We start from the raw sequence: 143,085 nt of genomic DNA on the forward strand, positions 1-143,085 counted from the left end.
GATTCCCAGCTTTACTGGGAAATAATTGGCATATATCACCATGTAAGTTCCAGGTGTGCTCCATAATGGCTTGATGCACATACCTTGTGAAATGATTACCACAATAGGTTTAGTTAACATCCATTATCTCATATAAATACAATAAAGAGAAAAGAGAAAAAATTACTCCTTATAACAAGAATTCTTGGAATCTACTCTCTTAATGACCTTCCTATGTATCACCCAGTGGAGTTGACTATAGTCATCATGTTGTACATGACATCCCTAGTACTTATTTATGACTGGAAGTTGGTACCTTTTGATCACCTTCCTCCAGTTACACCTCCACTCACCCTCCTGCCTCTAATAACCACAAGTCTAATCTCTTTCTCTATGACTTTGTTCTTTTTTTGGTTTTGGGGCAGGAAGGCTTACATTCCTCATATAAGTGAGAATCATACAGTATTGGTCTTTCTCTGTCTAACTTACTGCACTTAGCATAATGCCCTCTGGGTCCATCCATGTTGTCACAAATAGTAGGATTTCCTTGTTGTTTTATGACTGAATAATATGGCTGAGTAATATTATTATATACATATCTCACAACTTCTTTATCCATCCATCCATGATTGGACATTTAAGGTTCTTTCCATGTCTTGGCTCTTGTAAATAAGGCTGCTATGAACATGGGGGTTATTTTGTCTTTCTTAAGTTAGTGTTTTCACCAAGGACAGAATCTCTGATTCATCTTCACATCCCACAGAGTACCTAGAACTCTTATTCTGTCTAAGGCATAGAAAAGATTCAATAAATAATTCTTACAGACTTGAATGTACAAATGGTAATAACCCTAACTCTACACAATTTCATTAACAACTCACCAAAAATATATATTTCTACTATTAAAGAGTGAAAAAATTTGCTTTTACTCCATGGTATTGAGGAAGTTTGTGTCTAAGAACATCAAGACTACCTTGCTAAAAGCTTCCTGGTACTAGATTTGGACACATCAAAACTTAAATAATGCAATATGATTCAAGCAGAAATAAAGTATTCAGAAATTCAGTTAATCTGAATTTTGCATCTAACATCATAATTAACTTTATCTACCTAAGGGCTGAGAATAAGCCTAATTATATTTCCAAATAGCAAAGTTAAGTGATTTTTTTTTCCTTTCTAAGTTTCTTTTTTCTTTTGGAATTTTTAACACTAATCCTTAATTACTTGATAAGTGAATCTGACCACCAGTGACTATTTGGTGTTCTCTTTTTTCCTGTCAACAGTAAGTTTGTAATGGATTGATATGTGACAATGCAAATTATAGCAGCCTGTTAACTTCAGTATGATTTAAATCAAAGGTTGGCAAATTTTGTCCATACAGGGTCCCAGAGCAAGGACATTAGACTTTGCAATCTCCCTTGCAGCTACTCAACTCTGATGATGTAGTGCAAAAGCAGCCAGAAACAATATATGGACTAAGGGGCATCGCTGTATTCCAGTGAAACTTTATTTACAAAAACAGGCAAGCAACTGTACTTGGCCTAAGGACTGTAGTGTGCTAACCCCCCTGATGAGAATGGTGGGTATATGCATGTTCACTATCTTTCGACTTTTCAGTATGTTTTAAAGCTTTCATAATAAGCTCTGGGAGGGGAAAAAAAAAGTCTATGAATTATCCAAAGGTTTCAACTATTATGCAGAGGTTTAAATATTAAAAGCTTATCATTGTCCCCAAGTCTTATAAATGTCCCCAAGTCCCCCAATTTTTATATATGTTCTTGGATAAAGTCCTCAGATGGTAAAAGCTCTATATCAAATTGTCTCAAGTGTCTTTAGGTGTGGATGTTGAAATCATTCTGAACAGGAACAATTAATCCAAAATGGCAATAGGAAGAAGAAAAATTTCCTCCTTGAAAATTTTTTCCTTGCTTTTCTCTCTCAGTGCTTCATGGTGACCTTCCATTCAACTAGGACCTTTCTATTCCTGTTGGCGAGGGGGAGGTGGATGTTTTTGTGGCACTATTATTTTATATGCAATGGATGTGTCTTTTTCTGGGCTTGTTTTTTAATGTTCCATTATTTAAACTTGACATTATCTGAAGTTGACAGCTGTGACTTTTCAAGTTGTATTATTTCTCTGAATATTTCTGTCTGTATAGTTCTTATATAATTCGACGTATTTTCATTTTCTTCACAATGTGGGTTTTTTAAACAGTTTATCTGGTAGTTGCGACATTGATTACCTAAAAACATTAAAAAGAACCTCAATTTGTTTATAATATCAGCTTGCTGAATAGAGCAAGATGACAATTAAGACGTAAGACATCATTTAGGATATATGTAGCCTTCTTGAATTCAGGCAGAAAAAATTCTGTTTCATGGCCATTGGCTTAATTCATGATCAAAACCAGACCTTGGGAGACAATCATATTATCTTTATTACTGACAGAATTTTTCTTGAGGCTTAAGAAGTCTTTCTGGCCCTAGGGCCAAAACTGTTCCCCACAGAAAACAAAAAGTGGAGTATGGAAAAAATTTTCTATATTGTAGTATCATTCCCAGCACAATCACAGATGCTTCTCTTGTGACTCCCAGTCCTCCAGATGCTAAATGTTGCCTTTCTGCCAAAACTGAGGGTCCTGCCCAGGCTTCCTGCCTCTGGGCTCCTTCATGGAGACCCTTCCTTTAAGGTGTCCCCAGAGGGCCTGACCCTCTTCCTGTGCTGCAGTCACCTGCACTAAAACCATGGTCATTCTGGAGAGGCATTATTTTATTTTATTTTATTTTATTTTTAAGGATTTATTTATCTGTTTTAGAGAGGGAACGTGCATGTATGAGTTGGGAGGAAAGGCAGAGGGAAAGGGAGAATCTCCAGCAGACTCCCTGCTGAGCACAGGGCTCGATCCCACCACCCTGAGATCATGACCTGAGCCAAAATCAAGAGTCAGAGGCTTAACCAACTGAGCCACCCAGGTGCCCTGGCACCATTTTAAATAAAGAAACTGAGGCTGAGAGAGGTTACATTACTACACTGCCTTCCCTTCTGCTCAGGTGAATCCCCCTCTTCTGGAACCCTTCTGCCTGGCAGCCCACTACCATTTCCTGACAAGACCACTATCTTCATGGAATAGTGCAGAGAGTACAAATTCTAAAGTCAAAGAGATCGGGGTTCAGGTCACACAAATGCCTCTTACTAGTTATGGATTTTGGTCAAGTTATTTAATCCTGCTCTGGTGGGCTGATGATGGCTCCTAAGGCATGGCCACACCCTAATCCTGGAACCCCTGAATGTTACCTTACTATATGGCAAAGTTTTTGCAGGTATGGTTAATTAAGGATCTTGAACTGAGGAGATTATCTTGATTATCTAGGTCAGCCCTAAATGCCATCCAAGTGTCCTTATAAAAAAGAGACAGGGAATATGGACACCACACACACTGAGCAGAAAGCTCTGTGAGAATGAAGTGATGGGGCTACAAACCAAAGAATACAACAGCCACTGGAAGCTGGAAGAGGCGAGGAGTGGATGCTTCCCTGAAGCCTCCAAAGGAACCAGCCCTACCGGCTTCTTGATCACAGGCTTCTGCCCTTCAGAACTGTGAGAGAATAAATCTGTTGTTTTAAACCACAATTTCGTGGTAGTTTGTTACAGCAGCCACAGGAAATTAATACACCTGCTCAGCCTCCATTTCCTTATCTGTTAAACAGAAATAAAATATGTGCCTTGCTGGGCTGTTTTGATAAGATTAACAAGTGTAAAATACTAGCTCAATCTGTTGGCACATGGTAGGCATACACAGCAGCTATGATGCCTATTATAATTATCTTCATTATGTCTTAATATGGATAGAAGAGCATAGGCAGCTTATCCTAAACCCATCACCACTGTTTTAAGAATCAGTCAAACTATCCCCAGTGGTTTATCTTTGTATAGGAAAAACTGCATATTTATTTACAGTTTGTATCAAAATACTGCCTTTCATCAAAAACTTTCTATACTGTTGCTATATTATTATGAAGTGCCAGATTTATTCATGCCAATAGCCAAATAAGCCATGTTGCATTTTTCCAAGTATTTAATTGTGTGTTTTGCCGTAAATTATATGTTTAAAATGGAAAATAAACATTTCCAGCTATTTTGAGGACAGCAAATCTAAATTCAAACTGCTGAATTCTGGAAAAATTGCTGATCTCTTAAAGTATACTGCAATTTAAAAAAAAAGACAATGTCAACTCTTGCTTATTCAGGACTTGAACATTCGCTGAGGTGTAATTAGGGGAGAGTGGGAGTTTTATGTGATGAAAAATTGCCTCCCCACACACAGAAGTATAGTAGTAGGGCAGTACTCATTCATCTCACCAATGATAATTACAGCACAGTGCCAGACAATGGAGGATGCAAGGAAAAGACAGAACCTCTTTACCATGAAGGGATTCATGGACAATGAAGGACATAAACATATAAGCAGATGGTTTTAAATTCAGAATAAGTGAAGCTAACATTTACCATAGGTCTACTATTTGCAGATACTATATGACCCTCTACATGCTTTCTCATCTCATCCTTAAAACAACCCAATGAAATAGGGTTTTGACAAGGTTGACTCCCCAAAAGTCACATGACTAGTTTAAGAAGAATTTGATTCCTGAGCCCTCTCTCTTAACCACTCCTGCAGAGGCATAAACTACATAATTTGAGAACACAGAAAAGGAAGAAACTAACTACGCCTGAGGGAAGTGAGGAGGTTTTATCTCACAAATACATTTAAGCTGGACCGAGGATGAATGGGAGTTAAGACTTCATTTCTTAGGGTGGAGAGAAGGTCAAAAGGGACCTCAACAGGGAGAAGGCTGTGCAAGTGGGAGGCATCAAGAAATGACTATGTATTCAAGATGGCTAGAGTGTCATTGAGCTTAGTGGCCAGGAGTAGTATGCTATACACAAAGAAGGACATCGAAGGACTAAATTCTTTGGTAAGAGACCAGCTCATATTTGCATTTCAGAAACATGCCTAAGGATCCATTTGGGGGATGGGCTATGCAAAAAGAAGTCAGTCCTGGAAGCAGGGTCTTCTAGTCCGAGATGGAATCAGAGCACTACCCGCCTACAAAATCCTGTTGGATAATCAGCCAAATGCCAGAGGAAACACTTTATATTATTGTTGGAAATCAGGGAAGAATGCCATGCACATTCCAAAAGACATTGTGATGGAAGATATGGCCCTGGTTGGTCACACTCATCTAAAAATGTCTGAAACAAATTTGAAGCTCAGCTGAGAAACTCCCTCCACACACACTATATTAATCTTAGACAACGTAGAATCCAATGGAAAAAAAAATATATATATATATATATATATATATATTTTTTAGCTGTCTCTTCCCAGCCTTACCTGGTTCTTTTTTTTTTTTTCCATTTTATTTATTTTTTCAGCGTAACGGTATTCATTGTTTTTGCACAATACCCAGTGCTCCATGCAAAACGTGCCCTCCCCATTACCCACCACCTGTTCCCCCAACCTCCCACCCCTGACCCTTCAAAACCCTCAGGTTGTTTTTCAGAGTCCATAGTCTCTTATGGTTCGCCTCCCCTTCCAAATTTTTTTTTTTTAATAAACATATAATGTATTTTTATCCCCAGGGGTACAGGTCTGTGAATCGCCAGGTTTACACACTTCACAGCACTCACGATAGCACATACCCTCCCCAATGTCCATAGCCCCCTCCCCCTCTCCCAATCCCACCTCCCCCCAGCAACCCCCAGTTTGTTTTGTGAGATTAAGAGTCATTTATGGTTTGTCTCCCTCCCAATCCCATCTTGTTTCATTTATTCTTCTCCTATTCCCCTAACCCCCCATGTTGCTTCTCCATGTCCTCATATCAGGGAGATGGCTTTCTCCCCATGATTCTTCAGCTGGAAAAAATAATTTTTGAAAAAGAAAAAGGGGAAATATTAGGTGGATAAAAGGGAAAATTCAACCAAGAATATAGTTATGAATGATCATATACCATGTAACATAGCATCAAAATAGATAAAGCCAAAGCTGCTGGAAATACAGAGAAAAAGTCTAAAATTGCAACCATAATGGGAGGCTTCAACATACCTCTCTCTTCTTAGTAGATCTAGTTAAAAGAAGCAAACATGGTTAATGTATAAAAGCATAATTGAAAGCTTGAGTTAATACTATATATCACACTTTGTATCCCATAAACTTTATATTGTATCATATCCGAGTCAACAAGAAAATTTCTACACATTCCAAAAACAAAAGATTTTACAAGCAAATATATATATTTATAAGATATATATGTAAGATATATATATTTACTTATATTTATATATATAACCACAATATAATTAATAAAAGGAAAAAACAAAAAATTAAATTAAATTAAATCATTTGGGATTATTAAACATCATTTTAAATAGTTTGAGCCACAAAAGAATATAAAATTGCAGTTACAGACTCTAAGAAATAAATAGAACACTATATATCCAAACATGTGGAGAAAAGTCTTCAGAGGAAAATGTGAAGCTGCAAGTATTTATATTAAACAAACAAATAATTCAAATATATTTTATTCAAGGAGTTGTAAAAAGCACGAGGAAATAAAGGAAAATATGAGGAAAGACGCAATGCAGCTCACAGCATAAATTAATCAATTCAAAGTATTAACTATTTTAAGAAATGGTTCATCTTTTAAGATCAATAAAACTTAACTCTGGAAAGCTTAATCAAGGTAAGAAGAAAAAACACAAATGTACAACATAAGGAATGAGAAATGGAACACAAACAAATTTTTAAAATTTCAACTAAATGGACAATTTTCTGGAAATGTGCATATATAAATATAGATACACACATACATGTATATATATAAATAATAAAATCTTTGATGATAAATAGAGTAGGATAAAAACCACAGGGGGGAGCTTTCTAAAGTGTCAAAAAATATCCCCTCAAAGATACAAGTTAGAGTCCCATGTTGTTGCACAGATTGGTTCTTGCAAATCTTTAAGAGGATTACTTAACTTATATGCTCAAGAACACCATAAAAGAAGGAATGTTGCCCAATTCATTTTACCAGATGATATGACTTGGATACTTAAACCTGAGAAAATATGCAAAAAATATAATTATCTAACATATAGATTCAAAATTCTGAATAAAGCACTGAAATTAAAGCCTAGCTGTATATTATTAGAATAACTTAATTTAGAATTCAATTAATGTAATTCACCGTGTTAACAAACTAAAAATGTAAACACCATGTGAACATCTCAATAGACATAGAGAAAACATTTGACATCCAATTCTCAGTGAACTAGGAATACAAGAGAACTTTCCCAACACATTAAAAAATACCAATAAAAAATGTACAGCTAATATCAAACTCAGTGGTGAGGGTCAAAATGTTTGCCACCTAAGATCAGGAACAAGACAAGACACTCTTAGCACTTCTAGTCACCATTGTACTGGAGATTCTAGCCAGTATAATAGGTAAGAAAAAAAATGAAAAGTATCCAGATTGTTAAAGAAGAAGTAAAACTGTCATTACTCAGAGATGGCGTATTTGCCTATATAAAAGTCTGACAGAATCTACAAAAAAAGGGACCAGAAACTAATAAGTGAGTCTAGCAACATTGCAGGATACAAGACCAATACAAAAAAGAATCAATTGTATTTATATATTGCAATGAACAATGAAAATTTTAAAATTTAAAATAATACCATTCACAATAGCAACAAAATAATATTTTATAGGGGCACTGGGTGCTCAGTCTGTTAGGCATCTGTATTCAGCTCAGGTCATGATCTCAGGGTCCTGGGATCAAGCCCTGGGTTGTCCGGGTACTCAGTGGGGAGTCTGCTTCTTCCTCTCCCTCTGCCCCTCCCTCTGCTCATGCTCCCTCTCTCTCTCAGATAAAGAAATATTTTTTTTAATTTTTAAAATATTAGGGATAGGGATGCCTGAGTGGCTCAGTGGGTTAAGCCACTGCCTTCGGCTCAGGTCATGATCCTAGGGTCTTGGGATCGAGTCCCTCATCAGGCTCCTTGCTCAGTGGGGAGCCTGCTTCTCTCTCTGCCTCTGCCTGCCACTCTGCCTGCTTCTGCATGATCTCTCTCTATAACAAATAAATTTTAAAAATATATATAATTTAGGGATAAATCTGACAGATGTAGAGTGCCTGTATTCTGAAATCTGCAAAACATTGAGAAAAAAATAAAAGAAGAACTAAATACATAGAGAGACATACCACATTCCTAAGTTTGAAAATTCAATATTGTTATAATGGTGATGTTTCCCAAATTGGTCTGTAGATTCAACACAATCCCAATCAAAATTCCAGCAGTTTTTTTTTTTTAAGAAGTGAACAAGCTAAATCTAAAATTCACATGGAAATGCAAAGGACCTAATACTGAAAAAGAAACAACGCTGAAAAAGAAGAAAGTTGGAGGGCTAACACTGATTTCAATACCTATTAAAGAGCTATAATAATCAAGATAGTGTGGTATTGGCTTAAAGATAGATAAATTGATCAATGGAACAGAATAGAGAATTTAGAAAAAATGCATACATTAAGAACTAAATTTGGTAAATGCAAAGAGGTGAAAAAAATTTTCCAACAAAGGATGCTGGAAAACTTAAATAACTCTATACAGAAAAACAGCAACATCTGATTCACACCTTGAACCATATACAAAGATTAACTCAAAATGAATCAGAAGCCCAAATTTAAGACATAAAAGTATAAAACTTTTAGAAGAAAATATAGGATATATTTGTGAGCTTGGGTTGGGCAAAGTTATCTTAAATATGACAATAAAACCACAATCCATAAAGGAAAAAAAAACGATAGATTGGACTTCATCGAAATTAAAAATGGTTATTTTGCAAAAGACACTGTTAAGAAATGAAAAAGGTACGCAACAGACAGGGAGAAAATATTTGCAAAGCATGTACCTGAGAAAAGATTTATATGCTGAACATATAAAGAACTTTCAAAATTCAACAGAAAGAGGGGCCCCTGTGTGGCTCAGTAGGTTAAAGACTCTGCCTTCAGCTCAGGTCATGATCCCGGGGTCCTGGGATCCAGCCCTGCATCAGGCTCTCTGCTCAGCAGGGAGCCCGCTTCCCTTCCTCTCTCTCTGCCTGCCTCTCTGCCTACTTATGATCTCTGCCCATCAAATAAAGAAATAAAATCTTAAAAAAAAATTCAACAGAAAGAACACAAAGAACCCAGTCTTTTAAAATAGGCAAAATTTTAGGCCCTTCACCAACAAAGATATATGGATGGCAAATGAGCACATAAAAAAATGCTCAATGTCACTAGTCATTATGGAAATGCAAATTAAAGCCACAAGGAAATACTACTAAATACTTATTAGAATAGCTTAAATTTAAAAGACTGACCATACCGGGGTGCCTGGGTGACTCAATAGGTTAAGCCTCTGCCTTTGGCTCGGGTCATGATCTCAGGGTCCTGGGATGGAGTCCTGCATCGGGCTCTCTGCTCAGCAGGGGGCCTGCTTCCCCCTCTGTCTACTTGTGATCTCTCTCTTTCTAATAAATAAATTAAATCTTTAAAAAAAAAAAAAAAACACTGACCATACCAAGTGTTGGCAAGGATGTGAAGGAACTAGAACTCTCGTACAATGCTGAAGGAAGTGTTCAGTGGTACCACAGTTTTGGAAAATACGTTGGCTCTTTGTTTTAAGAAATTAAACACTCTTCTCAGGTTTCCCAGCACAGATTCTTTTGCCTGTTTCAAATTTCATCTAAATAGAATCACAAAGTATTATTATATCATTTTGGGTAAAGCTTCTTTCATTCATCATGGTAACTTTCATCTGTATTGTTGCATGTATCAGTAGTTCTTTTCTTTTTACTGCTGAGCAATATTCAACTGTATGAATAAACTGTAGTGTGTTTATCTATTCTCTTATCATGGACATCTGGGCTGTTTCCAACTTGGTGTTATTATGAGTAAAGCTATGAATGTTCTTGCACAAGTCTTTCTGTGGACCACATTTTCATTTCTTTTGGGTAGATGCCTAGGAATTAAATATCTGAATCATAAAATGAGTGCATGTTTCCTTTCATAAAGTATTGCCAAAACTTTTCCCAAAGTGGTTATACTATCTTAGATCTTCACCAAAAATGTACAAACGTTTCTATTCTGGGTAGGTGCTGACTGAGCACAATTGTGAGCAACTTTCTGGAATTCTGGGGTGCTGGAAATGTCCTATATCTTTATATGGGTTCTGGGTGGCACATATGCATATATTTTTCAAAACTCAGCATAGGTACATTTTTGTGTACATGTCATTTCATGTAAACTTTGTATCATAAGAAAAAATTGCAAACGAATACTGAATACTGGCTAATGATTTGTTTACTGAAATATTTAGGGTGAATTGTACTGGTGTTTATAATTTACTTTGTAATGCATCCAAAAAAAAAAAAAAGATTGGACAGAAGATGGTCGACAGAGTGGTGATTGCACTGATAATTTATCTCATAAAGGAAGTACATAAAATGTTAATGACAAAATTTTATAGTGGGTAGAAAGGTCACTGTAAAAATCTTTTCAACTTCACTATATGTTTAAAATATTCCCCAAAAAAGTCCTGAAGCTGAAAGAAGTTCCAAAAACATACACCCACCACAGGAGCCAACTATTTCACTCCACTCCTGGGTATCTACCCAAGAGAAATTAAAGCATGTATCCATATAAGGACTTGTACACAAGTGGTCAAAGCCACCACCACCACCACCACCCCCCGCAAAAAAGTATGATTTCATTTACATAAAATTCTAAAAAATGAAAATTAATCTATGGTGACAGAAAGCAGAACAGTAACTGCCTGGGGGTAGGGTGTGGGGTGGATTGTGGAGAAGAGCCAGGATGGGGAGAGGGAAAGATTACAAATGAGATTGAGGAAGTAAGTATTTGGGCCTGATTTGCAGTGATGGTTTCACAGTTACGTAGGTGTCAAAACTTATCAGATTTTACACTTTAAATAGGCACAATTTAGGGTAGATCAGTTGTACCTCAATAAAGCTACAGGCTTTTTGCTTATTTGTTTGGGTTTTCAAATCTTAAAGAAAATATGAAAAATTTTAATTCAGCAAGATGTTTTAGAATATTTTAATAATGTAAGAGTTAAGCAATGAATGCAAAGATTATATAATATTGGAAAATTATTAATTGCTAAATTATATTTAAAATTTTACATGTTAAATATTTATTTATGTATTTATTTATTTGGGTTAGAGAGAGGGAACCAGAGAGATAGAGCAGGATCAGGGGAGTAGGGGGAAAGGGAGAAGCAGTCCCCCCGCTGAGCAGGGAACCCATTGGGCAACTCCATCCCAGGAATCTGGGATCATGACCTGAGCCTAAGGCAGAGGCTTCACTGACTAAGACACCCAGGTGCACTGAAATTTTAAATTTTAATTAACATTTTAAAATTCTGTGTGTGTGTTTTTTTTTAAAGATTTTATTTATTTACTTGACAGAGAGAGATCACAAATAGGCAGAGAGGCAGGCAGAGAGAGAGGAGGAAGCAGGCTCCCTGCGGAGCAGAGAGCCCGATGCGGGGCTCGATCCCAGGACCCCGAGATCATGACCCGAGCCGAAGGCAGTGGCTCAATCCACTGAGCCACCCAGGCGCCCCTAAAATTCTGTGTTTTTAATCTAAGATAATTCATAAATATTTCATAAAATGATTTTTAGAAGTCTCTCAAACTGAAATCCAAAATGGTATTAATGGTAAAATCCTAGATGGTTTCCTATGAAGCCAAGATGGTTTTCCATGAAGCCAAGAATGCCCACTATTGCTACTTTTATTGTTTTTCTTTAATCTGACATTTCTAGCTAATAAAATTAAGTAAATTGAATAAGAGATATAAATATTGGAAAAGAAGTCATAAAAATGTCATTATTTGTACATGAAGTGGTTTTCTACCAAAATTTGTAAAAATAAATCAAATGGAAGAGTAGTGGAAGAAATTCCAGTAAGTGTTGATTTGTTGCAAAACATGTAAAAATAATCATTTTCCTATTTACTAATAACAACAAAAATACAAAACACACCAGAATACCTTTAAAATAAATATGCAGACCTGAGGTGCCTGGTGGCTCAGTTGGTCAAGTGTCTGACTCTTGATTTTGGCTCAGGTCATGATCTCATGGTTGAGATCAAGCCTAGCATCAGGCTCTGCACTGGGTATGGAGCCCTCCTGGGATTTTTCTCTTTCCTTCTCGCTCTGTCCCACCCCCATCTAACCCCTCTACACACTCGCACTCTAGATAAATAAATAAATAAATAAATAAATGTGCAGACTTAATATGGAAAAAAGTTGCAAGTCTTTATTGAGGGCCATGAATCGGACTTGGAAATTTAGAGAGATGTTTTGATCCTGGAATAGGAAGGTTCAGTGATAAGATGTAAATTCTGTAGAAATTAATCCAAAACAACACTATAACAGTAAAAATGTCAACAGAATGTCTCTTCAGTTTGACATGATTCAAAATTTTACCTGCAAGAATAAACATACAAGAACAAAAAACAGAACAATGTTGAGAAGGAATATCAATGCCTGGAAACCTGTCTAACAAGTTAATAAAATATACTAAGAAAGTACAATAGCTTAAATATTAGACTGGAATTTGGACAGTCATAGATCAGTGGAACAGAGTTTAACATCCAGAAAAAGACCAGGCAAATAAATACAACAGGTATTCTAAGCACAAACCAAAAGAAGTCAAAATATGAAGTAAAAAAACTGTCAGTAAAAACTGTAAACTTCTAACAGAAAATACCACAAACAAAAATGAAAAGGCAAATTGTGGGGAGAAAATTACAACATGTGTGACAGAAAACAAAGTTAGCTATTCACATACAAAAGGATCTCTAACAAATTAATGTGCCTCATTAGAAAAACGTGCAAAATGCTTAACAGTGAATTTTTAAGAAATAATACTATAAATCTGAGAAATGCATATTAAAATCGTGAGATAAAGATTTTCACCTGTCAAATGGGCAGAGATACAAAAGCATAATAACATTAAATATTTCCGAAAGTGACTTTTTGTTGCATTTGGCCAAAGGGAGATACCCGAAAGAGATAGGAAGCAGGGTACAAAGACTGGAATTTTTATTTCCCACATTAGGGCTGCTGTTTGCCATGCAGCTCCTCTACGTCTATCCACAGTACCAGTTAGATGGCCCGCAAGAAGCTACAACTCCCATTAGGTTCTAATAACAGCTCCCTCCCCATTCCTCTTCCAACCTGGGGCCTCAGATAGAAAAGATTTCCTGCAAAATGTAGCCCTGGGATGTTCCGCATGCTGGTGCCCCTAACTCTGTCCCCACCCCTCTGTAAATGCTCCCTTTATTAAACTCCCTTTAGCAACCCCCTTGAGTGTGGTTTCTTGGCAGGACCCTGACTGATACATATCCCTACAGTATGAATTTATTGTTTAATTTATTGTGTGTGTATGTGTGGGCATAAATGCAAATATAATTTATATTTTCTTCTTTTAAGGTTTTAATTTTTTCCACATGTAATTTTAGAATAGTCTTTGTATACATAGTTTTAAAGATTTTATTTTTTTAAAGTAATTTCTACAGCCAATGTGGGGCTCAAATTCACAACCGCAAAATCACGAGTTGCACACTTGGGGCAACTGGGTGGCTCATCCATTAAGCTTCTGCCTTCAGCTCAGGTCATGATTCCTGGGTCATAGGATCAAGCCCCGCATCAGGCTCCCTGCTCAGTGGGAAACCTGCTTCTCCCTCACCTTCTCCCACTTCCCCTGCTTGTGTTCCCTCTCTCGCTGTGTCTCTCTCTGTCAAATAAATAAATAAAATCTTAAAAAAAAAAAAAGAGTTGCACACTCTACCAACTGAGCCAGCCAGGTATAAAATAGTCTTCTTATAGTTAAGGTGTAAAAGGACGTTTTGGACAAAAAACTAAGCAATGGCATTTTTTTTTGACTAATTCCTTCCTACATTATCATTTATTGAATTCGTATTATGTATATGTGTGTATATATATATATGCATATATAAGTGTGTGTGTGTGTGTTTCTAAGTTACCTGTCCTAATACATTTTAGTGTTTAAACGTCCTGATATTTTTTCATCTTCCCGGCTCTTGCCAGTGTCTAAAGAGTAGATTATTCCAGGCCTGTATTCGGGGTCTTCTCTTCTCATTCTATATGGGATGATGTCATCCATTCACATTTATTCTAACATCAGTTCTGTGCTACCAACTTCCAGATTTTTACCTCCAAACCAGATTTCTCTCCTGACCTCAAGACCCATACCACCCGCTACATTCTTTTCTTTTTTTAAGATTATATTTATTGGGGCGCCTGGGTGGCTCAGTGGGTTAAAGCCTCTGCCTTCGGCTCAGGTCATGATCCCAGAGTCCTGGGATCGAGCCCCACATCAGGCTCTCTGCTCTGCAGGGAGCCTGCTTCCTCCTCTCTCTCTGCCTGCCTCTCTGCCTAGTTGTGATTTCTCTCTGTCAAATAAATAAAAAATATTTAAAAAAAAAAAAGATTATATTTATTTATTTGACAGAGAGAGATCACAAGTAGGCAGAGAGGCAGGCAGAGAGAGAGAAGGGGGGAAGCAGGCTCTCTGCTGAGCGGAGAGCCCGATGTGGGGCTCGATCCCAGGATCCTGAGATCATGACCTGAGCCGAAGGCAGAGGCTTAACCCACTGAGTCACCCAGGCGCCCCCCACCCAGCTACATTCTTGTACTCCGCTTGGATTCTTATCTCCATTGGAGATCTTACAAGCTTCTCACAACTGATGTATTCAAAACAGAGCTCTTCCCTTTCTACACCCTCCCCCATCCAAGCCTGTTCCCCACATGTCAGTAATTAACACCTCCAACAAACCAGTTGCTTAAACCAAAAACCTCAAGGTCCTCATTGATACTTCCTTCTTCCTAACCTTCCAAATCTAATCCATTACCAGTTTTTGCTCATTCTACCTCCAAAATAGATCTCAAACCCATTCTCCTCTACTGGGGACTTGGCCCCATCAAGCCACCTTCATTTCCCTTCTAGACTAGTTTCAGAACCCTTTGACACTTTTCACTCCCACTCTTCCCCTTCTCCAATCCTTTCATCACATAATGGCCAGGAAAAAACTCTTGAAATGTAAATCTGATCAAAACTCTTCTGTGGCTTCCTATTAAAATTAGGATAAAAATCTAGATTCCTCACCATGATTCTACAATATCTGGCTCCATTTATGTTTTTTTTACTTCATTTCATATCCTTTCTGATTTCTCATTCCACTCCAGCCACACTGCTCTCCTTTCCAGTCCTCAAACATATCAAACTCTGCCCATGTCAGGGAGTTTACCTGTGCTTTTCACTCTACCAAACCATTTCCATGATTCCTTTCCTGTCTAACCCTTATTTATCCTTCTGGTCTCAACTTAAAAGTCATTCCCTCCAAGAGGCTCGCCCCAACCACCACTACCCACCATGCCCCAATCTAAATTAGTTCTCTCTATTATACCATCTTATACTTTGCCTTCATAGAACTTACTTTGGTTTGTGTTATATATTTATTTATGCGGTTATTTCTAGTGTGGTTTCCCACTAGAGCTAGATCATATACTGCACAAGAACAGGTGCCAGCAAATATTTGTTTGGCTCATCACTTTTATTTTTTTTAATAAAGTTTTTTTTTAAGATTTTTATTTATTTATTTGACAGAGAGAAATCACAAGTAGGCAGAGAGGCAGGCAAAGAGAAAGGAGGGAAGCAGGCTCCCTGCTGAGCAGAGAGCCCCATGCGGGGCTCGATCCCAGGACCCTGAGATCATGACCTGAGCTGAAGGCAGAGGCTTAACCCCTGAGCCACCCAGGCACCCCATGGCTCATCACTTTTAAAACCAGCACTCTGCCAGCACCTGGCATGTAGGCTTGGGTTTTTGGTTTTTACCCAACACCTGGATTATTAGATATATGAAGATTCAGCTCAAGTCTCACTTCTATAATTTCTTTCTTAGTCACCCTCCTATTTCCCCACACTGGGAGATTTCAGCACTTGCTTCCTTGTTCCCCAGTGGGTACTGTACCTATAACTCACACTTGACAAATAGTCTCACTGAACTTCTTTTGGGTCCTTAGATAAGCCATTACTCTGTGTTGTTTCTGGGTCTTCATGTATGCTATTCCCTCTACCTGCAACACTGCTTTGCTCATTTAACCAAATAATCCTGCTCACATGGTCAGGGTCAATTAATGTTAAAGAATGAATTGTGAACCTCCTTGAACAGTTCCCTCCCTAGGAAGGTGAAGGTAGATTTGCTTAGAAGATCTACTTCTTACACTAAAATTTTTGATATGAAAACCACATTAGAAATAGGAAATTTGGGGCACCTGGGTGGCTCAGTGTGTTAAAGCCTCTGCCTTCGGCTCAGGTCATGATCTCAGGGTCCTGGGATCCAGCCCCGCATTGGGCTCTCTGCTCAGCAGGGAGCCTGCTTCCCCCTCTCTCTCTGCCTGCCTCTCTGCCTTGTGATCTCTCTCTGTCAAATAAATAAATAAAATCTTTAAAAAAAAAAAAAGAAATAGGAAATTCTAGAGGCACCTGGGTGGTTCAGTTGGTTTAGCATCTGACTCAATTTCACCTGGGGTCATGATCTCAGGGTAGTGTGATTGAGTCCCAGGTCAAGCTCTGTGCTGGGCATGGAGCCTGCCTGATATTCTCTTCTTCTCCTTCTGACCTTCCCTGCCCCCACTCTCTCTCTCCAAAAAAAAAAAAAAAAATTAATAAATAGGAAATTCTAAAATGACCTACTACTGTTCCCAGAGTCATACTTTGCTGCTAAAAATATTACAGGCCTAACTCTATTTCCCACCAATGGAGAGGAAATAAATAAATCAGTTTTCTGAATTGGCCTCAAGGACAATGTCAGTGATATCTGTGTTAACAAAATCTCGGGCAAAAAAAGCAATGGTTACATAAGAGGAGAGTGCCTAATTTTCTACATAGTTCATTGGCATTTTCAGAAGAACAGCCTTGAAAGTATCCAGAAATCAATTGATTGTGTAATACACACTCAGCAACCTGAAAGTTGACATAGGATGTAAACTAGGGAGACCTTAATAGGCATTGTCCAAGTAAAGATGTGCCCTGAGAACAGAAGAAGGAAATGACAGACATGGACTGATACAGAGTCAATCAACAATGATATAGCATATGCTACTTTTTATAATAACTATGTTGTAGGCACCATAGGTTGGCTTACTTGGCATCCAACCCTACCTTTTGTTCCTTGGCTTCCTCTACCGTAGAAGCTACGAAAGCTAAATAATCACTCTCCCAGCCTTTCTCAAAATTAAGATGGCTAGATAAAAAGTTTTGGCTGAATAAGATATTTCCATTCTCCCATTCATTCAAATCAAAAACTTGGAGCCAACTGACTCCTCTCTCCCACACCCCACATCTGATCCGTTAGCAGATTGTTTGTTCCACTTGTGTGATATATTCCAAGTCCAAATGTTCCTTGCACTTCCACCACTATTATCTTGCTCTAAGTCAGCATTATCTGTTGCCTGGGCTATGGCAGTTGTCTCTTATTTGGCCTTTCTGCTTCCATCCTGCTCCCCTACAACCTATTTTCCAAAGAACAGCTGAAGATTTTTTGTAAAAAATGCAAACGTCATCATATTACTCTTTTGCCTAAAACTTTCCAATGTCTTTTAATACAATAAAATATAAACTCCTTACCATAATCTACAAGGCCTTGCATGATCTGACTTCCAGCTACCTCTGTGGTCACCACTCTGCTGCTTGCTCATTCTGTCCAGCATCGCCGGCCTCCTTGCTGTTACTCAAACATGCCAAGCACATTCCTCATTGAGCCTTTCTGTTTGCTGTTCCCTCTGCCTGGAACACTCTTCCTACAGACACTTACCCCCTCATTTACTCAGGCCTCTACTCAATTATTACCCTATCGGGGCAACTTCCCCAAACACTGTTATCTAAAATAGCTTGCTGCCCACCATTCTCTACCTTCTACCTTCCCTAACTTCATTGCACACGTAGCTACTTGGCTTTGTATTTAATATGTACTGATTTATTTCTTTCTTATCTCTCTAACACATACATACATACATACATATGTACATGCACACTATTTTATTTACCAGTATATCCCCAGCATCTTAAAAAAGTGTTTCACATGTAGTAGGAGCTCAATAATATTTGTTGAGTTCATAAACTTTCTATAGACTTCTGCCCAGACTTGAGTTATACCATATCACCATTCTTTATGATTACTTTTACTTCTTTATGTTAATAATAATGGCAGACATTGTTCATTATCCACCCATCACTTAAACCTCATACCCTACTTCCATGACAATAAAACTTTAATCTATGTGAGCAACCAAAGACCCATTGATCTATCCCTAAATCCTAAATGATGAATCATGATTTTCCTAGACTAGTCACAGTTATTCTATTCCACTTTGCCACAGATTGCTTGCTATACAATAGACATGTGATCTGATTTTGTGAAAGGGAAAGTTAACTGAAAGGTTTCCCTTCTCAAATAAAAGACAGAGTCGTAGACGTAGCTAATCTTTTGTGCATGTCCCTTCCTTCTTGGAATATGGGTGTGAAGATAAAATGTTCAGAGCTGTAGCAGTTATCTTTCAGCCATGAGGTAAAATGTATAAAGACTAAAAGTCACTCAGTGAGAATAGCAAAATGGAAAAATAGAAAGACAATAGTTCTTCTTCTAATTTTCTATTTTTGATGACATCATTGAGCCAGTGACTAAACTTGGAACTTCCAACTTCCAAAGTTCTTAGTGAACAATAAATGTTCTTCTGGCTTAAGCTATTGTTAGTTTGGTTTTCCTTCATTAACTACCAAATGAAATCCTAACTGATTCAATTATTTAGTTTATGAATGTGTTTGTGAAAACAAATGTATTTTCCCTTTACATAGAATATTCTAGTTAAGAAAAGGGAAGGAAGAAGGGTGAGAGGAAAGGGAGAAACAAACTCAACTAACTAACTTATGGATGACATAATCCTGGAAGTGGAGTAAATTACAGGAAGGATAAGTGTGTGTGTGTGTGTGTGTGTGTGTGTGTCTATGTATGTATATATAAATATATGTGTATGTGTGCATGTGTGTGTATATTTCTCTCTCTCAGTGTTTATAGATAGGTAGATAGATATAGATATAGATATAGATATAGATATAGATATAGATATAGATATCCCTCACTCATTAGCTAGTCTCAACCTCCTCCACTCTGTCTTTATCCGAACTTTCCATTGATATTGAGGACTCATAAACTAAGCCACTGTTTTCATACATCTACCACCACACTATAAAACCTTTAATGGCTTCTCATAATTTATCAGACAACGTTCATCTGGTTAGCATTCAAAGATTCTAAAATCCAGTCACACCAATTCATTGAATTTACCTCCCACCATCTCCTAACCTAAGACTTTCTGCTCAAATAAACAAATAAGAACAAACTTCCCTTACTGAATTCTCATTCTTTATTACATCTAATTGATCTTGACATTCCTAGTTGCTGGATGATCCAGCAGACAAAGTAGGTATTTAAAACACTAGGAAAGCAGAAAGAGAGAGATGCCTATGACAGACTTACCCAGAATTTTGCAAGCAGAAAATATGGAATTAACCATTTTAATTTCATATCATATATGCAGGTTTTGTGCTTTACAGTGCTAGAATTGTTTATTTTGAATTACATCTGGTGTTCAAACATCATAAATTTTCTCCTAATGGTTAAACTAAGTGCTGACCATTTAGAACACATCTTCTCTCCTATCTAAGGCCTGCTCCACTCCTTGAGTGCAAGTCAAAATCCAATCTTCTCCAAATAACCTAAGACCACAATAGGATCTTCTTTAATTGCATTTTTAGTTTTTATTAAAAATAGCTTATTAAAATAATATTTATTAAAAATATTTAAAAAGTGGACTCAAGTCTTCAGTTAAATATATACACTTATTTGTATTGTAAACTGTTCTATGTGAGTTATAACTCCTCTCTCTCATACTCAAAATTTCCCACTCACAAAAACATCCTCTAGATTGCATCGTACTTTTGTTTTACTCTCCCACATTGCAACTAGAACAATAAGAATGCAATGAATACCTTTTGAACCCCTGACCTGCCAGTTTACATGATCCGTGTGCAAATGAATGTTTGAATAAAAATATTTTATGTTTCGAGAGTTATCAGCAAACTATTAGGCTAAAGATAAATCTTGGATTAAGTTATAAAGTAGGATACTATAATGAGCATCAATAAATGAAGAACCGGGGACGCCTGGGTGGCTCAGCGGTTTAGGCCTCTGCCTTCGGCTCAGGTCATGATCTCGGGGTCCTGGGATCGAGCCCCGCATCGGGCTCTCTGCTCAGTGAGGAGCCTGTTTCTCCCTCTCTCTCTGCCTGCCTCTCTGCCTACTTGTGACCTCTCTCTCTGTCAAATAAATAAATAAAATATTTTTTAAAAAAAATAAATAAATGAAGAACCGAATCCTCCTTTATGAAGTTCTGCAGGAGTCCACCAATTTTAACCAATTGCTCCTTGCAGAATCTCTCCTAAAAGGCAAGGCAAGGAACTCATTTGGTCAGACATTAGTCATCCCTTCCCAGTTCCACTCCTACCGCTCTCACTCAGCACTACTATCACAAAATATGTCTGTTTTAAATCAGAACATAGATCAGCAACCAATCGCGTCCATGCCTTATCAAAATTAATTGCCAACACATGCCCACCCCCCTGCTGCCTCTGTCTGCTACCTGCCTCACTGACAAAACTTGGCAGCCAGCTTGCTTCTTCTTCCACTTCATTGTTAGTGGGCTATCCTGCTCCCTCCCTGTTTGGAAATCATGTCCAAAGACACGCTCCATGAGATGCCTCCAACATGCCAAAGGGAAAGGAGGAGCAACTTTGGCACCCTAATTTTAAAAGGGTGCCAGTTCATGATGTAAAAGGAGACAATGTTCTTCTACTAATGTGGACACTGCCTATTATTGCAGTTATTAGCTGATGTCTATGGCAGTGAGCATATCAAGTAAGTTTTTCCAGGATGGGCCTAGAGTCTTGGAAATATATCATCTAAATCAAAAAGCAAACTTCTAATTGTTCCTCAGCTTGTACCCACACATTCACCAAGACACCTCATTTTAAATTAAAATTTTTAACAAAGCAAGAACAAATTCATATTCCCTCTATCCCCATGCCAATGACAAGTCATTCTAATTTTTACTTTTCTTTTTGGCCTTTTTCTTTCCCTTCTCAATTAAACATTTTTTGTCACCAGTAACTACTGCATTTCTGATTTGCCCATTTCTGTTCCCTGGCCTCATTTTTCCTGTCCTCTACCTGAACAACAGAAATCCTGAAAAATAAACTGAAATTTGGGTAATCTATAATTGAAATTTTAAGGTCAGTGTATTAAAAACTGGATATGAATAACACTTGAAGCAATAGATCATTTATTTCCTTATAAATCGGAACACAGATGTGTTTGAGATTCATTATAAAGTACTTCTAAAGACAAATGTAAAATTTTTCTCAGGAAACTTTTATTTTGGAAAGTTGTGTATTCATTATGCCAATATCACATTATGATAGATAATAAAATTGAACATTGTAAACTCCTACTAGATTCAATGACATGAGTTTGATAAGCAATCCAGAGCTCCAACTTCAACTTCAATCAATGCCAGTGTCAAATATTTGATTATTATATGCTCCACTTAATGAGTAACTAGCTGGGGAGTGAGATCTCTTTGATTGCAGCATGATATGTACATAACAGACCACTTTATTTTCTATTTTTAACACAGTTAAAGAGTAACAAGTATGTTTTAAAAGGCCATGGGAAAACACCACATAGCTAGGAAAGTTGAAAAAAATAAATGCTTCTAAATACAGGTTAAGTTACTCTCATTCTGGGCTTGGTTTTTCCTTATGTCTTAGAAGGATATCATATGATATATCAAGCTACAGAAATAATAAATAACTTCCACCAACATCCTATTATTTAAGGCTTGGTTGTCTAGTGTGAAGACTAGGTCTTCAAACACTGACTTAAGCATATCCATAATTTTTATTAACCTTTTCTTAAGAATTAATCAAGATCTGAATCCCAGGGGCACCTGGGTGGCTCAGTTGGTTAGGCATCAGCCTTTGGCTTGGGTCATGATCCCGGGGTCCTAGGATTGAGCCCCGCATTGGGCTCTCTGCTCAGCAGAGAGCCTGCTTCACCCTCTCCCTCTGCCTGCTGCTCTGCCTACTTGTGCTCTCTCTCTCTCTCTAATAAATAAATAAAACAAATTAATCTTTAAAAAAACATATCTGAGTCCCAGTTCTACCACTCAATTGCTATGACATTAGCTTTTCTGGGTTTCAGTTTTCTTCATTTGTAAAATAGAGTTAACAACCACTTCAGAGAACTGTTGTGAGGATTAAATGAGAGAATATATATCTAATACCCAGTTCGATGGCTAAAATCTAGTGAAATTTCCTTCAAACCCTTCCTCATCTTCAAACTTCCATGTTTACTATTTTCAGCCAATAGGGATGTATGTGAACGTCCTTTCCTCTGCTCTGTAGTGATGAATTAAATGAGTATCTTTGTTTACAGGTTTTCTTGCAAAGGATACTGTTTTGTGTATGAATGTAATTTTTTTTTAATTTATTTATTTTTTCAGCATAACAGTATTCATTGTTTTTGCACAACACCCAGTGCTCCATGCAAAACGTGCCCTCCCTATTACCCACCACCTGTTCCCCAACCTCCCACCCCTGACCCTTCAAAACCCTCAGGTTGTTTTTCAGAGTCCATAGTCTCTTATGGTTAGCCTCCCCTTCCAATTTTTTTTTTATAAACATATAATGTATTTTTATCCCCAGGGGTACAGATCTGTGAATCGCCAGGTTTACACACTTCACAGCACTCACGATAGCACACACCCTCCCCAATGTCCATAGCCCCCTCCCCCTCTCCCAACCCCACCTCCCCCCAGCAACCCTCAGTTTGTTTTGTGAGATTAAGAGTCATTTATGGTTTGTATGAATGTAATTTTAATTTATATAAATAGTATTGTAGAATATATATCATCATATTCCTTATCCTATTTATTTTTTGGTTTAGGGCTTGGAGGAGTTGTTTCTTATTATTGTAGCTGTTATGTAACTGTTATGAATTAGTGCTTCATAGCTCCTTTTCAAATGCAAGACTTTCTAAATCAGGTGTGCCCAAACTTGCCTTGAACAACTTTATCTGAAGAGATTAGATATGCATGCAAAAAAAGCAAATACGTGATGAAAGCATGCAGGAGTTTTTTTATCTGCAGAGGTGGGAGGGTGAGATGGATGCTCCAGGGTTGAGTTCATTATATTCTTTCCTTCATAGTCCATTATCATCATTGGTCTGTGGAAGGCCTCGCCCTTATTTAATTTATTTATTCCCTTTAATCCTCATTCTTCATGCCTTGCTCCTTCATCCCCAATAGGCAGCCAGGCCAATGAGTTGAATGGGTATCTTTTTGTTTAAGTGTATTTGCAAAATATATTGTTTTGTGGAAAGATAATTTTAATTTGTTTAAATGCTACCACTCTGTATTTTTTTTCATTTCTTATTTTTGTCACTCTGCACTATGCTTTTAAGTTCATCTCTAGGGCCATGTATAGATCTAAAAGCTCGTCAGCCGTTTCTAATTCTTGCTTTGTTCCCATGGTGTGCAACCACCATATTTTGCCTAACCACTTTTGCAGCAATGGACACTCAAGAAAGCATCCACCCACCACCACAAATAATGCTGAAATGAAAAATTTTATATGAGTTCTTACATTTACCTGTGTGACATTTCTTTGATATATATCCCAAGAATAGAACTGCCTTATACTAGCAATATAACTATATACTATGTACTAGTATACAAGTATAGTATAATATACTTGCTATAAACCTCTGATTTTATCAAATACCTGGGAGTTCCTGTAACATCAAACCTGGTGTGACATAGCTTTCTAGTAAGTGAAAACTGATATCTCATTGTTTTAACTTGAATTTCTCAATTACTGATACATTTCTTCATGTGCTTGCTGGAGTTTCCTATAGTGTAAATCAGGTAATTAGTGTTCATATCCTTTGCACATTTTCCTATTTGAATTATTGTCTTTTTCTTGTTGATTTATAGATAAATCATATAAATAAAGAATATATTTATATATTCTTTAGATATATTAAATATTAATTCTTTGTCAGTTTTAAAATTTTCAAAACTATTCCCATTTGTCGTCTATTAATTTTGTCCACAGTATCCTTTGTAGTAATTGTTAATTTTGAAGTAGTATCTGTGTCTTATGATCTGTGCTTTTGGACTTTTATTAAGTCTTCCTTTGCCCCTGGGTTACAAAAAATATTCTCTTAAGTTTTATTCTACTAGCTTTATAACTTAACTTCCTCATTTCCACCTTTCAGCCATCTAGAATCCAACTTTGTATGTAAGCTTAGGTAGGAATCCAGTTTTATTTTTCTTCATGTACTGAGCCAATTTTCCCAACATCACTGCTAACAAAATCCATTTTTTCACATTGATTTATGTGAAATCCTCCATTACATATTAAATTCTCAGTATACGTGGGTCTATGATCTCTCAGTTATGTTCTTTTGATCTGTTTATTCTTGTGCCAATACTACACTGTTGTTATTATTATTGTAATGTGTCTTTATGTCTCAAAGGAAGAGCCCATTTTTTATTCTCCTTTTTTATTCTTGTCTTAGCTATTTATGGATCTTTATTCTTCCATATAACTTCAAACATTGATCAAATTCCTCAGAATATACACTTGGAATTTTTATTGGGATTACACTGAATTTATGTAACAAGTTTTGGATTATTTCGTCATTATAATACTAAATCATCCAGTCAAGGAAACATACCCAGGATGACTTTACCTAAAGAAGATGATAGATGCCCATGGGAAGCAAATAGCAAAGAAATGGAGTAAAAGTAAAGTCTTTTTTTATCCCAGTTTTCTCTAAAAGTTGAAAAACCATTTCCTGATTTTTAAAAGAAAAAAAAAAGACACTGTAGAAATGTTTTATAGGACTATGAGCTCTTTTTTAGTTTCAGCCTCAACAGAGAAGCTAAGAGAGCTGGTCTTTGAGAATGAGACCAATCTAAAAAATCCCTTTATAGTTGCAAAAAACAGTAGTTATGTTGATGTATAGTACAGGCAAAGAGTTGTAAGGAAAGACATGTATACACAGGGCCATGATATGAGACTGCTGAGACAACCATGAGTAAACATAAAGATTCTAGAGTAGCTAGATAATTGAACCACTTAGGGAAATAAGCTTATATGGATCATAATAATTTGTTTCCTTATTTGTTTTAAGAACAGAAATATAAAGATTTTAATTGTTACTTTAAAAAAACACTTGTCTGCATCATAATAAAATGATGTTTAGAAAGAATTCCACTTACCTGTTTTAATAAAATTATCTGGTTTCTTTTTTTTTTTAAAGATTTATTTATTTGACAGAGAGAAATCACAAGAGAGGCAGGCAGAGAGAGAGGAAGGGAAGCAGGCTCTCCGCTGAGCAGAGAGCCCGATGTGGGACTCGATCCCAGGACCCCGAGATCATGACCTGAGCTGAAGGCAGCGGCTTAACCCACTGAGTCACCCAGGCGCCCTATCTGGTTTCTTTAAGCAAAAACTACTACTACATTAAAAGCTAGCTTTAGGGGGTGCCTAAAGCTAGCTTTTAGGCTCAGTGGGTTAAGCCTCTACCTTCAGCTCAGGTCATGATCTCAGGGTCCTGCGATCTAGCCCCACATCAGGCTCTCTGCTCAGCGGGGAGCCTGCTTCCCCCTCTCTCTCTTTGCCTTCCTCTCTGCCTGCTTGTGATCTCTGTCAAATAAATAAATAAAATCTTTATCAAAAAAAAAAAGCAAATGAAAATAAGAGAAATCATGTGCTATTAAAAATAACTTCCTTGTGGGATGCCTGGGTGGCTCGGTCGGTTGAGCCTCTGCCTTCAGCCCAGGTCATGGTCCCAGGGTCCTGGGATCAAGTCCCACATTGGGCTCCTTGCTCAGCAGGGAGCCTACTTCTCAAGAACCCCTGCTTGTACTCTTGCTCTCTCTCTGGCAAATAAATAAATAAAATCTTAAAAAGTAATAACAATAACTTCCTTGCAATCTGGTAGGGCCATTGTGAAAAACAGTATAGAGGTTCCTCAAAAAGTTAAAAATAGAACTACCCTATGATCCAGCAATTGCATTATTAGGTATTTACCTAAAGAATACAAAAATGCTAATTTAAAGGGATATATGTGTCCCTATGTTTATACAGCATTATCTATAATAGCCAAACTATGGAAATAGCGATACTGTCTATCAATTGACAAAAGTGTCTGTCAATTGACAAATGGGTAAGGAATGGAATATTAACCATAAAAAAGAATGAAATCTTGGGGCACCTGGGTGGCTCAGTGGGTTAAAGCCTCTGCCTTCGGCTCAGGTCGTGATCCCAGGGTCCTGGGATCAAGCCCCACAACGGGCTGTCTGCTCAGCAGGGAGCCTGCTTCCCTTCTTCTCTATCTGCCTGCCTCTCTGCCTACTTGTGATCTGTCTGTCAAATAAATAAATTAAATCTTTAAAAAAAAAGAATGAAATCTTCCCATTTGCAATGACATGGATGGAGCTAGAGTGTGTTATGCTGAGTGAAATAAGTCAGTCAGAGAAAGGCAAATATTATATGATTTCTCTCATACGTGGAATTTTAGAAACAAAGCAAATGAGCAAAGGGGGAAAAAAGGAGAGAGAGAGAGAGAGAGAAAGGCAAACCAAGAAACAGACTCTGAACTATAGAGAACAAACTGATGGTTACCAGAAGGGAGGTGGGAGAAGGATGGGTTAAATAAGTGATGGGGATTAAGGAGTGCACTTGTTGCGATGAGCACTGGGTGATTTATGGAAGTGTTGCTTCAATATATTGTACACCTGAAACTACTATCACACTGTATGTTAACTAACTAGAACTTAAATAAAAACTTTTTAAAAAGAATTATTTTTAAAAAAAGAATTATACCACAAGCCTACAGTGTGAATAGAACTAGATTTGGGTCAGAGACATCTCTGAGTATGATTATTCCATATAAGAACTGCAAAAGAAAATCACAACTAAGTATGATTGGTGTCTGAATATGAGATTTTTGAAAACTGACAGTCCATTTGCTTTTCGTCTCCAGAGCAGTATCTGTTACGGAAATTTGACAAATAGTTCATGCCATTGAAACATTAGGGTTATCTTCAATTAAATCACCCAGATTTCTGCATTAAGCCAATGCTTCCCAGTCTTGAAATGAGGAATTTTGGTTGCTAAAGGCAAAAAAAGGGGGGGGGGGCTAACATTACAGAGACATTGTTCAAAGTTTCCTTTCTTGTAGTCAAAACAGGTATAAGTTATACTCTTGGTAGGAACTTTGTAATAAGCCAGGATCAATAAAATTGGTGTTTTTCACTTAGAAAGAAGCAATAATAAGCTACTAGCAAAATAAGACAATTGGATTCTGAATATCTGCAATATAGTTGTGGAAGGCTATTACTATCACATATCCATGCTGCTCTAGAACAACTCTGGAGTTGTTCAAAACCACTGGAACTATGAATAACCTCTTAACATTATAAACATTTTATTAGATGATTGTATACTTTATATATTTTATATATATCAGATAATGGAGATGCACTTGATGGCTTCAAGTGTTTATCACTCCAAATGCATGCTACAGAAAAAGAGACTATGGTTAACAATTACTTTGTGAGTCTGTGACAGAAAATGGAAAATGTATAGTAGATATAATAATAATAGAGTAGCAGCTGTATATTAGAGCAAGAGATGTGCTGCTGTGCAAATAAAAAACTAACAATACAGTATATCTTAATTAAACTGAATTTAAATGTAAGAAGTGTTTAAAGATTTCAAATGGCTTCCTTAACCCGCACACCTCAGAAATATACCTGCATCTTGACTAGCCAGAACCTCTTATTTTAAGGTTAAAAATACCATGATGGCTTTTTTAAAAAATTCAAATTCAATTAGCCAACATACAGTACATCATTAGTTTCAAATGTAGAGTTCAGTAATTCATCAGTTGCATATAACACTCAGCGCTCATCACATCATGTGTCCTCCTTAATGTCCATCGCTCAGTTACCCTATCACCCCACCTACCTCCCATCTAGCAACCCTCAGTTTATTTCCTATAGTTGAGTTTCTCATGGTTTATCTTTCTCTCTGATTTTTTCCCATTCAGTTTTCCCTCCCTTACCTATGGTCCTCTACACTGTTTCTTATATTCCACATACCATGATGTTTATAATGCTGAAGTTAAAATACCAAGATTTCATAAGAAAAGTGAATTGTAGTGAAAATGGTTCATAGTCAAGAATTCCACTCTGCCAACCCTTGATTCTTTCTACTCTTCAAAGAAAGAAATCTATGGTATATTAATGGGCATATTTTAAAACTGCAACCAGATGCTGCAAGAAGATACCAAGAAATATTTCTTAGAGCCACATACAACCAAGGAGTGTGTTATTAGATACTCAAATGTTTGAAACACTTGAAACATTAGCATCTGACTAAGAACCAAGTGTGCTGTTCAAAGAAAAATCTCCCCACACTTTTGTATCTGTATCCAATCAAAAAATACAAAATGATCTGACAACGTCTGCAAACATTTGTTCCCACTTCTAATGACTTATAATTGTGATTCAGCATTTTCTAATTTAGAAGAAAATAAAGAGTAAGAAAACAGCCACATAAAACCTGAACTACAGTTCAAGTCATCCATGACCAAACCTGTCAGAGAGTATTATTATTAATTTTAATATGCTTCACTTTTTAAGCACTAATAGATTTTAAACCTAAAGTTGATAACTTATATATGCTCTAAAAATCCATTAAGTCGTCCATGGACATCAAAAGTTAGAAAAACACAGAGTGATAGTAAGTTATGATGACGAAGTGTTTTACTCTGTGCCTCCCCACACCTCTCAGTCCCAGCTAGCATCCAAGGTTTCCAGCAGTAACTGGAAGGAGAGAATCACTCCCTTCCTAGATACGTGTCGTTACTATACCATACTATTTTTATAAACGAGAAAACTGTAATTTGGATAAATAAAACAAGCAGAGTTATATAGATTATACACACCAGAAGCAGATCTAACTCAGGTCTTCTCACCCCCAGTTCAGATTCTGCTTTGCACCATTGCTTCTCAGAATTGGAGCGTTGGGTACATTTGGCATAGTACAGCGCTTTTTTTTTTATTTTTAAAGATTTTATTTATTTATTTGACAGAGAGAGATCACAAGTAGGCAGAGAGGCAGGCAGAGAGAGTGAGAGGGAAGCAGGCTCCCCGCCGAGCAGAGAGCCTGATGTGGGACTCGATCCCAGGACCCTGAGATCATGACCTGAGCTGAAGGCAGCGGCTTAAACCACTGAGCCACCCAGGCGCCCAGTACAGTGTTTTTTTATTTTATTTTTGTTTGTTTTTTCTCATTTAGTATTCTTCTTCCTCTCCTTTTTCCTCTCCTCCTCTTCCCCCACCTCCTCCTCCTCCATATCCTCCTTCTTCCTCTTTAGTGTAAGTGACACATTGCTTTAGCTATTTAAACCATCAGCTTAAAGGAATATTTATCCTAAAACTCTAACTGGTTAATGGCTACTAGCTCACTGAAGTTCCTACATCACAACCAGCTGCAAACCACTTACTCTCTTTTTTGTACCTATTAATGCAAAGCATCGGTTTCTCTCCCTACCTCACATCCTGCCTCCCACTTCACTTCCAGACTTGCACATAAAATAAGAAAGCATGTGAATACTGGAGTTTTGTTTTGTTTTGTTTTTTAATTTCTTCTTATGCTTTGAATCAGCGTTGTGGCTTGTAGTTAGGCTAAAGATTCGTATTCATTCTCTTTGCCAATCTTTAAAACTCATTAGAACTATTTCCACTAGATGGCTGTCTTTACCAAGAACTGTAAGAGCTATGCCAGCTGCCGGCAATTTACAAGTTTGAAAGCCTACCTTTTACAGAGGTAGGTATATATGCGGCCATTTAGTAGACTTATCATACAAAGCTTCTATCTATGATCCATTTCTTAGCCCCCACTTTGGAAAAAGCCAATAAATGTTTAAAAATGTAATGTGCTTTCTGGAACCTGAGTGGCTTAGTCACTTAAGCATCTTGATTTTGGCTCAGGTCATGATCTCAGGGTCTTGAGATTGAGCCCTACGTTGGGCTCTGTGCTCAGCCCAGAATCTGCTTAAGATTCTTTCTCTTCTCTCTCTCTGCCCTTCCCCTGGCTCACACACTCACTAAATATATAAATAAATAAATAAAGTCTTAAAAACGTAGCGGTTTTTAAAACATAGAAGAACAACTGTATTTCAAGTTGAAATTTTTTCTTTTTTCTTTGTTTGATATATGTTTGACCTATAACTATGTCAACTTAAGATATCAACATGTTCATTTGCTACAATCACATATTTGTAGCAATAACTAGCACCTCTATCATGTTATATAGTTACCATTTCTTTTTAGTAGTTGGAATAATTAAATTCTAGTCTTTTAGCAAATTTGATGATGATAAAACAATGTAGTTATTTATATTCACTGTACTGTGCATTAGAACTCTAGGACTTATTTACTATTCACTGCAAGTTTGTTGCCTTTAACAACATCTGAAAATTTTCTTAAAGACATAAGGAGTTTGGGCGCCTGGGTGGCTCAGTGGATTAAGCCGCTGCCTTCGGCTCAGGTCATGATCTCAGGGTCCTGGGATCGAGTCCCGCATCGGGCTCTCTGCTCGGCAAGGAGCCTGCTTCCTCCTTTCTCTCTGCCTGCCTCTCTGCCTGCTTGTGATCTTTCTCTGTCAGAATAAAGAAATAAAATCTTTAAAAATATATTAAAAAAAAAAAAAGACATAAGGAGTTTCAGGATGCCTGGGTGGCTTAGTCGGTTAAGCATCTATCTGCCTTCTGGGGCACCTGGGTGGCTCGGTCATGATCCCAGCGTCTTGGGATCGAGCCCCACATCCGGCTCTCTGCTCAGCAGGGCGCCTGCTTCCTCCTCTCTCCCTGCCTGCCTCCCTGCCTACTTGTGATCTCTCTCTCTGTCAAATAAATAAATAAAATCTTAAAAAAAAAAAAAAGCATCTATCTGCCTTCAGCTCAGGCCATGATCCCAGGGTCCTGAGATCAAGTCCTGCATCAGACTCCCTGCTCAGCAGGGAGCCTGCTTCTCCCTCTTCCTCTGCTGCTCCCCCTGCTTGTGCTCACTCTCACTCTCTCAGTGTTAAATGGATAAGTAAAATCTTTAAAAAAGAAAGAAAGAAGGAGTTTCACCCCGAAGAAGGACTGAAAGAAATATATAAAAAATTCTCTCTTGTAATTGTTCATATTCTCAAATCAAAAAATACTTGTTGATTATAAAAGTTGTGTACAATATTTGGGGGAAAAGATTGACTATTGCTAGTCGGCATTTGTTTTGCGTCTTTTTTCCAGGTGATAAAAGTATTTTTAAGTTAAACTATAATCTATTGAGGGGCACCTGGGTGGCTCAGTTGGTTAAGCATCTGGCTTTCGGTTTGGGCTCAGGTCATGGTTTCGTGGGTTCCATGATCAAGCCCTTTGTGGAGCCACGCCCTGACCACGCCCCCCCCAACCTGCGCATTCAACGCGGAGTCCGCTTAAAGATTCTCTCTGCCCCTCCCCACATGTGTGCTCTTGTATACATGCTCCCTCTCTCTAAAATAAATAAATTAATTTAAATATATATATATATATTTGTATTGAGTAGAATTTATCATGTGCTACAATTTTTCCTCTGGTAATCAATGAGATTGATTCTTCCCCTCAAATGCTTTCTTATTTATTAATATTTAACAACTTGTTATTTAAGTAGTAGAAAAAAACTGAGCGGGCGCCTGGGTGGCTCAGTGGTTTAAGCCGCTGCCTTCGGCTCAGGTCATGATCTCAGGGTCCTGGGATCGAGTCCCACGTCTGGCTCTCTGCTCTGAAGGGAGCCTGCTTCCCTCTCACTCCCTCTGCCTGCCTCTCTGTCTACTTGTGATCTCTCTCTGTCAAATAAATAAATAAAATCTTTAAAAAAAAAAAAGAAAAGAAAAAAAACTGAGCACCTTGTTTGAGGGAGGATTGGTTGGTAGCTTTTCAGTAAACTTTTTATTGAAGTATAACATAACTAAAGAAAAGTACACAAATCATAAGCATATCATTTGATTAATTTTCACAAAGTGAAATGAATGTAAATGTTTTTGTGCAATTGTAGATTTTATATTTTTAAAATTCATTTGCTATTTGTTTGGATACACCCAAGTGATCAGCACCTAGACCAAAAATTAGAACACTACCTGTGACTCAGAAGCCTGTCTGTGCTCATTCCCAGTCACTTCCCCTCAATGGTGACCATTATCCTGATTTCTAATACCGTAGATGACTTTTGCCTCTTTTTGAAGCTTATATGCATCTTTTTGTGTCTGTTGCTTCTCATGGTGTTTGTGAGACCAATCATGTTGTTTTCACTGCTGCATATCACAACTTTTTTTTTCATTCTATTATTAATGGACATTTGTGTTATTTCCAGTTTGGAACTATCATGTATACTGCTTCTATGAAGTTCATAAACATACCTTGGATCAAAGTGTTTATGCATTTCTTGGGACGGGTATATACCTAGGATAGGTAGATTGCTGGGTTGTGGGATATGCACATTTAGCTTTGGTAAATACTGCCAGCTTTCTGAAATGATTGTACCAATATACATTACCACCAGCAAGACATGAGTTCCATTGTTCAATTTCCTCCCAAGTATTCGGTATTGTCAGTCCTTTTATACTGTAGCCTTTCTGATGGATAAGTAGTGATATCTCACTGTGGTTTTAAACTGCATTTCCTTGAAGATGAATGAAATTGTTTATATGCTTATTAAGAATGTTCCAGTCTTTTGGTCATTTTTTATCAACTTCTATATCATTTTTTAAATCAGTTTATAGGATTTCTTTATATATCTGAGGTTTTTTAAGTCAGTGGTCAGACACAAATATACAGTAACTATCTTTTCCCTCTCTGGGGCTTGACCTTTTTTTGATGAAATGGTAGTTTTGATGTACAGAGTCTAATTTACCGATTTTTTTTCCTTTAAGTTACCACATTCTTTGGGCCCTCTTTTGAAAACTTTGCTTATTCCAGGGGTGCCTCGGTGGCTCACTTGGTTGAGCATCTGACTTTCTATTTCAACTCAGGTCATGATCTTGGGGTTTGGCGATCAAGCCCCACATTGGGTTCTGCGCTCAGCATGGAATCTGCTAGAGATTTTCTCTCTCCCTCTCTCTCTACTCCTAGCCCCACTCATGTGCTAATAAATAAATAAATAAAATCTTAAAAAGGAAACTTCGCTTATTCCAGTATCATGAATATATTACTCTATGCTTTCTTAGAGCTTTATTATTTAACCATTTATATTTAAATCTGATGCATCTGCAGTTGTTTTTTGTGTAAGGTGGGAGGCAAGGCTCAGATCATGGGATAAGTCCCACACCAGGCTCCCAGCTCAGCAGTGACTCTGCATCTCCCTCTGCCCTCCCCCTGCTGCTCATGCTCTCTCTCTCTCTCTCTCTAATAAATAAATACATTTTTTTAAAAAGTAACCTTGTTGGGGCGCCTGGGTGGCTCAGTGGGTTAAGCCTCTACCTTGGGCTCAGGTCATGATCACAGGGTCCTGGGAATGAACCCTACATCAGGCTCTCTGCTCAGCAGGGAGCCTGCTTCCCCCACCCCTCTCAGCCTGCCTCTCTGCCTACTTGTGATCTCTCTCTCTGTCAAATACATAAATAAAATCTTTAAAAAAAAAAAAAGGTAACCTTGTCCCATTGCCCATCTCAAGGGGTTGTTTTCATTTTTTTTTAAGATTTTTTTTTAATTTTTTTTATTTATTTATTTGACAGAGAGAGATCACAAGTAGATAGAGAGGCAGGCAGAGAGAGAGAGAGAGAGGGAAGCAGGCTCCCTGCTGAGCAGAGAGCCCGATGCGAGACTCGATCCCAGGACCCCGAGATCATGACCTGAGCCGAAGGCAGCGGCTTAACCCACTGAGCCACCCAGGCGTCCCTTAAGATTTTATTTATGTATTTGACAGAGACAGAGAGAGATTACAAGTAGAAAGGCAGGCAGAAAGAGAGGGGGAAACAGGCTCCCTGCTGAGCAGAGAGCCTGATACAGGGTTCAATCCCAAGATCCTGAGATCACGGCCTGAGCCAAAAGTAGAGGCTTAACCCACTGAGCCACCCAGGCGCCTCAAGGGGGTGTTTTTAAAAATTTTTTTTTAAAGATTTTATTTATTTATTTGACAGACAGATCACAAGTAGGCAGAGAGGTAGGCAGGAAGAGAGAAGGGAGGAAGCAGGCTCCCTGCTGAGCAGAGAGCCCGATGCGGGGCTGAATCCCAGGACACTGGGATCATGACCTGAGCCGAAGGCAGAGGCTTTAACCCACTGAGCTACCCAGGCGCCCCAAGGGGGTGTTTTTAAATAACACTCTTAAGTATTATGTTTTCTCTGGGGTTTTTATTGATATTCCTTATCAGATAAAAGAATTTCCTTCTAGGGATGCCTGGGTGGCTCAGTTGCTTAACTGTCTTCAGCTCAGGTCATGATCCCAGAGTCCTGGGCTCGAGTCCCATACTGGGCTCCTTGCTCAGCAGGGAACTTAATTCTCCCTCTGCCTGCCGCTCCCCCTGCTTGTGCTCCCTCTCTCTCTTTCTCTCTGACAAATAAATAAATAAACTTAAAAAAAAAATTCCTTTTACTCTAAATTTGCTAAGAGTTTTTATCATTGATGGTTTTTGCATGATAAAATGCTTTTTCTGCGTCTATAGAGATGATGATATGTTTCCTCTTTTTCCCATTAATATGATGCATTACACTGATTAATTTTCAAATTTCAGACCAACCTTAACAAAAACCAATTTGGTCATGATATACCGTTCTCTTTATACATTGATGGATTTAATTTGCTAATATTTTGTTTAGGATTTCTGCATATCTCTTCTTGTGATTTTCTGTGATTTTCATTTCATTTCTTAATGTTCTTTTCAAGCTTTGGTACCAGAGGTTATGCTAATCTCTTAAAATGAGTTGGAAGTGCTTCATATTTTTCTATTCTCTGGAGGAGTTGTATAAAAGTTATGTTACTTCTTCCTGAAATATTTGTAAGAATTCCCCCATAAGGCCATGTGGGCCTGAAAAATGTCTATATGGGAAGGTTGGTCTTTTTTTTTTTTCAAGATTTTGTTTATTTATTTGACAGAGAGAGACACAGCGAGAGAACAGAAGCAGGGGGAGTGGAAGAGGGAGAAGCAGGCTTCGAGCTGAGCAGGGAGCCCAATGTGGGACTCCATTCCAGGACCCTGGGATCACGACCTGAGCCGAAGCCAGACGTCTAACGACTGAGCCACCCAGGTGCCCCACTGAGAAAGTTTTTTTTTTAATTACAGAATTAACTTATTTGGTAGATATGGGACTATACAATCTATGTTGTCTGTATCATTTTTTTTAAATGTCTATACAATCCAAAGAAATGGCCTCTTTTCATTCCTGCCTTAGAATGTTGTGATTTCTTTCTCGTTTTTCCCTGACTTACCTTGCTAGAGGTCTCTCAAATTTACTAGTCTTTCAAAAAACCCAACTTTTGGTTCTGTTGGTTTTTCTCTCTTATGCATTTGTTTTCTATTTAATTAATTTCTGCTCATGTCTTTACTTCTTTCTACTTTTATAGATGTATTTTGCTATTGTTTTTCTAAATTTTCAAGGTGACTATTTAGATACTTCATTTTCAGTCTTTCTTCTATTCCAGTATATGCATTTATTTAATTTTTTTTATTATGTTCAATTAGCCAACATATAGTACATCATTACTTTCTGATGTAGTGTTCAGTGATTCATTAGTTGCTTATAACACCCAGTGCTCATCACATCACACGTCCTCCTTAATACCCATCACCCAGTTATCCCATCCCTCTACCACCTTCCCTTCTGTAACCCTCAGTTTGTTTCCCAGAATCCACAGTCTGTCATGGTTTGTCTCCCTCTCTGATTTCTTCCCACTCAGTTTTCCCTCCCTTCCCCTCTGGTCCTCTGCGCTATTCCTTGTATTCCACGTATGAGTGAAACCATATGATAATTGTCTTTCTCTGGCTGACTTATTTCACTTAGCATAATCCCCTCCAGTTCCATCCATGTCAATGAAATGGAAGTATCCATCCTTTATGGCTGAGTAATAGTACATTATATGAACCACATCTTCTTTATTCATTCATCTGTTGAAGGACAATCTTGGCTCCTTCCCCAATATATGCATTTAAAGCTACAAATTTCCCTGCATCTTTTTGGAACACAATTTAAGCCACTACATAGCCTTAAATTAATTATTAATGTTATTACTTCCCTGAAAATGCTAGGACTTTAGAACACTTTAACTCCATTTACCATCTCCTGCCTTTTGTGTTATTAATTCTATATATTCTATATTATACATTAATTTTATATATTTTAAATTGCAAGGAACATTACTGCTATTTTATATAGTCAAAATCCATTTATATTTACCCATATATTTAGCTTCTTCATTGCACTTCATTTGTTTTCTGCATTTTATTTTTTCATCTTGGAGCATTTGCTTTCCCTTTTGCGCTTAGTCTGCTGGGATTCGAATTACATGTATGTCATACCTGTTCCCTGTGTCCCATTTGTCTCTGCTGAGATTCTCTTTTTCTTAATCTATTTTCTCCTTTTTCTCTATTATCTCAAATGTCCTCATCATAGTTATATTTTTAAAAATTGGCTGGTGTCTATAATTCTGAATCACCTGTCTGATTTTTCTCTTGTGTTCGTGGTCATTTTGTCTTATTTCTTGGTATGCCTGATATTTTTGATTGACAGTCAGATATTGTATTGAGAAACTGCAGAAGCTCTGGATCATGAGGGAATTTCCCGGGAGGTTTCATCATTTCGTCTGCTAGGTAGGCTAATCACCTTAATTTAATAAGGACTGATGATTCAAGGTTAGGCTGCAGTTTTACCATTGGCTTTTTCTACCTCTTCATCGTTCCCACCCTAGACTAAAGCCTGGAGAGTTCCAACCAATAGCTTGGGCAGTTCCCCATAGTCCCCACTTCGTGACCCCCTTCATGACCTATCTTGAACTCTAATTCTTAACTCCTAGACTGAAACAACCAAAAACCTCCACTCTGCTTTTCAGAAACTTTCTCCCCAGCTTCTTGCCTGCTACACTTTGTTTCTTCAGAATTCAGCAAAATGGCTTGGAATAAACCTAATCAATGGGACTCAGTTTTCTGCCCCTCCAGCCTCCAATTTGTGTCTGTTTAGAACCACAGGACTGTCAAAAGCTTTAATGGTTTCTCTGCTTTCCAACAGCAACCCTTTCCCCCCAAGACTCTTAATGGGTTTCCAGCCACATTCCTTGAGCCTCTATTTGTGAAATTCCCCATGGAAAAACATGAATGCAGAATGCTAGTTCAGCTCTCCATGGTTTTTCCCCCATGCAGAACCTTGACCTCTCAATTCTAAGTTGCCTTAGCAGCATCCCCATACCCAAGATTTTTTTTTTAATCCAACTTCTCTAGCTATTCTTAAAGGGTGCGTAAGTTACTCTATCGTGCTAAAAGTAGTAGAAGTTCTAACCACAATGTTTCAGAGCTTCCCCTTCAGTAAAGCTATTGATTATTATTTGGGAAGTTAGACTCCTGAACATGAGAGTTTTGTTTTTTTTTTTAAATCAGGTATATGATGAACTCTAAATCCCAGCTGTAATCAGGTGTCCTATGACAAAATATATATTTAAATTATAGAACTTGTCGGGGCACCTGGTGACTCAGTGGGTTAAGCCTCTGACTTCGGCTCAGGTCACGATCTCAGGGACCTCGGATCGAGCCCCACATCGGGCTCTCTGCTTGGCGGGGAGCCTGCTTCCCCCCTCCCTCTGCCTGCCTCTTTGCCTACTTGTGATCTCTCTCTGTCAAATAAATAAATAAAATCTTTTACAAAATAAATAAATAAATTATAGAACTTGTCCATCGAGCCCCACATCGAGCTCTCTGATCAGCAGGGAGCCTGCTTCCTCCTCTCTCTCTGCCTGTCTCTCTGCCTACTTGTGATCTCTGTCTGTCAGATAAATAAATAAAAAATAAAAGATTTTATTTATTTGAGAGAGACTGCACATGCACAAGCGCACAAGCACAAGCTGGGGGGGGGGGCAGGAGGGGCAGAGGGAGAACCAGGCTCCCCACTGAGCAAGGAGCCTGACTAGTGACTAGATCCCAGGACCCCAAGACCCCAGGATCACAGTCTAAGCTTAACTGACTGAGCCACCCTGGCGCCCCTAAAAGTGGAAAAATATTCTATTGTATAGGTATACCACATTTCATTTATCCATTCATCTGCTTATGGAAATTTGAATTGTTTCTACCTAGCTATTGTGAATAATGCTGCTGTGCATGTGGCTGTAAAAATATCTCTTAGAGATTCTGCTTTCAGTTCTGCTATATACGTGCAACAGGATTACTGGATCATGTAATAGTCTGATTTTAAATTTCTTGAAGAAATGCCATTCTGTTTCATGGTAGTCACACCATTTTATAATTAAAACAAAAGTGTGCAAGAATTCCAGAATTTCTCCACATCCTCACCAGCACTTATTTTCTGTTCTTTTGACTAGTCATCCTAATGGATGTGCCGTAGTATCGCACTGTGGTTTCAATGTGCATTTTCCTAATAATCATTCGGTATTTATAAAAATGCAGACTAAGACCTTTTTGAAATATCATTTACATCCACTATATTTACTGGAAAACTTAATCTGACAATACCAACAACTGACAAGGACAGAGAATTTTTAAAAATATATACACTGCTAGTGGGCATGTACATCATTAACAATCTCTGAAAAACAATTTGGCATTACCTTGTAAAGTGAATATTCATTTTCCTTAACACTCAGCAATTCTATTCCACCTAGTAATAGTCCATTCCCGTGGTATTTTTCAAACCCTGAGTCAACACTTGTTTGTGAGTTCTGTAATCCATTTACTGAGAATCACAATTAGCATTTTTTTTTAAGTTTTTAAAAATTTTTTGACAGACATCAATCACAAGTAGGGAGAGAGGGAAGCAGAGAGAGGGGGAAGCAGGCTCCCCATTGAGCAGAGAGCCCGATGTGGGGCTCAATTCCAGGACACTGGGATCATAACCTGAGCCGAAGGCAGAGGATTTAACTCACTGAGCCACCCAGGCAACCCACTGAGCCACCCAGGTGCCCCACAGTTAGCATTTCTTAAGCACTGAAGAAATGACTATTTTATTATTTTGTGAAACTTTTGTTTTATATATATGTGTTTCCTGGTTGAAGACACCAATTGCATCTCTGTCCCTCAAAATCTATAAAAAAAACCAAAATTATCATAGTAACAAAACTTGGAAGCAAACCAAGTGGCCAGTAAAATTGTAAATTTGTAGTGTATTCATACAAGGCAACTCTATAAAGCAATGAAAATGAATTCATGAGACTTACAAACATCTCCTTAAGTGAAAAAAGACCACAAAGGCTGACATTTTTATAAAGCTCCAAAACAAGTAAACTGAACAATATGTTGTTGAGGGATACACACATGGGAAAGGATTAATACGGACAAATTAGTATACACAGAATAATAAAATTGGGAACACATTTGTCTAGTGGATGAAAAGGGAAAGAAAAGGGTAGATGCAATAGTGTTGGTGCTCTAGTTCTTACATGCATTCATGGATATTCATTTTATCAACACGCAATATAAATTACTAAATATATTATCATGTATAGTTATATAACTTATATATGTACAAAAATGTTCCTTCCTAAAAGTATACATCCTCATCTTCTTGCACTGTAGTGAGTCAACATTCCCAAACAGAAACTGGTTTTCCTGAAAAACAGGTTAAGAAGTTAAAGACAAGGGGGAAAATACTTGTCAGCATGCCAAAGGTCAACATGTATCATTTCATGTAAGCATACCTTACTTTCAAGCAGTTTCCTGAGGCCAGGGCATGGAGTAGGGAATGATAACAGCTAGATTACTACCTTAAGCGTGACAGTTAACTGTGTGCTTTCCTTCCTTTGACTATATATGTATCTATGGCAAATCATTAAACTTTGTCGGTGATGCGTATACCCAGTGTATCCACACCCCAAGTCAGTAAAAGGCTGATATTCTTATGGGCCTATTAGTAACTTCTACCTAACGACTATGGGAAGAGTAATTAATCAGAGCCATCCCACTCACTTATTAATTTAGAACTGGAACACACTTTCATTGCTTTCTTTGGGGCAGCTTATCCAAACTCCCCATTAAGTGGAAAGCAACTCATTCGTTTCGAGATGTGACTCACAAGAAATAACAGAATACCATTTGCAAGGGAAAGGAAAAGACAGTAAAGAAAACGGAAAAGAAATCCCCCAAGAGAAAGGGATTGTGAAAGCTGAAAAATGGAAAATTTCCACACGAACAATTCCAAAATAATATGCAAGACCGGGGAGAAAACTTTCAATGGCTCTTTTCAGTGTAATAACAATAAGGAAATACAGCTCATGAAACCCATGCATTAAAAAAAGACAATAACCAAAAGCATTCGACTTCAGCAAAACCCACTGCAAAGATGGCGGTCGAACGAAGCCCCTTCTCCTGCCGCGGCCAAAGGTTCTCGCCTCACATTTCCCACAAGCCCCTCCGCAAGGCCCCACTTGCCAAAACTTGCAGGGCTGGTCTCCCAGCACTGCGCACGCGCCGCACCACGTCACGTGCCCTCCCAGGGCTCAGCGGAGCTGGCAGGAGGGGTCTTGCCAGCTTCCGCCGCCGCGTCGCTTCGGGGCTCGAACGCCGGGTTCGCGTTGCCTCCGCCGCCGCGGGGCCGCCCGGGGGCGCGGGGCCGAGCGGGGGGCGCGCGGCGGCGCGGCCATGGGACTGCGCCAACCCCGGTGACAGCAGGGAGGCGAGCGGCCCAGGCCCTGAGCGCGTCTGCTCCGGGGGGCCTCGCCCTCTTGCTTGCAGGGCCGGGGCTCCTGCTGCCGTTGCTGGCGCTGCTGCTGGCGGCGGCGGCGGCCAGGATCATGTCGGGCCGCCGCTGCGCCGGCGGGGGCGCGGCCTGTGCGGGCGCGGCGGCCGAGGCCGTGGAGCCAGCCGCCCGCGAGCTCTTCGAGGCGTGCCGCAACGGGGACGTGGAGCGAGTCAAGAGGCTAGTGACCCCCGAGAAGGTGAACAGCCGCGACACGGCAGGCAGGAAATCCACCCCACTGCACTTTGCCGCAGGTAACCCGACCGATGCCGCCTCCCTTCGCCCTACACCCCTCCTGCCCACCGTGGCTCTCAGGCCTGAAACCAAACGCTGCGCTCCTCTGGCCCCGGCTTTTCCCCCTAGGACTCCGGTACTAGTCATCTCGCTCTCCGCGATTAGGGACCAAGGCGAGGACAAGGGGCTAGGGGGCGAGCGTGCCCCATTCAGTGGATTTTTTTTTTTTTTTTTTTTTTTTTTTGCTTTGTTTTGTATCAACAATACCTGTACCAACTTCCGGTTTTGCTACTCTAGGAGCCTTCCATACACAAGAAAGGGTAGGGGACGCCGTAGACCCTGTGATTTGAAAGGCCAGTTATCTCCAAAATTTGTCGTTCTTGCAAGTTACACTCTAATTCTTATCAGTCCTTTGGGTTAAGGTTTTAGAGGCCTTTGTAAAATAGAAGGGTGTAATTTAGGAGGAGTAGCTTAATTCGCCATTGACACGTTAGTGTTAATGGGTTTGTCAGGGTAGCCAGTCATTAGCAAGTTTCTGGAGAGGCCAGAACTAGAAGTAATCAAGTTTGGGTGAACTGAGATTTGACTTTGGGGGGGGGTGGGGTGCGGGCGGGTCGTGGCTGCCACATACACAAGTTGGGGTGGAAAGTGGTAGGATGAGATGAAGAGATGGTGGAGGTACTTAAGCTGGGATCTAAAATTGAAGTTGGGACGCATCTCGCCTCTTTCTGAGATTTAGATCGTTTGAATTACTTTTCCTTTAATATTTACTATGTTGAATTTATGATATAAAGGTATTAAGTTTAACTGAAGAACTTAAAAGAACTAGGAGTTCTCAGTTTATTTCTTTTTCTCAGTTGGAGAAAAGATCATGACTGTATCCTCAGGTGAGCTATGCATGATTGAAAATGGGGTCGGTTCTCATACTTGGGATATTCTTGGTTTTTTATTTTGTATTACATGTCTGGTTAAAATAATTTTTTTAAAAACAAAAGAATATATATTAAAAGGTTCCCTTCTTTTGGAGTAGGCATGATGAGCAGAGAAAGAGTGTAAGAAAAATTCCCATGTTCACCGACATTGCTTTTACTTGAGTTATTTGCTTTAACTCGTCCCTGTTTTAAAATATAAATACTACTAGAGGATATGCTTTCTTTATCTGTTCCAACTTTGTTGGGTTCCTATTTGGGGAGCCTTTTAAGAGGAAGGTTTGGTGGGAGAACTAGAAACAGCCTGTGGGCAGCAGAAAGAGAAAGGAGAAAAACATGAAAGTCAGATCTCACCTGCTTGCCATTTTGCCTAAAATTTTAGTGATCAGTGCTATCTTTTCTCAGCTAATTTGAATTGCCCTGTTTGGCCATGTAGTCAACATTTAAACAACTAATTTGGCAAATTGTCATAACCAACTGATAAGTAATCCAAAGGGTAGTGTTACTTAGATTCTGTTCACTTGATCTGTGGGATAAAAATAGCCAAGCAAGATCTTAGTTGCTACCTTTCAAGAATTTGGTGTATTAATGAGTTCATATCTGAAAATAGTAATATTTAGAGGTTATGGGATTAGCTTCTTATTGACCTTGTTCCTCCTCCACCATCCCACCCTCAGTTCTTTCCCAACATTTCAAAGTACTTTTTTACATAAGATTTCATATGGCTTTGACTGAAATGGGAAATTTGTTTTAGGAGTCAGTGTATCTCAATATTTACCCAAATTATCTGGTACAGGTTATACAGCTAAGAATTTAAGGTGTAAAAGGAGAGTAATAAAAGTTGCTAATGGGGTACATTAAACCAGAGCATTAAAACCCCTGCATCTAAACTCAGTCATATAAGAAACATAAAAAATTAGCTTTGTAAATTCAATCTGAGTTAGTAATTAATGAGAGAACCTAGTTTAACCTTTAAATAAATGTATCCAGCTACATTTTCTCTTACATGAGGAGAATACATTTTATAATCTCTTACAGACCTTGAGCTGTCATGTTGGTGTACATACAAACATGTCATTGGAAGCTCAGTGTAGGTGTGGGGACTGTGGAACTGCTTGGTGAAGCAGTTCTTGTGTTTGTACATTGTAGGGTAAGCCAGGTTTTTTTCTTTTTTTTAACCAGTTAAAGTTTGGAGGTTTTACTGGGGGAGACATGTTTTTGTCTTTGTTTTGATTTCCAAGCAATGGGAATGAAATTATGCAGACTAAGGAAATGAATCATGATAGAACAGTTTAGAAAAAATTTGGTTTGTCTTCTCATCTAAAATATTTAGTTAAATTAAATAATTAAATAAATTTAATTAATCAAATAAATTAAATATTTAGTTAAAAGAGTAGTCACTTGCTCCCAATAGGCAGTTAACTCCCAAGGAGCGGAGTTCTTCTGTTAATGAAAAATAATAAACATAAATAGGAACTTTTTTTCTATTGGGTGCTTTTTACTATTAAACTAGATTGCATTTCTTCTAGATAATTTATTTAAGAAGCCATTTATTTTGGTCTTTTTCTTAAGATTTATTTATTTTAGAGAGGGTGAGAGAGCTCAGTGTAGGGAGATGCAGAGGGAGAGGGAGAGAAAGAATCTCAAGCAGACTTTGTGCTGAGCTTAGATCCCAATGTGGGGGCTCAATCTCAAGACCCTGAGATCGTGACCTAAACCAAAATCAAGAGTTGAACACTTAACGGACTGAGCCACCCAGGCACCCCTTCAGAAGCCATTTCTTACGAGAAAAAATTATTTCTTCTTCAATCCCCCACCACACACAGAGGATGTGAATGATTTTTTTCTAATACATCACAAAACTTGTTGAGGCAAGTTGATGGATAGGGAAGCTGCAAGTCTAATTTTGCCAAAAGCAATACCATCTGAAATTCTTGACAGTATAATCCCCTAGAAAACAGCAGATTACAGTAAAGGAGATTGGTTCTCTGAATTTATTTTTGAAAAATAAAGAAGAGAGACAAAACCTTTGGAAGAATGTCATGTTGTCTGTCAGAGCCATAGAAGGAAATATATAGCATTCTCTAGAATCTTAGAATAGGATTGGGCGTGGTGATAGAATTCCATGGCTTCAGTCTTTGCGGCATGCAGAGAGGTATCTCAGTGGAGAAATATGTAAAACACTTTTTAGGTTTAAGGAATTCACATATAGAGATGATGGAAAGAGATGTGGTACATATTTATATGTTATTAGAGAATGTCAAGTTGAAAAGAGCTTGCATTATAATAGAGTTCTAGCTAAAGAAGGTAACACTTGTATTTATATGCTACTCAGACATCTATGTTGGACTAAGATTGAATTCCAGTTATTATATTCAGTTGTGTAAGTTGCATGTAAGAGTGTTTTGGGAGGGTTGGTGTCTTTTTTTTTGCTGTTTTTGTTTTAAAGATTGATTTATTTGAGAGAGAGATGGAAAGTGTGCTTTTGGGGGAGGGGCAATGGGGGAGAGGGAGAGAATCTCAAGCGGACTCCGCACCAAGTGCGGGGCTTAATCCCATGACGACCCTGCACTTAAAGGAAGAGTCCAGCTGAAGAGTCCAGCTGCTCAACTGGCTGAGCCACCCAGGTGCCCTTGGTTTGGTGTGTTATTCAGAGGAGGGAAATGAAATTAAAACATAATTTATTATAAAAGCAACAGATAAGAAAACTAGAGTCACCTTAGAGATGAAAGAAGACTAACGTTAGAAAACGCTACTGTCTTCACATACGTAGAAGACAAGTAAAAAAGTGAAAGAGATATTGGATATGAGTTGTGTGGCTTGGGCAGTCAAAACCAGGGCCAGTAGTTGAAAGGTTACAAGGAGTCAGACTGCCTTTAATAATCTGTTTTGATTGTGAAATTGGCTGGAAGTGTCCAGTGGTTGGTTGGCATCTTTCAGAGATGTTGTAGGAAGAGTGGGCAGTTGGACCAAATGGTCAGAATCTGGACTAGTATAAAAAAGTGGAATGTTTACCCCAAGTAAATGTTTTAACAAGTCAGCTACCAAAGATATAATAACCTTTGTGATTGCCATTCATACCCTTTCCCAAAATAGTGCTAAGACCTCCAAAAACATCTCACTAGCTTTTCCTACTTTTTCCTACTTTTGGCTATAGGCCAGTGCTGTAATTCTAGGAGATGCACAAAATGGATCCATATTCCTTACCTAGGACTAGGATTATAGATTATTTCCAGGATTTGTTTTTGTTGTGGGAAATGATTAAATCCCACATCAGTTAAAAAATATGTATATATCAAGTAAAGACCAGTTTGTTTAAGAATTTAGAATCTTTCTTAACTTACCAGGTCTCCCAGTATATTACCAAAACTTGAGCTACACCTCTTTCTTCAGATCTTGTGGGACTTAGAGATTTACTTCAATAATAACTAGTTTGGAGTATTTGTTTCAGTACTCTTCACTACCCAGAAGCCATGACATTCTTATCCAGGTTTCTCTTAGTCTGACCAGAGAGGTAGTGTATCTGTCCCAAGTTGCATTGAGCAAAATCTTGTTATTTATATTGCTCATTCTAAAGAAATATATATGGAGGATAACTTTCCTGGATCTTGGTAAACTAAATAGTAAATGAGAGGTTTAAAATAGCATCCCTCAGAAAAATCTGGTAAGAGTCCTGGCTGTATAACTCAAAGCTGAGGGCTTCTTAATTATACATTCCCAACTCCCAGACCACAAGAGCCTTCTCTGTCTCATAGTGTTTTTTGACATTTTCTGTTTCTGAGCTTTTCCTTCTGACAAAGCTCTGTGTGACACCAGCCTGGACATCACTATTATTTCATATTGGACAGTTTATATCAGTGGCCCATCCCACATTTGGACTGTAAAAAAAGGAGAGGTGGTGGCCTTCAGTGAAACTCTCTGAGAGTCCAAATTGGTTTTTCTGTTGCAACTTCCCCTGCTCTTTGGAAGCCATTGAGATTAAATCATGTTTTAGTATAGTAGCAAAATAAGATGTTAACAATAGTCATGGTTAGCAATAGTCCTGAAACTGATGGCACCGACATAGTAGTGAAATTTGACAGGAAAAAAATTGAATAGACTCCTTAATGGTCACATATCAGCAACTGCATAGTCTTGTGAGGGCCATTTGCTTACTCTTCCAACGATGTACTAAGCAGATGTTTATCAAGTCCTGCTATATGCCAGCTACTGGCCTTGGCCAGTGAATAGAAATGAACAGGACATAATACCTACCATTAAGTGACACAGTTTATTGATCAGCAGATTTTCTTTGCAAATACGCCTGTTTTGTTTTCTTGTTAGTGCTTTTTAGTGAATTCAGACTCAATGTATGATTTCATCAGTATTTTCAAATGTAGAGCAGTATTTGAAGATGAGTTCTGTTCCATAATTATAAAATAGACCGCAGTGTATCCTCAGTAGCCATGACTACTAACTTTAGGCTTCTGATACCTTTGTAAAGAGATCCTTAGGATTTAGAGATTGGCATTAACTCTAAGGCCTTCTCATGTGTTACCTGGCCAGTAAGAACATGATCAGTGGCTCAGTGGGTTAAAGCCTCTGCCTTCGGCTCAGGTCGTGGTTCCTGGGATCGAGCCCCGCATCGGGCTCTCTGCTCAGCAGAGAGCCTGCTTCCCTTCCTCTCTCTCTCTGCCTGCCTCTCTGCCTACTTGTGATCTCTGTCAAATAAATAAATAAAAATCTTTATAAAAAAAAAAAAGAATATATCCTGCAAAGTTTTTTTTTTTTGTTTTTTTTTTTTAAAGAGTACCTACCAGAAGACTTTGAACTGTTCTTGAGACTATAAGAATGAGAATTTCATCAAGGATTAGCCCTCGGAGTTTGGGAAACATCTTAAAGCTAAAGGTTTTGCGTGCCTGGGTGGCTCACTCGGTTAAGTTTCTGCCTTCAGCTCCTGTCATGATCTCAGGGTCCTGAGATCGAGCCCCACATTGGGCTCCCTGCTCAGCAGCGAGTCTCCTTCTCCCTCTTGTGATCTCTTTTCATTCTCTCTCTCTCTCAAATAAGTAAAATCTTTAAAAAAAAAAAAATTAAAGGTTTTGCCAAACTTCCAACAATAAAAGATTTTAAAATTTAAAATAGCTACCTGCTGAGCCCTCTAAATAATTTTTTTCATGCAAAGAAGTGGCTTCAGACCTTCAAGAGCTCTGACTCTTCATCTACTCTTTCAGGATAGCAACATGAACTCCGCTCACATACTGTATGTAGTCTTTATAGTGCGACTTTAAAAACATGCCATATTGGGTGCCTGGGTGGCTCATTTGGTTAAGCCACTGCCTTCAGCTCAGGTCGTGATGCCGGAGTCCCAGGATTGAGTCCCACATTGGGCTCCCTGCTCAGCGGGAGTCTGCTTCTCCCTTTGACCCTCCCCCTTCTCATGCTCTCTCTCGCTCTCATATAAATAAATAAAATCTTTAAAAAAAAAAAAAAGTGCCGATTTCAAGGATGCCTGGGTTGTTCAGTCTGCCTTTGGCTCAGGTCGTGATCTCGGGGTTCTGGAATCGAGTCCCATATCGGGCTCCCTGCTCAGCAGGGAGTTTGTTTCTTCCTCTGCCCCTCCCCTTGCTCGTTTTCTCTCTCTCTCTCTCTCTCTCTCAAATAAATAAGCAAATCTTTAAAAATAATTTGTTGGGGGGGCACGCCTGGGTGGCTCAGTGGATTAAGCCTCTGCCTTCGGCTTGGGTCATGATCTCAGGGTCCTGGGATTGAGCCCCAAGTCGGGCTCTCTGCTCACTAGGGAGCCTGCTTCCCCGTTTCTCTCTACCTGCCTCTCTGGCTACTTGTGATCTCTGTCTGTCAAATAAATAAGATAAAATCTTCTAAAAAAATAATAATTTTTTAATAAATAAATAAAAAGATAACTGGTTTCTGCTGTCAGTCTTCAGACAGGTTTCAGTGACCTTGATGGCTAGGAAATCCTGTTGATATAAAGTTATTGAATTAATCAGAAGGAATGTACAGTGAGGGATGACTGCTGTTAAGTAGTGAGAAATGGAAAGAAAAAGGGAAGAGCAGTCCAAGCAGAAGGGCAGCACGTAATGTTGGCATGCTTGATAAACTGAAAGAAAGCTGGATCATATTTGGAAACTGAAGAGTAGTATGAAAAGAAGTTAGAGAAGTAGGTAAGAGCTGGTTCACGCAGCAGGTCTTGTAGGACACAGTAAGAGTGATTGAATTTTATTCTGTGAGCATCACTGGAAAACCAGTGAACTATTTTAAAGAAATACTGTATTATTGATAATATAATGATAATGTATTGGTACATATTATATCATGGTTTAAATAATTTAAATAATAGTGATGACTGGTTTTGGTGGGGGGGGGGGGTTGTGGTTTTTTGTTTTTTTGTTTGGTTTTTTGTCTTTATGTAGTCTCCACATGCAGCCTGGGCCCAGCCTGGGGGCCTGAACTCAAATCCAGAGCTGAGCTGAGATCAAAAGTCAAACTTAACCAGTTGAGCCACCCAGACACTCCATGATGGTTGTTTTTAAAAGGTCACTGGGAGGCCAGTGGCTCAGTGGTTAAAGCCTCTGCCTTCAGCTCAGGTCATGATACCAGGGTCCTGGGATCAAGCCCCCTATTGGGCTCTCTGCTCTGCGTTGAACCTGCTTCCCCCTTTCTCCCTACCTGCTTCTGTGCCTACTTGTGAACTCTGTCAAATAAAAAAATAAAATCTTTTTACAAAATAAATTAAATAAATAAAAGGCCCCTGGTGGGGGCGGGGGCACCTGGGTGGCTCAGTGGGTTAAAGCCTCTGCCTTCGGCTCAGGGCCTGAGCCCCCCATCGGGCTCTCTGCTGGGCGGGGAACCTGCTTCCCCCTCTCTCCTTACCTGCCTCTCTGCCTGCTCGTGATCTCTGTCAAATAAATAAATAAAATATTTTTAAAATAAATAAGTAAAAGGTCACTGGGGACAAAAGTGGTGAGGCCCAATTAGACTGTTGAAATAGTTCAAGCTGGAGACAGTAGTGGTTGGGTCTAGAGCAAGGGTCATTGGAAATGAAGAAAAGTTTGGGAACATGTTGAGTTTGAGATGGCTTTGAAATATCCAGGTGGAGATATGTCCAGTAAACTGTCTGGAATTCAGGTGAAAGGTATAGCTAGACTGATGATTTAAATTTGGAAGCTGTATATCTAAATGGTACTTAATGCCATAGGAGTAGATGAGATCATCTAAGAAAGGAAAAATGGATAAAGAACTGAGTCCAGAGGAATGCGAACATTTAGAAATTAGGTGGAGGGGGCAAGATGGCCTTGGGTAGATAGGACTGTCCAGACTTGAACTCCTCCTCGTCTGCCACAGACCTATTTTGTCTGCAGCCTTCCCATCTAAGTTGATGCCAGCTCCACCCCTTTATCTCAGTCCAAAAACTTTAATGTCATTCATGACTCCTCTCACTTGCACCTTTTCAGCCCTACCCTCACGCCTCATCCAATCCAAGAGAAACTATGCAGGCTCTACCTTCAGAGTACCCAGGATCTGCCACTAGTTATTCTGACAATTGCCACCAGATTCTTGGAGTGGTCCTTGAACCTATGTATCTGGCCCTCATTACTTCTAACCTCATCTCCTACTTTGCTGCTGCTTTCTCACTCAGCTTCAGTCACTCTGGCCGTACTGTTGGCAGGAAGGCTAACTCCCTGTCTTTCAAGTCTTTGATCAAATGTTACCATCCCAGCAATACCTGTGGTGACCTCCCTATTCAACTTTATAATCCATCTCCATACACACACCCTGATCTCTCCTTATTCTGCTCTTTATCCTGTAACCTTCTAGCTTTTTTTTTTTTTTTTTGCATTTATTGTTCATTTACCCCCATCTCCACAGAATAAAGTTCTCAAAGGCAGGGATTTGGTCTCTTGTTCACTAGCATGTCCCAGGCACCAAAAAAAAGTGTCTGTCATGTAGTAGATACTCCCTGATCATTTGTTAAATGAATGGATGAGACAGGAAAACCAGGAGTGTGTGATGAAATGGAAATTTTGGAGAGGGTGTTTCAGCAAGGAAGGGAGTACTTAGTTGCCAGATGTTCTTGAGGGGTATGATCAAATGAAGACAGACATATATTCCTTGAATTTGGTAACATGGAGATTTTATTTTTATTTTTTTTAAAGATTTTATTTATTTACTTGACAGATAGAGATCACAAGTAGGCAGAGAGGCAGGCAGAGAGAGAGGAGAAAGCAGGCTCCCCGCTGAGCAGAGAGCCCGATGGGGGGCTCGATCCCAGGACCCTGAGATCATGACCTGAGCGGAAGGCAGAGGCTTAACCCACTGAGCCACCCAGGCGCCCTGCAACATGGAGATTTTAAATGACCTTGATGAAAGCAGTTAACAAAGAAGCAGAAGCCAGATTGGATTTGGAAGAAGTGTGAATAGAGAGAATTGGTGACAGCCTTCAGAGATTTGATTATGCAAGGGAGCAGAGAAATGGAAATTTGATTTAGGGAGGATCAAATTTAGGGAGGATATTTTTCATAAAATAGAAGATGTAGAACACATTTACATACTATCAAGAATCCTCTAGTAGAAAGGGAGAGGTGGTTGGGAGTGGGGAGAGAATAGAGACCTTGAGAAGGTAAGAAGGGACTAAAGTGCAAGATGAAAAGTGATGGATCTTTGATGGAAGTACACTTCTTTCAACAAAACGGATAGAAAACTAGTGCTTCGTAGCCAGCCTCATTTATTTTCATGTGTAGCTTGAAATATCATCCTGATGGTCATAGCTCTGGCTCCTGAGTTCAAGATCTGCAGAACCTTCTACTTGGTATTTGATCCACAGGCACCTCACTAAGCATTTCCGAAACTAAATCATCTTAACCCACAAAAGCTGTTTTGTTTCTCAGAGATCTGATAGTCACCCCCATTCCTTCTCTGTCCTCAAGTTAAAGAAGTCACCAGATGCTGTCAATTTTCTCTTTTTAGTTACTTCTGGCAATATTGTGTACAGTAGCAAAAAATTAGAAACAACTGTCCACGAGAAAGGAACTACAGATCTCCTACTGATGATGGTTTGACTTATGATTGTATGATTTTACAGTGGTATGCATTCAGTAGAATCCATACTTCAGATTTTAAATTTTGATCTTTTCCTGGGCTGGGACTGTGCAGTACGATACTCATGATGCTGGGCAGGGGCATTGAGCTGCAGCTCCAGTCAGCTATGCAGTCATGAGGGTAAACAGCCAGGTCACTTAAAACCATTCTGTACAATCGTTATGTTACTCTTTTTCTGTACAGTATCCAGTAAATTGCAGGAGATACCCAACACTATATTATAAAATAGGCTTTGTGTGAAATGATTTAGCCCAGTTGTAGACTAATATTATGTGTTCTGAGCTCATTTAAGGTGGGCTAGGCTAAGCTGTGATTGATGTTTAGAGGTCAGGTGTATTAAATGCATTTTTTTTTAATTTGACAGAGAGCGAGAGATCACAAGTAGGCAGAGAGGCAGGCAGAGAGAGAGGGGGAAGCAGGCTCCCCGCTGAGCAGAGAGCCCGATGTGGGGATCCCAGGACCCTGGGATCATGACCTGAGCTGGAGGCAGAGGCTTAACCCACTGAGCCACCCAGATGCCCCTTAAATGCATTTTTGACTTAAGAGTATTTTAATTTTAATGGATTTATCAGGCTATAAGCCCATCAGAAGTTGAGGAAGATCTATGTTAAATTATGATACTTCCAACAAATAAAATAGATACTGATAGGAGTTGGTTTCTGGGATATTACTAGATTTTGTTTTTTAAAGAAAGATGCAGAAGGGTGTTTCATTTTTTATTTTTTAAAGATTTTATTTATTTATTTATTTGACAGACAGAGATCACAAGTAGGCAGAGAGGCAGGCAGAGAGAGAGAGAGGAGGAAGCAGGCTCCCTGCAGAGCAGAGAGCCTGAAGCAGGCTTGATCCCAGGACTCTGGGATCATGACCTGAGCCTAAGGCAGAGGCTTTAACCTACTGAGCCACCCAGGTGCCCCTTTATTGTTGTTCTTAAACATTACTAGGTATTTGTTTGTCCTTTAGTAATGACTTAAAACGTATAGCAGTATTTTTGATACTATTTCTAAGGGATGCCTCAGTAATACAGGGATAATTTCCTTTGGGTCTTTGTGAGGGCTTTTGAAGGAGGAGGATTCAAGCTGAATTTATTGTTACACTGAATTCAGTTAATTTGCAACTCTGTGAGTGCCAGTTATGTACCAGGCATTGGGTATTTTTTCAGTGATCACACTGTATATTAGAATTTTACAAGATTTCATTAGGAATTGTTAGCTCAAAAAGATAAACACACACACCTGTTCATTGCAGTGTCATTTACAATAGTCAAGACCTGAAGCAGCCTAAGTGTCAATTGATGGATGAAGGAAATGTGATATATGTATATATTTATAATAGAATATTATTTAACCATAAGAGTGAAATATTGCCATTTGTGACATGGATTGACCTTGAGCTTGTTATGCTAAGTAAAAGAAAGAAGTACTGTATGATTTCACTTGTATGTGGAATCTTAGTAAACAAAACAAAAGAACCCAAGTTCACAGAACAGATTGGTGGTTGCCAGAAGTAGGGGATGAGGGGTGGGTGCATGGGTACAGGTGGTCCAAAGATAAAAGTTTCCATTACAAAAAAATACCATGTATAGTATGGTGACTGTAGTTAATCACATATATTTGAAAGTTGCTAAGAGTAGATTTTAAAAGTTCTCATCACAAGAAAATTTGTAATTAGGTGTGTTGGTGGATGTTAACTAGACTTATTGTGATCATTTCACAATAAGTATGTATATATGTATATAAATACATATGTATATAAATATGTATACATATTTATATTATGTATAATATATTATATATATTATATCTATAATATATAATATATATATTATATATATTTAATATATATTATATCTATAATATATAATATATATTATATATATTTAATATATATTATACATAATATAAATATGTATATAAATACTGAATTATTATATTGTATGCCTGAAACTTACATGCTTTATTTAAGTTATATCTCAAATTTTTTTAAGGACAGAAAATGATTCATTAAAATCTGCCTGAAAACAGTTTTTAAAAACAGTATTCTCTATTCCATAAGACAAAATCCAGATGCTACCTTAGCATGACATATAAAAGGTTCTTCCTCACCTGGCATCTGCCTAATTGGCATTCTGTATCCTATTAGGAATGATTTGCTCTTTTATGCTTCTATGTACTTTTTGTTCTCTTCTGCTTGGACTGCAGTGCTCTTCCCTTGTTCCAGTCCTGCCCCTCATCTTTCCTTGCCCCATTCCCCTAATGACCCCTTAATTTTTCTGTATGCCTTCAGCTCATATGTCCTTGCTGGAATCTCCTTGGGTAGTCCTTCTTATTCTCTGCTTTCCCCCAATTTGGGTAATCCCTTCTTTGGACTCTGTAGCATTTTATATGTACCTCTGTATAGCAGTCATATTGTGTTGAAATTCTTAGCTCTTTTTGTTTCTCCCTGTCTTGAATTGTGAGCTCTTTGAGAATAAGGAGAATCAGAGATACAAAAATACTCATCTTTGTGACATGGAGCCTAGCAATATTAAAACAAAACATAGTGGGTGCCTGGGTGCCTCAGTGGGTTGAGCCTCTGCCTTATCGCAGGGTCCTGGGATTGAGCCCTGCATCGGGTGCTCTGCTCAGCAGGGAGTCTGCTTCCCCCACTGTCTACCTGCCTCTCTGCCTACGTGTGATCTCCCTGTGTAAAATAAATAAACAAATAAAAGTTTTTTAAAATAAATAAATAAAACATAGAATCCAGGTAATCTTTACAGTCATCTAATTCTTCCATCAGCTGCAACTAGGCCAGCCCCAGGCATACACCTCGAAAGCATTCTACTGCTGCTTTCTCATTCAGCTCACACTCTGGTCTTGGAAGAACCATATTCAGCCTTGGTGATTTTAAGAGTATTGGGGTGACCCTGGGGCAAATAATACATTATATGTTAATAAAAATAATTTTCAAAATATTCTCATCAAATAAAGAATATTGGGGTGAAACTTTAGATGAGTGAGAAGGGCTTTCTCTCTCTCCCAACACACATGTATCTGCTTTAACATATGCCTGAAATTCTTTTCATTTTTTTAGCTGTAGAAAGGTTTTAAGTGCTTTTATGTGAGAACGAGAATGGTAAGAGATTGGAATTCATTGGTACTAAAGCTGTAAACCAATAAAAATGAGTTGTAGGACTTTTTCTGTTGTTTGATATGGGGGCACTTACAGCAGAACTGTGGTACATGGTTTTCGAAAGGAGGCCTCCTACCTAGAAAGAAGTTGCTTGTGTTGTGCATGTGACAAAGTAGAGGCTCCTTTGAAGACACCTGAGGTCACACCTTCGCGGAGGATCACTTTTATCTTCACTGCATAGACACATACGAACTGTAAGCAGAATTCCTTGTTGCTATCTCTTAGTCCCCCAATTTAGTGGAAACATTTTATAAGATAGATGTGGGAAAGGGATTCTGTAGCAAGAGTTATATACTTAGGACCTCTGAAAACGTACGCACTCTAAATATCCAGAACTCTGTATTTGCTATTAGAAACGCTAGTCTAGAGTGGAAAACATTTGAACATTGGGCTTTCGGTCACCTATTTCATAACCATTCCCTGAAGTTAATGATACAGTTGACCCTTGAACAACATGAGGTTTGGGGTGTTGACCCCCTGTGCAGTCAGAAGTCTGCATATAACTTCTGACTCCCCAAAATTTAACCACAAACACCCTACTGTTGACCATAGAAGTCTTACTGATAACATAAACAGTCGAGTAATGCATATTTTGTATATTATATGTTCTGTATACTGTATTCTTAAAATAATAATGAAGAAAAAATATATTTACAGTACTGTAAAAAATCTGCTTATAAGTGGATCGGTGCAGTTCATGCCCATGTTGTTTGAGGATCAGCTGTATTGCCTAAACCGTTAGGCCCTTGGCTTTCTCATTAAGATTAGTTAGTGATATATTCCAGATCCTTTTTCCATCAGTTATCTTTTGAATTGTTGAATCTTTTGTTATTCTTCATCCAAAGACATTTTAGCATAGCTAGTACTTACCATTACTAAGTGATATATTTTCTTTGGCAAACTTAAATGTGGATAATTTGCTTTCTTCTAGGTTTTGGGCGGAAAGATGTAGTTGAATATTTGCTTCAGAATGGTGCAAATGTCCAAGCACGTGATGATGGGGGGCTTATTCCTCTTCATAACGCATGTTCTTTTGGTCATGCTGAAGTAGTCAGTCTCCTTTTGCGACATGGTGCAGACCCAAATGCTCGTGATAATTGGAATTATACCCCCCTCCATGAAGCTGCAATTAAAGGAAAGATTGATGTTTGCATTGGTAAGACTATTTACTTTCTGAATCTTCCTGAAACAGTTTGTAACTATTCTGAGTCTAAATTGAATTCATTTGTTAATATGATCAAGTTCTGCCAGGCTGAATTTAAATACTAAAGAACACTTTGTGATTTAACCTAACCATTATTTACTGAGTGGCTGTTTTTATATGGTATTAAATTTAAGTTCTTTAAAGAAGAGAATACAAAATTCCTGTTCTCCAGAAATTTAGATTCTCCTGGGAGAATAAGACACATGAAAAACCAGGTAAAGTCATGGTAGAAGTGAACAGGAATTGTTAGAGGGAACTGAGTACTGTGACTTGGTTAGAGTCAGGTTGCTCCTTCCTGGAGTCTTTCCAGGAAGTAGTGGGAGAAAGATTGAGAAAGGTAGATAGACTTCTTTATAAAGAGCTTTGAATTCCAGGTTAGGGAGCTTGTTATTGTTACGTAGTAGTGTGGAATCATTGAAGACTTTTAAGGAAACAGTCATGAAGTGTAGCATATTTTCAAAAGAATGATCTGAAGGGACTTGGGTTGACTAGAAGGCATCAGAGAGACCAGCTAGGAAGCTGTAGAATAACCCAGATGCCAAATGATGAGGGCGTGAAGTAGGGTTGTAGAATAGAAATGGCAGGTTAAGTACAGAAACATCTGAAGGACAAATTATCAGTCATTTAGAATGCTTTAACAGATAATAGAGGATTTGCCTGACAGGTTGATCACTGACAAAATTATCACTGAAAAGGTTGCTTATTTGAGAGTTTTCATTAATCTGGTATTAACTTTTCTGAGCCTACCAGTCAGGGATTTTTAGACTCTGCTTACCTTAGCTCTGTTTCCGGATGCAAAACAGGGACAGTTGAAATGCTGGAGACAGATAGAAAAATAACTCTGTGCACTAGGAAAAGCCCAGGTGCTCTAAGCTGGACTAACTGTTCTCCCCTCATCGCAAAGCCCCAAATCACTATTTATACTGGTCAGGTTAGTTCAAGTTAGGTCATTTATAAAGATACAAAACACATTACCCAATAATCTCTGCCCAATTCTCCTTTCCTATATGTTACCTAAGTTGCTACTCCCTCTACTCATAGTCCTTTTCTAGTTCCTGAGTCTCAGAGATATAAATAATCAGCTTTAATAATGTAGGGTTTTCCAAACATAGTTATAGGTCTTCACTCTCCAGTATGGTAGCTGAGGACTTGTAATATGGCTGATTTTAACTGAGATACACTTTTTACGTACCAGATTTCAGAGATTGGCTTTGGAAAAACAGAAATGCAAAAGTCTCAATTTTATATTGATCACAGTATAAATAAAATACTGAAATGGTACTTTGGGTATATTGGGTTAAATAAAATGTGTTTAAAATAATCTGTTTCTTTTTTTTTTTTTAATGTGGCTATTAGAAAATTCTAAATTACATATGTGGCTCACATTTTATTTCTGTTAGCCAGCATTGTTACAGGGAGTAGTAGAGTGGAATGAATATAACTGTGTCAAAGAATGGGAGGTAGGCTCCCATTTCTGCATGTATTTGCCTGTCTTTCCTTGGCATCTTACTTACAGAGTTTGCTAGAATATCTTTATATGACAAATAATAATACGGAATATAACACGAGCCTTCTTTGTGTATGTTCTAGGATGTAATGAAACGGTTTTGCTTTGGGGTTTGTTAACCCTACAGAGGGCATTTTTTCTTTCTTAAAAAATTTATCCATATGGTTTTATTTTTCTTTTCTAATTCCACAGATCCCTATTCCTGGACTATCCATAGCTTTAGAAATTCCATTTTTGTTATGATAGGACAGTCTACCATGAGCAGTCATTCATTTGGAATTAGAGAACAAGCTTTCAAGCAAATTAGCCTTTTATTTCTTTATATACTCTTATCTGTCCTTAGTCACAAAGCAAAGGAAACCTGACATTGAGCTTAGGGTACATTTATTTAATGTATCATACATTAAATAATGCAATATTTTATACAACCTTATCTTTAAAATATAACACTTAGCATGCCGTCAGGATGTGGAAGGTCTTTAAATAACTCAAAGACTTCTGGACAAGAACTTTGAGAAGATCAGATTGTCAAGATTACCATTTTGAAAGGTAGTGTCGCTATGTTGTTGCAGTGCTCTTACAGCATGGAGCTGAGCCAACCATCCGGAATACAGATGGAAGGACAGCGTTAGATTTAGCAGACCCATCTGCCAAAGCAGTGCTGACCGGTAAGTCTACGTACTCACCTTGGGTATTCTGGGAAGAATATAAAGAATTGAGCCTCCTAGGTAGATGGTCTATTTCCTCCAGTTAATGACTTTAACTAGATTTTCAAAATACTGTCAGTTCAATTGTTAATCTTTTCTACATCTGGATAATTGGTGTTTGATTCTTACCTAAGAAAAGTAAAGCTTTTCTTTTTTCTTTTTAAATTGGTGTTTAAATTTGTGCTTCCTGTCTTATTTCGGTCAGGGGTAATAGATAATTGTGTGTTACTATTGTGTATTCAGGACATGTTTTAAATGTCCCTGACTTTTCCAAGCAAAAATAAACAATTGGGGCTACATCAAAATAAAAAGCTTTTAAGGGCCATCTGTACCCCAGTGTTTATAGCAGCAATGGCCACGGTTGCCAAACCGTGGAAAGAACCAAGATGCCCTTCAGCGGACGAATGGATAAGGAAGATGTGGTCCATATACACGATGGAGTATTATGCCTCCATCAGAAAGGATGAATACCCAACTTTTGTATCAACATGGATGGGACTGGAAGAGATTATGCTGAGTGAAATAAGTCAAGCAGAGAGTGTCAATTTTCATATGGTTTCACTTATTTGCCGAGCATAACTAACACGGAGGACATGGGGAGATGGAGAGGAGAAGGGAGTTGAGGGAAATTGGAAGGGGAGATGAACCATGAGAGACTATGGACTCTGAAAAACAACCTGAGGGTTTTGAAGGGGTGGGGGGTGGGAGGTTGGGGGAACCAGGTGGTGGGTATTATGGAGGGCACACATTGCATGGAGCACTGGGTGTGGTGCAAAAACAATGAATTCTGTTATGCTGAAAAGAAATTAAAAAAAAAAAACAAAAAACTAATCCCAAGCCTCAGAAATAAATGAATGTTCAGAAAATGGAATATATATATATAAATTTATATATATATAAATATATATATAAATTTATATATATATATATAAATAAAATAAAACGTTTTTGCACAGAGAAGGAAACAGTCAACAAAACTAAAAGGCACCTTACAGAATGGGAGAAGATATTTGTAAATAACATCTCTAATAAAGGATTAATATCCAAAATTTATAAAGAACTTAGAAAAGTCAATACCCAAAAAATAAATAATCCAATTAAGAATGGGCAGAAGACATGCATAGACATTTCTCCAAAAAGACAGACAGTTGGCCAGCAGACACATGAAAAGATGCTCAGTGTTGGGGCACCTGGGTGGCTCAGTCAGTTAGCCTCCAACTCCTGATTTCGGTTCAGGGTCATGAGATCAAGCCCTGCATCAGGCTCCACGCCCAGGATGGATTCTATCTCTGTTTTTCCCTCTGCCCCTCCCCACCCCACTCCTGTGCACACAAACGCACACATTCTCTCTCTTAAAAAAAAAAACAAAAAACGCTCAACATCACTTAAGCTGTCAGAATGGCTAAAAATCAACAACATAAGAAACAATAGGTGTTGGTGGGGATGTAGAGAAAAAGGAACCCTTGTGCACTGTTGGTGGGAATGCAAACTGGTGCAGGCACTATGGAAAACAGCATGGAGGTTCCTTAGAAAGTTAAAAATAGAACTACCCAGCGATCCCGGAATTGCAGTACTGGGTATTACTCAAAAAATACAGAAACATTCATTCAGAGGAACACATGCACCCTGATGTTTATAGCAGCATTATTTACAGTAGCCAGGGTATAGAGGCAGCCCAAGTGTCCATAGATAGATGGATAAAAAAGACGTGGTATATATACACAATGGAAAATTACTCAGCCATAAAACAGAATTAATTTTTGTCATTTGCAACAACATGGATGGAGCTAGAGTATAATGCTAAGTGAAATAAGTCAGAGAAAGACAAATACCATATGATTTCACTCTTGTAAAGAATTTAAGAAACAAAAAAAAAAAAAATAAGCAAAGAGGAAAAAGGGGGAAACCAAGAAATACTCTCTTAACTCTGGAGAACAGACTAATGGTTACCAGAGGGGAGTTGGGTAGGAGGATGGGTGAAACAGGTGATGGGGATTAAGGAATGCACTTGTGGTGAGCACCTGGTGATTAAAATAAAAACTTTTAAAAAATGAAAGTAACTTAAAATATTTGAAATCTCAGAAATTAATTTTTATTGACCAGTGAGTAGGTTTATGAAACATCTCCTTTTGAAATCAGAGAATTTATATTTCCAAGCTGGAACTGCCTAAAAATGCTACTTTTCTAGGCATTGAAGTTCTGATAAAAAAATTTTTTGTAATGTATGTGGTTTTATGATAAGATTCTATATAGGCTGTCAGTTTTTAAGAAGATATTTAAAAAATGTAGTAAGATATTTTTAAAATCTAAAAAAAATAAGAATAAATGTCCCTGACTTTTCCACTTTTCCAGGTAAAATGTTTTACCCCCTTTATATGTGTTTTATTTTTTTAATATACTTTTTTTCTTTTTTTTTTTTTTTTTTTAAGAAAACCTTTAAAAAAGCTCTGTTGTCTTTTCTAAAGCAGAGGATTCTGGTCATACCAGTTTCAGTACCTTGAAGAATGTCAGTTACTGTTTTCTCTTAACATATTCATGTCTTTGGACATGTATAAGGCTTAGTTTCTAGGTTCATTTTATTCTATTTTCTTTTAAAGATTTTATTTATTTATTTGACAGAGAGAGACACAGAGAGGGAACACAAGCAGGGGGAATGGGAGAAGGAGAAGCAGGCTTCCTGCCGAGCAGGGAGCCCAATGTGGGACTCGATCCCAGGATGCTGGGATCATGACCTGAGCTGAAGCAGATGCTTAACAACTGATCTACCCAGGCACCCTAGGTTCATTTTAAACTGTCAAGCTTTTTTGAATGGTATTATCCATTTCACATGTTTCTTCTTCATCAAAGTGTTTCCTCTTGAAAAACTATCTGCCATATTATTTTCTAGATTCTTACCTGTGTGAGCACCATTAGAATCACATCTGATCTAATAGTCAAGAGCCTGAGGGGTTCTGCTTTGAGCTCGTGTGCTTGGACTTTGTGATACTTCTGCTGGTATTACCGGCAAATTTTAGTCCAGTACCCCAAAGAGGCTCTAGGAAAGCAAGCTGTTACTGTAACTATCACTTCCATTTCCCCCTTCACTTTTCCATGCTATTCCCTGCTTTTCTCTTTTTAAAAAATCCTGGGGCTCAAAGAATCCTTGCATTAGCAGTCAGTATATATTTTTATTGTGGATATCAGTTTGGGGTTTATTTCAGCAAATCAGGACGCTTCCATTATGTTAAGTTATGTTAATTTAAGTTGTATTTATTTTAAAGTTTTGTTTGTATGGTAAATATGTAAGCTATAGGCATAAAGAATTTATATTTGGGGGGGCCTGGGTGTCTCAGTGGGTTAAAGCCTCTGCCTTTTTTTTTTTTTTTTAATTTATTTATTTGTCAGAGCGAGCAAGAGCGAGAGTGAGCACAGGCAGACAGAGTGGCAGGCAGAGACAGAGAGAAGCCAGCTCCCCGCCAAGCACGGAGCCCTATGTGGGACTCGATCCCAGGACGCTGGGATCATGACCTGAGCCGAAGGCAGCCGCTTAACCAACTGAGCCACCTAGGCGTTCTTAAAGCCTCTGCCTTTGGCTCAGGTCATGGCCCTGGGGTCCTGGGATGGAGCCTTGCATCAGGCTCTCTGCTCACTTGTGATCTCTGTCAAGTAAATAAATAAAATCTTAAAAAAAAAAAAAGTTTATATTTAATTCTGTTTTGGTATATATTTAAAGTAGTACTATAATATAGTTTTAGTGTTGGAAAATCTTCTGCATTCATAAAATTATTAATGATTATGTCCAGTTGGTAATCCCATAGATTATCTGCTGTTATGTCTATGATGTTGGCATATTGGATTTTGTTTTGTGTTACTTTGGAATGAAGTTATGTGTGCATTTTGTCCGTTGCACAAATAACATACCAATTTTAGAAAATTTGAGGAGTAAAAAGAAAAAGAAAAGCTCACCAGTAACCTACTACCTGAGACAAACTTTGTTGAAATTTTGGTATATTTTCTTCTTGGCTTTCCTTTTTACTGTTTTCAGATAGCTTCATGATGTAATACTCGATTTTTCTTTTTATTTTTTTTAAACTTTTTTTTTTTCTTTTAAAGATTTTATTTATTTATTTGACAGAGAGAGAGATCACAAGTAGGCAGAGAGGCAGGCAGGGAGAAGGGGAAGCAGGCTCCATGCTGAGCAGAGAGCCTGCCTCAGGGTTCGATGATCCCCAAGATCCTGACACCATGACCTGAGCCAAAGGCAGAGGCTTAACCCATTGAGCCACCCAGGCATCCCCCCTTTTTTTTTACTTTTATAACAAATATATTCTATGTTCTTCACATAAATATTTTTAAACTGCACAGTATTCTGTTAATCAGTTTCTGTTCATTAGAAACTTATTTCCAGATTTATCTACTTTAAATATAGTTCATGAGGAGCTTTATGCATGAAGCTGTTAATGATTTTGTGATTAATTTTTTTTTTTTTCATTTTTCCCCCTGATTCATAGGTGAATATAAGAAAGATGAACTTTTGGAAAGTGCCAGGTGTGTACTAGTATTATAAATAAGTATCATGAATAACTTTATCATTAGGTTTTTTTAAGTAACAAGCAAACTTTGAGAGAGAATGAATTTTTGTTTGATCTCATATATGTCTCCAGACAGGATCTGATGAAGAATATAAATTACTAACCTGGTTTTTTTGTGTGCTAGGAGTGGCAATGAAGAAAAAATGATGGCTCTACTGACACCATTAAATGTCAACTGCCATGCAAGTGATGGCAGAAAGGTACTTCCTTTTGCAACTAAGCTTGTGTTCATCTTCCTGGTAACATGAAAATATATTTGTCTTACTAAAAACTAAAGCATTTTGGTGAGAATGTTAATATCTTTTAAGCAGTAATTTGGATTAATTCTTAAACTCAGTAAAACTTTATTGGTAATAAACATTTAGTTTGCTTCCTATTTACAGTAATGAACTTAAAAACTTCTATACTATGCCTTCAGTATAAATATGTTGGATTTTGTAAAACCAGTTCATAACTATGAAGATGTAAAGGTTTTTTTTCTTTATTTCTGGTGTTATATGGATTTTTTTTTAGCTATTATTGTAATTTCATTAATTTGTCTGATTAATATTTCAGTCAACTCCATTGCATTTGGCAGCAGGATACAACAGAGTAAAAATTGTACAACTGTTACTTCAACATGGAGCTGATGTCCATGCTAAAGATAAAGGGTAAGTAAGCATTGGAAACAAATGAAGATACCTTAAATGTTACAGTCTTTATAATCATCTCTGTAACCTTATAAAAATCTTCTTGCTAAGCAGCATAAACATTATGGAGCTTTTACAATATGCAGATTGCTCTGAGGACACAGAGAATTATAAAACCTTAAAGCCACAACTCACAGGGCTTAAACTACACTTTAGGAAGCGTGAAAAGATCCCTAACAATATAAGTTCTCTACTAAATATGAGGTGATAATAGAGAGTAGTGTAGGAGTTCCCAGGAGGAAACTCTCAGTGATGGCTGTACTGGTAGAAGATCCTTCAGGAGGAGGTGATACTTGACCTGGAGTCAGCTCAGGAAAGCAGAGAGTTTAGGAAACATCATGCAAGAGAAGTTGTGTGAGGGGATGTGCTAAAGCAGATATTACAGCATATTTAAGAAACAACGACTAGACCAGTGTGGCCGAAGAAGACGGTTTACACAGGGCAGGAATGAAGGTTAGGATTGGAGAAGTAGGTAAGAACCAGGTTTTAGAAGACTTGGTATTCTAGTCTAAGGAATTCACAGTATGAGCCACAGTAACTATTGAAAGATCTTAAGCAAGGAGAAAGATTTTTTTTTTAAGAGGAGTTCTAGGGAACACATTCTGGCAGCAGTGTGTAAGGTAGTTTGGAGAGAAGGACCAGAGATCAAAAAGCAGTGAGAGTAATCACTGTAGGGGTTCAGGCATAATGAAGATATATATAATGTTGCAGAGGAATGGAAATGAAGACACAGGTGCAAGAGATATTATAGTGTAAGAATGGGTAAGATTTGTTGACTGGATATGAGGAGAGAGAAAGGAGTAAAAAGATAACTACATTTCAGATTCTGAAGCTGAATGACTGATACCTAGTGAGTTATGAAAAGATTGTAGAAGCCAGCCAGGAGGGAGGGAAATCTGTATGCCCAGAGGCATAGAGGGAGCTACATGTGGTTGAGCATACCATTATTGAAGGGTAAGGCTCCAGAGGGTCACACCATTGCATGCCAAGCTAAGCAGTTGGAACCAGTTTTCAGAAGCAAGGAAGAATCAGTGAAGGACATTAAAACAAGGAGTAACTACAATAGGGGCGCCTCGGTGATTCAGTCGGTTAAGTCTCCAACTCTTGATTTTGGCTCACAGTCGTGGGATCAAGCCCCACATGGGGCTTCACACTAGGCATGGAGTCTGCTTGAGATTATTTTTCTGCCCCTCACCCTCTGTCTGTCTGCCCCTCTTAAAAAAAAAAAAAAAAATTCTACATGAGATTTACTTTTAGAAAAATCGGGCTACAGTTTAGAAGAGAAATTGAAATAGGGGCTGTTTGAGTAGTACAGGAAGAAATAGTAAAGGCATGGCAGTAGCCTTGGAGAAAAAAAAGATGGATGTGAAAGTTAGAATTTTTAGAACTGTTAAATTTTGTGCATTTCTACTAGAGGATCACAAAAGCCATTTGTTATTTAAATCTCAGCGTAAATTTAAAGTTAATTAAAATTAAATGAACTAAACCTGTAGGGAATCTATAATAACGTAAGCTTCTTCTCACCCCCCACCCCCTCCCTCATATTGTAGTGATCTGGTGCCCTTACACAATGCCTGTTCTTATGGTCATTATGAAGTAACTGAGCTTCTGGTCAAGGTTAGTTCTCTTCTATTTTTCTCAGAATTATATAAAATCACTTAAAATATATCATATACCTATTGACTGTATGTTTTTAGTGCTTGGAGGGTATAGAGGAATATGTATAATCATTCTAAGATGTAGGTGATTGATGGGTCAACATTCAACTGCTTTGAGATTTTTAAGATACCTTAAGATTTTAAGTATAAAAATAGCACTGTCATCTTGTGAATACCACCTTAAATGATTCTGTAATTTGTGGCTAAGGGTGACGTTTCAAAATTCTTGAAAACAACAGGAAGCAGTTTGTAGTGATTCAGATATTAGGTTGCAGCAGGCTCATTTGGTCAGCTGCACTTCCCCCAGGATGCTGGGAGGCTCTTGTTTAACCAGCAACTTCCCAGGACTAAAAACAAACTTTTTTTGTTCCCTGTTGGTTAAAAATAGACAATACATATTCTTCTTCAGAGGAGATAGAAGGATGTTACCCATAGCTATTTCCTTTTGTCCCCAGTCCCTATACATATATTTGACCACATTCCTTAGGCATCTCTGCACCATTACTGCACCATTCTGCCCCTTTTAATACTTGTCCTCATTCTAGCAGCAGCCTTCATGGCAGGATATTTGTTCCCAATGCCTCCATACTTGATTTCGGCATGTACTACCACAGGATACTTCCCCACAGAAACAACTTTAACGATTAGATACTCTGAGTAGCCCCTAAGCCTTTTTAAATGTATAAGCTGCAACGTTACACAGCTGGAGCAGTAATGCTTTTCTTACTGTAAAACTGAATCTTGAATTCAACAGAACATTTGGAATATTATTGGAGGTAAAAGTAAAACATGAGACAGATTGCATTGGGACCTACAGACAATGATGTTTTCCTAAGACCTGATGTTCCATAAATAAGAATGGCAGGCTGACTAGAGGTCATATGTATAGAGGTTAGCTGAGGTGAAATTGCAGTTACCAGAGCAGTCAAGCTCAGGAGTGTCTAGATTAGCCAAGTAGATAAAGACAGAATACAGGCAGAAGGTGTAGGCAACACTAAGTCAGTTGGCAACCCTTGCTAAACAGTTGGCTAGCAGAAGCTGGCATTTAACTGCAAACATTCTCTTAACTGCTTTTTATGACCTGGACACTGTAGAAATTGTGATGTGATTGCTTGAAAAGCTAACATGATTTTATGCCAGTAGTAGTAGTAGTGTCAAAAGCAAATACAACAACAGATGCAATGTACTTTTCTCAGTCAGACCGCATCGAGACTGTTATTCTAGGCATTCAATAATTTCTTTAATGGAGCTTTGAAGCTGAAGTATATTTAGCTGAGGGCCATGAGGGTGAAAGGAAACCTAGAAACCATCTGATGAAAAATTGAGTGAAGGAGCTGAAGGTGTCAAAACTCAAAAAGAAAAACATAAGAGTTGCCTTCAAGAATTGCCAAGAATATTGATCTCTTTTGCTCCAAAGAAGAGCTGTAGATCGAAGTTTAAAATACATATTTAGGGGCACCTGGGTGGCTCAGTGGGTTAAGCCTTTGCCTTCAGCTCAGGTCATGATCTCAGGGTCTTAGGACCAAGCCCTGCATCAGGCTCTCTGCTGGCAGAGAGCCTGCTTCCCCCACCCCCACCCCTGCCTGCCTCTCTGCCTACTTGTGATCTCCGTCAAATAAATAAATAAAATCTTTTGAAAAACATATATTTAACTTAATGTAGAAGAGAATTTCTAATAAGACAAGTTATCTAGTAATTATGAAAAGTCATGTTAGTTGAGAATTCATTTCCCATCATTGAAAGTACTGAAAGATTGAATAGCTCATTTGCATTTGCAGGAATTCTTTGGGAAGGGATTATGAGAGATGAGAGATTAAACTAGAATGACTTCTCTGGTCTGTCCAACTCCAGTACTTGGAAATGGCTAAAATTAAAAAGACTGACAATACCAAGTATTAACAAGGATGGGGGAACACTAGAACTCAAATATTGCTGATGGCAGTGCAGAAATAATAGAGTCACTTTTTAAACAAAATAATAGTAAAGCCACTTTAGAAGACTGTTGTCAGGGCACCTGGTGGCTCAGTGGGTTATGCCTCTGCCTTTGGCTCAGATCATGATCTCAGGGTCCTGGGATCGAGCCCCACGTCGGGCTCTCTGCTCAGCGGAGAGCCTGCTTCCCACTATCTCTCTGCCTGCCTCTCTGCCTGCTTGTGATCTCTCTCTGTCAAATAAATAAATAAAATCTTAAAAAAAAAAAAAAAGACTATTTGTCAGTTTCTAATAAAAGTAAACCTCTATCTACCATATCATCCAGCCAGCAATTCCATTTCTAGGAACATAGCATGTGTCCATAAAGAGACTTAGTGGATGAATGTTCATAACACCTTATTCAGAATTGTAAAAAATTAGCAATAGTCCAAATGCCCATCAAGAGGATGGTGGATAAGTAAGTTATGGTCCATCAATACAATGGAATGCTACTCAGCAATAAAAAGTACTGATACAACAACATGAATGAATCTCAGAAACATTATGTGTGAATGAAGGTGGACACAAAAGTACATACTGAGTTATTCTATTTTTGTAAAGTTCAAGAGCATATAAATCTACTGTGGTGCTAACAGTCAGAATGGGGGAATGGATTTTCTATAAAGGAGCATGAGGGAACATTCTAGGGTAATGAAAGTATACTCTATCTTGAATTGGGTGATGGTACCATGGAGATATAGCTAGAGAAAGATATATATTTGTCACAACTCTTCAAACTATTCACTTTAAAAAACTGTTTTACTGTACGTAAATTATACCTCAAAAAAGGGAAAAACTTAGAAATGAGAAAAGATGCAAGTTAAGTCTAAAGCTTCATTCTTGGCTATTTTTAACAATAAAAGAGTTAAGTAAAGGCCTTATGCATAAGCCTAGCAACAGCTACTGGTTTTCCATGGGAAAAAAATGTATTTCTGAAATACTAGGTTTAAAAAGTGGACTTTGAAGATAGAGTCTGGTTAAGCTTGCGTGATGTTAAATTACACAGTACTAATACTAAATTCTCTTAAAAAGTTGAACACTAACTATATGCTTTACCCTCCCCCGCCCCACAACCCCTCAGCATGGTGCCTGTGTAAATGCAATGGACTTGTGGCAATTCACTCCTCTTCATGAGGCAGCTTCAAAAAACAGGGTTGAAGTATGTTCTCTTCTCCTAAGTTATGGTGCAGATCCAACACTGCTGAATTGTCATAATAAAAGTGCTATAGACTTGGCTCCCACACCACAGTTAAAAGAAAGATTATCATGTGAGTATAAAATGATGAATGTTCAACTAATATATTAAGATAACAACAAACTAAAAATTTGTTCTCATTTGTTTTTAGAAATTTTTAAGTAATGGAAAATTTTCCTTATGGGTATCTGTTGTTGTTCTTACTAGCATATTTAGTCATCTGGAGGTTTCTACTCATTCTACTCTTAAGATACTATGAAAAGAAAATATATTTGTACTTGATTTTTCAAGTGAAGTTCAATGAGATTGTATGCTTTTGAAAAGGTTTCGTTCTCTCTTTGTTGTGAGTTTCTTATTAATCTGCCTTGTCGTTTGTAGGATTGCTGTCTTTTAAACATGGCCCCAGATCCTAACCATCTAATATTCTTTGATATCTGGCAGTTCTATGGTTTTCTGTCTGTAACTGAAGTAAATGTAGTGGAAAACAGCCACCTAGTTCAGATGTAATATTGCTGTACATAAACAGGAAACTTGTATTAAATTTGTGTTACTCTGGAACAATAAAGGTGGTTTCACAAATCTGATGAATAAAAGAGAAATCTTGAGAAAATACTCTTTTGTTTGTTCATCAGTAGTAGGTGGCTCTTGGAAATATTCATTTTTTGGCTCATCTACCACCATGATGTTAGAGCACGAACCATCTCAGAGCTCTCTGGTCTGGTAATACATTGCAGTACTCCAGACTCCTACAGACCAAAATAGACCCTGAGTTGGCCATGGGCTAAATTTATGTATACATTTAGGGATGAATTATGTCATAACTGAGGGGGAAACTGGTATAGCACTGTCTCTCTTCTAGGGGGTTGTATTTGGAGAATATCTTTAGAGCTTCTGTCTGAATATTTTGGTAGATAATTTTGAAAATAATTTCAAAAACACTAAGTATCTTTTATTAGGTAAGTCCCATCAATTTGATAATTCTCATGCAGATCTATATGCTTTTTTTTTCATCTAGATGAGTTTAAAGGCCACTCATTGCTGCAAGCTGCACGGGAAGCTGACGTAACACGAATCAAAAAACATCTCTCTCTGGAAATGGTGAATTTTAAGCATCCTCAAACACATGAAACAGCATTGGTAATGTTTCAGATTAAAGTTTTGAAGATGCAGTATCCAAAAACATGTTGAACTAATCATAACGTCCTACTTCTATTGATGATACACAGTAACATAATGTCCTCCTTCTAGTAATAGAATTGTTTTTGAAAATCTGTTTTTTAAAAAATTAATGCCTGAACATACATTTTTTTAAAAAGGTCAAACAGTACAGAAAAATAGACAACCTCACCCCCGCAAAAGACAATACTGTTACTCATTTGAGTGTCCTTCCAGAAGAAAAAACTTTATTCATATACTGGTGTATGTTATGTGTAGCTTTTTTATTATTGTAATAGTACATATTATTTCCTTATAAAAATTATAAATGCTTGTGATTGAGAATTTCAAACCCACTGAAAGTAATGAAAAACAATCCTGTCATCCATCTAAAAACAACTTGGTTTTCCTTCCAGTATTATAATTTTTTTCAAAATTAGTCTGAAGTCTGTATATATCCCCTCTGTACTGTGTAAATAAAGTGTCTGTGTGATTTGAGGCTACTTCCCCATTAGAGGTAATAACACTTCTGTTATGTTGCTGTAACAAAGCTGTAACAAAGTAGATGAAAATTGGACAGTCTATGGAAAAGCAGTGAGAAAAGAATGAGAGCTAATAAGGATAAAGTGATGGAAGGTAGGAAGGCAATGGTGTAATCAGAGACTACATTAGAAACACCAATTTTTTAGAAAGATTTTTATTTATTTATGAGACAGAGAAAGCACATGAGCATGAGGGGTAGGGGGTAGGGGGAGAGGCCGGCTTCCCACTGAGCAGGGAACCCAGTGCGGGGCTCAGTCTCAGGATCCGGGAACATAACCTGAGCCAGAGGCAACACTTAACCAGTTGAGCCACACAGTTGCCCCAAATAGCAGTTTAAAAGGAACAAAATCAGTTCTGCTGTACGAATTGCAAAATGTGCTTTGGGTGAGGGAAGAGGACCCTAAATAGAGCAGTGTGTTTCAGGGCAAATTTAACTCACAGTCTTAGTTACCTAATATTTTAGGTAATTCATTTTCTTGGTTATTGGTTAATTTTCTTTCTTATGCCATGATGTAAACTATGTGAAGGTTATGTCAAAACCTATCTATAAAACATACTAAGCCTTTTTGCTAATTTAAGTTGTAAAAAAAATCCAAGTAAAAAAGCAAAGCTTCAGACTAATAAATGCTAGTGCAAATTTAAAATCATAACATTATCAAGATGGTGCAGAGAAATTAAGAAAGACTGAGAAGAAAATTTTCTGGTCTGGAAAGCTAATACTGCATATTATCTCCCCTTAAATATTCTGCTATTAAACAACTTATTTTTGTTACTAATCTTAAAACATACTAGGAGTTAAGTGCTGGTGGATAGTTGTGGTGTAGGGGCAGTGTCTTCAGGTTTCCAGAGATCATGGGCCCTGCCCACAATGGGGCACAGAGGAGTAAAAGTGCAGTTTTGAATGGACATGATCAAGAAATCTTGGAAATAAACCATTTCCATTCTGTGCGCTATCCTGATAGATGTCCTGGGATGATTACTCACAACATACCAAAGTAGCTATGTTTACCTGTTAGAAATGGTTTTATTGAGGGCAAAGGAATGATTTTGGTGACAGCAGCCACAACAAAGAATGAGTCTGAGGCAAAGTCATGAAGATCAGATAAGCTTTATAGTTAACAACAGGTTAAAATAAGAACATGTTTCATATGTACTATGTATTTAGATGTATAAAACAACTTAGTTTGGCAGTTATCCAGGACTTTTATCCCATGAATTCTCAAGCTTTCGATTTAACTTCATATTTTTACATTGATCTAGTCATTCATGCATCCAGACATTTATTGAACACCTATTGTAAATCATTTTCATCCTCAATATTGGGGAGCAAAGATTTGGGACATGCTCATGAGATACATTCTAGGGTTATATAAATAGGTTATAAGTAGCAAATCCCTACCTCCTGTCTCCTTTCCTCTTTGATATATCATAGATATAGATGCTGCAGACTCCAACTTAGAGTGTATCATCTTCTCCCATTGATTTTGACAAACAGGTAATCCAAGCTCCTTATTCTGTTTGAGCAGCTAGTTGAGAAAGAAGTAAATACTGATCTTGTCAGCTGTTTGACCTGTGCTGTTACCAGGCAGCATCCAGAGCTGATGAATGTCTTACTACTTGATGTAAAGAAACTCCAACCTTAGGAGTGTTTTATTAATTAAACTTTAAAAAAGAACATAGACACCATGCTATGTGGGAATAGCATTTAAAGGAGTGTTCATGATGTTAATTTAAATTTTCATTACATCAGTAGTGGCTTTTTCAAAGATACAGGGCAACTATAAAACTTGATCAGAATATTTAGTTAACATATCTGATAAATAGGATTTGCAGGCTGGGCCAGAATTTGGTAATTGTTGTACATTCTATCTAATAGAAAGTCTTTGAGTAGCAGAGTCAGGTCAAAAATAAAACAAAGATGTTAAATAACTTGTTAGTTCTTGATTAGAAACACAAATGTTCTTAAGTAAAAATTAGTTATGTATAGTCTTTGATTAATGCTGCGATTTAAATTACCTAGCATTGTGCTGCCGCATCTCCATACCCCAAAAGAAAGCAAATATGTGAACTGTTGCTAAGAAAAGGAGCAAACATCAATGAAAAGACTAAAGAGTAAGTCTACTTTTAGTAATTAAAAATTGGCACTTTTTTCCTTTTGGAAAATACATTGATTGGCTGACTTTTTACTTTTTCTTTTTAAGATTCTTGACTCCTCTCCACGTGGCATCTGAGAAAGCTCATAATGACGTTGTCGAAGTAGTGGTGAAACATGAAGCAAAGGTATACTTGCTTTTTGGTAATCTTTGGTAATCCAATGAGTTATTTTCTGTTCAGCAGATGAACCTCCTGGCTTCCTAAACTGCTTACTCTCTCATAAGTATTACTTTTTTCTTCTCAACTTATACTTAAAAATAGTCTAGCAGATACTTTTCTTTATCTGATTTTTTGCTAGAAAGCCTAAGGAAGGATTTACTCAAAAAAAAAAAAAAAAATGCTTCCTATACATCCTTCCTTCTCCATTCCTTTTACCCACACCCCACCAGTCAAGTTATCCTTAAGTTCTTTTTCTAACAGAATACTCTTCAGAATATCTTCAGCTAGAGACACACTGATTATGACCAATCATCTCCAGTCTTCTCTCACTCATATCTTCTGTTCCTTGGCTACCATGGTAACTCTTATTGTTTACCTCGGCCACAGTCTTTCTTACTCTGTTATTTCTATGACTAAACCGAAGGACTTGGAACAGAAGGAAATAAATTATTTAAATAATTTGACTGAAAACAGTTCCCCATACTGTGAAGTCAGTGTTCTTTAGTTGGCATTTGTATACAAAGCATTTTATTCTTGGAATAATTATGGTGTTGCTGTTTTTTTTTAAGATTTTATTTATTTATTTGACAGACAGATATCACAAGTAGGCAGAGAGATAGGCAGAGAGAGAGGAAGGGAAGCAGGCTCCCCGCTGAACAGAGAGCCCGGTGCGGGGCTTGATCCCAGGACCCTGGGATCATGACCTGAGCCAAAGGCAGAGGCTTTAACCCACTGAGCCACCCAGCAGCCCCGAATTGTGTTTTCATCAGGCTAGAAATCATCATTTCTTACCCAGGAACTTTGAAAAATACCACTCAGTAAAAAATACACATGGCATCCCACATTGGAAGAGATGACAGTCACCACATTCAACAGTTGTCACAGTTTTTAGCCACGGATCCTTGCCTTTTCCAAACAAAATCTTTAGTAGAAATTCATTACGTAACAAAGAATGGAGCTGCTGTGAATGAAGGGAAAGAAAGGAATAAAACCCTTAGCCCTTGGGTGACACCACGGCTCTTCCTAAATGTGCTTTGCAGAATAGTTTTCTGATCTGTCCTTCCTTGGGATCCCACTCAAGGAAGCACTTAGAATTCTTTCTACAGCTTTTTCTTTGTGTTTCCTCTCAGTGTCCTAATTTCTTTTTGATACGGGGGGATTTCTTGATAATGTGTAATCTCAATCTTTCCTATTGTAAATTATTGAATAAAATAAAGTTTATTCTGCTTGACTGCTTGGCCTATCTTGTCTGTCTGTTCTATAACTTTTCATTGATTGCATTTTTCATACATGTGGTACATTACTAGAATATCTGAATACATATTAAATGTGAGTCATGAAACTCCCTCAGACAGTCCTGACTAGTGGGGCCAACCATCCAGGTTTGTCCAGGAACAGAGGGACTTCCAGAAACACAGGACTATTAATACTAAAACCAGGGAAGTCCCAGGCAAACCAGAAGAAGTTTGTCACCCTGATCTTAACACAAAGTGGTACCCAAATAAAGTTTTCTAGTGGATATATTTCACATTTCAGTGAGTTTTGGTATGTGAATAAGTAGATTGTCTTCATCATTTGAAATCAGTTTTCAAGTTTCATAAGCATGGAGATTAAGCAATTTATAATCCAGTTTTGGTTTCTCTGAGAAAGTCTTACACATTCCTGTTCAGATATTCTCCAGTTCCATGAATATGAATTGGACTATGTCTCAGATTACACTGGTGGCCACAGGGTTGATTACTGAGGACCTTGATTTCTCACTTATGTTTTAAAAAATTATTTACCTGTTGGGGAAGGGTGCAGGTGAAGATGAGATGGGGGAGTTAACATTTTACTTTATTTTATTTTTTAAGATTTATTTATTGAGAGAGAGAAACAGACAGACAGTGAGAGAGCATGAGAGGGGAGGTCAGAGGGAGAAACAGACTTCCCATGGAGCTGAGAGCCTGATGTGGGGCTCGATCCCAGGACTCCCGGATCATGACCTGAGCTGAAGGCAGTCACTTAGCCAGCTGAGCTACCCAGGGACCCTTCTTTTTACTGTATTTTATTACATACCCATCACTTTCTCCCTTTAGCAACCCATAAATGTATACATACATGTTACACATTTCAAAGTATTTGCAAATGGCTCTACACTTCTCCTTAAATATTTCCATGTAAGCATCATCTAAAGGTCAGAATTTATTTACAGGTTTTTTGGGAGTGCAGAACTTAAATGCAGTGAAATGCACAAATTTAAATGTACATGTCCTGAAGTTTGACTAATGTATACATGTGTGTTACCAAAACTCATGAAGGTATAGAAGTTACAGAAGGACCCCATCCAAGGCAATCGCCACCCCTAGATGCAACAGCCATTTCATTTATTTCCTGTGTAGATTAATTTGCCTATTCTAGGCCTTCATGTCTAAGAAATTGTACAATGCACTCTTCTGTAAGGCTTTCTCCTCTGTATACTTTGGAGATTCGTCCATGTACCAATCACTTGTTCCTTTTTATTGCTCAAAACTATTTTGTTGTGTGTATAGACCATAATGCAGATTATATTTTACATGATAAAAATCGAAGATTAAGCCAGTAGGAATAAATGTTTTAATGCTAATTTAGTCTCCGGCTTTGTTACTGTTGGCTGTCTTGGGGTTAGTCTCCACATTTCTGGACCATAGAGATCCATAAAAACATAGGAATCAAACTTTACTATGCAATGTCTACCTCTAAATGCAGTAAATACACTAATACTGTAATGTCAAACACAACTGTTACTCAGCATTTCCTGCTTTTAACTCAAAAAAGGATCTCTCCTGATACCAGCCTTCATGAGCTTGTGAATTTATGTTCTAGATTGAAGCAAAAACACTTGTTTTGGCACTGGAAAATAGGCTTCATGAGAAAATAATTGGGACTTTTTAATTAGTAGCAAGCATTAAATACATGATTAGATGGTTTTACATTTTGAGTTACAGGCTAATTTTAGCTTTTTCTGCATTGTTAAGGTGAATGCTCTGGATAACCTCGGTCAGACTTCTCTGCACAGAGCTGCACACTGTGGCCATCTGCAAACCTGCCGCCTACTCCTGAGCTATGGGTGCGATCCCAGCATAATATCCCTTCAGGGCTTTACTGCCTTACAGATGGGAAATGAAAATGTGCAGCAGCTTCTTCAAGGTAGTCAATGCTTTCATGAAGTCAGCTTTTCAAAATTAACCTTTAAATTTTTTCACACAGGGGTGCCTGGCCAGCTCAGTCAGAAGAGCATGCAACTCTTGATTTCAGGGTTGTGAGTTTGAGCCCCACTTTGGGTGTAGAGATGCTTAAATACGTAAAACTTCAAAAATAAAAATAAATTTTGTCACATACTATGTAGAAGTTGATAATAAAAAGAAAATGTGGAGTATTTGGCTATTCTTAATTCATTATACTCAGTGTTCCAAATGTCATTAAGTCTTACTATGATTTTGTTCCAGAAGCATTATCTGCTCAATTTCTCTAAATAGCTGGCTCTTAAGTTTGTATCTAGAAAGTATTTAAGATGTAATAGTTGCTATTTTTTTTTAAGACGGAAAAACATAAAAAGGTAGGTATCTCAGTTGAGCATCCGTAATAAGTAATACTCTAAAGACTGGCCCTGCCTTTCACGGTTTCCTTAGGTCCTCTATATTATGAGGCATGTGGAGTTTTTGTACAAGGTAATCCACTATTTGACTTATTAAAACATTTAGCTATTGAATACATGCATATTTAAAATATTTAAATATTTTAATTTAAATATTTTAGATCAAGTGTATATACATTTTGCATAGGTTATACATTTCACCCTAGAAATCTGGTCTAATTTTTTTTTTTTTAAGATTTATTTATTTGACAGAGATTACAAGTAGGCAAGTAGGCAGAGAGGCAGGCAGAGAGAGAGAGAGGAAGAAGCAGGCTCCCAGCCAAGCAGAGAGCCCGATGCGGGGCTCGATCCCAGGACCTGGGATCATGACCTGAGCCGAAGGCAGAGGCTTTAACCCGCTGAGCCACCCAGGCGCCCCTGGTCTAATTTTAAAGTGACTTTGACACCTGAAAGCTCAAATGAGAAGAAATATAACAGATCAAGCCTCTTGTATTTTTAACAGTCATCTTTGATGGTCGTTATGCCTATGATCTAGAAACTACCTTTTGAGAAAAACACTGAATAGGTGAAGGCAGGTTGACAAACAACCTGGAAACTGCCAAAACTGAACTAAACTACAGGACTCTTGCAGGATTCCCTTTAGTTGCTCATATACCGCACATTTGTTTCAGTGTCAGTTTTGGGATGTCAGTGTTAATCCTATTCGGTTGCCTTGTGATGGACATTTACTAGTTGGTGCTAAGTGTGATTTCTTACCTTTCCCACTAGTTTTTTGTGTTTTTTTTTTTTGAAGATTTTATTTATTTATTTGATAGAACACAAGCAGGGGGAGCAGCAGAGGGAGAGGGGGAAGCAGGCTCTCTGCTGAGCAGAGAGCCCAAAACAGGACTTGGTCCCAGGACCCTGGGATTGTGACCTGAGCTGAAGGCAGACTCTTTTTTTTTTTTTTTTTTTTTTTAATTTAAAAAAAAATTTTTTTTTTTTATTTGCCAGAAAGAGAGATCACAAGTAGACAGAGAGGCAGGCAGAGAGAGAGAGAGGGAAACAGGCTCACCGCTGAGCAGAGAGCCCGATGTGGGGCTCGATCCCAGGACCCTGAGATCATGACCTGGGCCGAAGGCAGCGGCTTAACCCACTGAGCCACCCAGGCGCCCCCCTGAAGGCAGACTCTTAACTGACTGAGCCACCCAGGCATCCCCTCCAACTAGTTTCTTAGAATAAATTGTCGAAGTCGAATTTCCAGGTCAACTGATAACATGTAATTGTTAAATCATCTTTTAGAAAGGTTGTTAAGTACCATTTTATATTCCTGCTAACAGCATATGACAAGACCTGCTTGTCAGAACTGGGTATTCTGATTCTTAATTTTCTCATTTGGTGAATGTGTGTGTATGAACTTGAGAAGTAATAAATGTTTTTTTTTTTTTAACATGAAGTATAGAAATACTGTCCGTGTAGCTCCCCCATTTCCTCTTTGACCACTAATGGATGCAAAAGAAAAACCCAGGATCTCATTATTTTAATTTGCATTTTTAAGATACATGTTGCACTATTTTTTCCATTTTTTATTTGCCTTATAACTTTGTTTAATATTATGTTATTGCTTGACATATTCTTCCAAATCAGTATTGGTTCTGCCTTCAGTGTACTTACTCTGAGATGCTTTTTTATTCCAAGTATATAAAAATACTGACTTATATTTTCTTTTAGTATTTTTAAATTTTAATTTTTTTACCCATAAGTCTTTAATCCATTGGAGTTTATTTTATTCTAAGATACAAAGGTACATGTTTTCTTCCTTTCCTGTGAAATTTTAAATGAGCTATAAAACAACTTCAGACCTGAAAATGACTTAGTTATCTTCTAGTCCATCTTTTCTCTTTTTAGAACGAAAAAAAATCTGAGGCCTTCTGACCCTGTTCAGATAGCTAGTTAAGGGCAGAACCATGGTTAGGTCTCTGGCTGCTGGTCTCCTAATTTAAAGTTTTCCACCATCCAGTGGCCTTGGTTGTAGAACATGCCAATTTGAGAAGTAATGGATCCTTTTTTTTTTCTTTCATCTGTTTTATATTCCATTATATTGTTTTAATCATATTTATTATTCACATTTCCATACATTTTGCTTATTTATATGTATATACATGAAATGTTTCCTCCCCCCAAAAAACTTTTTTTTGTCTCACAAAAATTTTTAACAGTCTTTCTGCTTTTCCTCTACTACCGTGGAGATTTACTATATAATCTACCAAACTGTAAGAGCACTTTAAGATAAGATGCCTCTCTTAAAGCTTAATCCTGCCTTTTCTATGGGAGTTTTAATCACTCTTTCCTTCTCTCTTTTTAGAAGGCATCCCATTAGGTAATTCAGAAGCAGACAGACAATTGCTGGAAGCTGCAAAGGCTGGCGATGTAGAAACTGTAAAAGTAAGATACGATCTTGCGTTTTTGTTAACTTTGGATTTTTATTTGGATTTTTATTTATTTTATTTATTTTTTATTTGGATATTTATTTTTATTTGGATTGTTTAATGAATCTGTGTTGTTGTAATGAAGAGCCTAGTTATTTATATGTGCCTTATTTTAAAAGATTAATAATGATACTCTAGTTCTCCACAAGTAAGAATCTTTGTTCAGCAAAGAAACTTGTCACATGCATCTCAGTAAATACCTGACAATCACAGATTTAAATAAAGTGCGTGTTTATGGAAATAAATTTCATTTAAAGAACCTATTTGTCCCTTTAAAAGAATAAGATATCAAATTATTGTCATTTGTTTACATATAACACATAACAACAGGAAAGGGCCAAGAACTACTAAACAGTCTGTCACTGTGTCCATGTATTTCTTCTGGTTTCATTTCTTTGCCCTCTCTACCACTGTGTTGTCATTTTTCAGAGCCACTGTCTCCTAATAATCTTCAGTTCATCTAGCCAACTTCAGCTCTTACATGGCCCATCTCCCATGGTTGTCTTCCATAGAATAACCCTTCCTCAGATTTTCCTTTACTTTTTACCATAGAGTCATATGTAGTGTCTTAATGCCTGTACCAGATACTTCTGTTACTTACAGAAGTTGTATATCCCAGTAAATAACTCAGAAGCCTTACATTTTGAAAGAGCAAGACGACTTTTCCATTAAACTAATATAGATTAAAAAATTAACATGTTTTATGAATGAAATAATTCTTAAGTAATGCAGTGGGATTTTGGGTTTTTTTCCACTTTATTCTAATGTTATTTTTAATTCCCAGAGCTATCAGGGAGAAAAAATTTGTTATATTCCCCTAACCCTGCCCCCCTTGCTCCTAGACTTTTTCAAAAAACAGTGCTCGTCCTATTTAAGGGAACAGTGACATGCAGTAAGTTTTATAAAAATCTAAATTTATAAATTTGTGATGGAAGTAGCTACATGAAGCAGTTTCACTGTATTTTTATTTAGTGTCCTCAGTCCTGAGCAGACACACGACATAAAATCGATTTTAGATTTTCAGAGAACGAAATATGTTGGTCTCATCTGAACTTGAGCTTTGAGGAAACACATCACTGTCCTTTTAAATAAAGAGATTTCAGGAAGTTGACTTAAAAGTAGTGTGCTCTTTTCTGCTTTATCTCTGTAGATAGTCATCTCCAAGTAATTTAAGATTTTATTTTTTAATAATTTCATTTTTCAAAAAAAAACCATTATAATGGAATCTTTTTGTTTGACATGTTTTATATTTACATTTTCATTCCTTTAAGTGGTAGGTTAATAAGATATTGGAAGGAGAATTTGGTTTCTATTACTAAGTATTACTGACCTGTGGAAAAACAAGTCACTGAAGTTAAAAGAAGTGAGCTGATTTTTTTTTCTAGAAAATTGATTTAAAAATTAAAGGCAATTAGTTAAAGGTCAACTAGCTGATTTTTTTGTTGAAGGGATAAAATTTTCAAATGTTCATGTGCTTACATATGTTAAAGAGCATAAAGCTATATTCAGTATATATAATATTGAAGGCTAGACTTTGTTTTCATAAAGATAAAAGGAGTCCAGGGGCGCCTGCGTGGCTCACTTGGTTAAAGCCTTTGCCTTCGGCTCAGGTCATGTCTCATGTCCAGCCGCACCAGGCTCTCTGCTCAGCAGGGAGCCCGCTTCCCTTCCTCTCTCTCTGCCTGCCTCTCTGCCTACTTGTGATCTCTGTCTGTCAAATAAATAAATAGAATCTTAAAAAAAAAAAAAAAAAAGATAAAAGGAGTTTAGAGGAAGAAATAGATAAAGAGAAGAGCTGGGGTAGGAATTGGGACTTACAGAACAGAATAATCCCAATAATGGATTGAAGAAGCCCATCCTTTCTCTCTCATTCTCTGTGAGTAATTATCCGGCCATCTTCACTTACCCCGACTTTTAAAATCATTTAGTGGCGGGGCACCTGGCTGGCTCAGTTGGTGGGGCAGGTGACTCTTGATTTCAGGGTTGTGGTTTCAGGCCCCACCTTGGGTGTGATGCCCAAAAATAAAATCTTAAAAAAAAAAAATTTCACTTGATAGTAGTTTATCTCCACAACCTTTGTAGCTGTTACCTGTCTAAAGACAGGAGGCTTGGTGTGAATTACTGGGACAGTAACATCTGCGTATTACCCAATGAACACTTAATTAATTATGTGTTGATTAGTGGAGATCCATCAGGCTAGATACTTCTTACAAAGTATGAGAAAACTTGTCTATGAGTACACAAAATTAAACTGAGAAGTGGGGAGTGAAAACTATCCAACCTAGTAGCACTTGGCACATGTATGAAAAATACTCATTCCTAGGGTGCCTGGGTGGCTCAATAGGTTAAGTGAATGCCTTCAGCTCAGGTCATGATCCCATAGTATGGTGATCAGATCAAATCCCACGAGTCCCACATTGGTCTCCCTGCTCACCAGGGAATCTGCTGCTCCTTGTGACCCTCCCCCCTCTCATGTGTGCGTGCTCTCTCTCATTCTTTCTCTCAAATAAATAAAATCTTTAAAAAAAAAAAACAACCTCCTTCCTACCTAGAGCCGTTCTTCAAAGTCATAAAATACGGTCTGAAATGGAACCCTGAGTCCATATACCTAACAGCCTCTTGTTTGGGAAGCATAAGAAAGCTTAATCAGTCCAGTAATTAAAACCCTTGACGTTAAACCCACAGATACATTCCTCCATTGATTTATTAGACTTAGGGTATCCCTAAGGGATAGGGTATGGTAGAATAGTAAAAAATCTTACTAATACAGATAGTCCTTAAACTTTTTTTGAGCACCATGATTTATTATTTATGTTTCTTCTCTTCCCCAAACATCTGTACTTTTCATACAAGCATGAATAAAAGTGTTACTCTTAAAGCTTTTCTCAGCCAGTCTTCCTCATCTAAACCAAAGAACACAAAGAAGTATTTGACTATTTTCTTTGTTTTCCCAAGGAATGTAAGTGTAGTTCCTTGATTACGAGCATGACCTAGGAACTTGGTAGAAAATCAGGTTTTAAGGGGCACCTGGGTGACTCAGTGGGTTAAAGCCTCTGCCTTCGGCTCAGGTCATGATCCCAGGGTCCTGGGATCAAGCCCCACATCAGGCCCTCTGCTCGGCAGGGAGCCTGCTTCCTCCTCTCTGTCTGCCTCTGCCTACTTGCGATTTCTGTCTGTCAAATAAACAAATAAAATCTTTGAAAAAAAAAAAAAGAAGAAAGAAAGAAATGCAGGTTTTAAAAAGAAGAAGAAGAAAAGAAATGCAAGGGCGCCTGGGTGGCTCAGTGGTTTAAGCTGCTGCCTTCAGCTCAGGTCATGATCTCAGGGTCCTGGGATCGAGTCCCACATCGGGCTCTCTGCTCAGCAGGGAGCCTGCTTCCCTCTCACTCTCTCTGTCTGCCTCTCTGCCTACTTATGATCTCTCTCTGTCAAATAAATAAATAAAATCTTAAAAAAAAAAAAAAAAAAAGAAAAGAAATGCAAGTTCTCAGGCCCCACCCCAGACACACTCAATTGGAAAATCTGGAGGCAGGACCCAGTGCACATGAACATTTGAGAACTGCTGTTGTAGAGCAGAACTTTTTAAACTTTAAGGTGCTTACAGATCATCTAGGAACCTTGTTAAAATGCAGATTCTGACTCAGTAGATGGGGGTCTGAGATTGTGCATTCTTAACAAACCCCAGGATCCAGCTTACCTCTACTTGTATTTGTCACAAAATGGAAGTTAGGATTGCTGATAATCGGTGCTTTAGATTACCTTTATGTAAATAGTAGTAGTAATAATGGTAAAATTTACCCACTAGCTTTAGCAAAAGATGATACATATAAGAGGACCACAGGGATTCCCAATAAATGACAAGGTGAACTAAGAATAAGTCGTTTCTGAGAATACTGATTTAATGAGACAAGAAATTCAGTCAGAGATTTGAAATTTCTACTAAATGAATGAAAACCTATCAGAATGTGTAGTGTCACGTGTATACTGTGTTCCATCCTGCAGAAACTGTGTACTGTTCAGAGTGTCAACTGCAGAGACATTGAAGGGCGTCAGTCTACACCGCTGCATTTCGCAGCTGGCTATAACAGGGTGTCTGTGGTGGAGTACCTGCTGCAGCACGGAGCCGACGTGCATGCCAAAGACAAAGGGCAAGTACCAGCGATTGCCATGGGCCCTTTTCCTTCATCTGACCTTCTTAGGAAAATTTGGGAAAACATTTTTTTAATTTTATGGTGGTTGTGGCTCTTTTGTTTTCTGGCAGGTCTGTTACCGAACACTGGCTTAAATGTAGCTTCTTGGTTTCAGTTAACATTTTATGACGATTAGCCTTTATATAGACTTATTTGCATCATGCCTTATAATCTTATAATAACTAAGGGGATTAGTGTGATTGATTTTCAATATAATAAATTTTTTCAGTTTGCACTGAGGAGATTTGAATTCTGATTTGAATTAAGCCAGTTTATCTTAAAATTATTTTTCTTTAAAGATACACAATTCTTGGGGTCTCTGGGTGGCTTAGTTGGTTAAGCAAGCAGTTGACTCTTGGTCTCAGCCCAGGTCATGAACTGAGAGTCGGGGAATCAAGCTCCACTCAGAGTCTGCTTGAGATTTTTCTCTCTCCCTACAACTTCCCTCCCTAACCCCCTATCCCACCCCACCCCCCACCCCCGGCTCCTGTATGTGCTTGCTCTCTAAATAAATAAATCTTTAAAATATACACACACACTTCAATTCTAGATCGAGTCTGTAGGTGCTTGTTATGTTCTCTACAATTTAAAATATTTTTCAGGCAGCCCTCTCAGGTCCCCTCCCTCTTCGGGAGCTTTGTACTATCACTTTACTATTGCTCCCACCAAAAAGAAAAAAATGTTTATATTTTTAAAATTTCCTCCCCACACCGTCCAAAAATAATTCCATTTCTGTTTCAGTAAATTTAAGTTCTATAAAATATAAGCAGTGTGATCCCTTTCACAGTTGAAGAAATTTACCAGCTATATGCAATTATCTAAACATATCTTCGTGTTGCATTGCTTATGTAATTTTTCATTTCAGAGGCCTTGTACCTTTGCACAATGCATGTTCTTACGGACATTATGAAGTTGCAGAACTTCTTGTTAAGCATGGAGCAGTAGTTAATGTAGCTGATTTATGGAAATTTACACCTTTACATGAAGCTGCAGCAAAAGGAAAATACGAAATTTGCAAACTCCTGCTCCAGGTATATTTATGTACTTAACTGTGGACCTGATTTATTACTAGATGTTTATTATATTTCTAATAACTTCCAATATAAACTTAAACTGGTAAAAGGGTATGAAGCAAAGCTATGTAATTTTCAATCTAGATTTCAGAATAAATGCCATGAACACTATATTTTACTCTATGGGGATGTTTACCACACATAGATTTATTGTTGTATAAAGCCAGCTATCATCAAGTAACAGTTATCTGATTATTATCCCCATTTTTCCTATATACTTCTTTAACCTCAAAATATTTGATAGATTATGTAATTTATAAGCCAGATTTAATTTGGCACTGATAAAATTGATAGTACTGGTTTAATACAGGTATCCGTGTAGATATTTTACAGTAAAAACAAAAGTTAGGGTGCTTGGCTCACTTAGTCAGTAGCTCGTGCAACTCTTGATCTTGGGGTCATGAGTTCAAGCCAACATTGGACATAGTACTTTCTTAATAAGAAATACATTAAATTTTTTTAAAAAATATGTTAAATTTATACTTTATTTCAGGGTTTATGAAAATAAGTTGTTCATGAAATTCTGCCTTATTTTGAACATAGTTTAAATTTTTACTGAATTGCATTATAGGGGCTCCTGGCTGGCTCAGTGGGTAGAACATGCAATGCTTGATCTCAGGGTCATGAGTTCAAGGCCCACACTGGGAATGGAGCCTACTTTAAGATACAGGAATAATAATGATAATAAAAATAAGTTGCATTCTAAAAGCCCAATAATGTTTAACTACCTCTGTATTCTTTTTATTATAATTTTCTGTGTACTGTATTAAATATAACAAACATGTTACCTTTAAGGTAGAGTCTCTCAGTATAAAATAGGTTTTTTTGCTGTAGTTCCATTAACTATTTTCTCATAGACTAGGGGCATACTTAAGCCAGTTCCTCTTTGTTTTTCACATGCTCAGCATGGTGCAGATCCTACAAAGAAAAACAGGGATGGAAATACCCCTTTGGATCTTGTTAAAGATGGAGATACAGATATCCAAGATCTACTTAGGGGAGATGCAGCTTTGTTAGATGCTGCCAAGAAGGGTTGTTTAGCCAGAGTAAAGAAGTTGTCTTCTCCTGATAATGTAAATTGCCGTGATACCCAAGGCCGACATTCAACCCCTTTACATTTAGCAGGTAAGTGATCGAAGTTTCACAGGTTTAAGCTCAACGTCTAAGGTTCATTTTACCAGAGTAAAATATTTCCTGAAAGTAAACTGAGAACATGCACTTCAAATATTTCCTAATGCTACCATTACACCTGAGTGTGTTCGTACAGGCCAATTATGTTTCGTGTTCAGTTTAGTACTGGTGCATTACCGCAGTAAGAACAATGGAAGGAGAATCTGCCAGTCACTGTAGTGCTTTGGAATCTCTATTCTAGTCACCATAGTTTTAAATCCTTTTTCTTTGAGTGAGTTTTGGCTATAGAAACTTGAAAAATGAGCGTGCTTGGGCCAGCCTTCCTCATGGGAAGTTAAAGCTTTCCATTCTTCTGATGACAGCCATTAAGCTCAAGCAGGAAAAAAAAAAATCTCAAGGCTTTCAAAAGTCACATAAACCTGTTGCCAGAGTTGTTATATTAATTCTTTAGGTCTGCTGTAACAAGGTACCACAGACCGGGTGACTTAACAGAAGATTCTTTTCTCCCAGTTGTGGAGATCAAGGCATTGGCAGCACTGGTTTCTCCTGATGCCTGTCTTCTCTGCCTGCAGATGGCCACCTTCTAACTGTATCGTGACTTGGCCTTTTGTCAAAGTTGTATGCACGTGTCTGGTGTCTCTCACTGTTTGTCCTAATCTTTTATAAGGACACCAGTCAGATGCGATTAGGGCCTTCCCTAACAGCCTCATTTTAACTTTATTACCTCTTTAAAGATTTTATCTCCTAATACGAAGTCACATGCTAAATAGTGACAGAGCCAACACAAGAATTTGGGAAACAATTGAGTACATAACATTTTTATAAGTTTCACTCATGAAATTGATACAGTGCACCTTTTTTTTTTTCTTTTCTTTTCTTTTCTTTTTTTTTCTTTCAGTGCAAGTGCACAGCATTTCAGTTCAGTTTCTTTAGCTGCATTGAAAATGCTAGGGAGGGCGCCTGAGTGGCTCAGTGGGTTAAACCTCTGCCTTCAACTCAGGTCACAACCCTCAGGGTCCTGGGATCGAGCCCTGCATCAGGCTCTCTGCTCAGCAGGGAGCTTGCTTCTCTCTCTCTGCCTTCCTTTCTGCCTACTTGTGATCTTTCTCTCTCTGTCAAATAAATAAAATCTTTTAAAAAAGAAAGAAAAGAAAATGCTAGGGAATGGGCCATTAAAATCACTGAGCTTACAGCTAATACTTCAGTGGTGTTACATTGTAGACATAATTTGACTCATACAAGTTTATCTAAATACATATAGTTTAAAAAGAAAAAAAGGAAATAGAGAAAAAAGTAATGCAGGTGTTTCTGCCACTTTGTGTAATATGGGAGATGGAAGTCTACCCTTCTCTTTTTATTTCTCTCTGTTTATTTTAGTCTTATACTGTGAATAACTGAGTATGTTGCTAGTATTTAAAAGATAATTTTGGTTATGTGTGATTTGTACTTTTAAATTTTCACCCACTGTCCAAGGAAAAGAATTACTCTATACATCTTTTAGAGAATTTTGAAAGTGGTAACCACACATTAACATGGTAAAAAAAGGTTTTTACTTCCACTGGCAATCAGGATTTCTCATCTATGCAGACAGGATGTGACCTGTGTATATTTGAATTATGCTGTGTATATTTATTTACAGTAGCTTTTCTGTATCTTTATGGTAGCTTCTCTAGAACATTTAATAATTACTATTTAAACCCATGTTGTCGGGTGCCTGGGTGGCTTAGTTGGTTAAGCGTCTGTCTTCAGCCCAGGGTCCTGGGATCCAGCCCCATGTTGGACTCCATGCCCAGCATGGAGCTTCCTTCTCCCTCTTCTCTGCTCCTTCCCTCTGCTTCCTCTCTATCCTGCTCTCTCTTCCTCTCAAATAAATAAAAATCTTGAAAAAAAAAAAAAATATATATATATCCATGTTGTCTTTGTAAGTGGTAAATAGGTTGTATGTACAAAACACTTCTGCCCACTTGTGCAGTATTATACCTTGAGACCTGGAAGGACTTTGAGATTCATTGTAATACTTAGCTTATCGTAGTTCTATCATTTTGTTTTCTCTCCTTGATCTTACTAAATATTTTGGCTTTAAATTCTTCAGCATAAGACTAAAAACTACAAGAAAATAAATGTGAAATTATTTTGAACTGTTTTAAAGTTTCACGTGGTAGCTGGTTTTATGTTGACAAAGTTCTAGATTTGCTCTCAATCTGTGATTATGCATCAGATAAAATATACTTTATCATAAGACTATACGAAGATAGCTGACAATTCCCAAGATGACGGCTAAGAGGCTATGGCATATTTATAATATACCAAGTTTTATTTCATGGCTTTAACAACATTAGATTTTGCTGCCATACTTGCAGAGATGTATATCCCTAAGATCTCTCTCTACAAAATGCATGTCTTTGTGTCCTTCTGGGAAAATGGGGTCCTGAGACCCCATGCTGGTGTGCTGCCTCCTACTCTGCCGGCCACTTGGGTTCCTAACTTGGTTTTTATATACTTGAATGCCTTTGACTTGTAGTCCTTAAGACCACATACCTGAGTTTAGGAAGTTGCATATAACAACCACAAAGCCAGGGACTTTGGTAGAAGACTTTAGAAGGAAAGATACAAGCAAATCAGTCAGTTTTAACTTTTGAGAGTTTCTGAAATGAATGAGTGTCATCACTGAAAGCTTCCAACTTGAGACCAGTGGACGTTTTTTTCCATAAGCTAAATTTTTAATAGATTCCATTGGGGCATAATCAGATTTCTATAAAATCTCTCTCTCTCTTTTTTTTTTTAAAGAATATATGCGCTTTTTATACAGCTATATAGATGTCATTGTCTATAACAAGTGAAAGTAATTTTACTTCTTTTTTAAATTAGCTGGTTATAATAATTTAGAGGTTGCAGAGTATTTGTTGCAACATGGAGCTGATGTGAATGCCCAGGACAAAGGAGGACTTATTCCTTTACATAATGCGGCATCTTATGGGGTAAGTTCTTTCACATTACCTTTTAAAATCTCTGAAATTTTTAAGTGGAAGTCAGTATTGCAGTTCAAAGGGCATTTAGTTTGACTTTCTCATTTTATAGAGGAGTAAATATGAGGACTAAAGAGATTAAATAATGTCCAAGTCTCAGTTCTGAATCTGTTGTAAGCGAGTTGTGTGACATGCAGCACATTTGTCAGTCATTGTATTACCTTCTTTAGCACCTCGTATTTTCAGTGAGATGTTGATGGTTTTGTTTATTTGTACCAGGAAACTAGTAGCACTCCTGGGAGTCTGTAGAGATTCATATGCATTGTTCCTGAGTTCGTAACAGCCCTGAATGTTATAATCAGTATTAACCATCTTCAGTAGTATAGTTGGAATAACTGAGAAAGGTTGCTGGTTTATAAATTGATGTTCAGCAGTTATAACACTTGAATAAATGAGAAATTGTTTAAGTTGCATTCATTTATTTAGTTCCCATCCTATGTAGAATTCTTAAATATTTTCTGATTTCTCAAGTTATTAAAAACGCCTACTGTAATTTTTAATCAACTATCCATAAATTAATGATGTTGGGGAGAAACACAATTTTTCTTCTCCTTTCCAGAGTAAGTTTCAAAATACGGAAAATAGGTATATAGTTAGTTTCTTTTTAGGAACTAAAATGTGATAATATTTTAGACCGTAACAGGAATATTTTCTTTTACAGCATGTAGATGTAGCAGCTTTACTAATAAAGTATAACGCATGTGTCAATGCCACGGACAAATGGGCTTTCACACCTTTGCATGAAGCAGCACAAAAGGGACGAACACAGCTTTGTGCTTTATTGTTGGCCCATGGAGCTGACCCTACTCTTAAAAATCAGGAAGGACAAACACCTTTAGATTTAGTTTCAGTAAGTGATGGACTTTTGAAAAATCTCAGTGCTTTTCTGACTTTTTAAAGTTCACTTGGTATGTATAAAACGTCTTCCTTGGGGCTCTTGGGTGGCTCAGTGGTTTAAGCCTCTGCCTTTCGGCTCAGGTCATGATCCCAGGGTCCTGGGATCAAGCCCTACATCAGGCTTTCTGCTCAGCATGGAGCCTGCTTCCCCCCTTTCTCTTTGCCTGCCTCTGCCTACTTGTGATCTCTGTCTGTCAAATAAATAAATAAAATCTTTAAAAAAAAGTCTTGGTGAATGTGGCTAAATCTATTTTTTTAGCCTAATTTAAACTTAGGACTTGTTTAGTGTTTAAAATATAATATGTAAATAATAGGATTATTAATGAGTTATTGTATCTCGTGTGCTTTTGAAAATAGGGAAAAAAGCCCCATTTGGGGGGTAGAGATTACTTAAAAATAAAATCTTAAGGAAAAAAGTACATGGTATAGCTGCTTAAGTTAGTTGGGAAACAAAATGGGTGCAGGCCCTCAGTGAAGGCTGTTAACGGTGCATACTGTGCAGAGTCATATAGGACATAGAGGTCTTGATGAATTTTCCCAGCCAGAGACATTGCCCTCAAGCTGTAGCCACAAAGCTTCTAGTAGGGATTCCCTTCCCTCCCACATGGCCTCTTCCCAAAGTTCCTATTGCTTACCTCACCAGTAGTGTTCATGAAACAAGCTTATTCCTCCAGTTTTCTATGAAGTTTTTGTTTGTTTAGTTTGGTTTTGTTTTTTTCCTTCCATCTCCCAAGGGAGCTCATGTAGGCATTTCCATTGTAGCCTCGACCTCTGCTTTGACCACTGTGACACAGGTGCCTCTCTTGCCTCCACCACTGAGGAAATTGACCAGGGCCGTGGAGGGAAAGGGAGAAGAAATTCTAGTTGAGATGGAACGGCAGTCTTCCCTACAGATTGCTTTCTACTGAGAGAGATTCCACTGTTACAAGTTGCCCTGAGAAGCTGATTTAGTTCCGCTGCATTGGGGGTTAAATAGATTTTTCTCAGTAGGCTAACCGCCCAACAGTATTTGCAGTATTTCTTCAGGGAAATGTCTTTCTAGTTCCAGACTACCCTGAGAGTGCACTTTTCTAGTTCATTCCATCCATTTGTTAGTCCACCAGACATAAGATGTGAAACAGAGTGCTCTAAAAGACAGGTGTGGACTTCAGAGTCAAATGTACCTGCCATAGAATTCCATCTCTACCACTTAGAGTTGTACAGCTTTCACCTTGCGTAATCTCTAAGCGTCAGTCATGTCATCTATAAATGGGGGCAAAATATGTCTGGTTAAGGGACACCTGCTGGCTCAGAAGAGCATGCTACTCTTGATCTTGGGCTTCTGAGTTTGGGCTCCACGTGGGATTTAGAGATTACTTAAAAATAAAATCTTTGAGGGTGCCTGGGTGGCTCAGTCCATTAAGTGTTTGCCTTCGGTTCAGGTTGTGATCCTGGGGTCCTGGGATCAAGCCCTGCATCGGGCTTCCTGCTCAACAGGGAGTCTGCTTCTCCCTCTGCCCCTCACCCCTGCTCATTCTCTCTCTCTTTCTCTGTCTCAAATAAATAAAATCTTTAAAATAAATAAATAAAATTGATACTACTATAACTCATTTTGGTGTTTTTCAGAAAATCATGGTATCAAAGTTAGATTTTTTTTATGCTCTGCCACTTTAACAGTTTTTTTTTAATTTTCTTTGTCTTGAAACATGTTCTGAATTGTTTTATATTTAATAACAGTTTGGCGATATCACTTGTTTTACTTTTAATTGTTTTTATATAATATGCAATTCTCTTGCAAATCTGCTGAGTATTTGTCATATTTTTAAATGTATTCTGTTGGTGTAGGAGAATTTTAAAACTTACTTATCACAGATTTAATCTCTCTCTGACACACACCCTAGGCAGATGATGTTAGCGCTCTTCTGACGGCAGCCATGCCCCCTTCTGCTCTGCCTTCATGTTACAAACCTCAAGTGCTCAATGGTGTGAGAAGTTCAGGAGCTACCGGAGATGCTCTGTCTTCAGGTCCATCCAGCCCATCAAGTCTTTCTGCAGCCAGCAGTCTTGACAACTTATCTGGGAGTTTTTCTGAGCTGTCTTCAGTAGTTAGTTCAAGTGGAACAGAGGGTGCCTCTAGTTTGGAGAAAAAGGAGGGTGAGACATTCTGCAAAAATAACTTTCTATCTTGTAATGTAGCCACATGTTTGTCGTCTAGAATGCTAACAAGTCATTTTTCAAACTTAAATACAACTGTTAGTATCAGATTAATTAACATAGCCTTTAAGTTTTAGTCTTTTCTTGTTTTCTTCATGTTAGTAGAATTCCTAATGATACTTCTTCGGAGTTGAGGCTTAATGAGTCTTATGCCGCTGACCTATTCTTTAGATGTAAATACGCTTTTTGAAAGGTTTAGAAGTCTTACGGTTGAATAGGTATGCCTTAATATACCTCTTCCAGTGTATTATTACAGTTATGAAATACCTTCACTCTATGTCAAAATACCCAGTTGTGAAGATCATCTTTTTTAAGAGAAAGAAAAAGACGCACATACTTACAGTCTATAAAACTGTTCTCTTTACCTTTTACCTCATCTCACCTTATGCAACATTGTGGAACTTGTTTGCATAAACTTTTTTGTGAAGTCACTTACATTCTCAAAGATAAGGCATTTTTTTTTTTGAGTGTAAATAAAATTGACATATTAGCTTCAGTATGGAAACTTACTTTAAAGATACAGTTAAAAAAAATTTTTTTTTTAATGAAAAGATTTTTTTTTTAATCTGTGTGTGCCCCACTGGTTGTTTCTTCTAATGATGTTGAAATTTTGTAGCTTTCTCTTTTTGCAATTTTTAATGCTGTGTTCAGATACTCAATATTATATCCCAAATGCCAATGAGTATTTTCCTTCATCTTTACATTTTTCATGTGAATAGTAATACCACAAAACTCTGATATTACAGTGTTGATATATATTACTTTGTTCATTTGTTCTGGATTTTTTATTTTCCAGTTCCAGCAGTAGATTTTAGCATAACTCAGTTTGTAAGAAATCTTGGACTTGAGCACCTGATGGATATATTTGAGAGAGAACAGGTGAGTAGATGAATTGTTTTGCTTGGTTTGATTTTCTGTGAGACCTCAAGGAAAAATTAGGGCATACTTGAAATGCCTTGGACCATTCAGCCTGTTTGTAGGAAGAGGAGAATGGTTTTTTAAGAGACTGGAAATCAGTCACTCTTATAATTTGGCTATCTTGGAATTTCTGTTTAGTTTATTAGCACAAAAAGATGGACTCTGATGAAATAAAAAAAAAAAAATGGAAACACATTAAAGTACACATTCTTTCTAAGTGCATATGAGACATTCTCCAGAATAGATCACATATTAAATCACAGATCAGACCTCAACAAATACAGAAAGATTGAGATCATACCATGCGTATTTTCTGACCACAATGCTATGAAATTCGAAGTCAACCCCAGGAAAAAGTTTGGAAAGACCATAAATGCATGGAGGATATACAGCTTGCTATTAAACAATGAATGGGTCAACAAGAAATCAAAGAAGAAAATTTAAAATACATGAAATAGTGGACTGTCATGTAGTAATAGCAAAGTAGCTTTCTCTAATGGAAAGTATCACTTATTTAGCTCTTAAAGTAGTTTATCTTTGAGCTCTGTTTGGTCAGTCCAGTTGTGTCAGTCGCTATGTGCTCTGAAGTCTGACACTTCACTAGCCACTATGGGAAGGTAATAGGAACGCTGGGTATATATCTGGGCTTTTTTAGAACAGTCCTACTTTAAAGTACACTGTCAGAATACATTTACTGATTTTTTTTTTTTTTTTTTTTGGTGTAGAAAATATGGTAGTTACAGACTTATATCCCTAAGGAATTTTTGATCTACTTATGGAACTCTAACGGTATATGAAGAAAAAAGTTTTGGCATAGATTTTAGAAATTCAAAGAAAAGTTACTGCACTCTGGACTATTCAGGGAAAGCTTCATGGAAGATACATAAATAAAACAGGATTTCTGAATGTCTTCGGTTTCATAAAGTGGGAATAATATATTTGAAGGAAAAGGAATAGTTTGAACCCTGAGGCAGAAGTACCAGTTAGCATAGTCCAGAGTCTGGAGGAAGCAGTAAAGGTATTGTATAAATGGGTTGGTTGTAGAGTGATGGTGGATATGTGCATTTTTGTTTTGCAATTTAAGTCAGCTCAGGTTCTTATGCTAAATGAAAACAACTATATTTATATTTAAAATAGTTATATTTAAATGACTATAGTTATATTCATTGAGATATTTTTGGTAGTTCATATCTGAAATTCAATTAGCTGTAACTTTTCAGGTTCAATTTAATAAGTGGTTTGCTTTCATTTCTAAGATGTTCACAAAAGCCGAAGTAAATGTATAAATCTAATAACGTTAAAAGAACACTGGTATATGAATGTCAACCAAATATTAGTCTTCTAAACAATTTCATCCTCTTTTGTCAGATCACCTTGGATGTATTAGTTGAGATGGGGCACAAGGAGCTGAAGGAGATTGGAATCAATGCTTATGGACATAGGCACAAACTAATTAAAGGAGTTGAGAGACTTATCTCTGGACAACAAGGTACTTCTTTTTAAATTAATGCTGTCATCAGTTTAACAGTTGGCATAAGACAACCCTCAGCTTACTAAATGATAATTAATAAATCCTGTGAGAGCAAGTCCATTTAACAGGAAGAACACAAGAATTTGAGAAACCTGGTATCAAGTCATAACACTGCTACTGTTAAGTTTCCTGAGCTTCTGCTGGTAATTATGTGAACTTAAGATAGGATTTCTGGGCCATTCAGAAGTTTAGGAATTGCCTTTGCTCTGAAATTATTCTAGCTCTTAAAATTTTATGATTGTAAAAGATCAGAAACTTGACTATCTCCTTTATTATGGTAATATAATAGGCAATGCCTAGACATTGGCCTGCCCATAAAATAATGTAAATCTCTTGTTGTAAATGGCTAAATTCTAAACACCTGTAGTGAAAGTACTGGGAAAACTTGTTTTCCTGTTGTAATGAGGAAGTCTGGGAAAACAGTATTGAGTAATATCTTTAATTCTTCTGAATGTTGGTACTTTTAAAAAATGCAAATTGCATTTGTTACGTTAACATTTCCTGTGTACAAGGTCCTGGTTAAAAAGGTGAATTGTTCTAAGTATCAAGACCTATAGTTAAACTGAGGGCATGATTCACTGTCTCTGGGGTTAGATACTTCCTGTCACATTGAAGTCCTGGCTATACAACTAGAATCCAAGAAAAACCTAGACTAACAAAAATGAAGACATTTTCAGGGGAGGATGTGTATGATAGGCAAGATAGGGTCCATCTCTTGAAAAAATACCTCTAAAAGTTAGGTGATTGAAGTTAAGGAATACTTTAAACTGAAATTCTGGAATAGGATCAATTAAAGGTAGATGTACTTTACTTGCCTGGCAGGGTCTAAGGCAAAAATGTTTAAAATGTGAGGTAGTCTGGAATATGTCTTTTAGATCACAAAATTGTATAAGATAAAAAGGAGGGAAGACCCATGGCTCCCTGGAATGTTAGTATACAATATAAAAAACACCAAAAATGAAGAGAAACTAGAACTCTCAGTTATTTGTGGGTGGATGGCTATCATGACTCTACTAGAATAATGGTAGGTCTGGCAGGATAGAAATTCCAATGGAGTACTAGACTAACAAGGATCATTTAGGAAAGAGGCAAGTTAAAAAAGGAATCAGGCAGTGTTTGTTCATTAAACATACAGTGTCTGGGATACAGTTATTAAGACAGGGCCATATGTACCCCAATGTTCATAGCAGCAATGGCCACAGTCGCCAAACTGTGGAAAGAGCCAAGATGCCCTTCAACAGATAAATGGATAAAGAAGATGTGGTACGTATGTACAATGGAATATTACGCCTCCATCAGAAAGGATGAATACCTAGCTTGTGTAACAACATGGACAAGACTGGAGGAGATTATGCTGAGTGAAATAAGTCAAGCCGAGAAAGTCAATTATCATATGGTTTCACTTAGTTGTGGAGCATGATGAATAACATGGAGGACATTAGGAGAAGGAAAGGGAAAGTGAATTGGGGTAAATTGGGGTAAATCAGAGGGGGAGACAAGCATGAGAAACAGTGGACTCTTGAGAAACAAACTGAGGGTTTTGGAGGGGAGGGGATAAGGGGATGTATGAACCTGGTGGTGGGTATTAAGGAGGGCACGTATTGCATGGAGCACCGGGTGTGGTGCATAAACAATGAATCTTGGACACTGAAAAAATTAAGATGTTTTAAAAAAATTTTTTTAAAAGACTACAATGAAAGGCTCAGGAAACGATGGCAGAAACAGATACACTGCCTCCAAGTGGCAGAGGTATGTAACTGCATGCCACCTCTGGTCTGTAGTCACTCTGATATATCCAGCTGCAATTGCAAAGGAACATTCATTCCTACATGAAGGAGAATTTTTATGGCACAGAATAACTGTATCTGCTCTAGCAGATCAGGGTCACTTGCCTGCATCAAGTTACCACCTTTCTTGTCTTCATTTGAAGCCATGATTCTATACATTTTGCGGAGTGGAACCGCAGTAGTCTTCTGACAGTCTGTCATTTTGCTGGATTAGCCCTAGCTATCCATCAGTGCATCAAGTCAATAAATGACTTGTCCTCATCTTTGAGCACTGCTAAAACATCTTAGGATGGTACACAGTTTCAAGCATGTGTCATACTCTTTATTTTGTTAAGTCTTTAAAATTCTCTTTAAGACTCCATTTTAAAAACTTAACAGTTACCTTAACGATTGACATTCAAGAAAACACAGCATTCATTGCTGAATTAAAAACTGTTAGTGGTTAGAATAAACATTCAGTAGTGAGTAAACTTTGGCGAGTTAATCATTCTGAGATGATTCAGAATTACCTGAGGCTAGACAAGTTTCTGTCATCATTCTTCCTCATATTTACAAAAATTAAAGGCTAATTGCTTAAAGGGCTGTATAGTTAGTGAAGGAAATAACTGAAGAAAAAAATGTGTGACAAACTCCTTAAGAGATAAAAAAAAGATTTTCTGAACTATTCCCAGAAAACCCTTATAGCTTGTGTCAAAATTAGTAGTCTAAATGCAGTGTGGTGGTCTGGTTTGGATCCTAGAAGAGAAAAAGGAGGACATTAGTGGGAAAAACTAGTGAAATCCAAATAAAGTATATAATTTACTTACTAAGTGTGACAGATGCACTGTGGCTGTATAAAATGGTAACACTGGGGGAGCATTAATGTTCTTAATGGTAACATTAGGAAGTTGAGTGAAGGGTACACAGGAACTCTCTATATGATCTCAGCCTTCTGAAAATCTAAATTCATCCAAACTTAAAAGTTTTTAAAAATCGGTAGTAAACATCATAAATCAAGCGGCTGTTTTTGGTTGATGTTAACTTGGGGGAGGGGGGGTTTTGGCATATATTTTTTTACCTTCAAATTTCATTTGCTAGGTCTTAACCCATACTTAACTCTGAACACCTCTGGAAGTGGAACAATTCTCATAGATCTATCTCCTGATGATAAAGAGTTTCAGTCTGTGGAGGAAGAGGTATGTTCATATACCTTAAATGAATGTTGGTTCAGTAGCTAAACTTCCTAGAGGTTTCCAGATCTTAAAAATATCATAGGGTTTTTTAATTGTCCTTAACTGGTTTACCACCTGGAAAACGTTCAAATTTAATATTTAAGGTTACACTCCCTCAGTAAACTGTAATTCCAGTAACTTAGTTCAGTACTACAATTAATACTAACCCAGAATTCTGTTGGAGTAGATTTTACTGTTGTTTGGGGAAAAAAAAAATGCCAGTATTCCCTCCCTTCATGAAGGCAATTACAAAGCTCAGTATCTCAGACAAAACCCAGAGAATGTGGATGCTACTTATCCAGGAAATTTTTCTTCTAGATATCTTTCCACAAAACTCTTGGATCCACTGAAATCTCTGAATAGTGCCTTACACTTTTGAAGAACATGTGTGTGAGGAACACAGAGATAAAAAGTTAAGTAGGACTGAGTTCTAAAATTCAAGAAACTCCAATTCTCGATGAAGTACAAATTGTGCTTTATTAGGGCGACATGAATTGGAACAAATAAATGATAGCTTTGTTTTTTAGCATGTCAGGTGATTAGCTTTGTGTGTTTAACTCACCTGTGCATCTGGTTTTTTTTTCTTCTCTAGTTTGCATTATATAATTTTCACCTGTAAACAGTTTTCAGATTGACTAGCTAATTATCTCTAGAAAACAATCCTTGTGAATTTATAGGACTCCTATTCCTTAACAAATATATCAAAATCTCATTTTGTATTCTCATAAACACAATTATAGGAGTCAAGAACCATGTTCCCCACATCAGAAAAAACAAAAGTTAATACACATGTATTTGACATATTTTTTCCACCAGATGCAAAGTACAGTCCGAGAGCACAGAGATGGAGGTCATGCAGGTGGAATCTTCAACAGATACAATATTCTCAAGGTAAGAAGTTAGTGAAAATAAAGTTTTCGGAGACCATGGTTTTTCAAAGCTTGAAATGATAATTAACTTTCATAAGACTATAATGATTTTTCTAGCCTAGTAAGTCTTTGAGATAACATCGGGATATTTTGGGAAAGATGATATCCTTGGAAGGTTAAGAGTCTCAAAAATCCCTGTACTCTTGTTTTGTTTTGTTTTATTGTTGGTGGTGGTGCTGTTTTCATAATGAATAATTCAGCCCCTGTTGAACATACTGAAGTTAGCGTATATGCCTTACCTTGGAATAATGATAAATCCTGTTTAGGACTTTAAATATAAAAATTACTATTAAGGTACTCTGTTATATAACAAAGCGAAATTTTTTTGTGTGGCTCGGGAGGTCTCCATCTTATACCATGCTTCCTTTTATTTGTCCTGAGACTACTCCAGGCTTCTCTGAGTCCCCCTACATGTCACTTTTCTGTAATTTTAGTAGTACTCCTTCTATATCTTCATCTTTTCCAAAAATAGTCTTTAAAAAATGTTGTGATTCATTCACACGAGAGTCCTGTCTTTTTTCTTGACTTTCTCAGGGCCTTTTCCAGCTTTGCTGTGTTTTTCTTGAACTACAGCAAGCAAAAATGCACACTCTACTTGAGATGCATAAATATTTTTGTGAGCTGCGTTCATATATCTTAATAATTCTAAAGATAATTAAAATGTGGCAAATGTTTTTATAATACCTAAATTTTACTTTATTTTTTTTAAGGATTTTATTTATTTATTTGACAGAGAGAGACAGTGAGAGAGGGAATACACGCAGGAGGAGGGAGAAGCAGGCTTCCCACTGAGCAGAGAGCTCCACATGGGGCTGGATCCCAGGACCCTGGGATCATGACCTGAGCCGAAGGCAGATGCTTAACGACTGAGCCACCCAGGCGCCCCTATAATACCTGAATTTTAAACTCAAAAGTGAATAGTATCAAATCTTTAATCTGTTTTATATTACTGTTTCAGAATAATAAACTATTATGAGTATAATATTAGATGTCATATTTTAGACTTAGTGAATGCTGAAACTATTGAGATTGCTCTGTTCATACTATTAGATGATTTAAAACAAAAGCACAGGTAAAGGAATCCTACTTCTGGAAGCTCCGTTTTATTAGTTTATATCATAGTAGGACAAGAGTAACACTTTGAGATTTCTATTCATGAACATATATAATAATTTTTAATAAGACAATTAATGCATATTACAGACAAATTTCAGTCAAGTCTGCATTATCTACAAGTAGTAACAAAATGTATAGAGATTTGTTAAGGGTGAGCGCAGGAGAGAGGATATGTTTTTGATTTTCAAAATAGTTAAAAGTTGAGAAAAGGTATGCTGTTTTCTTCCTCGTAAAGATATTTTAATGCAATATTTAATGAATTTTTCAATGACAAATCTTTATTTTTGTTTTTTGGGGAGGGGTTTTTGGTTTTTTTTATTTGTTTGTTTGTTTTTACATAGAAGATCTCTGTGTCAGTTGTGTTCATTGATTACATCTCTGGCGGTATTTTGAGATTTTTGGGCCAAGGCTAAAACCACCACTGCCGAGATGTGCTCTGGGATCAGCAAGGGGCTATAACACCTTTAAACAAAGCCAAGAAACAGCTCTAGGATTATGAATTTTGATCCTAGAGATACTCCAAATGAGGGACGCCTGGGTGGCTCAGTGGGTTAAGCCTCTGCCTTTGGCTCAGGTCATGATCTCAGGGTCCTGGGGTGGAGCCCTGCGTCGGGCTCTGCTCAGTGGGGAGCCTGCCTTTCCCTCTCTTTGCCTGCTGCTCTGCCTACTTGTGATCTCTCCCTCTCTGTCAAATAAATAAAATCTTAAAAAAATAATAAAAATAAATACTCCAAATGAGACCATCTTTAATGGTTCTCTAAACAAAACTTTTAGGACTTTGAAGGACCGGGAAGAGTAGAGGGTGTGTCTCTGTGTTTCTGTACGTGTCTTAAAAATGGTGTTTGGTGTGGCTATTTTAAATATTTTTAATTAATAACAGATAAAGATGATACTTTGAGCCAGATAAAGCAGGGGGAGGTTGAAAGAAACTGTCTCTTTTTAATACTCCTATACAGAGCTCCATATACCTGATTGGGAGATATTTTAGTAATAATTCTAAATTAGAATGGAAGTATTTTAGTCAACAGTATTCCTGACCTTCACATAAGGCTATATGTAGCTTTTTTTCCCTTTGAAGTTTTTGATTTCCAAAATGTAGCTATATTTCTGTGTTTATGTTTGAGACCAGGTATTTTTAGTTGACTGAAATAAAACATAGTTTACATTTCAGAAAAAACTTTTGCCTCTCTACTGGCCATGTGGACCATTTTAGTTAAGATGAACAAGTAGGTAAATAATTATGAACTAATATTTTGATTTTTCTGATTTCTTTTTTATAGATTCAGAAAGTTTGTAACAAGAAACTATGGGAAAGATACACTCACAGGAGAAAAGAAGTTTCTGAAGAAAACCACAACCATGCAAATGAAAGAATGCTGTTTCATGGTAAGATTCCTCTTCTCCTAGGTACCTGGCCGACTCGGTAGGGAGAGCATGCGACTCTTCATCTCAGGGTTGTGAGTTCAAACCTTACTTTCTTAAAAAAAGGGGGTGGGGTTCTTCCCCTCTGCTACTACCATCCACTTCTACATTATTTTTTAATCATGTATGAAATAATGAGCCTATTTTTCTCATGCCACTTTTTAAAAATAAATACTATTTCTCTAAATATTAGATTTATATTTGTATTTCCAACCTTTTTTGAAGTTGTATATTTTTTTTTTTTTAAAGATTTTATTTATTTATTTGACAGAGAGAGAGATCACAAGTAGGCAGAGAGGCAGGCAGAGAGAGAGGAGGAAGCAGGCTCCCCGTGGAGCAGAGAGCCCGATGCGGGGCTCGATCCCAGGACCCCGAGATCATGACCTGAGCCGAAGGCAGCGGCTTAATCCACTGAGCCACCCAGGCGCCCCTGAAGTTGTATATTTTATAATGTACTGTTTATAAATAGGATCACATAAGGACAAAATATAGAAATGGAAATGTTGACTATTTGTATTTTCTTCTTCTCTTTATATCAGAACTGCATGTTACGATCACTCTGAGAAATGGTGTGTTTTACTTTGAACTAATTGGTTGCCTTAAAATTAAAACAAGGTCTGAAGGGCCCCTGGGTGGCTCAGTCATTAAGCGTCTGACTCTTGACTTTGGCTCAGGTCATGATCTCAGAAGGCCAAGCCCCACGTTGGGCTCTGTCTCCACTGATTGTAGAGACTGCCTAAGAGTCTCTCTCCCTCTCCCTCCACCCCCACACACCCACCCCCAGCTGCTCAGGAGTTTGCTCTCTTCGCTCTCTCTCACTCTTTCACAAAAATAAAAGTAAAATGAAACAAGCTCTGAAAATCACCTCAGAAGACCATACACATCCTATTCTGCCTTTGATTCTAAGGATCAAAACTACAAATAAGTAAATAGAATCCTTTTTAAAAAGAGGGAATTGCTTGGATGCCTCAGTCTTTAAGCGGCTACCTTCAGCTCAAGTCATGATCCTGGAGTCCCGGGATTGAGCCTCGAATCAGGCTCCCTGCTCAGCAGGGAGTCTGCTTCTACCTCTGCCCTTCACCCTGCTTGTGCTCTCTCAAATAAATAAATAAAATCTTTAAAAAACAAACAAACAAAAAACTACATTTAACTTCATTGTGTTAAAAGAGCCATTATCAGTCAATAGAGCATGTGATTCTTAATCTTGGTTTCCTGAGTTCAAGCGCCATTTTAGGGATGGAGATTACTTTTATTTGTTTATTTGTTTGTTTGTTTTTAAGATTTTATTTGACAGACCTCACAAATAGGCAGAGAGAAAGGAAGGGAAGCAAGCTCACCGCCAAGCACAGAGCCTGATGCAGGGCTCCATCCCAGAACCCTGGGATTATGACCTGAGCCAAAGGCAGAGGCTTTAACCCACTGAGACACCCAGGTGCCCCAGAGGTTACTTTTAAAAAATAAATAAATCTTGGGGCGCCTGGGTGGCTCAGTGGATTAAGCCGCTGCCTTCGGCTCAGGTCAATGATCCCAGGGTCCTGGGATCGAGCCCCGCATCGGGCTCTCTGCTCAGCAGGAGCCTGCTTCCTCCTCTCTCTCTCTGCCTGCCTCTCTGCCTACTTGTGATCTCTCTCTGTCAAGTAAATAAATAAAATCTTAAAAAAAATAAATAAGTAAAAATAAAAATAAATAAATCTTTTAAAAAAAAGCCATTTTTGTCATTGAACTTAGGGAATTTTCAGAGAACTTACGTAGAATTGAGAGCAGATTTATTCTTGAAATTTCCTGAGTATTTTTATGTTGCAAACTAACAGATGTTGGTTGGTTTGTCTTTCTTTTTTTCTAAGCAGTGTGGAGCCCAACATAGGGCCTGAACCCACAACCCTGAGACCAAGACCCGAGCTGAGATCAAGGGTCAGTGTCCAACTTACTGAGCGACCCAGGCACCCCACTCTTTCAAATTTATAGCAAAGATGAATATAGATAATAATACAGTGTTTATCAAGTCTTCAAGCACATAGTAGTCCCATCTGTTTTTTTATTTGGCTTTGATTGCAGAAGATTTTTTATAGACCTATAAAGTTCTATAAAGCACAGCATTTTAATTTCACCGTCCTTTGGAAGAGTGGCTATAGCAGATTGAATTGGTATATAATATCTAAATAATGTTTCTTATTCTGAAATCCTAAAAATCATTACAATAATACCTTGTCACAGAGTATGATTTATTTATGTACTGACTTGATAAAATGAATGATTTTTCTATTTTATAGTATAAATGATTTTGGTTTTTCCAGATTAATTCAAACAAGTGATTCTGTCCTTCAGTATATCTACAGAGTGGAATTCAGCATATTTTCCCATCCCTTTATGAATGAGGGACATTAATTATATTGGCTTTCCCCAACACCCACGCCTCACCCTACTCTCTGGCCTGGTTCCCATGACTACCTCCTTCCCTTTGGCTAAGCTCTTCTTGGCACACGTGCAAGGAACAGGGAGAAAGTAGTCAGTATGCAGAGAATGAAGAACACAACACATTTGCAGATAGAATCTGGTATAATGGGATGACAGGCAGAGAAGTGGAAGGATGGGAGAGAAGAGGTAGAAAGAAGAGAACAGGGGCGCCTGGGTGGCTCAGTGGGTTAAGCCGCTGCCTTCGGCTCAGGTCATGATCTCAGGGTCCTGGGATCGAGTCCCACATCGGGCTCTCTGCTCAGCAGCAAGCCTGCTTCCCTCTCTCTCTCTGCCTGCCTCTCTGTCTGCTTGTGATCTCTCTCTGTCAAGTAAATAAATAAAATCTTTAAAAAAAAAAAAAAGAAAGAAGATAACAGGGGCCCCTGAGTGGAACAGTCAGTTAAGCCTCCAGTTCTGGGTTTTGGCTCAGGTCATAATCTCAGGGTCATGAGATCGCGCCCCATGTAGGGCTTCATGCAGAGTCTGCTTAATACTATCTCTCTCTCCCCATTACCACCCCCTGACACACACACACATACACCTGCATGCACTCATGCTTACTTGATCAGTCTCTTTCTCTCTCCCTCTCAAGTAAGTAAATCCTTTTTAAAAAAAAAAAGAAGAAGAAGAAGAAGAAGAAGAGAATGAACGTGACAAAACCACATTGGGGATGCCTGGGCAGCTCAGTCGGTTAAGCGTCTGCCTTTGGCTCAGGTCATGATCCAGGGTACTTGGGTAGAGTCCCATATTGGGCTTCTTGCTCAGCAGGGAGCCTGATTCTCCTTCTGCATGCTTTTCCCTCTGCCTGCCACTCCCCCTGCTTGTGCTTTCTTTCTCTCTCTCTCTCTCTCTCTCTCTCTCTTGCAAATAAATAAAATCCTTTAAAAAAAAAATAAAGGGGGGCACCTGGGTGGCTGAGTGGGTTGAGGCCGCTGCCTTCGGCTCAGGTCATGATCTCAGGGTCCTGGGATCGAGCCCCACATCCGGCTCTCTGCTCCGCGGGGAGCCTGCTTCCCCCTCTGTCTCTCTCTGCCTGCCTCTCTGCCTAGTTGTGATTTCTCTCTGTCAAATAAATAAAATATTAAAAAAAAATAAAAATAAAAAAATAAAGGGGCGTGGCTTAGTCAGTTAAGCATCTGCCTTCGCCTCAGGTCATGATCCTAGCGTCCTGGGACTGAGTCCCACATTGGGCTCCCTGCTTAGCAGGAGCTGCTTCTTCCTCTCCCTCTGCCTGTCACTCCCCCTGCTTGTGCTCACCCTCTCTGTCTCTGTCAAATAAATAACATCTTTTAAAAAAAAAAAAAAAAAGGACCACTTTGGCCACTTTCAATACCTAGAAAATGTACACAGATGTGAGTGTCATTGTAAGACTTAATTGCATTCACCACTGCTATGTTAGGTAAATTGTGTGAAACTCTTGGTTCTGGATTTGTATGGATTTGGGGTCTGGAATTTAATAACTTTAACATTGGTATTTCAAGTAATCTTTTCTTTTTCTAGTTGAATCTGTGTGTGGTTTTTTTTTTTTTTTTTTTTTTTTGGACATCTCATCCACCACCTTACTAGAAACATCAGTTGGTATTAGCAAGTCTTCTAAAATGGTTATTTATTCTAACAGCATAAACTAGCTGACGTTAACTTGTTATACTTATTTTTTTATATTCTTTATTGTGGTGTTTAGGTATGTCTGTTTAGGAATTTAACTTCAAGAGTGTTTCATTTTATTTTCATTTATTTTATTTTATTCATTTTCTTCTAAGATAATTTTAAATTGTTACTTATCTACATGTATTTTAGGATCTCCCTTTGTGAATGCAATTATCCATAAAGGCTTCGATGAAAGGCATGCCTACATAGGTGGCATGTTTGGAGCTGGGATTTATTTTGCTGAAAACTCTTCCAAAAGCAATCAGTATGTCTATGGAATTGGAGGAGGTACTGGGTGTCCAGTTCACAAAGACAGATCTTGTTATGTTTGCCACAGGTAAGAGATTACTTGTTCTCATTCTGTTTATTTTTTTTCTAGATAACTGGTTGCTTGGATGGAAAATAGTTTAGCTAGGATTTAGAGGAGAAATAGAAGTTCAGAGGCCATTATTCCCAGTCCAAATAAAAATTTTGGTGATTTGAATTTAACAGTAGCAATAGAATTAAGAAAATGAATTTCAAATGCATTTTGAAGGTGAAATCAATTAGCCTTAGTTGGATAGATGTCCATCTTTGCAAGCTACTTTGTGGGAGCTCCCTAAACCCCCTTCTTCCCACTTGGACTAGAGAGCAGAGTTTCCATCTCTATGAGGTTGTTACACTTTCAGTTTATATAGTTAAAATAAGAATTAAAGTGGCAAATTCATTAATGAGAGTAGAAGACATTCCTGCAAAGTTCTTTTAAGGATGAAATGACCAACAACTCTGTATAAATACACTAAAAAGCTTATGCACTGTACAGAAATAAAACTGCCATGTACTGCCTTGTTGTCAGGGAGATCTTTTCATGTTACAGGCAGCTGCTCTTTTGCCGGGTGACCTTGGGAAAGTCTTTCCTGCAGTTCAGTGCGATGAAAATGGCACATTCTCCTCCAGGACATCACTCAGTCACTGGTCGACCCAGCGTGAACGGTCTAGCATTAGCTGAATATGTTATTTACAGAGGAGAACAGGTAATTCAGTTTTATTTGTTCATCTTCAGAATGATTTAGAGCCATACTTTAATAAACTCTTCTTACTAATCTCTTAAATTGACAAGGCATGTTGCCTTAAGAACTGGGCTGGGTTTTTTTTAACTTCTATTTGGAAATAATTTTAGATTCATGGAAAAGTAGCAAAAATAATAGAGAATTCCCATATACCCTTTGCCCCGATTTTCCCAATGTTAACATTTTATCATTCTCCCTCGTTTGTATGAATACAGATTTTTTTTCCTGACCTGCTTGAGAGGACATTGTAGGTTTGCTGTGTAGCCTTAAATGGTTCAGTGTGTATTTCCCAAAAACAAGGACATTCTCTTTTAAAATTATCAACATTGGGAAGATACCATTGATAGAATATTATCTTACAGACTTTATTCAGATTTGGCCAATTTTGGTGGATCTTTTTTCTGTTTTTTAACCTTCCATAAAATATAATTAATCAGAATCTTGTATTTCGTATTTAACCTGTCCGTAGCAGAGAAACGTACAGTTCTCTCCTGCTCTTAGTGACACAGATGCAGTCAGAAGCATCTCTAGGGCAGTGTTCTGAACTGAGGATACGTACCAGGATCTCCTCAGTTATTAAAAACAAACATGGACACCTGGATGGCTCAGTGCGTTAAGCCTCTGCCTTCAGCTCAGGTGTTGAGCTCAGGGTCCTGGGATTGAGTTCTGCATTGGGCTCTCTGCTCAGCGGGGAACCTGCTTCCCCCTCTCTCTCTCTCTGCCTGCCTATCTGCCTACTTGTGATCTCTGTCAAATAAATAATATCTTTTAAAAAAAGAAAAGAAAAAAAACCACATGCTTAGGATTCATCCTAGACCTGCCGATTCGGAACCTAAGAGGGATTGGAATCAAGGTAAGGATGTTTTAAGAAAATGCCCATAGAGGAGTCTGATCCACACATTAATTTAGAACCTCTTCTCTAAAGATTAGGAATTCTTATGGTAAAATCACCTTTCAAAACATTTGTTTACCAACATTTAAATTAATCTTTCTCTTCCAGGCTTATCCTGAATATTTAATTACTTACCAGATTATGAGGCCTGAAGGTATGGTTGATGGATAAATAGTTGTTTTAGGAAGCTAAATCCACTGAACCTAATAAAATCATCTAAGCAGCTGGTGGCCTCTTAAGTTTTACTCCTTCACTGAGAAATACCATCTTGTCCACAAGCCTGTGACAGAAGGATAAAAAATGTGAAAGAAGTTTAACATTCTGACTTGATAAAGCTTTAATGATGTACAGTGTTTTCTAAATATTTCCTGTTTTTCAGCACTTTAACAGATGCCATTCCAGGTTAAACTGGGTTTGTCTGTACTAAATTATAAACAAAGTTAACTTGAATCTTTTATAGGTTATGCATTGATTCTAACAGAAACTGTAATCCCCTCAACAGAACTCATTTTACTAATACAGCACTGTGTTCTTTAAAACACAGCATTTACACTGAATACGATTTCATTTGTAAAACTGTAAATAAGAGCTTTTGTACTAGCCCAGTATTTATTTACATTGCTTTGTAATATAAATCTACTGTTTCAGAACTGCAGCGGTTTACACATTTTTTCATATGTACTGCACATCTGTATTTCATCTTGCATCATCACGACTGAGTGAACTTAACATCTGATTCCAGAGGCTATGGTTGAGCGTTAGCAAAGACTTTGTCAGTTGGGAAAGATTGATTTATCAGATTTAATTAACTGATGGAAGCATTTATCTCTCATTAGAAATCTTTCCCATTGAAGAACTTATTTCATGAAGACTCTGGGGATTTAATTTGTGATTACCTTTTATGTATAAGACACATTCCAAAGAGCTCTATGAACGTCCTGATGATTAAAGACACTTCTTTACTGGCCTCAAACTCTGGGTTGCACACTGGAAAATTTTCTCATTTCATTTTGTGAAAATCAGAGCAAGTGCTTCTTTATTTCAGAGGCTACATCCTGTCACTGAGCAATTAATTACAGGATTCTTTTTGTGGAGTGTAAATAGGAAGTTACATTTCAGAGGTAGTAGGAAGAGGAATCCTGAATAATTTTCCAATCTGTTCTAATTACCCTAAATTGAAAGAGGGGAAAAAAGCAAATGAGAGGGATCATTTTTTTTGTCCTAAGTATTTTTTTCTTGTTCTTTTTCCTTGGCCTCACTATTACAGCCAATCTGTACACCATAGGTAAGCTGAACCCAGAACCATGAAACAAATGTTAGGTGTCTCAGTTCTCTCCAGGTCATCTTCATGGGCAGGTGCTGTGACACGGTGCTTCCTGGTCTTGGGTAGCCTCATTGTGATATTCACAGTCACTTGGAAATACGCTGTGTGTGTGCACTATATGGTGACAGGCCTGTTGGGCAGCTGTGGAAGGAAGTGCTGTCCCATAAAATGCCATTCCTGTTTTCTAAAGGAAAACTATGTTTTCCATGAAATCAGCTAAAGCTTCTTGGCCCAGAGACATGAATTATAGCAGTGTATTTGTTGACTTTAGCTGCCTCAAGAGGCAAGGCAGGTTTTTACCGACTTAAGTCTCTGTAAGTGAGAATGTTCCCTTCACTCTCTGTACCAGTTCACTTTTGTTTTACATTTTATTCCATCTCTAAATTACCTGGCTCGTTGCAGTAACTTGTACATAAAGTGCTAGAAAATCATGTTTCTTGTCCTAAGTAAGAGTTAATCAGACTAAATGCATATCTGGAGTTGTTTCTGTGATGTAAATTATGATCATATTCCTGACCTTGAAGTGCTTTTATACAGCTCTCTAGTAATTGCAATTATGATCCTAAAGTAATTTCTTGGAACACAAATGGAGTATGCCAAATTTTATATAATTTTTCAGATTCTGGAATCATCCAGGTTTTATAATTAGAAGATAATGAGATGAGTTAATGGAGTTCATATTTACATTACCATATCTCCCAACATTGACCCCGTAACACTCCCCCTGTAAGTGAATCTGGAATTGATTATCATGTAAAGTCATCAAGGTCTCTGAGTTTATGACTGCAGCCTGTGTTGTTTCATCTAATCCATTGCTTAATTACTGTGTTGTTTTCCTATGAATGATTACATTGTGGTTAATATGTTAGCATGGCAATATTTTCAGATAGCTTTTTGTTTGTTGGCTGTTTTGGGGGGGGTTGGGGGTGGTGTGGAGGATTTTTTTGGAGTTTTTGCATGAAATATCTTACTTTATAATGATGGAATTGCTTTTTCTTTTGTGATTTTTGCTTTTTTTCTTTTCTTTCTTTTTTTTTTTTGAAGTGAGATTTAACTTTTTGTGTGAGTAGTACTATTATATCCATCTTGGGTGTCTTACTTGTACTGTATCACATTCCATACCCTCATTTAATTTTTAATAAAGTGTTTATTTGTTTTTCTGGGTAGCATGGTAATTACTGGAATAGTATAAATGTGTTGAATGGTCTTTGAGAAAATGGATTAAGATTACAATAAACCACAATTGCAGGAAAACAATGTAGTTCTGCGTCTAACAGTGATAGAGTGCAGTTTAAAGTTTAAAATTTTGAATGTTGTGACCATAACCTATTCAGATGCTTTAAGATAGAAGTAGCTATAAGATGCTTTCAGACATTTAATCTATCCAATACAAGTTTTGGCAAACCTCAAAGCTTATTCCTGGGTAATCTGTCTCCTAAAAAGGAATGTATTTTTTTGTTTGTTTTTGTTTCAAGTAGGCTCTTGACCCAGTGGGTCTTGAACTCATGACCCCAAGATCAAAAGTTGCATGCTCTACTGATGAGCCAGCCAGACACCCCTAAAAAAAAACTTCATAAATTTTAAAATCTCGGAGCACTTGAGTTGCTCAGTAGGTTAAGTGTCTACCTTCAGCTCAGTTCATGATCCCAGGGTCCTGGGATAGAGTCCCACATTGGCTTCTTGCTCAGCAGGGAGCCTGCTTCTCCAGCTGCCTGACACTCCCCACTGCTTGTGCACTCTCTCGCTCACTCTCACTCTATCTCAGGCATATAAAAATCTTCAAAAAAATTTTTTTTTACATCTTAAAAGTTAGTGGTATTTATTACTCTTTTTTTTTTAATATTTTATTTATTTGACAGAGAGAAATCACAACTAGGCAGAGAGGCAGGCAGAGAGAGAGGAGGAAGCAGGCTCCCTGCGGAGCAGAGAGCCCGATGTGGGGCTTGATCCCAGGACCCTGGGATCATGACCTGAGCCGAAGGCAGAGGCTTTAGCCACTGAGCCACCCAGGCGCCCCACTGGTATTTATTACTCTTAATAGAAAGTATAGTAATGTCTGTATTTTAGATTTCAGTATAAGTGTTTCTGTGTATGTGATCAGTTCTCTGCTTTCCATGATAAAATAATGGTGCGGAAAACCCATGAGTCATTTGCTTTGAAAGAGTTTTCAGCAGCTTTATGTTACTGTATCAGGATACTATTAAAGTGCTTGCTAGGTCTTAAGCATCCCAGTGCCTGATATGATCCAGTTGTTTGCTGGGTGGTGAGGAAAGAAAACATGTAAATAAGTTTCCATAAGCTTTTATAATTAGTATTCCTGACTGGCCCTTTACCTACTGTCCTGCCCTGTTAAGAGAACTAGTGTGACAGAGGAAGTAAGTAGTAGTACCCAATCTTCACCAGGAAAATGGTCCGATTTTTATAAAGTTAGACCATAATGTGACCTTTTCACTATCTGCTCAGTCTACACCCATTCTGCCACGTCTTTCTCATGCATACTCCTTAGGCAGACTGTGACCTAAAATACTTAACTATACCTTTTTTTTATTTCAGTTCTAGTTAGTTACATACAGTATAGAATTGGCTTCAATTACACCCTTTTAGGAGGTTCTTGATCCCCACAGAGAAGCCACCATTGTCAGAAGTATCATTCTACTTCATCCACGCAGTCATCCTCCCCAAAGCCCCCTCATACGGTCTGCCAGTAGAGCAGTGCACAGAGAAGTTCTGCAGGGGGAGCTGGTCTGCATACTCTTTGGTACCAACCCATGGAGAGATGAAAACAAAACTGACAGGACATTTTTGTAACAATTTGACATTGCTACAATGTTTTTAATTTCTTAAACAAAAATATTGGTCTGCAGCAAATTGGAAGTTAGGAGGAAGAAAAAACTGACCCTTCACAGAGAATTTGAAATAGGAAAAATATGTTTCGTGAACCCCATACCTATCACTTAGCACATCCTGGCACATAGTAGTTCCTTAGTAAATTTTTGTTGTGACTAAATTAATAGTCTTTAAGTGATTGGGCTCTAGGGTGAGATAGATAACCCTGTCCCTCACCAACTATGCAACCTTAAATTATGTAACCTCTATAGTACTCCTCTCCTGGGATTATTTAGAAAACTGAATGATGTTCTGTGTGTGCCACTAAGTTATGTAGTTGGTAATAACTGGTTATTGTAACTAGTATTACTGTTTCCTAGAATGCTCCAGGACTAGTGGTTGAATGTCCTCAGTTGTCATGCAAATATAGAACATAGAATTTTAAAACAGCAAGAATTACATTGATCCCTTCAAGGTTCAGAGCTTTAAAAGCTCAAAATGTTAAGTATATACATCTTTAGATGCTCAAGAATCTCAGTTTGAAAATTACTGATAAAAGCACATAGACCCTTCTGGCAGCCTTGTTGGGGAACCAATAGGCCAAGCCGAATCATATTCCTGCAGTACAGAAAAAACAAATGGACTCATGGTCAAAAATCAAAAACCATCCATTGTGAGCACAAGTCACCAGACATAATCTTGGAGGATTAGCACTCTACAAACTTAAAATAGTAGAATAACTATGGAATAAAAATGGTTACAATGATTGGAGCAAGGGAAGAAAGCATAAAACCCATTAGAAAAGACACTGTGAAAAAGGCAAAATACATATGAAAAGCTAAATAAATCTTTTGGAACTAAAAAGTATAATTAGTGACATTAACGCAGTGGACAGATTAAGCCACAGATTGGGCATATCTGGAGGGAATTGGTGAGCTGGAAGATAAATCAGGAAAATATCTGCATTGTAACGGAGGAAGAGATGGGAAATAGAAGAGGGCTAAGAGAAGGACGTAGAAAATCCAACTTAAACAGAGATGGGAAGATATTTGAAGATTGTTCCACAATTTAAGAACTTTTTGTTGTTGTTAAAAAAAAAAACAAATATCTAGGAGACTGAATGAAAACAAGTCTACTTCTAGATAGGTAGCAGAATTGCAAAAGACGAGAAAAATCTAAAAGCAACCAAAGAGAAAAGATATCACCTGCAAAGAAATAACTATACTAACAGCAAGCTTCCAATGGCAGCAGTATAGGCCAGGAGACAATAAAATAAGTGCTGAGGAAGAAAAATTCATGTTGGCTATGAATTCTACATACAGATAAATTAGTATTTAAAAGGGAGGATGGGGGACACCTGGGCAGTTCAGTTGGTTAAACATCTTCCTTCAGCTCGGGTCATGACCCCAGGGTCCCGGGATAGAGGCCCACACTGGGCTCCTTGCTCTGTGGGGAGCCTGCTTCTCCCTCTTCCTCTGCCTGCCATTCCCCCTGCTTGTGCTTTCTAAATAAATTAATAAATACTTAAAAAAATAAAAGGGAGGATAAAGAAAACATTTTTGGATTTTGCTGAAAGAACATAGAATTGTTCGCTAGGAAAGAAAGCAGTTGAGTCCAGAAGGAAGGAGTTAGATGCAAGCCGGGTGAACAAAGAAGTTTGTAAATACTCGTGTAAAAACAGAGTAAGTGTTTTATTAATTGGTAGGGAATAATCTTCAAAACATAACATGAAAAAGGCATAGGAAGAAAAAAGCAAGAGGTTGACCGACACAATATGCATTTGCTTCTTTATGCATAAAATACCTCCAGGATACAGATGAACTGTTGGGAGGACATTGAGGCATCAGGGGGGCAGAGGTCTTAAAGACTTCACTGTATATCCTTTTTTTTTTTTTTTTTTTTTAAGATTTTATTTGAGACAGAGCAAGCACGAAGCAGGGGAGGGGCACAGGGAGAGGGAGAAGCAGGGTCACCACTGAGCAGGGAGCCCAACATCCGGCTGGATGCCAGGACCCTGAGATCATGATCTGAGCCAGACAGATGCTTAACTGAGCCACCCAGGCACCCTTTTCACTGTATATCCTTTAATTCCTTTTGAATTGTGTATCAGAGCTATTTTATCTATTTATTTTTTTTTTTTTTTTTTTTTTTTTTTTTTTTTTTTTTTTTTTTTTTTTATTTTTATTTATTTGACAGAGAGAAATCACAACTAGGCAGAGAAGCAGGCAGAGAGAGAGGAGGAAGCAGGCTCCCTGCGGAGCAGAGAGCCCGATGTGGGGCTCGATCCCAGGACCCTGAGATCATGACCTGAGCCGAAGGCAGAGGCTTTAACCCACTGAGCCACCCAGGCGCCCCTATTTTATCTATTTAAATGAAACAATGTAATAAGTGTTATCTACAAAAATACTGTAGAAGTAAAAAAGATGTTTGTTTGTTTAAGATTTTATTTATTTGAGAAAGAGAATGAGAGAAACAGTGCATGAGAGGGAGGAGGGTCAGAGGGAGAAGCAGACTCCCCTCTGAGCAGGAAATCCGATGCAGGACCCAATCCAGGGACTCCAGGATCATGACCTGAGCTGAAAGCAGTCGCCCAACCAACTGAGTCACCCAGGCACCCAGATTTGATGTTTTAAAAGACAAGGTAGAGGGGTGCCTGGGTGGCTCAGTGGGTTAAAGTCTATGCCTTCCGCTCAGGTCATGATCCCAGGGTCCTGGGATTGAGCTCCGCCATCAGGCTCTCTGCTTGGCAGGGAGCCTGCTTCCCCCTCTCTCTGCCTGCCTCTCTGCCTACTTGTGATCTTTGTCAAATAAATAAAATCTTTAAAAAACTAAAAAAAATTTTTTAAAAAGACAAGGTAGAATGTACTACTTGACCATAATGTGGAAGGCGGGAGAAATTTTAAAATGATGAACTTCAGAGTTTGCTAAGTGTGCATATTATATTTTTAAGGATAATCACTCTAAGAGTGGAAATAGAATTATAAAGGTAAAAAAGGGCTAAAAAAAAAAAAGCGAACACTCCCATAGAAGTGGAAATTACAGATAACTCTTGCACTGTTTTCCCATAAAAGAACCTGGGGTAAGTGGGAAATACCTGTAAATGGCTAAGAATAGGCTAGACACTCCTGCTGAGGGTGGTGGGGAGGGGGGCTGAACCAGAGATTAAGAACAGAAGTAATGCTCTAGGAACTAAGTGTATTACTGATTCAGCAATAAGCTCATTTAACCAACTGAACAGAATATAAGGGATTGTTATATACACCAGTGATAGCATTACAGATAATATGGAAAGGAGGACATTTTCAACAAATATTTACGGAACAACTCGTATTACCCACATGAAAAAATCTGTTTGGATGCATACACAAAATTGTAAGTGTATTTTATGTAGTATGAAAAGCAAACTATGTTAAATATTTAGGAGAAACTATTGAAGACTTTCTGATTTGGAGAGACAAGAAAACTGTGAACTAAGCTTCAGAGAATGGTAGCCCTAAAAGAAAAAACTGATAAATTTAACCATATTAAAATTAAGAACATCTGTTCATCTAATAAGCTCTGTAAAGGAAGTAAAGAGACAAGTCACAAAGTGGGAGAAAACATTTGCAACATATATAAAGGGCAGACTATATAAATAATACGTATGTAGACCAATTTTTTATGTAAGCCAAAAGCCAGCCTCCTGCTTATGGGAAAAACGTAAGAACCAGATGAGGGCTGTCTATTATCACTACTCAGCTCTCTTCTAGCTGATACTGTTAAGAGAGAGAAAACATTAAAAGTGATAAAGGAGACAGTAAAGTTGTTTACTCACAGTTGAATAGTATCTTAAAAACCAGAAAACTGAAAAATTTACAGTAAAAATTCAGTAAGATGAATAGGTACAAAATAAATAGAAAGTAGTAGACTTCCTATTTACACATAAAAAGCAGTTGTGAGATGAAACGGAAAGATCCCATTCATAATAACAAAATATACATAATACCTAAAAACTATGTAATGCGCTTACAGAAGGTAAAACAGCACAAGCAGAATACTGTATGTGCTCTTCTTAGATTCAGTAGGGTAAAGATTTTCTCTCTAGATTAATTTATAAATTTGCCATGACATAATAACATATTTAGCCTTTTTATTAATTGAAATGTAGTTGACACGCAATGTTAACTAAATCCGTTTCAGTTGTACAGCAGTAATTCCACAAGTCTGTGTAGCTCCCGTCCGTCACCATACAACACTGTTACGGTACGACTGACCACTTTCCCAAGCTGCACCTTTGATCCTGTGACTTACTCCTCCTATCACACCAAAACTTGTAGCCAGGATACTTGAAACCAATTTATCAAGCACTTCCAGGAGGGGTGGCAGGGTGGACCTGGAGTGGCAGAGCTGGCTTTGCCATGCTCCACCTTCACTATAGTCCAGGAGAAACACTCTAGGAAGTACAAGTCTGGCACCAGAGTTTAGGACTTTTAATTTGTCCCAAAGTTGCTGAAGCAAAAACCATGATAAAACATTCTGCTTTCCTTTACACCCCCCAATGCAAGGGAGCTTGTGTCTTCCCACTCCCCTTCACCCATTTTGCCCACCCCCCACCTCCTCCTGCAACCATCAGTTTGTCCTCTGTGAACCTGTTTCTGCTTTTTGTTTGTTTATTCATTTGTTTTCTAGGTTCCCTGTATAAGTGAAATCATAACAGTACTTGTTTTGGTCCACGTGTCAGCCTTTTTGATGGAAGGAGTAGAATACCAAACTGACTCTAAAGCTACCATGGAAAAAGGAATATACAAGGATCTTATTAAAAATTACCTATGGGATGGGGCACCTGGGTGGCTCAGTGGATTAAGCCTCTGCCTTCAGCTTAGGTCATGGTCTCAGGGTCCTGGGATCGAGCCCCGCATCGGGCTCTCTGCTCAGCAGGAAACCTGCTTCCCCCTCTTTCTCTGCCTGCCTCTCTGCCCACTTGTGATCTCTGTCAAATAAATAAATAAAATCTTAAAAAAAAAAATTACCTATGGAAGCCATCAAGAGAAATCTTGCCATTTGCAACGGCATGGGTGGAACTAGAGAGTATTATGCTGAGCAAAAGAAGACAATCAGAAAAAGACAATTTTCATTCATATGATCTCCTTGATCTAAGAAATTTGAGAGGTAGAGCGTGGGGTCATGGTGGGTAGGGAGGGAAAAAATGAAACAAGATGGGATCAGAAGGGAAACAAACCATAAGAGACCCTTAATCTCACAAAACAAACTGAGGGTTGCTGGGGGGTGGGGGGATAGTATGGAGAGGGTGCCTGGGTGATGGGCATTGGGGAGGGTATGTGCTATGGCGAGTGCTGTGAAGTGTATAAGCCTGATGATTCACAGACCTGTACCCCTGGGGCAAACAATACAGTGTAAATAAAAATTTTCGGGGCGCCTGGGTGCCTCAGTGGGTTAAAACCTCCGCCTTCCGTTCAGGTCATGATCCCAGGGTCCTGGGATCGAGACCCACATCGGGCTCTCTGCTCAGCGGGGAGCCTGCTTCCTCCTCTCTCTCTCTGCCTGCCTCTTCTGCCTACTTATGATCTGTCAAATAAATAAAATCATTTTTAAAAATTACCTATGGGGCATCTGGGTGGCTCAATGGGCTGAGCATCTGGTTCCTGAATTTGGCTCAGGTCATGATTTCAGGAGATCAAGACACACACACATACACACACACACACACCCATCAGGCTCTGGGTAGAGTCTGTTTCCTTCTCTCTCTCTCCCCCCGCAAATGAATGAATGAATGAATAAATAAATAATTTTTTTTTAGCCTAAGAAAAAAGTAGTGGACTACTAACAATATCATGTATCAAAAATATTTTTAAACTATTAAAACAGTAATCCTGGGGCTCCTGGGTGTCTCAGTCGTTAAGCGTCTGCCTCTGGCTCAGGTCATGATCCCAGGGCCCTGGGATCAAGCCCCACATTGGTCTCCCTGCTTGGTGGGAAGCCTGCTTCTCCCTCTCCCAGTCCCCTGCTTGTGTTCCCTCTCTCACTATGTCTCTCTCTGTCAAATAAATTAAAATCTTAAAAAAAAAAACAGTAATCCTGACACATGAGGTCATCAATGAAATGGAAGAAGGAGCCCAGAAGTGGTCTCACATCCATGGTATGTGATAAAGGTGTAGTATATTATGAAATTGTGGGAAACATAATAGTCTTGCAACAACTGAGCATTCATCTGGGAAAAATAAAGTTGGACCCAAGCCTTACATCAGAATATTTCAGGTGAGTCAAATGTGTAATAAGAAAATGAAAAGACAAAATTATAAGAAAACAATGTTACTCATCTAGACATAGTGAAGATCTTTCAGATGTAACACAAAAACCAGAAGCTATGAATGAAAGGATCGATAAATGCAACTTCAGAAAAATGTTACGTCTACAAACAAAAAGGTAAATGGCAGAGTGACGAATATTTGCAACATGAACAACAGACAGGGAATTTATTCTTTTTAATATAAAAAGCTCCTGAAAAATCAAGAAGCAACACAACCCAAAAGAAAATGAATATACAGAAAAGGAAATTAAGGGGCGCCTGGGTGGCTCAGTGGGTTAAAGCCCCTGCCTTTGGCTCAGGTCATGATCTCAGGGTCCTGGGATCGAGCCCCTCATCCGGCTCTGCTCAGCGTGGAGCCTGCTTCCTCCTCTCTCTCTCTCTTTCTCTCTCTTCCTCTCTGCCTTCATGTGATCTCTACCTGTCAAATTAAATAAAATCTTTAAAAAAAAATAAAAGGAAAAAAAAAATAAAAAATAAATAAATAAATAAAAGGAAATTAAAATGGCATTTAAAGAAGAGAAATGCAACCTATCCAGATACCATGAAACCATTTTCCACCTCTGTTAGCAAAGATCAAAGAGTGATATTCAAGATATTTAACACCCTGGCACTGGTCAATCAGAGCAGACTCTGAAGTCTTCTTCTTCTGCTGGTGTCAATCCTTTAGTTGGTGGATTGTGGGAGGGGGTAGGGGAACTAGAGCTTCTGAGTTACTGGAGTGGAGCGCTCGGGGGCCTGAGGGCAGCAGCTATTGCCAGTGCCTATGGAAGTATGCTGATACTTAACTACCAGTACAATCCCACCAGCACAATACCAGTACGGTACAGCTACCCGTCACACCTTGTGGAGGAGAGTAGCTCTCTTGCATTGTTGAAAAATAGCCTCGAAAAGGAGAACAGTAGTAACTGCCCAAATTTTAAATGGGTCCTTTGAGTGAAAGGACCCATGATAAAATACATCACAGCCTTACTTGAAAAGACAAAGTTACGAGTAGGACATCAATCTATCAATAGGAAACTGGTTAAATAAATTATAGCACATTCATGTACCGGAAAGTCTGGAGTTAGGAAAAGAATGAGCCAGTGCTATGTGTACTGATCGAGACAGATACTAGAGAAGGGAGTGGGGAGCAAAGCAAGATACAGAAGTATGTATAATGAGTTACCATTGTAAAAAAAAAAAAATTGAGGGGAAATACCAACATACGGACTTGTCCTCCCATAGGCTAGGGGTGTGGAATATATGGCAAATATATGATAACAGTAATCTGAGGAGGAGATCTGGGTGGCAGGAGACCTATAGATGGAAATGAAAGCCAAATTTTCATTCTGTATTCATTGGACTTAGAATTTTGTACTATGTGGACTCATGTATTTTTTTTTTAAGTATTTTATTTCTTTGAGAGAGGGAGAGAGCCTAGGGGTAGGGGACAGAGAGAGAGAGGGAGAAGCAGACTCCCTCTTTGGAGGCACAACACAGGCCTCCATCCCAAGACCCTGAGATCATGACCTGAGTCGAAGGCAAACGCTTAACCGACTGAGCCATTTAGATGCCCCTGTGTGGATTCATTTAAAAATAAAAATAATTTCTTGGGGCGCCTGGGTGGCTCAGTGGGTTAAGCCGCTGCCTTCGGCTCAGGTCATGATCTCAGGGTCCTGGGATCGAGTCCCGCCTCGGGCTCTCTGCTCAGCAGGGGCCTGCTTCCCTCTCTCTCTCTGCCTGCCTCTCTATCTACTTGTGATCTCTCTCTGTCAAATAAATAAATAAATAATATTTAAAAAAATAAAATAAAATAAAAATAAAAATAATTTCTTTAGGGGCGCCTGGTTGGTTCAGTTGATAGAGCATAAGACTCTTGATCTCAGAGTTCTAAGGTCGAGCCCCACAGTGGGTGTAGAGATTACTTTAAAATACATTTTTTAGGGGCACCTGGGTGGCTCAGTGGGTTAAGCCTCTGCCTTCGGCTCAGATCACGATCTCAGGGTCCTGGGATCGAGCCCCGCATCAGGTTCTCTGCTCAGCGGGGACCCTGCTTCCTCCTCTCTCTCTGCCTGCCTCTCTGCCTACTTGTGGTCTCTCTCTCTGTCAAGTAAATAAAATTTAAAAATAAATAAAATAAAATACATTTTTTAAAAGATTTTATTTATTTATTTATTTGACAGAGAAATAGCACAAGTAAGCAGAGCGGCAGGCAGAAGGAAAGAGAGAAGCAGGCTCTCTGCTAAGCAGGCTCCACATTGGAGCCCAATGTGGGACTGGATCCTAGGACCCTGGAATCACAACCTGAGCCAAAGGCAGGAGCTCAACCAACTGAGTCACCCAGGCGCCCCTACTCTAGAATATTTAAAAAACAAAATACATACGTTTTTTGGTTCTAAGATGAGACTAAGTTAGGTAATATCTAAGGGTTCTCTTAAGCTCCAAGTCTCCAAAAAGGGTAATCAAAACTGAACTGAGAAATCCCAGGCCTGCTCTGTCTTCAGTCTTCCTCTTCCCGGTTCATGGCCTCTCCATTCTTCCAGTTGTTCCAAACAGAAACCTCGGAGTCCTCATCATCTTTCCCTCAGGACCCACATTCACCCTTGTCCACCACCGCCCCCCACTCCCAGATCCCATAGTCCTCCTCCTCTGCTTTTTTTTTTTAATTGAACTCGAGTCTACTTTCAACTCAGGAACCAGAGTAATCCTGTTGGAGCGTAAGTCAAACTATGTCCCACCTTTGGCTCAGAGTTCTGCAGTGACTCCCCACTAAAAAGATGAAGTCTTTCATATGCATGGCTTGACATTCATGACCTGCCTGTGCCACCCCTGTGTCACCACTTCCCGCCCAACCCCCGACCACTGGGCCTTCCGAGCAGGCAGGCTTTCTTCCCCCACGCATTCATTCCCCATGACTTACTCCCCCGCTTCCATATTGTTCAGATGTCACCTTCTCAGGAAAGCCTTTCCACAGTCACCTTGTTTTAAATTTCATTGTTTCTCCCTCTTCCCCAGCTCACTCCAATCCTCCTTAACCTGCTCTACTTTTCCTATTAAACGAAATAGGTTCTAAATTCCATATAGTGTATTTATTATATTTATTCCCTATCTCCCCCCACTAAAAGAGAAACTTCCCAAGGATGGATTCCGGTGATAGAGCCCCGTGTCTACAACAGTGCCTGGCACAGAGATGATACTCCGTAAATACTTGGTGAGTGAGTGGGCTTATCTGTTCTTCACTCAGTTCTTTTAAGGTCTACTTAACCACTATATGTAGAAAGTAATAGCTAATAGTAGCATTACCAGTAGTAACAATCGTAACAACAATCATTTATCTAATTCACTGCCAGCAACAATGTACCATCAATACGTATTTTTAAAGTCCACTGCCAGTAACAATAATAGCGTAATCCCAGTCACCGTGTATTAAATCCTTACACCATGAGCCAGATAATCCCACACTGATTATCTTTCAGATAGGGAACTAGAGCCAAGAGTTAAACCTAAGGCCCATGGCCAAGGCTGATAAATCTTTTCAAATTCCCTTTCTTCTGTATTCCTCAACCTTGTAAGTGCTCTTGGCAAGCCACCATCTTTTCTCATGACTCCGCGGGAATGCCCTTTGCTGCCTGAACCACACAGAGGTGCAGGATGGATCAGTCTCAAGAGTTTTCTGGTGCTTCCTGTCTTAAGATCATGGGTCAGGACTGCGTTTCTCTCCTGGAACCAGCACTTCTCCACCTCAGTCAGCTTGCGGATTCGGTTAGACGAGCTTCGTGTCCCTGAAGCAGAAAACTACTCCAACGGGCCATCAGTGCCTCCCCACTTCAAACAGCTGCTGGGACGGATGTTTTGACTGAGGATCTCTAATCAACGGAATTTTAAATTGACCAATTGGAAGAACAGATGGGATTCTGGATGAAGCTGTAATCCGGAGGTTGAAACTGATTTCTGTTGGCAGTTTCAACCCTATTTGTCAGGAGGGAAGAGTGGGAACTCTGGGGGAGTGGTCTGTCCCAGAAAGAAAAGAATGTTTTCTGTTCTGACCACCGAATAAAGGGAGAATGAATCTAGGCAGAAATGACCTGGCTGAAGTGTAATAGATTTTAATATAAAAAGGCTACCAGATTCCAGTGGAAGCGAATATAGTCAATTTGTATTTAGAGACAGGGATTAAATAAACTAATCCGACAGGAGTCTTTGCAGGCAATTGTTTGGGAGCAAGATAGATCCATCTGCGTGCAAAGACTCGTGAATGAATGAGGATCCACGGCTCAGTGGGCAGGCGGAGCCTAGAGGAGACCACCAGTCCGGGTAATCAGACATTCGCATTTCCCACTGTTTTGTTCTATTGTATCCAAATGTGAGAAGCTGCTTTCCAGTCCCCCACATACAAAGCTCTTTATTGGACTTTATTGAGGCATGATCCCCACAGCTTTACTGAAGCTGCCAGCCTCAGAAGGAGTTTTGCTTGATGGCGTCTGGCAGCTTGGCTTTGCCCCCAAGTGGATTTATGAGCTGTGAAAGATGGTCAAATTAACACCCTAAGCATTCCTGATAGGATTAGAGGGTTGGAGACATGCCTGCATTTGCATACCGCCCGGATACAGGACACATCTTTGTGCCTCCCCAGCCCTTCTGGGAGGAGTGCGGGGGCGGGGGGGCAGAGGAGGCGCTCCCCTCTTGCAGCTGGCAACACAAAGGGTCACCAGGAGACTCTAGATGATGTTATTTGGCATTTAACATCTTCTAATGGCAGCATCTCCCAATCAAAAGGACTGAACTGAAGTGGTAAATGCATCCCCTTTCAGGGTTAGCTACCCGGCCAGGACTCCCCACGGAGAGAAAGATCCTCTCTTCTCTGGGGTGGGATTGACTCTTCCAACTGCCTAGACAAGCCCGGACCCTGGGCCTTAAAAACACCTATTTCCATCATACTAATTACCGATTGTTCTGATGGTAGCAGTAAAGCATATTCATTGTAGAAACTCTGGAAAAGGCTGAAAAATACAGCAAAATGAAAATCATCCTAAATAGCTAACCATAACCATTTTGCTTATATGTATTTACAACCTGCTTTCTATGCATGTAGGCAAGTAATTGGATGTTTTTGTTTTAACAAAGCTGGATCTTGTTGTTCAACAATCTTTTCTTTTAATATTATATCCAAAGTATTTTCCCATGAGCCTAAATATCTCTTTAAGAGGAAAGCTTATTTTTAATGACTGCATAGTGAATAAAATATTTTATTTTTATAAAATAAATTTCATTGAATAAAATATCCAATAAAATGATATTTTATTGAATAAAATAAGAATAAAATATCTCAGCCTAGGTCGCATTAGCCCAAGCAGTGTGTTTTACATCTGGAGACAATGTGCATGAACAAGCATGTGCCACACAAAGAAGATGAACTATTAAGACTCTCCCCCTGAATTTAGCCTGACACTAAAAGGCTTTAGGAAAGGGGACCTGGGTGGCTCAGTTGTTAAGTGTCTGCCTTCGACTCTGGTCATGATCCCAGAGTCCTGGGATGGAGTCCCATGATGGGTTCCCTACTCTGTGGGGGAACTGCTTCTCCTTCTCCCTCTGCTCCCCTGCTCCTGCTCTATCTCAAATGGGTAAATAAAAACTTTTTTTTTTAAAAAGGCTATAGGTAATTATATTAGGCTAAAGGATATTCTAAGTCTATAATAATTAAAATATGGGCTATCATTGCAAGAAGAGACGACTGAAAATTATTGAAACAATAAAAAATGATATTTCAAATCAATGGGGGAAGAACGAATTATATACTGGTTCTAACACAAATAATTAGGGGAAATTTTCAATTAAATGCTTACTTCATATCATATTCTAAAATAGGTTCCAAGTGGGGTGCCTGGCTGGCTCAGTGGGAAGAGAGTATGTGACTCAGCCTCCGGGTGTGAGTTCGAGCCCCGCCCACACTGGGTGCAGAGATTAGTTAAAAAAATAAAACCTTACAGGGTGCCTAGGTGGCTCAGTCGGTTAAGTATGTGACTCTTGGTTTCGGCTCAGGTCATAATCTCAGGGTCATGATCTGAGGGTCGTTGGGCTCTCTTTGTAAAATAAACAAGGGGCCCCTGGGTGGTTCAGTTGGTTAAGCACCCAACTCTTGATTTCCGCTCAGGTCATGATCTTGTGGTTGTGGGATCGAGCCCCATGGCAGGCTCTGTGCTCAGCTTGAGATTCTCTCTTCCTCCCACTCATTCTCTCTCATTCTCTCTCTCTCCCTTTCTCTCTCAAGTAAGTAAATCTTTTGGGGGCACCTGGGTGGTTCAGTGGGTTGAGGCCTCTGCCTTTGGCTTGAGTCATGGTCCCAGGGTCCTGGGGTCAGGCCCCACATCGGGCTCCCTGCTTGGGAGCCTCCTCCCCCCCCCCCACTCCCTGCCTTCCTCTCTGCCTACTTGTGATCTCTCTCTGTCAAATAAATGGATGAAATCTTTAAATAATAAATAAATCTCTTTAAAATTTAAAAAATAAATAAGTGAGTAAATAAAATCTTTAAAAGAAAAAGAAACATACCCTCCCTTCCCTCTACCTCTCATCCCCCACAAAGAAAATAAAAGGAAATAAAATCTTGGGATGCCTGGCTGGCTCAGTAAGTGGAGTGTGTAATTTGATCTTGGGGTTGTGAGTTCGAGCCCAACACTGGGTGTAGACATTACTTAAAAAGTAAAATCCAAATAAATAAAAATAAAATTGGGTGCCTGAGGGCTCAGTTGTTAAGCCTCTGCCTTCAGCTCAGGTCATGATCCCAGGGTCCTGGGATTGAGCCCCCCCATCTGGCTCCCTGCTCAGCAAGAAGCCTGCTTCTCCCTCCCCCACTCCTGCTTGTATTCCCTCTCTCACTGTCTCTGTCAAATAAATAAATAAAATCTTTTTTAAAAATAAATCCCAAGTAGATTAAAAGTCAAAGATTCTTTTTAAAGATTTATTTATTTATTTGACAAAGAGCACAAGCAAGGGGAGTGGCAGGCAGAGGGAAAAGCAGGCGCCCCACTGAGCAGAGAGTCTGATGTGAGGGTTGATGCCAGGACCCCAGGACAAGAAAGGAAGGCAGATGCTTTGCCCACTGAGCTACCCAGACACCCCATATGGCAATTTTTTAAAAGAATAATAGTCTGTAGTGATTGTGCTAAAAAATGGGTCCTCTCATACTGCAGGGGGGAGTGTAAATTGGTGGAAGCCCTCTGGAGATCAATCTGTTATATTTAACACCACCCAGTAGATGATATTTGTTACTGTTTCTTTGAATATCTAAAAAGGAGGGCTGGGAAATGCTATTTGAGGATTTCCAGATTGCATAGCGGTTAAAATAGCAAATGCCATTCTATTTTGTAACACTGCTTTATGCATTTGTGGGTTAGCAAATGGCTGGAGAGTATGAGAAGGTCTGGTTGTGACCTGGGAGATTCTCGGTGGTATCGACCATAGGCCAGAGAATAACACTTCACCTTGTTACAGAGCAGTCATGAGGTGTTTTGAGTCCTAGATCATATCCAAAACCTAGTTATATAAGGAATGCCAGTCTGTGCCCTGAAACGAGGAGACCCACCAAAGCAGATCAGATGTGCTCGATACAGGCACAATCCCACATACCCAGCAAGCTGTTTGATTTTGAAGTTCAGCACAATGTTGTGTCCATTGTAAGAAGGAATTATCAGTATCGATTGGGGAAAAGAGAATGAGATAGAGAGATACACCCTTCATTGTCAGTTGAAGAGAAGTTTGAGGTCTTCCACAGGTTCACAGGAATGAGAAGGCATGTTCGCTGGCCCGGTGGATCCCTGAGAGGAAGATTCAGGTTTAATGCTTGCTATGTGAATCCATGAGGAATGTCCTAATTTTATGGCCATGGGAGAACATAAAACAACCCAGTAGGGTCTCTTCCATTTTGGAGTCAAATCCCCTGCTGTACTAGACTTCCAATCCTTTAAGTAAACCATGTCTCCTGGGTTTACATGAGGTAGGTTGTTAGTAACTGTTAAATCAGGTGTGGGGAGACATGGTCTGTGTGTTCATGTACAGATTAATGAATTAGCCCAGCCTCAAATGAATAATTTATCAGAGCATTATGGTCTTCATCTACTGGTAGGTCTACAGTGAGAAGAGGTTTCCCATATAATAATTCAAAGGGGCTTAGCCGTATTGGGGATTTTGAGCAATTCTCATTCGGAGAAACCGTACTGGTAAAGAGTAATCCAATTTTCTTGAGTCTCGATGCCGAGTATAAAGGCTTTTCCTGTATCATTTATAAACCAGTCTTGGGCATTTTTTTAAAAAATCCCTGTTCCTGGGCTCCTCGGATTTCCTGTAGACCAGGGCTGCATCTTGTGCTGGTATCGGGACTAGTGTGAGACACAGGACTAGCAGGCCTTGTGCAGCTTGCTTGGCTGCATGGTCTGCCAAGTTATTTCCTTTCGGCTCCAAAAACATGTCCTTTTGATGTGTGACTTCCAGCCACCTCCTTAGGGTTGTGTCCAGCCTCTAAAAGGGCTCTTATTCCAGGTCCATATTTAATGGGACAGTCACGACTTTCCAAACCCTCTTTCCAAATTGCCCCATGCGTGTGTAGGACTAGGAAAACATATTTAGAGTCAGTCTAGATATTAATCCTGAGGCCTTCCACCAGTTGTAAAGCATGAGGGAGTGCTGTTAATCCACTTTCTGGACACATGTATTTGCCTGGAGGGTTTTGGCCTCAAGAGTCTGGGTTAGACCGGTGTCTGGGTGGCCCAGTTGGTTAAGCATCTGCCTTCAGCTCAGGTAATGATTTCAGGATCCTGGAATCAAGCCCCACATCAGGCTCTCTGCTCGGGGGGAAGCCTGCTTCTCCCTCTGCTCTCATCTCCTGCTCTCTCTCCTATCTCTTTCTCTCTCTCTCTCAAATAAATAAAATCTTAAATAATAATAATAATAATGAGTGGGTTAGACTGACTAAAGCATACCCAACTTTTCCTATCCCCTTTTCCATGAAACCACTGCCAGCAGTAAACCAATTGTCATGTGCGTTATCAGTAGGAGAGTCTTTCAAGCCTGATGTGCTAGCATAAACACCACCAGTAACTTCGAGACAGTTATGCTCTTTGGAAGTACGATGGTCAGGTCCCTGCATAAGGGCAGCTGGGTTTAAAGTCTGACAGATCTTCAAGACCACTTCAGGCATGTCTAAGAGCACAGCCTGGGATTTTTTGTTTGTTTTTAATTTGACAGAGAGAGAGATCACAAGCAGGCAGAGAGGGGGAGGCAGCCTCCCTGCTGAGCAGAGAGCCTGATGCGTGGCTTGATCCCAGAACCCTGGGACCATGACCTGAGCTGAAGGCAGAGGCTTTAACCCACTGAGCGACCCAGGCGCTCCACAGCCTGGGATTTAATCAGCCCCATGACCCCTTCATCCATTGGTGCCCTTTAGTCTTTAAAACACTTGCAGCCGGACGTGACGCCATCAGTCAGGGATTGTCCCATAGAAAGTTCTGGAGGCTTCCTCCAGCCGGAGGGCTGTTACAGCCACTGCTCAACGACAAGCCAGCCACCCCTTGTGCTACATCATCAAGTGGCTTTGAGAAAGAGCTGGTCTTGTTTCATTTCCTGATTTCTCGGTAAGAACTCCCAAAGCTTGGGAGTTTCTCGGCTCATATAAAGTGAAAGGCTTTTCTAAATTTGACAGAGCCAAGGCTGGGCTGATAAAAGCTGAGCTCTTACTGTTTGAAGGCCATCCACCGGGCTTTAGTCCAGAGTAAAGCTTCTTCATCGGGGCCTTCAGCTGAATCACAGTGTGGCTTGGCTAAGAGGCCAAATCCAGGAATCCCAGGTGGCAGAAGCCATGCCTCGGAAAGTGTGGAGTTGCTTCTTTGTAGCTGGGGGCTCAAGATCTAGTATAGCTTTTTTTTTTCTGTCAGTAGATAGAGTACAGTGACCTGCTGTTATTAGCTCATATCCTAAGTATTATACTTTCTATTTAGATATTTGTGCCTTTTGGGGGGAGATGTGATATACTCTGTCTGCAAAGAAATCAAGGTTATAGCATTGCTGCCAGACATTTCCTTGGTGGGACTACAGATTAAAATATCATCCACAGGGTGCCTGGGTGGTCAGTCATTGAGCATCTGCCTTCAGCTCCGGTCATGATCCCAGGGTCTTGGGATCAAGTCCCTTATCAGACTCCCTGCTCCTAGCAGACTGGGGAGTCTGTTTCTCCCTCTATCCCTACCCCTGCTTATGTGTGCACTCTCTCTCTGTCAAATAAATAAATAAAATCTTTTTCTTTTTGAAGATTTTATTTATTTATTTGACAGAGAGAGAGAGATCACAAGTAGGCAGAGAGGCAGGCAGAGGGTAGAGGGTGGGAAGCAGGCTCCCCGCTGAGCAGAGAGCCCGATGTGGGACTCAATCCCAGGACCCTAAGATCATGACCTGAGCCAAAGACAGAGGCTTAACCCACTGAGCCATCCAAGCGCCCAAATAAAATCTTTAAAAAATAAATAAAATATCATCCACATATTAAATGATAGTCCCTTGAGGCAAGGATATGTCAGGTCCTTACTAAGTGTAGTCGCAAAGAGGAGAGGACTGTCTCTACATCCCTGGGGCAAGACGGTCCGGGTTAGTTGAGCAGCCTGTGGACTTGAAGGGGGGTCCATTCAAAGGCAAACAGTGGCTGCCTCTCTTCACCTGGGGGAGTACAAAAGAAAGGGTCTTTTAAATCAAGTGCTGTAACAGTGAGCATGACCTGGGTGAGAAGAGTATATGGACTTGGCGTTCTAGGACGAATAGGCCCGCTGCCTCATCTATAGCTCTTACATCTTGTACCGTGCGCCGCTCTCCATTTGGCTCTTCTACTGCTGGAGTGTTATAAGGAGATTAACAAGGCCTTAAAATACCATGTTTAAGAAACTCATCAATATGTGGTTGTACCCCAGGCTTTGCCACGAATTTTAAAGGGTATTGTCTCTCTTTTTTTTTTTAAGATTTTATTTATTTATTTGACAGAGAGAGGGAGATCACAAGCAGGTAGAGAGACAGGCAGAGAGAGGGGTGAAGCAGGCTCCCCCTTGAGCAGAGAGCCCGATGCAGGGCTCGATCCCAAGACCCTGAGGTCATGACCTGAGCCAAAGGCAGAGGCCCAACCCACTGAGCCACCCAGGTGCCCTCTGGGTGGACTTTAAAAGCCCATCCTGGGACATTACAATCCCAGACCTGTGGATTTCATTTCCTCCAGACATTAGAAGGGATATCAGAGTAAGGTCTTGGTTCCCCAGGTGTTAAAGAGAACAAGCTGTCCTTTTCTTTATTAAGAGCAAATCGGCTCCCTAGTTTATACATCAAGTCTCATCCAAGTATTGGAGCGGGACAAGAAGGAAGGACCAGAAACACATGAGTAACCAATCGACTTTTGTGTTTACAAGTCGAAGGCACGGTTTAGTTTCTCATTCTATGTCAATAGTTTTATGGTTAGAAAGACAAGTAGGACCAGGAGTGCTGAACAAGGACGGAGTAAGTGCTCCTGCATCAGTGAGAAAATGAATGAACTTACCTCCCGCTCCTGGGTAACCTGGGTCCCAGTCATTTTGCTGTCAAAGGGAGCCAGACCAGCCTCAGGGGCCAGTCATGCCAGATCCTCTGTTCCTCCTCTCAGGTGGGGAAGTGGGTGCCTGACCTCCTGTCTCTCTCTGGAGACAAGGACAGTCTCTCTCTTCCAATGTCCTTCTTGTTTACACGCAGGACACGGCCCGGGAAGAGAACCTTTGTCAGGACATTTTCTGGTCCATCTGAAACATGGGATCTTACCGGACTTCTCATCTGCAATTGGCTGTTGCCCCTGCTCAGTCGGGGGTGGGGGGGTCCACAATAGGGGCACCCAGTACTCCAGCCTGTATCTTACCCTGTAACTAAGCCCTTCTGTCCTTTTCCCGTCTTATTATCATGTCTGTGTAATTCAAAATGCCGTAGGCACCTCCAGGAACTCTTGGGTGGGAGTTTGAGGGCCTTAAGCCATTTTAATTAACTTTCAGGTGCCAACTGATTCATAGAACGCATGTTTAAAATAGTTATTTCCCAAGCCTGGCTTGGTCGGAGCAGTGTGGGACGCTTACTCTCAGGGTCGTGAGTTTGAGCCCCACATTGGCTATAGAGATTACTTAAAATAAATAATTTTTAAAAATAAATACAATAATTATTCCCTCAGGTGTAGAAGAGTCCAGGTTCGCATACTTACAGAAAGCCTCTCTTAAGTGACCCTGAGATAGAGCAGGATTTTCATCAGCTCTTTGAGCGAATATTTATATTTACCATGATTAAAAATTATTAAAGTACAAAAAGGTATTCAATAAAGTCTCTCTCCTGTCCTCGTTGGCCACTCACCCCATCTCCCACATTTGATAAATGCTATTATGGTTCTAGTGTACCCTACCAGAGATTTTAATACATACACAAGCAAATATGAATGTCTATCTACGAATGTGTTTTAACCCCCCCTTTAAAATTCGTATTATACACACTATTCTGCTTTTTCCTGTTTTCACTCAATGACTGTCTCGTGGATCTTTCCACATTAGTATATGGACAGCACCCACAGCTTCTTTACAAATGCATGACATTCCCTTTTGTGGATCTAGCACAATCCATATCACCGATCTTGTATTGCTAGACAGTGACAAAGTTTCAAATATTTGTCATTAAGAAAGAAAGAAAGAGAAAGAAAGAAGGAAAGGAAAGAAAGAGGGAAGGAAGGAGAGGAGGAAGAAAGAAAGAAAAAAAGACTTGTGGGGGTGCCTGGGTGGTTCACTCGATAAAGCCTCCATCATGATTTCAGGGTCCTAGGATGGAGCCCCTCTTCGGGCTCTGCGCTCAGCAGAGAGTCGGCTTGAGATTTACTCTCCCTCTCCCTCTACCCTTCTCCCACCCCATGCTTTTGCTCGCTCTCTCTCTCTAAAATAATCTTTAAAAAAAGAAAAAAGAATGCTTCAGAACAACTATATGATCACATTTTCCCTGTGTGAGTATATCTGTGGGGTCAATTCCCAGAAGTGGAATTGCCAATCAAAGGGTCAGAGGGAATGATGGGAGAAACCAAAGTGCAATTTTAAAAAATAAAATGCATATAATGCAAAATTTAAAAGGCATAAAAGAGTATAGAGGGAAAAGCAAGTCTCCCTCCCACACCATCCCCTGCCACTCAGTTCCCTTCATAGAAACAGCCAGAATTATTCATTTCCTGTGTATTTCCCCAGAGATTATGTGCATAATCAAATATATATATACACACATATATGTATATATACATGTACATATATATTTCTTCTTTCTTTTATTCTTATTCTTTTAACCCAAATAGTAGTACACAAGACATCTTGCTTTTTTTTTTTCCTGTACACTAAATCTTCAAGACACTTCCATGTCGGTATAATGTCACCTCCACGCAAAGGGGGATTTTCTAGCCATACTCGGTGTGAGGCAGTTGCACATGTTCCTTTTCACTGTGTTTCTCATTCCAGCTAAAAAGCAAGTTAGCTCAAGCCTGAGATTCTCAGAGAGTTGGAAACACTTTTAGAGGTTACATCTGTTTTTAAGATGTGTGTGATGTGGGGAGGTATATTATTTAAATATCCTATTTGCATTTCCATCTCTGAGCCCTAATGTGGGAAGAAGAAGGTTTCAGGAGAGCAAACCTGAAATGAAGCCTCATGGATGCTCTGCAGTGTGGGACTTGCCCAGTCCGGGGCCCTCCTGGAATCTGTCACTTCAAGCTCCCGCAAGTCTCCCATCCCGCTTAGCCTTGCCCTGCTTTACCCATTGGTGTTCAGCATACGGTTTTGTTGGAAGCAAGGATTTGTGTCTGATACACGCCCGTGGATTTCAGAAGAGGACAGTGAAGCCAAGAGAGATGGTGCAACCTATTCAAGGTCCCCCCGCTGGTGAAAGCAGGACCGGAACCTGGGTCTCCCAAGCAATGCCTACATCCTTCTCCTCTCCCCATGCCAGGATCCTCATCCACCTTCTCAGGGCAGATTGCGTCCTCAGTTGGCAGCAGGGCGTTTAACCAGCTCTTCCAGATGGCATGTGCGCGTGTCATCACGCACCACCTAGGCCAAAATAACTGCTTGCCCAGCGACGTCCTGGGCGTCCCAGCAGCACTCCAAGGACAGGGCAAGAAGGGCGTAGGCAGATGTCCGGTCCCGCCCGCAGCACCCGAGTCTAATCGGCGCAGGGCCAAAGAAACGCCAGATCCAAGAGCTCACAAGAACCGGGAAGCCCCACGAGACGCCCCTGGGCCTCGTCCGGACGGGCTGCGGGGTCGTCAACCGATCGCGGTGCTCTCCGCAGGAGCGCCTGGGCAACGCGCCGATTGAAACGCGCTCCCCAGGTGGGCCGCAGGGGGTCGCTGTTGGGAGATCCGAGCGCGGCCCGGAGCTCTGACTGCTTCCCGGACTGCCTGAGCGGTTCCCCAGAGCTAATGAGTGCTCGGCCCCGAGGAGAGGAAATACAGGGACTAGAAAGAGCACTCCGGGGGCAGATCCGGGCTCGGGGGCAGCTCTTTCCCTCAAGACAGCTGCCCCGAGCCTCAGTTTCCCCCAATATTAACTGGAGAGAGAGAGCGTGTATGCCTCGCAGGTTGGCTGTGAGGTTCCGATGAGGTCATGTCTGCGAAAATATTTGGCAAATTATACGCCGCGTACAAATGTAGGGAGGCGCTACCTCCCTGTGCCCGAGAGGAAGCTATTTGGAAGAGCCTAGTTTATTTTCAGAGCTCGGCAGCAGCTCCCAGTTGGGAAGCTTGGAAGTCGGCTGGCAAATCCACGCTTCTTTCCCCCGGAGCGTCCTCTCCTTCCTGGGTCGGCGGTGCTTGGGACTGCATTTTAGATCCGCCTCCCCCTCCCGGGGCTTCGCGGGTTGGTGGTTTCGGAGGCTCAGACGGCTTCTGGCGTCAGGTGTGGGACAAAGAACAGGTCTCTCCCCGCAGACCCATTCCCGGCCCTGCCCCTCAGTGTACCCTGGATCTAGGAGCGACTTTGTGGTTTGAATCTAGATCCCAGGATCGCCCTTGGGGATCCCACGGAGTCACGGCTGCTCCCAGGGCGTCAGGGGCCGCCGAAACAGAATAACGCCTGACATTTGCCGCCCAGCTCCCCGATGGAGAGGTGCTCAGGTTCCTAAAGATTCATCGGATAGAGCCGGCCTGAGGTCGGCTCCCCGGGACTCTCTCTGAGGGTGGTGATGTTGATTCACAGGTTGTTTAGCGAGGCCTTCACTGGGTCTCTTAGAATGTCAGATAATAGCCCACCCCCAGCCCCCGCCAAAAAAAAAACAAAAAACAAAAAAAAAAAACCCGAGTTCCTACTCTGTGGTCTCCCATCTAATGAAAATGCAGCCTGCCCCGGCCTGGATTAAAATAGACTTTTCTTTTTTCTCTCCCTTTTAAAGAGTCTGTATGCTTGGAACTACCATTTAAACCAAGAGATAAATTGCAGGAGGCCATTGTATGCCGCGGTAGAGTAGAATCTCAGAAAAGGTTAGCTAGGAGAGAGGAATGGGCAAATGCTTCCCCTCCCGCAGGCATAGAAAGTGGCCCTGCGGGGTGGGGGGTGGAGGGGTGCGCCTAGGTGGCTCAGTGGGTTAAACCTCTGGCTCAGGTCATGATTTCAGGGTCCTGGGATGGAGCCTGCAATGGGGGTCTCTGCTAGGCGGTGAGCCTGCTTCCCTCTCTCTGCCTGTCTCTCTGCCTACTTGTGCTATCTATCTCTCTGTGAAATAAAAATCTTTAAGAAAAAAAAAAGAAAGTGACCCTGGGCAGAGAGAGCCCTGGAGTCCCACCTGCACAGCTGGCCTCAACTGGCATGAAGGACCATTCCTTCCTGTGGCCTCCTCCGTAGGCTGGCTGTTCTTGACCTTTCATGACTAATGTACTCATCATTTTGGCAGGCCTTGTGCTTTTTTTAACAGAAAAGGGGAAGCCATGTTCATCAGCTGTTGTCTACAGATGGACAGTTACAGCACACAGCTGAAGATGAAGCGGGAAAACGGAGAGAAGAGTACATTTTCTCGGGCGCCTGGGTGGCTCAGTGGGTTAAGCCGCTGCCTTCGGCTCAGGTCATGATCTCAGGGTCCTGGGATCGAGTCCCGCATCGGGCTCTCTGCTCAGCAGGGAGCCTGCTTCCCTCTCTCTCTCTCTGCCTGCCTCTCTATCTACTTGTGATCTCTCTCTGTCAAATAAATAAATAAAATCTTTAAAAAAAAAAAAAAAAGAGTACATTTTCTCCCGTTGTCAAAATGCTGCATTTTACCTTATCTTTAGGTGAGGACCTGCCAATGCAAGATTTACACCCGAATTAATCCACAGTGAGTGTGAAAGGGCATTTTTTTTTTAGGAAGACACGGGTTTTTGTTTTGCTTGTTTGTTTGTTTGTTTTAAGATTTTATTTATTTATAACAGTGAGAGAAACAGTGAGAGCGTGAACACAAACAAGCAGGGGGAGTGGGAGAGAGAGAAGCAGGCTTCGCACTGAGTAGGGAGCCCAGTGTGGGGCTAATTCCCAGGACCCTGGGATCATGACATGAGCCGAAGGCAGATGACCAACAACTGAGCTACCCAGGGCCCCTCCCCAGGTGATTCTAATGTCCACAGAGTTAGGGAACCACTGGTCTAACTTCTATCTCTTCCTTCAGGAAAACTTCCCTGATTTTCCCCCTCTCTTATCATCACACACATTCATGACCCTGACCCTGTGGGGTAGCCCTCCCATGGGCTCCTGTGGGACCTGCTACTTAGCCTTTCATAATACTGGTCACTTTACTCAAGGTTTGTCCTTGGGAATACTGGGAGATCCTTGAGGGCAGGACAAGTGTGAATTCCCACAGCTGGGTACATCCTGAACTCTCTAAATTCCAGCTGAAGGAGTGAATTATTTTTCCTTGTGTGTGTGAATTAATTTTCTATTGGGACATGTCATTTCACTCATTGCGACCATGCCAATTTACTTTCTGTGGTCATAGATAATACATGTAATTGTGTATTGCCCACTTAATCACACGTTCTCCAATTTTCATGGTCATTAGATCGTGTAATAAAAATGAAGTGTTTACAATATTTTCTCCTTAAGGTATTTTACAAATTATTTGAGGAAATACTGCCAGCTCAAGCTATCAAATAAAAGATCCAAAAATGTTGGGCACCTGGGTGGCTCAGTAGGTTAAGTGACTGCCTTTGGCTGATGTCATGATCCTGGATCAGGATCGAATCCCTCCTGGGCTCCCTGCTCCGTAGGGAGTCTGCTTCTCTCTCTGACCCTCCCCCTTCTCATGAGCACTCTCTTAAATAAATAAAATCTTTTTTTTAAAAAAGGCCCCAAAATGTGGTTTTTCACAGGAGAAGTTTCAATGATTAGAGTTGATTCAGGAGAGTTACATATGAAAACACATTTTTTCATTTAGATTTTTGTAGACCTGAAATTTGGTTTTCCCCTTTTATTAAAAAAAAAAAAGTTCATAAGTTACGCTGTACAAAATTAGGCAAAGTCAAATCAGTAAAAATGTCCATTTTGCTCAGTCCATATGGATTTAATGTAAGGGCATACACACACACACACACACACACACTTCAGAAGTTGAACCACGCTTTATTTCCAAAATCAGACAAAGACACAGATCTGCAAACACAGGCCTCCTGTAACATTACGGAAGGGGTCGGATTACACGGCGGGCCGGCGGGGGCCCTCAGCAGCCCCCGTAATTGTCATCACGCTCCTGGCCCCGCATTTCCAGATTCTGGGACGCCCGAAGACTCCTTAATGCCCCACTTTGTCACCCCGCCGGGCCGCGTGAATGGCAGCCAAGGTAACGTGACGGCGCCGCGCGGGGTCGCCCCGGGAGGGGGGCGGGCCCGGCCAGTGGGAAGGTCGGACGCGGAGCGGCGACATCACCCCACCGGCATCAGGCCATCGCCTCCATTCAACGGCGGAATGTCGACGGGCGGGGGGCGCGGGCCCCTCGGCCTGCGGTTAACCCTGTGCTCGCCCCAGGCTGAGCCCCGCCCGCGCCCGGAGCCCCGGCCCGGTGTACTCGTCCCCATGTGGGCGCGCGGCTCTTTCGGGGTTGTCTTTTTGGGTTTTGATCACTTCCCCCGCCACCGTGTGTTCTTGCTGCCGTTCAAATAATTTGGAAAGTATTTTAAGGTAATTGGGGGCGCGGGAAGCCAGTACAACGTTGGTGGCTTCTCTTTACTGGAAGTCCCGGCACAGGCGCCCCGAAGGGGAGCCGGTGGCCCGACCCACTCTTAAAATGCTGCCTCCTCCACACTTCGTACCTGGGAGCAGCACTGAGGGAGAAGCCCGGTCTCTTCCTTTCCCCCCTTCTCTGTAACTTAATTATTTTGCTAAGTAAAGGTGTGCTCATTTTCCAGTTAGGTTTTTTCCCCCCAAACTTTTTATTTAGGAAATATTCACATTTACAGAAAAGTTCACAGTATAGTGCCATAATATAAATGAACATTCCTTATCCATCTAGCTTCACCACTTGGTAGCATTTTGCCTTATTGCCTTTATCATCCATCTCTACAGAGAGATCTCTTTCCCCTGCGTCTTTTGAAAGTAAATGGCTGATCGCATGACATTTTGCCCTGAAGTAATTTCCATGCAGCAACTAGGAATAAGGATGGTCTCCTTCATAACCACAATTATCACACTTAAGAAAATTAGCCCTAGTTAAATAGTATCATTTATACTATGCGCCACATTTAAATTTTCTCAGTTTAAAAAAAAGTAACTTTTAACTAATTTTTTTAAAAATCCAGAATCTAGGGATGCCTGGGTGGCTCACTGAGTTAAGACTCCACCTTCTGCTGAGGTCATGATCAGGGTCCTGAGATCGAGTTCCACATCTGGCTCCTTGCTTGGCAGGGAGCCTGCTTCTCCCTCAGCTGCTCCCCTTGTTTGTGTGCTGTCTCTCTGACAAATAAATAAAATCCCTTGTTGCTAAGCTTCTGGTGCAAATCTTGGGTGTCATATGCAGACCAGTAGGCCTCTCTGCCCTGCGGTCTCCCCCAGTGCTTATGTGATAACACTCCCTTTCAGAGACTGTTTTCTCCACAGCCAAGTATCCCCTGGTGGCTCTTAGCCTTTCCATTTTCTCTTACTTATCCTTTGGATCCCAAAGATTTACTTGCTGCTTTACAACAATTCTGATTAAACCCGAATTAAACCATTCTGTTTTCTCTTTTTACGTTGACCTTTAAAAAGATTTTTGAACTTCCCTAAAGTCCTGTCACTCTCATCCCATGTGTGGACCTCAGAATTCTTTTCCTTCACAGTCTGTATTGCCTTTCTCTCTTGGCTTAGATACAATGCATGTGTATTGAGTGCTTGCTATATGGCAGATACTATATTAAGGGCTTTATCTGTACCTCACTTAATCTTCAGAGCAGTCTGAGAAAGTTGGCAACATCAATGTCACCTCCATTGTCTTAACATTTTTTTTTTTTTAAAGTAGGCTTAATGCCCAACTTGGAGCTTGAACTCACCACCCTGAGACCAAGACTCGTGTGCTCTACTGACTGAGCCAGCCAGGTGCCCCAATGTTACCTCCACTTTGTATTTATTTATTTATTTACTTACTTACTTATTTTTGAAGTAGGCTCCATGGCCCAGCTTGGAGGAGCCCAACATGGGGTTTGAATTCACACCCTGGAGATCAAGACCTGAGCCAAAATCAAGAGTCAGATGCTCAACCAACTGAGCCACCCAGGTACCCCTGTTACCCCCATTTTAAAGATAAGTCTTAAGATCAGTAATTTGTCTAATGGGTGTGATATGGGAAGATGCAAAGCGGGGACTCAACCCTTGGCTACCTAGTTCCTGACTCCATGTTCCCAATGCTACCTACTACCTCAAAGACATTAGCATGTCTGGAGCCCTCCTGTTATTCAACATGTAAATAGCCCATACAAGTCAGTCATCAGATCACTTTGCTGTGTGACTATTTTTATAAGTCGTTTGGTAGAAATTGGTGATACTCATGTACCAGAGCTCTATGTTGAACACAAGGCTAACATTTTAGCAAATGACATTTAGAGAGTTCTTATCAGCTAGCTTTTGGCTCACTGAGGCCATAGAACACCACTGTGATGCTCCTGGGGTCAGAGAGTGTTAGATCACTGCCTAAGCAAGTGATTTCCCAATTTCTGGAATTCAAAGACCATTAAAACAGCCTACCACCTTCTGGGGAAAGACATAAGATTGCCACTTTAATTGCCAGTAATGTCCTCACATTACTTTGCCAAGTGAGGACATTAATTTTTTTTAAATTGCCATCTATGACACTAGTATCACCGTCTTATAAAAGAATGGTCATTTTATTTTTTTTTAAGATTTTATTTATTTATTTGGCAGAGAGAGAGATCACAAGTAGGCAGAGAGGCAGGCAGAGGGGGAGGGCGGGGGGGGGGGCAGCAGGCCCCTGCTGAGCCTGATGCGGGGCTCCATCCCAGGACCCTGCCCTGAGATCATGATCTGAGCCAAAGGCAGAGGCTTAACCCACTGAGCCACCCAGGCGGCCCTAAAAGAACAGTCATTTTAAACATATTCCCCTCCACCCCTACAAAAAATTTTGCAGTCACTGAGTATTACTACATTTATTTTGTTATTATTACATTTGAGGGATTATTAATTTATTTTGAGAGAGAGAGAGAGAGAGAGAGAGAGAGGGCAAGCAGGGGAAGGGGACAGAGGGAAAGAGAGAGAGAATCCTAAGCAGGCTCTGCACTCAGCTCCAAGCCTGACATGGGGCTCCAGCTCACCATCCTGAGATCACCACCTGAGCCGAAATCAAGTCAGACATTTAACTGACTGAGACAGCCAGGTGCCCCCAAAGATTTTATTTTTAAGTAGTCTCTATACCCAACACAGGGCTTGAACTCACAACCCTGAGATTAAGAGTTACATGCTCAGTGGACTGAGCCAGCCAGGCGCCTTGCATTTCTTTTTTTCTAAGGGGTTGGGGCGGGGGGTGCCTGGCTGGCTCAGTCGGTTAAGTGACCAACTCATGATTTCGGCTCAAACCATGAGTCTTGACATCAAGCCCCACTTTGGGTTCTGTGCTCACCTGGGAATCTACTTGAGATTTTCTCTCTCCCTCTGCCCCCTCCAATAAATAAATAAATAGATAGATAGATAGATAAATACATTCATTAAAAAAAATGATCCTAAAGAAATAAGACTTCATTTAGACAAGATAGAAGATGTGTGGGTTCCTGGTTGGCTTAGTTCATGGAGCATGTGACTCTTGATCTCAAGGTTGTGGGTTAGAGCCCCACACTGGGTGTAGAGATTACTTAAAAAAAAAAAATATATATATATATATATATATATATATGTCTTTAAAAAAAGAAGGGGTGCCTTGGTGGCGTAACCCATTGAATATTTGACTTTTGACTTCAACTCAGGTCATGGATCTCAGGATCATGAGACTGAGCCCAAGCTGGGCTCCAGGCTCAGGGGAGCCTCCTTAAGATTCTCTCCCTTTCCCTCTGTCCCTCAGCTCCCCCCACTTGCACTCTCTCTCATTCACTCTCTCATTCTCTAATAAAATTTTGTAAAAAAAAGTAAATAAATAAAGATTTTAAAAAGAACAATCAACTCCTGATCTCTGGGTTGTAAGTTTGAGCCCCATGTTGGATATAGAGATTACTAAAAAAGAAAAAGAAAGAAAGAAAAAGTTTCCATATTTAAAAAATACTTTAGGAGCACATGGGTGGCTCAGTGGGTTAAAGCCTTTGCCTTTGGCTCAGGTCATGATCCCAGGGTCCTGGGATTGAGCCCCGCATTGGGCTCTCTGTTCTGCAGGGAGCATGCTCCCCCACCCCCCGCCCCCACCATCTCTGCCTACCTCTCTGCCTGCTTGTGATCTCTGACTGTCAAATAAATAAATAAAAATCTTTTTAAAAATACTTAAAAAAAAGAGAAATATTATATGATTCTAGTATTGCTTTAAGAAATGAAACACTGGGGATAACCTGGGTGGCTCAGTCAGTTAAGCATCTGCCTTAAGCTCAGGTCCGATCCCAGGATCCTGGGATTGAGTTCAGGCTCCCTGCTCAGCAGGGAGCCTGCTTCTCTCTCTGCCTGCCACTCCCACTGCTTGCACACTCTCTCTCTCTCTCTGACAGATAAATAAATAAAATCTTTTTTAAAAATATATAAATAAGGACACTTGGGTGTCTCAGTCAGTTGAACATCTGCCTTTTGCTCAGGTCATAATCGCAGGGTCCTGGGATCAAGCCCCATGTCAGGCTCCCTGCCATGTCAGGCTCCCTGCTCAGTGGGGAGCCTGTTTCTCCCTCTCCCTCTTTGGCATGCTCCCCCTGCTTACATTCATGTACTCTCTCTCTCTGTGTCAAATAAGTGAATTATTTTTAAAAAAGAAAATCTTTAGGAAGAAAGAAATGAAACATTGCATTATGTATACGTGATAGCAATTTATATGATGAAATTAAATTATTTAATATTTTCTGCAATGTCAGTTTATCATATGCAATTCCAATACAGTTCTTGAATATACTATGTAAAGCTTAGGACTCATTTCTGAATTGAAGAAACTTATTGACAAATACAGTCAGCAGAATGACTGGCTACTGCCTTGGCAGAATGAAGTATCTCAAAATTGGATTGAATAAAAACCATCTAAGAACTATACAGACTCAAAAATTATTCTCTAGGGGTACCTGGATGGCTCAGTGGGTTAGGCCTCTGCCTTGGGCTCAGGTCATGATCCCAGGGTCCTGGGATCAAGCCCCGAGTCGGGCTCTCTGCTTGGCAGGAGGCCTGCTTCCCCCCTCTCTCTGCCTGCCTCTACCTGCTGGTGATCTCTGTCTGTCAAATAAATAAAGTCTTTAAAAAAAGATAATCCCATGCTCATACTGAATCTTTGTTGGGCTTTATTTTTTTCATTTCAAGAATAGGCCCTTCTCTGTATCTCCTGAATCATGACTGATTTTTGGCTTAGGAAATGATTTTTTTTTAGATAACACACGGGGCATACATAAATGGTTTAACAAACTATTTTCAAAATTCAAAGAAGATGCTTTAGACTCTAAATGGTAGTTGTCCATGGTAGTTGTAGTGGCAAATGGAACTGTGTTGCTATGAAAAGAGACCACCTCGTCTGCTATTTTATTTTATTTTACCTTTTTAAAGATTTTATTTATTTACTGGACAGAGAGAGCAAGAGAGCACAAGGAGGGGGAGCAGCAGAGACAGAAGCAGGCTCCCTAATGAGCAGGGAGCCCTATGCGGGGCTTGATCCCAGCACCCTGAGATCATGACCTGAGCGGAAGGGTGAGGCTTAACCAACCGAGCCACCCAGGCGCCCCATCTTCTATTTTAAACAAATTTACCACTAAGTAGTTGTCAGATCTTGAGGCTGCTAAGGAGCTTAAGACTGCAGCCAAATGCCCCTGCTGGCCACTTCGGCCCCTCCCCTCGGACATCCTCACAACCAGGCTGCTTACCTGCCTGCGAAGCCTTCACGAGGCACAGCCCCCGCCCCGCCAGTCCCCCCCCCCCCGTCCCCCCCGCCCGTCCCTCCCCCGCCCCCCCCACCCCCGCCTTCCCCAGGCCCCCGGCTTGCTTTCAGGCACACGTGGGAGCATGCATGCTTGCAGCGAGGTTCCCCATCATTCTGGGTGACTCACTCGAAGTTTTTATAACACTGTAGGTGCCAGCCATTCACAGTTACTCAAAGTGGTTTCACCCTCCAGATTTTCCCAAGGGTTTATGTTGCTGACTTTACAGGGCTTTGCAGGAGCATCCAAACCCATCTAAGGAAAGGCTTGCATCCCTGCAGGTTGAGACTGCTTTATCTTTCCTCTAGACACACTGCTGCTGGTAAGTTTTCAGCATACTCCTATCCTGTGTGTGTGTGTGTGTGTGTGTGTGTGTGTGTGTGTGTGTGTGTGTGTTTGCACGTGCTGTTGTGTTATGTATTGTTTTGCCGTTTTTTGTCTTTTTTTCTTTAAGATTTTATTTATTTATTTGGCAGAGAGATCACTAGTAGGCAGAGAGACAGGCAGAAGCAGGCTCTCTTCTGAGCAGAGAGCCCTGATTTGGGGCTGGATCCCTGAGACCATGAGACCTGAACTGAAGGCAGAGACTTAACCCACAGAGCCACCCAGGCACCGCTCCCCACCCCCTTTTGTGTTTAAATTGAGAACATTCCCGAGCCTTGGGGCAGGGAATGGAAGGGACAAGACAATAGGAGGGTAAATAAGTCCTGTAAAAGCTGGTAAATATTCCATTCTGGGGCACTGCGAAGGAATACTTGTTCATGGTTGAACATAAACTGTGACATCTCCCCCTTCTGGGGATCCCACACTGGCCATCTTCCCTTCACCCCTCGCCCCACATCTTCAAATCAAAGCACAAGGACCCTATCCCTGTCTCCATTGGGAGAAGAATTCTTCTCATTGTGATCATTGTGTGCAGGAACAAAAGAACATATGGATCAAAGGTTTAGGGTCTTCAGCCCCACCACGATCACATGACCACCCAGCTCAAAGGAGGCAACTGTCAACTGAAGTATTGGTCTGAAGCTTCTGGCCTTTCACGGAGAGTGCCCGTGGTTACCTAGAAACAGTCCCCTCACGTCATTTACATTGTTCTACACTGTGCTGCTAGCAGTCCTTGGAAAGACTCTGTATTTAGCCATTTCAAGTTGTATGCTTAATGAAAGCACCCTTTTTTTCCTTTTTTGATCTCTCTGAAGCATACAGCATCCCTCCAGCCCCCAAATTAATTTTGGATTTCCTTGAGAACTTTCGAATCAGTGGCCTCATGCTCTCCATGTTGGGGGTTTTAGTGTCATCATTTTTACATGAGTAAATATTTTACAGGATCTAAATGTAAATATTGTTTTCAATGAATAGATTATTTACAGGTTGACTTTTTTTTTTTTAAATCTTAGGACTTCTTATCTAATAATACACTAAATCCATCTACGTCTTCCTTTATTCAGGTCTTTCTTTTCTGGCCTGGGAAGTGTTTCTGTGTTCCCTTATGGCTCTTGCGAAAGTCCTGAGTTTGTTTTTAAGAATTTTACCTTGTTGGGGCGCCTGGGTGGCTCAGTGGGTTAAAGCCTCTGCCTTCAGCTCGGGTCATGATTCCAGGGTGCCTGGGATGGAGCCCCACATCGGGCTCTCTGCTCAGCGGGGAGCCTGCTTCCTCCTCTCTCTCTGCCTGCCTCTCTGCCTACTTGTGACCTCTGTCTGTCAAATAAATAAATCTTTAAAAAAAATTTTTTTACCTTGTATTGCTGTTATTAATGGCACTTTCCATGATCTTTTCTAACCGCTGTTGTCTGTATAAGATGACCACCCAATAATATTGCTGAAATGGCCTTCTTGCTTTAAAGGAGAGAGGAGGGCTCTGCTCAGCTTTTGTGCCTGCTTTTAAAAATTGAAACAGGAAGAATTTGTATATGTGCTGCCGAAGCGAGCACGAAACAGGAAGAATTTGAATGTGCTGAGCTAGAGGTCACAGGAGGGACACACTTGGGGTAAGTCCATCAGGGCCCTGCAGCTGTAAGCATCGGCCAAGGAGTAAGGAGAGTGGCTCTTTGAAGTTGTAAGGAAGCTGTGGGGCTGGGAGGTCAGCTGTGATTCCCCAGGCCTCCAAGGCCACAACCGTTCTTACCTCTTTTCAGGTCTTCCTCATGCTAGGAGATCTCACATACCCCTTGCTTCCACATCGGTGGTGTGAGCACTGGATATCGTACTCATCAGATACTTCTCTCTTCTACAGCTCCACGTTTCTTGCATATTTCCTTTTATCCTGTTCTTAGCTAAGGTGGAGGGTTGCTGATCACTCTTGTGTAAGTGCCCTTGAAGGCTGTAGGTGCGCCTTCCATGCTTACACTGGTATGCTGAAGGGAATGGGGGCACTAATGGGGGCATGTCTGCAAAGTGCCAGGAGCTCTGCTTTCCATGAGCATCTCACTTAATTCCCCCAACAACCCTATGGGAAATTACTAGTATCTTCCTCCCTACTCTAAATGAGAGAAAACTGAGGCTCAGAGAGATGAATACATTGTTGAAGGTCACACAGTTGGTAAGTGGGAACCCCAAGATTTGGACCCATGCATATTGGTCTCTGTCACCTAATTGCCTTTTGTGGTAGTGGAAGAAAAAAGACCTAAATTGAGCCTCAACCAAACGGAAATTGTTTCTTTTATTAAACTTGTGCGGCAGCCGTGGGGGAGCACTGCTCAGATCTCCCCTTAAGTGAGAGCCCGGCGTGAGCAGGGTAGTTAGCTGGCCATGTCCAGCAGCAGCGCCTTCAGAATCTGCCACAGTGTTTACACGGAGAGCGTGTTCCTCCAAGACCACTCCTGGCCGGTGGCGGTGCCTGCAGGAGAGCTAGAACCAGGCCACTCCTGTGGGGAGTGGGGCTCCTCTCCCCACTGTGGGGCTCCTCCAGTCCCCTTATAAAAGGGGACATTTAGGGGCACCTGAGTGGCTCAGTGGGTTAAAGCCTCTGCCTTTGGCTCAGGTCATGATCCCAGGGTCCTGGGATCAAGCCCCAAGTCCGGCTCTCTGCTCAGCGGGGAGCCTGCTTCCTCTTCTCTCTCTGCCTGGCTCTCTGCTTACTTGTGATCTCTATATGTCCAAAAAAAAAAAAAAAAAGTAGACATTTAAAAAAGGGGGGTATACTTAGAGACAGACACAGGGAAAATGCCAGGTGAAGGAGGTAGGAATCTAAAAGCAAGAGAATGTCAAATACTACCAACAAAATGACCAGAAGCTAGGAGAGAAAGATGGGAACAGTTTAGGTCTTACAGTCTTCAGAGGGACCAAACTTGCTGATACCTTAATCTGGACTTCTAGACTCCAGAATTATGAGACAATAAATTTCTATTG

The 143,085-nt window shown here is 39.4% G+C and overlaps 1 protein-coding gene across 1 annotated transcript; it reads left to right on the top strand.

Annotated features, from left to right (window-relative positions):
• The first annotated feature begins 41,056 nt into the window (after positions 1–41,056).
• Positions 41,057–108,209, top strand: TNKS2 (tankyrase 2). The gene is made up of 27 exons (XM_046026943.1): positions 41,057–41,487; positions 55,598–55,822; positions 57,950–58,045; positions 62,575–62,611; positions 62,780–62,855; positions 63,211–63,305; positions 64,895–64,961; positions 68,055–68,241; positions 69,184–69,305; positions 71,887–71,978; positions 72,068–72,146; positions 75,176–75,347; positions 78,140–78,219; positions 82,266–82,411; positions 83,319–83,484; positions 84,432–84,651; positions 87,526–87,635; positions 88,345–88,533; positions 90,461–90,713; positions 91,570–91,652; positions 93,060–93,180; positions 96,087–96,184; positions 97,037–97,111; positions 99,546–99,651; positions 103,939–104,125; positions 104,645–104,801; positions 105,838–108,209. The coding sequence occupies exons 1-27, from the start codon at positions 41,289–41,291 to the stop codon at positions 105,898–105,900; spliced, it is 3,501 nt and encodes a 1,166-aa protein (XP_045882899.1). The 5' UTR covers positions 41,057–41,288; the 3' UTR covers positions 105,901–108,209.
• The last annotated feature ends 34,876 nt before the right edge of the window (positions 108,210–143,085 follow it).

Source organism: Meles meles, chromosome 13 (assembly GCF_922984935.1).
Source record: "Meles meles chromosome 13, mMelMel3.1 paternal haplotype, whole genome shotgun sequence".
NCBI classification, from domain to species: domain Eukaryota; kingdom Metazoa; phylum Chordata; class Mammalia; order Carnivora; family Mustelidae; genus Meles; species Meles meles.

Coding starts and splice junctions, on each gene's coding strand:
- TNKS2 (XM_046026943.1), top strand. CDS start 41,289: ATGTCGGGCCGCCGCTGCGCCGGCGGGGGCGCGGCCTGTGCGGGCGCG. Junction 55,823..57,949: donor AAAGATTGATGTTTGCATTG/GTAAGACTATTT, acceptor ATGTTGTTGCAG/TGCTCTTACAGCATGGAGCT. Junction 97,112..99,545: donor ACAGATACAATATTCTCAAG/GTAAGAAGTTAG, acceptor TCTTTTTTATAG/ATTCAGAAAGTTTGTAACAA.